Source organism: Juglans microcarpa x Juglans regia, chromosome 1S (assembly GCF_004785595.1).
Source record: "Juglans microcarpa x Juglans regia isolate MS1-56 chromosome 1S, Jm3101_v1.0, whole genome shotgun sequence".
NCBI classification, from domain to species: domain Eukaryota; kingdom Viridiplantae; phylum Streptophyta; class Magnoliopsida; order Fagales; family Juglandaceae; genus Juglans; species Juglans microcarpa x Juglans regia.
The window spans coordinates 22,820,773-22,962,743 of NC_054595.1; the positions used below are offsets into that span (position 1 = coordinate 22,820,773).

At 34.9% G+C, this 141,971-nt stretch overlaps 10 protein-coding genes across 14 annotated transcripts; 5 read left to right on the forward strand and 5 right to left on the reverse strand.

Annotated features, from left to right (window-relative positions):
• Positions 1 to 6,980: 6,980 nt before the first annotated feature.
• Positions 6,981 to 12,783, forward strand: LOC121245877 (sec-independent protein translocase protein TatB). 3 transcript variants are annotated; one of them, XM_041143784.1, is made up of 8 exons: positions 6,981 to 7,198; positions 8,045 to 8,134; positions 8,324 to 8,445; positions 9,640 to 9,781; positions 9,909 to 9,970; positions 10,070 to 10,268; positions 11,743 to 11,854; positions 12,672 to 12,783. In XM_041143784.1, the coding sequence occupies exons 2-8, from the start codon at positions 8,074 to 8,076 to the stop codon at positions 12,766 to 12,768; spliced, it is 795 nt and encodes a 264-aa protein (XP_040999718.1). In that variant the 5' UTR covers positions 6,981 to 7,198; positions 8,045 to 8,073; the 3' UTR covers positions 12,769 to 12,783. The 3 variants fall into 3 exon arrangements, with proteins under 3 accessions (XP_040999718.1, XP_040999717.1, XP_040999719.1); XM_041143783.1 differs by lacking the exon at positions 6,981 to 7,198 and having other exon boundaries at positions 7,878 to 8,134; XM_041143785.1 differs by lacking the exons at positions 6,981 to 7,198; positions 12,672 to 12,783 and adding an exon at positions 11,962 to 12,113 and having other exon boundaries at positions 7,878 to 8,134.
• Positions 12,784 to 14,300: 1,517 nt separating this feature from the next.
• On the reverse strand, positions 14,301 to 16,745 carry LOC121245878 (auxin-responsive protein IAA7-like). Its single transcript, XM_041143786.1, has 5 exons — positions 16,304 to 16,745; positions 15,766 to 16,028; positions 15,121 to 15,256; positions 14,787 to 14,848; positions 14,301 to 14,645 (listed from the first exon to the last, which is right to left on the reverse strand). Exons 1-5 carry the CDS (start codon positions 16,576 to 16,578, stop codon positions 14,605 to 14,607), a joined length of 777 nt encoding a protein of 258 aa, XP_040999720.1. The 5' UTR covers positions 16,579 to 16,745; the 3' UTR covers positions 14,301 to 14,604.
• Positions 16,746 to 26,447: 9,702 nt separating this feature from the next.
• On the forward strand, positions 26,448 to 28,105 carry LOC121245886 (auxin-responsive protein IAA4). The gene is made up of 4 exons (XM_041143795.1): positions 26,448 to 26,897; positions 27,037 to 27,239; positions 27,362 to 27,461; positions 27,551 to 28,105. The coding sequence occupies exons 1-4, from the start codon at positions 26,689 to 26,691 to the stop codon at positions 27,624 to 27,626; spliced, it is 588 nt and encodes a 195-aa protein (XP_040999729.1). The 5' UTR covers positions 26,448 to 26,688; the 3' UTR covers positions 27,627 to 28,105.
• Positions 28,106 to 38,605: 10,500 nt separating this feature from the next.
• Positions 38,606 to 63,118, reverse strand: LOC121245851 (alpha-mannosidase I MNS4). Its single transcript, XM_041143740.1, is given in 18 exon segments — positions 38,606 to 39,547; positions 41,128 to 41,371; positions 41,483 to 41,553; positions 45,502 to 45,637; positions 46,214 to 46,293; positions 47,104 to 47,217; positions 47,315 to 47,396; positions 47,542 to 47,630; positions 48,723 to 48,773; positions 49,726 to 49,835; positions 50,843 to 50,915; positions 51,402 to 51,457; positions 52,048 to 52,138; positions 61,280 to 61,366; positions 61,827 to 61,919; positions 62,047 to 62,063; positions 62,066 to 62,165; positions 62,811 to 63,118. Coding segments are annotated over 18 exon segments (1,869 nt in total). The 5' UTR covers positions 62,943 to 63,118; the 3' UTR covers positions 38,606 to 39,304.
• A 2,580-nt stretch (positions 63,119 to 65,698) lies between these two features.
• On the reverse strand, positions 65,699 to 70,236 carry LOC121245873 (rRNA-processing protein EFG1). 2 transcript variants are annotated; one of them, XM_041143780.1, is made up of 8 exons: positions 69,966 to 70,236; positions 69,151 to 69,280; positions 68,953 to 69,080; positions 68,481 to 68,619; positions 67,521 to 67,635; positions 66,811 to 66,874; positions 66,406 to 66,687; positions 65,699 to 66,021 (listed from the first exon to the last, which is right to left on the reverse strand). In XM_041143780.1, the coding sequence occupies exons 1-8, from the start codon at positions 70,098 to 70,100 to the stop codon at positions 66,016 to 66,018; spliced, it is 999 nt and encodes a 332-aa protein (XP_040999714.1). In that variant the 5' UTR covers positions 70,101 to 70,236; the 3' UTR covers positions 65,699 to 66,015. The 2 variants fall into 2 exon arrangements, with proteins under 2 accessions (XP_040999714.1, XP_040999713.1); XM_041143779.1 differs by having other exon boundaries at positions 66,406 to 66,693; positions 69,966 to 70,212.
• Positions 70,237 to 71,452: 1,216 nt separating this feature from the next.
• On the reverse strand, positions 71,453 to 86,326 carry LOC121245847 (putative ion channel POLLUX-like 2). The gene is given in 26 exon segments (XM_041143734.1): positions 71,453 to 71,933; positions 72,003 to 72,113; positions 73,022 to 73,095; positions 73,185 to 73,254; positions 73,359 to 73,406; positions 73,559 to 73,635; positions 73,702 to 73,828; positions 73,940 to 74,032; positions 74,826 to 74,939; positions 75,045 to 75,239; positions 76,557 to 76,637; positions 76,733 to 76,809; positions 77,250 to 77,397; positions 77,480 to 77,564; positions 79,554 to 79,640; positions 80,395 to 80,499; positions 80,591 to 80,745; positions 80,828 to 80,926; positions 81,047 to 81,122; positions 81,249 to 81,320; positions 81,702 to 81,863; positions 81,865 to 81,986; positions 83,359 to 83,477; positions 84,552 to 84,595; positions 84,729 to 84,805; positions 85,918 to 86,326. Coding segments are annotated over 26 exon segments (2,574 nt in total). The 5' UTR covers positions 85,972 to 86,326; the 3' UTR covers positions 71,453 to 71,831.
• An 11,075-nt stretch (positions 86,327 to 97,401) lies between these two features.
• On the reverse strand, positions 97,402 to 99,007 carry LOC121245859 (CBL-interacting serine/threonine-protein kinase 7-like). Its single transcript, XM_041143748.1, has one exon. It carries the CDS (start codon positions 98,937 to 98,939, stop codon positions 97,644 to 97,646), a length of 1,296 nt encoding a protein of 431 aa, XP_040999682.1. The 5' UTR covers positions 98,940 to 99,007; the 3' UTR covers positions 97,402 to 97,643.
• A 7,894-nt stretch (positions 99,008 to 106,901) lies between these two features.
• LOC121245898 lies at positions 106,902 to 108,378 on the forward strand. Its single transcript, XM_041143807.1, has 2 exons — positions 106,902 to 107,232; positions 108,094 to 108,378. The coding sequence occupies exons 1-2, from the start codon at positions 107,104 to 107,106 to the stop codon at positions 108,193 to 108,195; spliced, it is 231 nt and encodes a 76-aa protein (XP_040999741.1). The 5' UTR covers positions 106,902 to 107,103; the 3' UTR covers positions 108,196 to 108,378.
• A 5,994-nt stretch (positions 108,379 to 114,372) lies between these two features.
• LOC121245843 (U-box domain-containing protein 43-like) lies at positions 114,373 to 120,077 on the forward strand. Of its 2 annotated transcripts, XM_041143728.1 has the most exons (5): positions 114,373 to 114,795; positions 115,436 to 116,830; positions 117,227 to 117,545; positions 118,041 to 119,617; positions 119,822 to 120,077. In XM_041143728.1, exons 2-4 carry the CDS (start codon positions 115,598 to 115,600, stop codon positions 119,531 to 119,533), a joined length of 3,045 nt encoding a protein of 1,014 aa, XP_040999662.1. In that variant the 5' UTR covers positions 114,373 to 114,795; positions 115,436 to 115,597; the 3' UTR covers positions 119,534 to 119,617; positions 119,822 to 120,077. The 2 variants fall into 2 exon arrangements, with proteins under 2 accessions (XP_040999662.1, XP_040999663.1); XM_041143729.1 differs by lacking the exon at positions 114,373 to 114,795 and having other exon boundaries at positions 114,846 to 116,830.
• Positions 120,078 to 134,872: 14,795 nt separating this feature from the next.
• On the forward strand, positions 134,873 to 138,469 carry LOC121245857 (3-ketoacyl-CoA synthase 11-like). The gene is made up of 2 exons (XM_041143746.1): positions 134,873 to 135,968; positions 137,423 to 138,469. The coding sequence occupies exons 1-2, from the start codon at positions 135,189 to 135,191 to the stop codon at positions 138,215 to 138,217; spliced, it is 1,575 nt and encodes a 524-aa protein (XP_040999680.1). The 5' UTR covers positions 134,873 to 135,188; the 3' UTR covers positions 138,218 to 138,469.
• Positions 138,470 to 141,971: the final 3,502 nt, after the last annotated feature.

The following is a 141,971-nucleotide window of genomic DNA, read 5'->3' on the forward strand; positions in this document are numbered from 1 at the left end:
TGGTACTCTTCATTTTGGGTTTCCTCGAGACGATATTGGTCATGTTGGTTTGGGTACAAACTTTACTAAGATCAACAAACTTTGATTGAGGTAGCCATTTGGGATTTCTTGATAGGTTGGAGGTTGCTTTGTTTCGGTCCATGATAACTATATGTTGATATGGATGGTCAGCTGCATTCACGGCCATTTGCCAGGTGGTACTGCTGGAAACTGTGACTCAATTTCTTTTACAAAAAATAATGAAAACATAGCATTCAGCCATAGGATCCCCCTCAAAAAGTTCTAGCCATATCAAAAACGGGTGATATGTTTTTTACATAGTCTTGCCAATTGCCAGTTAGATCACAAGATAAACAAACCTCATTGTCACCCTGACCCTTTGCATTAAAACAACCCCATGACATTGACAAAAAGTAGAGCAGATACATTGACCATCATTATCAGCAGTACATCAGTTTCATATTGGCGTTCATTGATTAATAATTTAATAATACTTTCTTTATCTCAAATTGCAGTTATGGAACCTAGTGCTGCTATGCCTTCGTTAGGGTCTGAAACAATCCCTGATGTAATTCATTTGGATAGCTCTCTCCCTACAACTACTCATTCTCTTGTTCGCCCTCCTTTCAAAAGATCTCAAGGCAGAACGGATGTATGCTTCATTTTTCTAAGATTGAGAATGAAGATCCAATGTAGGTTCAAGTGTTGGTAAGAGTCAAAGCAACACAATTTCTTATGATGCGGCGGATATTTATAGTAGGTATCGGTAGTATCAAGCATCAAAGGGTGTTGTAGAGTCTAAATCAGAGTTGGATCGATATTTTATGGGGAGCCTTGAAGGATTGACGCCTAACTTTGATATTTTAATGTGGTGGAATATGAATTCAATCAATTTTGTGATCCTTGCCAATATAGCTCGAGATGTGTTAGCTATTCTCATATCTATTGTTGCTTTTGAGTTAACATTTAGCATTGGAGATCGTGTCTTAGATTCATTCTGTAGTTCATTGGCCCCTGCAACAATTGAAGCTCTTATCTACACACAAAATTGGTTGATGGCTCCCTCCATTAATTATGACTCCCAAGATGTAATGGAAGATGCAGAAAGCTACAAGTTAGATTCTAGTAAGATTCATATTTGAAGACATATAGTTATTTCAATTAATTATATTTGTAATATAATTTTTATTTTCATGTATAGATGACTTTGATGAATATTTTGAATGAAGCCGATTGAAGATTACTTGAGTTTTCCTTACTTGAACTCACGATGATTATTGAAATTCCTTATTTGATTGTTTCTCGTATATTCTGGCTGCTTCAAATATGCTTGATATGAGGAGAATATTATACCATTTGTATGCTTGAATTGCCTTTGCAGGTGGGTAGTCCAAGTTCTTCAATGAGTTGCAATGAATGAGATTTGTCACTAGACTAGGAAACAAGTTGTTGTGAAGTCTCCTTTCAAACCCATACCCAACTGATGGTCATTGACTCATTTATGCAATTCTGACTTGTCCACATAGGTAACATGAGAATTTTTGTTGTTTTTGGTCTTGTAAACTGGGATTATGCCCATGTAGGACTAGGTACATAAGTTTGAAAACGATACTCAGGACGAATACAATTATGATCATAAGTTTGGAAATGATACTCAGGACGAATACAATTATGATCATTTTATATCATATTGGTTTTATACGATTCACATATTATTGATGAGTATTTGTTGGGCAGCTACTTTTTGTTTATCTTGGATTTCTCTTCCCAAAAAGAACCCAGTATTATCTGTACGTTCAACATGACGTACAGATAATTTATGCGAGGTTATTGGGATTTAACCAACATGACATTCTAGCAAATAAAATTTAAAGTTGGCGGAACTTCATTCATTCATTTCAGACAAAACCCATCTTGGGTTCTCAATGATATTGTTTGAATATGCATGTATACCATCTTAAAAACCCTCATTGCACTTCGGGCTCTCAATGATTGAGTAAAAAGGCTTAGAGGATTAATTCACATGAAATTACCTTAATATATTGTCGTTTTCCTGAACACTATGTGGACAATCCTCAACAATATCAATATCAACATTAAAAATAAATAAATTAAAAAAATGAAAAAAAAATATTTAGTTAATTGGTTAATCAGGTAATTTTCAAAATTTTTCGGTTCGGTTAAACGGATAATATAGCCGATTCAGTTAATCAGGTCATATGGTTAGATTGTAATAGTGGTTTTCGGGTCGGGTTGAACAACCCTACCTTTCACCATGAAATAACGTTTAGACGCTTCACTTGATTTGTTATTAGGTTAGCATCATTTGTCATTGAAAAGTTGACGGAGAGAGACGCAAATCCACCAAGATAGGCGCTCTATGTAGCTGAAATTTGGAGTCTCACATGGCAATGGTGCGACCTATAGATTCACTTCCAAGGTGGCAGCGAGTCAATATCGAAATTTGAAGGTGCCACCACCCTGCAAGGTGTAGAATGAGGGGAGGATTCTCCTCCCTTAATTATTTCTTTTAAACTTTTTTAGAAATTAATTTTTATGTAAACATAACTTCTTCTTCTTCTTCTTCTTCTTCTTCTTTTATAAGTTTTTAATAAGAAAAATAATAGTTACAGTCATGAGTGTGTAAACGTCGCACAATCACTTTGAAAAAAATGAATAAATACGAAACTCACATGAATTTTTTTTTTTATTAATAGTGGATCTCACTCTTTTCAAAGTGATTGCACGATATTTGCACACTTCATGATTATATATAGCATTCCTCACTGAGCCGTTTGAGAATTAACTGATGTTGGATGAAGGTGTTTAATTGTAAATTGTTAAAATTTTAAATATATAAAGGGTAGTGATAGTTACTACCCTTTTACTACCCATCTACTAATGTATTTTTTTTCTAACATTTTCTTTTAAGTATTTTTTTAACATTATTAATCATTAAGAAAAAATTAAAAAAAATATATAATTTTACTAATAGTCATTTCCTTAATTATTAAGTAAAATAAAAAAAAATACAAAAAAAAATACAAAAAGAGTAATAATCATATCATTTTTCATATATAAATGTTGCGAGTTTGTAAAGTAAATAAAAACCAAATTTATTTATAAATTTTATTTTTTATACATCAAGCATATTGTTGATATGAAAGTTTTTCACATTAATTATACTAATTGATATTTTTATTTTTTTTAAATTATTCATACATTATAATTATGATATTTTAAAAACTATCATAAAAATATACATTATAATTATTATTGTTATAATTATAGTTTTAAATTATTCACGTTACAGTTTTAAAATTTGCAAGTATCGTACACTCTTTTAGAAATTATTTTTTCTAATAATGAACACTTTTATTTAAAAGAAATTACAAAATTTATCCATTCTAAAAGTACAACTAACTTTAATATAAGAAATTATAGTTGTAGTCGTGAGTGTGTAAGCGATGCGTAATCACTTTAAAAAAATTGAATAAATATGAGATATACATGAAAAAAATTAATATTTTAATAAAAAATCTTTTTTTTTAAAGTGATTGCACAACACTTGCACAATCCACGATTGTATGTTGCATTAATCATTTAATATTTAGCAAGTGACGTGTGTTAAACAGTTAAGGCCCCATTTAGATTGAGAAACCATCTCAACTCATCATTAGAAAATTTTTAAATTATCACATAAAATACAATAAATAATTCAATATTTTCAAATCGTAGTTTAACTTTTTCAAATCTTAAAACAATAATAATATTAAAAATTATATTTTATTCAATTTTTAACATTTATCTAAAAATATCTTATCTCATTTCACTATTCAAACGTAGGTTAAAGCCTCGATCCACACACCCTCCACGTTGTCACAAAATACATTGTCATTTTTGCCTTATAATAACAAACAATTCATTTTCTCCTCCCTCCTTCACGCCGAGCAAATAGCTCTCATTCTCCTTCAGCAGGGTTATAAATTTGAACTAGAAAATTGGACTGGACCGGTTCAGACCGGATCCGCTGAACCGGTCCAGTCTAGGACCGGTTTTTGTAATTGTAAAACCGGCCGAACCCAGTCTGGTCCTGATTTCGATTTCATTGTTTCTGAGATCGGACCGAACCAGCCCATTGGGGGGAAAAAAAATAAAAAATAATATTATATCTATAAGTTTTATACAAAATTAATATTATACAAAATATTTTTTTATATATAATATATAATTATATATTAAATTATATATATAAGTTATATATATATATATAATATAATTGTATATGAAATAATTTCATATTATGATTTATAAATTATAACATAAAATATTAATCTTAAATAAGAACATTTGTAATTTGTTGATTATATGTTATTAATATAATTATGTATAAGATAATGTTGTTATAATTTATAAAATAAACTTTTAATTTTAAAGATGAAAATTTAATTTATCATTGGCTTTAGACATAAGATATATATTTAAATTATTAATAACATTTTATTTATAGATATACTAATATATAACTAATACTGATATATTATATATAGCTCAATAATCACTATACTAAATAATCACATATAAAATAATGATATAGTAATACTAATTAATAATACTATCAATAATATATTTATAATAAATTAAACTCACTATAACAATTAACAAACTCAAACTCACTATAGCTATAGTTATTCTTATAATCTAATATAGACTATAGTTATACTTATACTATATAGCTATACTAATAGTCTAATATTAATACTATTATATAGTCTAATTTATTCTAATAGTCTAATATAGACTATAGTTATACTCATACTAATATAATTATACTAAATCACTATAACTAATATATAGATAGCTATACTAATAGTCTAATATTGATACTATTATATAGTCCAATATATGATATAGTTATACTAATATATAACTAATACTAATAGTCTAATATAGACTATAGTTATAGTTATACTAAATCACTATATTAATACTAATATATAACTAATACTAATGTAAAGCTATACTAATAATCTAATATTAATACTATTATATAGTCTAATATATTATATACCTATAACTAATACTAATATATATACTAATACTAATAGTTATAGTAAATTACTATAACTAACACTAATATATAGCTATACTAATAGTCTAATATTAATACTAGTATATTAATATTAATATACTAATATATATTAATAATAGTATAATATATAGTTAGTATAATATTAGTATAATATATACTAGTATATATTAATAATAGTATAATATATAGTTAGTATTATAATATATACTATAGTATATATATACTATATATTAATATCACTATATATATAATTAATATATATATATATATATAATATACACTGTACTATACATTATATATATTAATATAGAGCACGGATATACATCAGCTGCACCCTTCTCACAAATTTTTTTTTCTTTTCTCAACACGGTGTGCTGTGGCTACAGTGGCTGATGTAAATAATTTTTTATTAATATATTATGCATGCATTAATGTTTACATCAACCTAGAGGTGTGTTGCGGTAAAAAAGAAAAAAAAAAAAAAAGAACATCATGTGAGGTGTGCTGTGGCTATACGGTTAATGGGGTATATTACGGTTACATTTCTCCCTCCCCGCTCGACCATCTCTGCTCTGCCTCTTGAGTCCCCGAGTCCCCGCAGCCGTCTCTCACGCTCAGCCCCTCTCTCACGCAGTCAACAGCCTCTCGCCGTCGACCCTGTTGGTCCGTTCTGTTCTCCTCCACTTCCAGTTGTTCCCGAGGTACAGAATCACAGATATTGTTTTCCCCTATCTTGGTGAGCTAATCGGAATGTGAACATATATATGCTTTTTAATTTTCAAAATATTACAGTTACTTCATGAATCATTACAATGTTTCAATTTATTGCTAATGGATTCATTTCATTCAGGATTTTTATCGAATTTACAGATTTGAGATTTAGGGTCTTTTTTTACAGATTTTGAAATCTGATTAGGGTTTATATTTTATAGTTTTTTTTGTATAGCTCCCCATCAAGCTGAATCTGTATTTTATAATTGTGGAAGGTATACTTTTATATTTTATATTTTAGGATTTAGGGTTTATATATGTTGTATAGCTCCCCATCGAGGATGAACATGTATAGTTTCCCATCTAGCTGAAAATAGCTTGATTTCTTTCTTTTTTGTTTTTGTGGGTAAGTTTGTTCATATATATATTTGTTAGTAGATTTGAACCTGAAAAATTTTTTTGGGCTGCATGGATGTCAATCAGTGATTCTACTGGTTTGGTTTTCTTGTGTATTCTTGAATCATTATAGTGTTTTCTTGTATTGTGTGTATTCTCTACTTGAATTTTTTGTTATTGCATTGATGATTTTTCTTTCTCTATTAATCTTTATTCTGTGTGTATTGATATAAGGAACCAGAAGCTTTTTCTCTTGTGCTATGTAACGAGAGGCAGGGTATTTTGCCCTTTTGGCTTGTCGTTGCAATTCATGTACTTAAGATTCCTTTATATCAATTTATTTGGTGTCCATTGAACACTTATAAAAAAAGTCAGTTTTGGTTGATTATTCTTTTTTTGTGAACCGGTATCAATGTGTTCATAACTGCATATTGTAAAAACTTCAATGTGCTTCTGATTTAGGATTCATTTTGTTGTTACAGTTTTTTTTTTTAATCAAATTTTATATTTTTATAGCAGATTTTTCTATAGCAGTTTTTTTGTTATAGCAGATTTTTTTATAGCTAATTTTTTATGGCAACAGATTTTTTACATGGGAGCAATTTTTTTATAGCAGATTTTTTTTTATAGTAGATGATTAAAATCGGAAAATTAGACTGAACCGGTAAAATCGAAAATATCGATTTAAGAGAGTGACCGGTGCACAATCGATTTTTAAAAATATAAAATTGATACATACTGATTCGATCTTAAATTTTGTCTAAAACCGGACAGAACGGACCGGTTACACCCTTCAGCACTTGTTCTCCCTCTCCTTCACGCCGACCCCCGTTTCGGCGAGCAAACAACGGAGACTGAAGCTCGATTTCACCAGCCACCGAATACCAAGGGTTCCTTCTCCCTCTCCTTCAACATTCCGGCGAGCGAGAGAGGGCTTGATTTCTGAGCCTCAGCCTTCAGTCGGCAAGGCAAGCTACCGTTCCTACCCAAAGAAAGTCGGTATTTCCCTGTTTTTCATATTTTCTACTTCAAAAGAAATTTATCTGTGTTTACATCTTGGAAGGAGGGTCAAGAACAAAGAGACTGTGATTCCTGGCCCAGATTCTCGCATTCCTGTTGTTTTACTTGGTGGGTTCTGACTATTATCCTTATATATTTGGCTTTTGTCAGTTATTTTGAACTGTTAGGAGGAAATGCCCTAATAAATTTGAACTACGAAGTGTATAGATTTTCTTAGAAATGAAGAGTGGCAAAACGAGACGAAATTATTCCATAAACCTAGCCAGCACATTACACATTTCTCTCACACGGCAATGGTGGTTTGTTGTGGAGGACCCACCTAGTAAAACAACAGCTTTTCATATTGCCAGTGTTCATTTCCTTCACATTCTTCCTTTCACGTTCTCAAAGACTTGCGAAGGGTTAGGAACAGAATTGCTACGCAGGAAAAGAAAAGAGATGCTATTTGTGAAAACAAAAATTCTGTGCTATAATTTTTGCTTATCACTCTAATAATAATGTGATTGGTATCATTTTTTTTAATATAAAATAATTATTTTAATCAATCAGGGGATAGAGAGTAGTCAAAAATAAAACTCTTGTGAAAATTCTGTCTGCGATGGTTTTCGTTTCTGTCGTTTATTATCGTTTCTGTATTTTTTTCCACGTCAGAGGACCCGGTTTTAACCCGAACGAGTCGGGTCGGATTAGTTTCGTTCTGGGTAACAACTGGGTCGGGCCCAAATGTAGCTTGAACTGATCAGGTTGCAGGCCTTGAGAGGGGTGCGGGGTGTGTGTTAAAAACTAAGGCTACCGTATACCATGACTCCTGAACATTGTATGTAGCTTGCAGCCAGCACGCATAGTGGCCAAGTATGTTTGGTATTTCATACGGAGAGCTCTTCCTCTTGATCGGTGCCACCGCTGCCCTCGTCGGTACTCTCTCTCAGTTTAGATAAAAGTTTGGTTCCAAATATTCCGTATGTTCCATTTCGATTTGGTCATAGCTTTTCTGGGGTTATTTGAATTGTGGAATTTGGTTATGCGGGTCCGCTTTATGACAATGTAACGCAAACAAAAATTGATTCTTTCTCTCTCTCTCTCTTCTTTTTGTGAGAGTTATAGGCCCAAAGGATCTCCCAATTTTAGCTAGAACTGCGGGGAGATTAGCTGGTCGAGCAATCGGGTACGTTCAATTAGCTCGTGGGCAATTCGACAATGTTATGCAGCAGTCTCAAGCTCGTCAGGTAATTTATTTTACTTCCTCTTTTTATTCCTCAGTGTACAGATAAATATACGGATGAGGATGCTTTGTTCTTTGAGTAAGAGATTATGGTAAACATGATAAACGGAATCGTCAGTTTGGCCCTTCGAGAATGCATTTCAAGCTTATCTACACTTTGTGATGAATGGGTTTGAGCTAATTTTGCCATTCTTTCTGTTTGGAAGTCGCATGGAAATGATCATGCTGAATCACATTGACGAGAACTATGGCTCTTTCTTTCTATTTTTGTGTACTTTTTCTGATTTAAGGATTGGATATAGGTCTATAATCCAATCCAAGGGAACCATGGAAGATTACAGTTTCCTTATTCCAACTGTGCTGTGTATTTTGTTTGAACTATTCTGTTCGATATGTAGGTCTATTTGTATCCTAAACAGCATCCAAGGATGTGGAGAGAGAACGAAAGAAGCACTCCATTGTTAATGTGAGGCGGAGTGCTTTGGAGAAGATCCTTTGCTCATGTCATGATGGGATATGCGAGGCAATCGGACAAATGGTCATGAGCTAGCAAATATGATGTGGATATTTATGCCATTATTCTCTTGTTGATGGATGATGATCCCCAATAATTCTTTTTCCTCCAAAAAGTTTCTGCAATTCAGAAATAGATAAATACAACATGTACACTTCACATATTAAACGCAGCCCTGGGCTCTGGGCAACATGGACTCAACATTAAATCCTGTGGAGTTTAGATATTGTATCTATTTCTCTCTGAATTGTTGGAAGTGTTTGTGACATAAAACTGTAGGGAATCTAAATCACTTGTTGATAGAAATGCTCCGAATCATTCTTCATCTCTCTTCCTAGGGCTCATCATGGTCTATTTAGCTAGGCATAGCACATAGGCCTTGCTATTAGTAGCCATATTAGGCATGTGTTTTCATGGATTTACCCCCCAAGCTAAATTCCTTTCTGGCCACAATGTTCTTAGAACCTTGGTGAAGACATGTAATGTGAATGATGTTCTCAAGTGGTATCAATGCATTGTAAATTGAAGTTCCAAGGCAAGAAAGAGCGGCTATAAAGAGAATTTAGAACTATCCAAAAGATAGATAGTGCTGCCTGGTTAAGATAAGCAATAGTTTTGGTAATTTTATAACAGCAAAATACACAAAAGGTTTTTCAAACTTATGTGCTTTGCATTAATCTTTAGGTTCACAAAGAACTTCAAGATACAATGGCTCAACTAGAGGTTATTCGTCATGAAATCCGGGGTATCTCTTTTATGAATCCTGGTCCTTTGACTCGAAGGCTGATGGACGAACCTAAAGATTCTGCTTCCAACATAGAATCTGGTACGCCAAGTCTCTGGAATTTTTATGTTATTCAGTTATTTCAGTACCTTTGCAAGTTTATTCCCTCTGTTTAAATGTTATTATTGTTCATCATCCTAAAATGTATTTTTGGTCCCTCTCTGCTAAGCATGCAATAGGCCACCTGATAAGTGTGAAGAAGCACAGAAGCCTATAAGTGCTATGATGAAGGTTTTTATTTTTTTTAATTTTAATTTTTATCTTGGTTACGTCATTAATGTTGCTTCTTACGTCGGATCATCTTAATCCCATTTTATGCATCTCTCTCAGGACCATAGCTTCAAAACCTCAGGTTTTGTTGATCTACATAGTCAAGCTACTGCTTATGCTAGATTGGCTGAGTCTGAAACCTTAAAGACTGGTTCTTTGAGTAGCATTACAGAAAAAGAGAACATCATTGATGAATCTACTCTCTTCACTGTCCTCCCAATTTCAGCTGAAAGCACTGGGATGCTACCAGATCGAAAGGGTAATAGTCTTCCCTCTATCAGTTATTATTTTTCTCCATCTCTAACTTCTGGTGTACTTATTTAGTAATGGAACTTCATGTTGTTTCTGTGTTTAGTATATGTGCCTAACCCAAGAACAGCACACATCAGTTAAGACTGGAGATTTTCCTCCCTATATTAAACAAGAAACTTAAAAGCACTTGTGCTTTTTGTTGCTAATTTTTTAGCTGCTGCTCTGCAGTAATTAGTTAATATCTTCAGCCTCTTTCTTTGTACCACCTGAGACCCTCAATCTGTTGTCCTGTGCCACTTCTTGTTCCTATTGGTAGAGCTTTAAACTTTGAGTTTCATTGAAACAAATAAGCCAAGAATCTTTATGATGATTTCTCTTGGAAGTGGTGCAGTGCTTTAGGTACCAAGGATAGTAAATATATTAATTTCTGAAGCAGTTGAAATTGAAATTATCATCATTTGCATTCTACTCGTCCACCTCGTGTTCTTTTCTTGAAAGAAATCTTAATTAGATATTAAAACTAATGCGAAGAATTGTAATCTTTTGGAATGGATGAAAAATTGGTTATTGAAGACTTGAGCTTGATGGCTGTCACAAAGAGGAATAAGGGGCTTAGATTGTAAAGCCTTAACTCTGGCATGTATTTTTCATAGGGATATCTGGTTTGACTTTGTATGCAAGAAATCTGTAAGAAAGGATTTGCAAAGGTAAACTATTTTGCTTAGGAAATAGTGGACATCTCGTATTTCAGTAAGTGGACATCTGGCAAATCGCTTAGGAAAATGCATTTCATTATACATGGATCTTGTATCCTTTTTGTTATCAGTTTAGCCAATAATTGTAGTTAACTAGTCAGTAGTAGGAACATTGGATTAGGTGCCTAGAAAAAGGTTTGTTCATATTAAGCTTATGAATTGCAGTTTTATTTTCATTCAAAGAGTTTAAACAGAACCGTTTGTCTATGTGCATTTTATTTAACTTGTAATAGTCATTCAAAAAAAGGAAAACTCCTCTGTGTACACTGCTTGAGTCCCGACTATCATTGTTGGTGGTGTTGTCTTCTTTGTTCATTAATTTACTTCACTGAATGCACTTCTTTAAAAAGACCATTCAACATACTTAAGTTTTTTGAAGGGACAATGCTACGATGCACACTAAATGTGCAACCCCAAATATGCACACTGGTGCAAATGAGCTTTTTTTTTTTTTTTCCTTTTCTTTAAGCATTTTTAAAAAATCCTTAACCATTAAGAAAAAATAAAAATAAATATAAATTCTTTAACAGTCACTTCCTTAATCGTTAAGAAAAAATAAAATAAAAATATATGAATGGGCATATTTGGGAGTTACACTATCATTTTCTTTTTTGAAGATAGCTTGGAAGGAGTTTTATGTTTATGCAGTGTCAAATATCTATTTCCTAGTACTTGTAAAAAAATATATTTATGTCCAAATGATTAATTCCATGGATGTGGTGGCAGGAAGTGCAAAAGGATCAGACATTGTGTTGGAAGCAGTACTTGAAGCAGAAGTAGCACGTAATGCCAAAGATTTCTTTTCACAACCCCAAAATCAGATAGACCGAATAGATAGGTAATGCTACTTTTGGATCTACCCATAGGGGTTGGGGGAGTACATTTCCACTCTTAAACTAACATATGTTTTATTCATACCACCCTAAACTACAAAAATTGATACAGTGCACCCTCCAATTATTAAAAGGGACACATGCACCTCTAACCACCACCGACTGTCAAATAACACTGCATTAAAGATGACGGTGAAAACTAAAAAGAATTGTCTCCACCGGCTGCCAACAGTTTCTTCGAAATTATACTGAACGGGTTCTGTCGATGATAGTGAAACCAGCCTGCCTGCTGTGGCGGGCAGCTTTTTTGTTTCACAATAAGACCTGGACGATTATCCCTACCCTTGGGTACCTTTCAAGTTTCCGTCCATCTCTGGTCAGGTACAATTTCCTTTCTTTTATTTTTTTCTATTTAATCTTTCAGATTTGGACAAAAGGTTCTATTTGACATAAAGTGGTGCTTGGATGGTGCAATGTTTCGATTTTGGTTGTTTGGAGTGCAAAGAAATAAAACACTTGTTAATTTACTTATAAAAAAAAAAAGAAATAAAACACTTGTTAATTCGAGGGTGGAAACTGTATCTATCCCAAATGAAAATTTACGTTCATATTTCAAAATTTCTAGTGAATTCTATATGACACTGTATATTGTTAATGCTGATGAAGATGTCAATGGTTGAGATCGTTACCATGTAAGTTTTGCTAGCTGTCACAGGCTCTAATGAGAAAGTTGTTCTTACATTGTATAAAACCAGTTCATAACAACTTGCGCAAGTCAGTTTGTATAAATAAATCATCTATACAGTGCCTGCTGTTTGCCAGAATTGCCTTTGGCCTATGGGTTGAAGTCAATGAAGTCCTCCAACTTGAAAGAGTAGAGGATACCTTTAGGAGAGGTTTGGATTGCGAGCTGAGCTGAGCTAAGAGTTGAAAGTTAAATAAAATAGTATTAGAATATAATTTTTTAATATAATTTTTGTTTTTGAGATGAGTTGAGATGATTTTTGAAACTAAACCGCAACTTACATGTATAAAAAACTGAAACAAACTATAGTACAGGAACAATACACAGCCCAGGTGTTTAAAGTGCTTAGATTATAATGTTATACAATTTATTTTTATATCTATTTTATACTTGAAGGTGACAAAAACCTTAATTTCTATTTTGGGTTTTTGGTTGCCTTCGGTTTTTTCTAGAGAAGAAAAATATCAAATTTTTATATCTCATCTGAACTGACTTTGGTGCCTCTTTCCTGATCAACTCGGCAATAGTGAAATTTTGATAGGATTTCCAAATTTCAAAGCCGTATAAGAAAAGGAGATTTTCTTCTTTTGGATCACTTATGGCTTGTTGGGAAGACAAATCATTTCATCTCAAAATTTTCATAATTTCCTTTTCAAATATTATTAATATACAGATATTTTTTAATTTCAAATTTTTAATTTTTTTATCTAATCATTATAATTTTTTCAAGTTAAAAAAAAAACGCAAATTAAAAAGTATATTATAATAATATTTTTATGTAATTTTTTTTTTCATTTTCTGAAATCAAATAAAATATTTTAAGTCACTATAATTTACAAATCATTTTAACAGAATTCTTGTGTCATCCCACTTCACAACTTCAATTATTGGATATAAGGAATGTTGTTAAAGGGACATTTCGTTACCTTGGGCAATCAATCACCGTAAAAAACAACTGTTTCCATTAAAAGCAAGCACATGATCACACTCTCTCATAAATGCCAGATCCAATAAATCTTTAATGCTTATTAAGGCCGGGGAAGAGGAGGAGAAAAAAAAGACTCCATACTCCATGGATTGAAGAAGAAACCATCTCTAGTTTTGCCTATATTTCTTTTTTTTTTTTAAATTGAATTCATAAGCAATGGTGTAGATAAGAAAATGTAGAAGCAGTGCATTTCGCAAAAGGAAAATGCATGCCACTAATATATATTCGACCAAGAAAATCCAATCTCTCTCTCTCTCTCTCTCTCTCTCTCTCTCTCTCTCTCTCTCTATATATATATATATATATATATATGAACTGCATGCAAGTGCGCCCAACCCTAAAGAATTCCACAAGAGTCTACATTCCATAATAAATATGAATCGATGTCCGAAAGCAGTAAACAAATTCCATAAACGATCGAAAGCCCCATCGACATGCACATGGTCTTGTTCCCTACCTCACTTGGCTCATGAATTTTAATGACTACTTGCTCCCATAAAAAAATTAATAAAAATAATAACTTGCAATAAATTAATGATTGGAAATTAGGAAAATGATGGTATATACTTATATATGAAGAATCTTCATTGGAAAACAGTAGCATATATATATATATATTTATAAATTTGAAGGAATAAAACACACAACAACAAAGCATATTGCAGCATTAATAGAGCAATAAACATGGCAGACAATAGGCCAGGCCAGGGGGGGGGGGGGGGGCTAATTAGCTTATTGCTTCTTAAATATTGTCTATTACAAAGCTCCATATTCTTAATTTTGATGATATCTATATACGACCAAATATCAAATAAAAATTACAGACACTAATCAAAATCAAATTAAGAACACCGGCAGGCCAGCAGCTGCTTAATTAATAATTAATTGATCCATCAAGTGCCTTAATTATCCTTTTAATTAATCCTCATCATGCATTAATGGCCGATACATGATGATGATGATCACTTTGGGGAAAGCTAGCTAGCTAGCCCAGCAGACCAAGCTACACGTACGTACGTAGTTTAGCTACGGTTCTTGCCGTACTTCTCCATGGCTCTGGGTGCTGGATCAACTCGATCAGACAAAATTTACATTAGTTATAGCAGCACGTATATATAGTATATATATATATATATATATATATATATATGGAATATTGCCGTTTAATTAATTAATTAATTAGTGAATATTAGAAGATGCATACCAAGCCCAATAGCTTCTGATCCTTTCATTATGCGCAGGCGCTTGCATGAATCAACAAACATCCTATATAATTTAATTTACACCAGAGTTAGATCATATAATTTATTGCCATTTTTTTTTTAAAAGAGTAATATTACTCATCATCTTAACTTTCGTCATCATTTAATTATCTTATGATGTGACATTAGGTGATTAGAAATAATTTATTACATTTCACTTGTAAATCTATCATCTAATATCATATCATGAAATGATGAGAAGATGATGAATAAATTAAAAAAAAAAAGAAAAAAAATAAAATAGGCCTGCAGAGGTGAATTAGTACTAGTACTTACTCCCATGGAACATCGCCCACGAGCATCCAGTCGCCATCCTTATCTTCATAGGTTGGCACATACTCGGAGCTGTTCAGTAGATCCATTAACTTGCTCTCGTTCATGAAGTCAACCATTCCTTGGGCCCCATAATTGCCTTCGATCGATTAAAAACCATAAGAAGATTATATAACTATCTTCTATATATATATATATATGAAATAACACCAGCGTTAATATTTAAAGTGGTAAATTTCTAGCTAGCTAGCTAGGTTGTAATTATAAATATGATATTAAATTATTAATCAGTTTTTACTTATCTATTTATTGATATTTAATACAATAAAATTGAACTTTTTAACTTGGAAGGAACCATATATATATATTATATATATATATATTTATATAATTGCTTGCAAGAATTATCATGTGTTGATCTTGTCACCATGTATATATAAAATCTAAATGCAAGACTGAACCTGAATCTGATCTTGTTTCTTTCTTCTAGCTAGTTTATAAATTGCATCATCATCATGAGACTGGAAAATAATTTCTTAAACAGTACCAGCAATGATCTTCTTCTTCCCCTTAATTACTTGTATAAATATATATAGATCCATCATATTATATTATATATATATATATATATTAATGTAGAGTACTTACCCATGGTGAAGGAACTGAACATCTTGGCCAAGGCATCAGAAAGTTCTTGGTAACTCTTGTAAATTTTCAAGTCCACTTTACGAAGATATGGTGCGCCGTCCATGCAAACCTTCACCAAGGCGGCTACAGCAGCACTTCTGCTGCTGCCTCCAGCCTTCTGATCTCCCTCCATCTCACTTTTATTATTATTATTGTTATTATTTTGAGCCATCATCATGTTCTTCCTGTACGATCGCACTGGTGGCCATCCCACAACTTGTGCCCTGAAATATTCCATCTTTCCCCTTATTATTTAACTCCATTTTTAACAAAACTATATAATTATCAAACCCTAATGTATATGGATTTACTAGATCTTTTTCTACCGGCAAAGAAAGAAAATGATCAGTTGAAAGTTCATGAAACTGTAGCCCATAAAAAGTCAGCGTATATATGACCTATATATGCAGCTTTAATTAAGATTTTAAAAATGGCTTTTCCTAGATTTAGAAAATAGAAAAAAAAAAATTGAAGAATCTAAGAACATGAATTAGCTTACTTGGCCGGTGGCTTAGCCGGATCTTTGGTGCAAGCTGTAAGGAGGTTCTTTTCCTTTGAAACATTCTTCAACACGCTGATCTCTTCCTTAGACTGAAGGTTAAGTTTCAGATCAACAGTCTCCGAGAAACCTCTTTTTCCGGTAGCTTTTATAATAACCTCATGAGGCTCGCTCCCACCACCGCCACCAGGCAATCCCAGACACAGCTCAGTCTCCTTGAAGTTCAAATCACGCTCAGAGCCCAGCATGTTCACCATTTTCCTGCTAACTTCCATGTGGACAAGAATGCTTCAGAAACTTTAAAGGGTTTTGCTTCCTCTATCTATATCTGGCTTTGTTGGTGATTGTTCGACGTTTCCCTTAATTTGCTTGTGTCTGCTTCCTTCTTCTATTATTGTGTTACTTAGCTAAAGAGAGACCCCCCTCCTCCCCTCAAATAATATAAACTGCCTGGAAGTTTGTGCGTGTGGCTGCATGTGTACGTCATGTCGAGCTTGTTCATGTTCCTGTGGCACGTTGACACGAGGGGATACCTGGGACGTTGATCTTGTAAGGGTTAACCGAGTTTGATGATCTTAATGATTTTGCCCAAATTATGTCAAAATACGTACTACACCTAGCAGTGATCAACTGTAACGTGCATGGCTGTGGGACATGTGAAAATATTATGGGGTAAGAATTGTCTAGCCATACCCAGCTTGATATCATGAATTTAGCAGTACTTGTCTCTTGGTAAAAAAAAAAAGTGTGTTGGACATACTTCATGTCTAGCTAGCTAGAGAAAATCTTCATTAATTTTCAGACCATTGCTTCAAACATGCTGCATGTGATTAATTAATTTACTGATCATCATACTTCGTATCATGATAGTTTTAACTTAATTGCCACGAAAACAAGACAATTTCATGAAAGATTGAGATCATGTACGTCATGGAGAGGAGTTGATCTATTGACCTCGGATTATAAAGAAAAAACAAAAGAAGTTCTATAAATTTAAATTAACTCGCATCATTTACAATATGATCATAAGTTGAGACGGTTCAAATGCCTAGTTCATTGATGGTAAAACCTACAAAATTTGAGATGGAAAAATCTACTTATCATCATTTTAATCTCCATTCTCTCAACATCTTTTGAAGTGACATTAAAAAAATCGGCTCATAAGTGAAATATAATAAATAACTTTTAATAATTTAATACAACGTTATCAAGAAATGTCAAGAGGATTATGGTAAAATGAATGATAAATAACATTAATAATCAATTGAGATAAGAAGACAGGTGAAACAACTTCACGTTTATTTTACGTTTGAGTTAAAACATCTCATATTTAACAATATTAAATGGATACTATCAAATTTAAATGCATAAAATCTGAAATCATCCTCAGCTGCCCATTCCAACAAGGGTGGAATCAATTAATTATCAAGCCAGGACGATATTTAATAGAGTTTCAAGTACTGGGAATCAAGTAGTTTTTGCCTAGCTAAAAAGATAATTAAAAGAAATATTGTCCCAAATATTCAGGTTATAAATCATCTTCAAACATGAAGGCTGCAAGCCGGGTGTATGTGAGCAAAGTCGTAGATCAAGAATCCCCAATAATATTATTGTTCGAGGGTCATTCTCCCATCAGTTTCATGTCCTTTTAAAAATTAAACTCCTTCGATGGATCTACTTCTTCAGAGATATATAGTACCACACAAAATTAGCAAATCACAAAAATAGATTTTCTGCAGCATGCCACCAGTACGTTCCTTTCTGCTGCTCGTTTCCTTTTCCATCATTTATTGGGTACGTTGGGTGTTGGCATCAGAAGCTAGCTAGCAATATTGGCATATAAATTTCCAGGCACGTACGACCAAACCCATGCATCTGTTATTATAAACGTAAAAATGTACATAGTTTATGTTAATATATTCTTTTTAGGAACCTTCCAAATATATATGCAAATGGATGAATGATTTGTAGTTTGTACCACGTTAGGGCTACTCCATTATTATATATCCCTAAATAATTAGCAACGAATATAAGCACATAACATCATGATTAATTAGAATCATTATTAATTAAACAAGTACCAATTAATTACTTTCTGGTTGAGGTGATCTGATCGATTGATCCCACGATGACAATTCAACAAATATTCTGTATGTGTAGCTCATTTTTAGTACTGAAAAATCTTGGCACTGTTTTCTATGTCCTAAGTGTCAGACAGAAAGTTCGCTTGACATGATTCAGCTCGAGCAAAGTTAAGATAGAAAGTTCGCTCAACTCTTACTCAATCGACAATGAACTTGAGCGAAGTCTTCACAGAAAGTTCGCTTGACAGTAGTTTATTTTTCATACTGATTAAGCCTTTGATCTGGTTTGAAGTTTAAGGCAAGTTTTACAGGATATATGTACGTTGATCCCTTTCCATTAATTACGCTTTCCCCTGCACAAATGGATGGATATTTTGTCCATGGTTAATCATTTTTTTACAGCAAGAATGAAGTGACTGAATCATGACTTTGGCTCACTGCAGGCTGGTAATTGGCATACATGTGTTTTGGATAAGCACATCTATAGTGTCACAAACCACCCTGCAAGACACATGACATCAATCAACAGTAGTTCTCAATTAATATCATTCATTTTAAAGCTTTTAGGGCATGGTGGTGACTTAGAGACAGGTCCCATCCTAAAGAGAAGGAAACAATATCCCTAAACCTTGCTGTGGCCTTGCCCTGTCAACGTCCTCCCTAACCCCATTCTGGTTTGTTTTCTTTCAATCGTACGGCATGAATCTACGATAATGATCCCATGGTCTGAGACACTCCCAAGTCCCAAGCACATTGTACAAGCATTGAGAGAGAGAGAGAGAGAGAGAGAGAGAGAGATAGAGTGTCCAAATTAGGATTTTCCCTGGTGTGCCCTTCTCATCTTTTCGACTTGGTCGAGTCAAAATCATGTAAGAATACAAGAAACCATTTGTACTTCTCGATCTTCGTTTTGGCTTTGAAATCCCAAAAACCTAGCTCCTAATTATATATGTAGTATATATAGAAAGTGAGTCCCAGTAGTACTCCAGATAGATAACTTATACAATGCGCGCAGTATTCATGGCTTATGTTGGAAGGATTCGGATTTTTGAGGTGGTCCTAAAGTACTAAAGAGTAATGCATGACCACTAATTATAATGACAGGGCCAAAATAAATACCAGGTCGATCCAGCTGGTCCCCTTGGTAATCTTTTCATGACCACCAAATTTCATGCTATATATAATGTATCAACACATGAACTCGATGATCTAGACTAGAGTACGGTACTTACTGCGCCCACCAACCAATATTATTGGCACAACACATATATATATATATAGTTTCATGGTCTATAACAATGATTTTTGAGCTTTTATTAATATAAACAAGCTGCAGTTGATCTCATGATCGCTGCTAAAAACCTCATGTATTGTCGTAGTGGCCGGCCACTCCAGCTTGGATTCTATGAATCAAAATCTCAGTCCCTTTCTTTCTTTCTTTCTTTCTTTCCTGCAAGTTTCAGATAGATAGATGGCCGCGCGCAGAGAGTTTAATTACCATAAATGCGAGTAGTTGCTGTACCTACACTCACTTTCACGGTGTTTATTTAGTTAGATTAGTACGTACTCTCTCTCATCTGTTTTTGTCTCTTCTTCTGATCTCTACCATGCATATATATAGCAATATTGGTGCAGATCCAGATCAAAGTATTGAAACTTCTGCAAATTAAGGAGATATATCGAAATTAACAATAACCCATTAATTAATAATTAATCAACAATTATATATCAGAACTAATTGTCTAGTTTATAATTATCTTGGTCCTACAAAAAGAACTGTGGGAGAATCCTCCCCACAATGATTATATTCCAAATGCTGTTAGAACTTGGGACATTGAATACCATGGTGGGGGCTGACCAGCCACTCTCAGCTTGGAATGTCAGTTAAAAATATAGCTGACCATAGTTAATTGCCTCTTTGTCCAATATCATTTATCAATATTCTTCTAACTTATCCGTATCTATTTTAAAGACTCGTTTAGATAGTGAGATAAGATGAAATAATTTTAGATAAATTAAATAAAATATTATTATAATATTATTTTTTAATATTATTATTATTTTGAGATTTGAAAAAATTAAATTGTTTATTATATTTTGTATGAGAATTTGAAAAAATTATAATAATAAAATGAAATAAAATGAGATAGATTGAAAGTGTTTTGTATCCAAATAGTACCTAAGTCAACTAACTTTGATTTTGTAAGTCATCCGTGATGAAGTTATTTCATATACACACACACACCACAGATGAATTAGTACTACATGATCTCTTTACTGAAATCGAAGAGGATACCAGATCTTTCAGCGGCCGAGTGGGTGGCAAAAGCATCAACATGCTTTTTAGAAAGAGATTAGATCAATCAACTTATGATCCCAAGAGAAATAATAAAATTACCTTTTTTTTTTTTTTTTTCTTTTCCTCCGATCCTATATGATATCAAAGTTAGGTGGACAATAATCTTGGGGAAGGCTAGGGAGGGGGGGACCATTTCATGATAAAGAAAATTATTAAGAAGAGGTACTGCAACAGAAAGTGAAACTTTGAAACATGGTTGAATGAAAGAAACTGAAAAGGATGGGAGAAATTAGAAGATCAGCAGTGCAAGCTATCTATGCGATTATCTATCTCAACCCAAAAGAAAAAGAAAAGAAAAAGAAAAGAAAAGTTGAAAACAGACTTTAGGGGAAATTGTTTCCCATATCGTATAACATTTTGTCCTTGATTTTGTTTTCAACAAGAGAAAATAAAAAAGGCATCTAAATAGTGACAACTGATCACAATTTTATAAGGTCCCCTGCCCTACTGCTAAACCACCTGACCCTAATCGGGATTATTTGCCACCCAACTCGAGTTTTTTTTTTTTTTAATCTTATTGGATTCTTTTTGTGGACTGTTGAGGAAAAAAAAAAAAAAAAAGCGCGTCTTTTTGTTTTAAAAAAAAATAATAATTTGGGAGCAAAAATTGTTGTAGGCTTCGATAGCCCAGTTCTGTGTATTTGGTCCAATTCTGCAAGGAACTTTCCAAGCCCATCTGTTTCTTCTCTACGGTTCATCATTTGAAAACAAGATCGGTCTCTTTTGTCTGGATAGTGTGACCCTGTTCGGTCTCATGCTTTGATTCGTTTTCTTGGATCAGAAAAAAGTTGTTTTCCCTGATTTTTTCACTTTTTCACCTCACTTGAGCCGTTTATGCAAACATCAGACCTAACATGGAAATGATTATTATAGCATTCACATGCACGCATTTGGAATTAGAAATAACAGGTGCTTTTGGCTATTTTTGTGGGAGAAATGGACTATATAGGTTAAAATTCTTTCATCAGGGAAAGACATATGGGTCCCACGATCATTGATGGTGTTCCACGTTTTTCAGGTTCCTAAGGGTCATGCCCACGAATGGTTCTCGCAGCAGAGACGTGGCTCTAGGGTTTTTACCCCAACAGATGACCGACTCCCTTGATGATACTGAGCAGGAAGTCTCAAGGATACGCAGGTAAACATTATACATCATAGCAATGGGGTCCAAAAGTACCTTTCGTCTGTGCATATGTGGGTGTCGGCCACACGCCACACGCCACACGCCACACGGATCATGTATTTGATATTATTCCTGTCTGGAACGTCCCTTTCACGCGTTTTCATTACACGCTTCCTCTGCGCCAACTTCAAGAGACCTGATCATTAGAGACTGATTTTTTATTTTATTTTTCATATTCTTTCATTGTTTGGTTTAATTGAGGAGAGTCTAATAGTCTATTACATAGTAAAAAATGGGTTTTAAATTTTTTGAATATCGAGTCATCTAAAGTTTCTGTTTCTTGAAAGCCCTTGCAGATTTTTGAAACAAACGTATCTGATAAACATCCATATTATACGGATTACAAAACACCAATTTGATGTTGGTTTGATGTATTTTTTCTCAATCTCACTGTCAAATGAAAGCTAGATACAACTCCAAATTTTCTTGTATTTATAGCAGGAGTGTGACATTCTGGTATATGTATTTGTCCTAGCTTTGAATAGGCTGACAAATATGGTTTTCGAAATAACCCCACAAAGCTCACCCCAAATATCCGTTTGCTTCAGCAACATTTCTATATCCGCTCTATTATCATTTGCTAGTTTTATTGGGATATTTCTATACCACAAGAGATGTAGGGGCCAGTGGATGGGTGTATAAGGTGGGGTTTCCCCTTGAAACATGTGATTGGTCCAATATCATTGCATTTCATTGATGGTGGTGCAGAAAGTGGTCCTGGCCAGGTATGACACAGAAAATGGGGAGCTAAGCAGAGGGATACCCACGGATTTAATGCTGTCATCTAGAACAGGTACTGTTACAGCTCCAAAAAAAATAATTTTTTAATTTCTATACACAAAAGTCAAAGCAATAATCAACAAAAATTAAAATAATAATAATAATGTTTTATTATGTTGTTGTGTACTAATTGTGTCCCTACAAATTTTTTGACCGCTTAACCCTCCCCCGCCTAAAGCTAACTTGGTGGTATCTGTTAAAGTGTCTTAGATCATAGTGCACCTGCAGCAAAGAAAATTCTTCATGTTCTTAAAAGCTCCACTTACTTGTACTATTCCTAGGGCTAGCTTGAAGCTCTAAAACCGGCATCTTAGTTTTACAACTTTGTTTTTCCTATTTCTTTTAAGGATTAAGTGGAAAGAGTTCTCCTAAAAGCAGCAGTTAGCTAAACCAAAAGGTATCAGCACCGACTTGCTAATAGAGCCAAATCAAACACTCCAAACTTTAACATCCTGTAAAGGGGGCGCCATGTCTGTGGTAGTAGGCACAAGAGCACACAACTAAAGTCGTCAAACAACATATATTAAAACCTTTGCCTCAGGTTTCTGGCACTGCCGCTGAGATTACTAGATAGCATTTGGTAGTATCCAAAGTTCAATCTGTGGGCAAGGCTTTTACAGATTATAGATCAACAGATGTACACTGTCGTTGAATATATCCACAACCATGTTCTGCCTTTGATTATTGCTTGAAAACTGAGACAATGCCAACAAACACAGATTTCTTAAGTTTATCAATCATGACCTTTGCTTTCCTTCATGATTCATATACTGCTGTAAAGACATTTTATATAGTTTGATGCATTAAGACACCAAACATTAGTAGAATCTCCGTGCACCGGCATGCAATGCCAAAGAATCCATGTCACAGGTAGGGTCAAAAGCTTGCCGACTAGGCTGCATCGACAACAGTGAAGTGTCAAATCACATCCATCCTGTAATTTCTTGTGGATCAAAATCTGCAAGATATGATTCTGCCCGTCTTTCGAGTAGTTTTGGACCGAGCAAGTGCCAAGCTGTTTAGCTCAGGCACCACAAGTACAAGCTCAAAACGTAAATGTTATGTTCATATGCCACAAATTCGAGCTAACTTTGTGGATATCGTCAATGTTACCATCACTACGTTGCAGAAGCAATAATGACAATTTTCAGCTCAGCCACCAATGGTTAGACCCAGCAATCGTACTGAACAATTGGATTCCACATCTACTACTCTTTTAAATTAAAGTCGGAAAGTGATTGAAAAGTGATCATACCTGAACCATATGATATTGGAGTAATGAATTATAATACTAGAAATAATACAATTAATTTTACTACTAAGTTTCACAAACTGAAGTATCGTGAACTAAAAGTTAAAATCAAAGGGAAAAAAAAAATGCAAAGCGACAAGTTTTCTTATAAATTGTAAGTTGAGTTGGCAATTAATGTGATTGGGTATAGTTATAGATTTGGGAAACATCATCAACATGTAAAACATATGTAGTAGGATTTGTGGCGTCCCTAGCATTACTCAAAAGTAACACATTTATACAAGATGCCAACTTAGTTAATTTGTAAGACTTTAGTAGTAAAATTCATATGATATCTGTTAATGTCCAAAATTGGCACAGTCTGGAAGGGAAGAAATATCCATTCTCGGGACTCGCTGAGGTAGGTTGGACTTCGATCGGTGTTGTTTGGAGCTCCTGGCAGCAGTCCGGTGCGGTTGTACGGAGTCTGATGTGTATAGCTATGGCGGTGAACAGTATTTAAATGTAGAGAAATAAGAAGAGATGAACACACAGATTTACTTTGTTTGGCACTAGGCCTATGTCCATAGGGGTTTGGGGAGGGGAGATTCCATTATAATATGTTTGTTTACAGTCTCTCGTAGCCTCTCATTTCTCACTGTATAATGAGAGCTGGAGATCTACTTGCTAGAGAAGATGTTCTCTCTGGAGCTCTTTGTCTAGAGGTTGAAGAAGTAAACCGTAGGCATATTATTCCTTTTATTTGACCCCTTCTTGTGTGTGTCTTGGTAGTGGTGAGGGATGTCTGATTTGCATGGTTGACCGTCTCTCTCTTTCCTACTTTCTCCTAACACCCTCACCCCTCTATCCCTTCTTGTCCTATTTTCTCTCTTTATTTGTCTTCTAGTGATGACCCTTTGATAGGCTGGGCATTGAGAATCATTTTGGACCTGGTGTATTTTACCCCCTCATATATCTTTATCATTTCCTTGGACATAAGATCTTAATCGCACACCACATGCAAACTTTAGGGTAGGGTTGTAACTTCAAAAATATGACACGTTAAGATGTGTTTGGTAGAATATTGATGGTCAAGGAATACAAACATACAATTTTGGGGCATGGTGTTCCGAAATCGTTAAGACAAGACTAGTGGATTGAACAACTAGGGATTCATTTTTTAGATGGTAAAACAAGTTTAAAAATGATTAAGGCTGTGTTTAGATGTTAAGTTGAGTTCAGCTTTTTATGATAGTAGTGAATTAAGTAATGGAGGGAGTTATGTGGGGCCATCTAAACTGAGTTTAAAATGTGTTTGGATGTTAAGATGAGTTTAATACTTTTTATAGGAAGTTGAAAAAAGTTTTAGGTCCCACGTATAAAGATGTGTTAAGTTGAAAAAGGTTGTGGATCTCACGTGTAAGGAAGTTTTGAGTTGAAAATAGTTTAATAATTTGAGAGTTGAGTGTTTAGATGTTAAACTCAACTTAAAATTAGACTGAATTTAGCTGAATTCAGCTGAGTCTTGCAACCAAATGCAGCCTAAAAGTCTGCAAATTGCATACCCCCATGGCAAGTACTAGGATGTTTACTAAGATGTTAATGATTGCAGTTTATATATGGTGATCAAGCCGATCTCATGTAATTCGCAATTGAACTCAAATTTTATGCTCATGTTTGGTTGAAAAATTTCCAAACCAATCTCGAAGTCATTCATTAGTTTGGTTGAAATTAATGGGCAAGTATGTTAATATAGAAATTATATATAGTTCCATTTAAAAAGGTCCTATAATTTTTTTTTTCGATGCCTAGACAAACTAGTTTCTCTTATTTGACTATCAATTGAGATTTTTTTTAACACCTATGTAATACTTTATGTTAATAATTTTTTTAAAATGATGATATTAACTTATCAAATTAAACTTTCATAATATATTTTTTATATTATATACTTATGAAAATAATTAATAACGTGGTCCAGTCTTATGAATTCGACACTCTCCCAAAGTAAAAACTAAATAATGATAACAATATACCATATAGTTATTTGTTGCACGATGTTGGGTCGAATGAATTATAATCGAGCCGGACCAATAACCAAATTATCATCTGCTAGAAAATAAAAAGAAATAATAATAATAAAGAAGAAAAAGAAGAATAAATATAAAAAGTTTCATGTCAGGGCTGACCATGCGGTACTACACATGCCATCAAACATGTCATGTACCTCACCCTCCATTAACCATGCAAATTCAAAACACTGCGAAAGTTTGTGTCCCACATGGCCATGCTATGTCCATACCAAATATACATGAGGACCCCTTTCACATGGGACTGCTCCTCTCCTTCAAACCAACGCTTCTGATTTCCCTCCCACAACCTCCCAAAACGCATCTTGTCCCCTTTTGCATCGACAAGTTGCCTAAAAGGTGCTGCTATTGCTACCGACAGCTTAGCTTGCCTTTGTCCATAATTCATCCATTTCTGAGAATCACAAAGCCATTTCACATCTCTTTAATGCCTTGTTTATGATATTCTATAAAATACAACCTTGTATTCCCACCTCCACCCTATTATATACCTTTCCTTCAACTTCTTTTTTGTTCCAAGAACTTGAGCAGCCTCCAAAGAAGATTACAAACACCAACAGATCAAGAAGGCAGAACTTGTGCACCAATCCATCAAGAGGCAAGATCAAGATCTTGTCAAAACTTTGTTGTTATCTTTGGATCTAAGATTAAAGGGGAAATGGAAAGCAAGGTGGCATATGACAATGATCTTAACCTCAAAGCAACCGAGCTTAGATTAGGGTTGCCGGGGACAGATTACAGTGAAGAACAAGCACTTTTTAGTGCTAGAAACAACAAGCGGCCATTGCCTGAATTGAACGAGAAGTGTGGATCAAAGGGTAGTTCTGATGCTCCACACGCAGGGAATGAAACTGCCCCTCCTACCAAGTAAGTACTTATAACTCGTTTTTGTCCTTGTATAAGTTTCATAAATTATTTGAGTTCGTGGAGTTTCGGCCGTGGCTAGGTTTGAATCTCGATCGACTTCCTCCCCAAAAAAATCCAACTCATATTTGTTACATGACAGGGCACAGATAGTGGGGTGGCCGCCGATCCGATCATACAGAAAAAACAACCTGCAGCCGAAGAAAACTGAGCCTGAGGCTGCTGGAATTTACGTGAAAGTAAGCATGGATGGAGCCCCTTACCTCAGAAAAATTGACCTAAGGATCTACAAGGGATACCCAGAACTTCTTCAGGCTTTGGAGAACATGTTTAAATTCACCATCGGTAAGAATTACATCGATTAGTGTTGCTTTTATTATTGATGTTTTGATATTAATTGTTTTGGCGTACTGTGTTTGATGATGTTTCTGACGGTGAAATTGACCTTGGTTTTACTTTTTTTTCAGGTGAGTACTCGGAGAGGGAAGGGTACAAGGGATCGGAATATGTTCCAACTTATGAAGACAAAGATGGTGACTGGATGCTGGTTGGAGATGTACCGTGGGAGTAAGCTCTCAATCTCTTTCTCTCTTCCACCCTCTCTGTGTTCTTTATTTCTCAGTAGTACTTACGGAAATTACCTGCTCTTGTTGCAGTATGTTCATGTCATCCTGCAAAAGGCTGAGAATCATGAAAGGATCAGAGGCTAGAGGCTTGGGATGTGGTATATGAAATACCCACAAGTAAAAGCAACCCCAAAGGAGCAAGAGAAGAATTGATGTCTCTGTCATCAAGAGCAAATCTCTTAGCTTGGGTTCTCGGATTAGAATTTTGGATTGGAAGTTTGGTCTCGTCGTTCACAGTCTCTAGCTAGTCTTCGACAGGGAATCGTACGTAGACAGAAACATGGTGCAGTTACCGTTTATTTCCTGACATTTGGCAGCAACGTCGACTCTGGAGGTCTGAGGATCTTCGATGCTAATCGAATGGCTTCGATCTATTGATTCTATCAAGCCTGCAAAAGTGCATGCATGGAATTGAAGTTATATATTGCTTCGAAGGCAGGCAGTTGTATAAACCAAATGACATGTTTATTTATTTAAGTTTGGCTTTGTATAATATTGATATAAATTATATCAAAGCTATATACCGTATATGTCTATACAGATCGAACCTGAAATTTATGTCTATCGATCGTTTCCATTTTGTCTTTCTTTCCATAGCAGATCAGTTTCAAGGTGTCGTTTGGATTTGAAAACGAGTTGAGATAGATTATGAATAGTAATGAGATGAGTTATGAATAGTAGTAAGATTTGTGAGTTAAAGTTGATAAATAATAATAAATAATAGTGAGATGAGTTGAGATGGATTATGAATTTCGAATACAAATCAGGCGTAAGCTAAACATATATATATACCAGTAGTTATCCTCGCAGAATCTATCTTAAATGATGATCATTGACGAATCTGGATAGAAGAATGGCTGAATTTAAAAAAAAAAAAAAAAAAAATACACTTTGTATTATCAAACTCTCTCAAGTCAAACATACAAAAAAGCATGCTCATTATTGTCCAAATTCTTCATTTTTCTCTTTCAAATGAATCTCACAAAAAATAAATTGAAATAATTTGATGTACCTGATCAACTCTATTTTATACTAAAAATTAAAAAGAATAAGAGTTTTAAAATCCAACGCACCACGAATATATGATGCAGCTACATTAATTTGTAAATTTAATTTTATAAAATTCTTTTATAGATACAACACCTTTTATAAAAAATAAATAATATGAGAGTCTTATGGAAAGTGCAAATTGCAATTTCTTCATTGTTTGATAATACGAATCGCTTCATCATTCTATAGCAGCTCAGCCTTGTACGAATTTAATTGTTTTGTGGTACAAAGCATAACACGACTAAAAGGAGCTAATTAAGATAAAGGAACTCTTTTTTCTTTGCGAGCTATCTCTCTCCAGGCGATATATCCTCTCACCATTGTTTTTGATATAACCACCTTTTCTCCGGCAAGAGGGGGTGGAGAGTTGGCTCCACCCTCCCTCTACTTGTCTGGCCTTCGCGGGATCTGTCAGAAGATTTTTTCTCTCGGTTTTCTTTTAGTTTCTCACTCTTAGCATTGAAATGCGTTGATCTGCAGCCTACCGGCCTCTTACAACTGCCACACACCCACCATTAGATTCTTTAACCGCCAATCTATTAGATAGCAGAAGAAAACATACCAAAAGTGCAGCGCGTACGTCTCACACTCGGCTCACACTGTGCGTGAGATTCATGCGCTGCCGTGCTAGGGGAGGTATTTCGCCACCACAAGCAACACCATCGGGGTCAACAGCTTCAGATCTTTTTAGATTTAACCTATATTTTATTACCGAGGGTGGCGCGTGAGCTACACGCGCTTCCACAGCCAGTGGTGGTCTTTTGCCTGCAATTCAGCTCATTTTTTAGTTGCTACTTTCTTATGTTCCTGCTTTCTCTAACCAATGATCAAGATAAAGTAGTCGTAAAAGTCTACTTCAACCAATCCAACCCAGTAAAATGTAGCACACAAAAATCTATTGTGGCTTTTAGCTGTAGTTTTACAATCTCTTTATCAGACTATGTAAAAACCGCTTCAAGCGACTTCCCCTTGTGAAAAATGGGTGTTGTATTTGTTGGGTTAGGGATGATTATTGAGAACTCTCACCCCATTTAATCTTGTATTCTGTAATCTCTTAGTTTATCTATGATATGCTTGCTTGCTTAAAAAAGGAGCTAAGATAAGCAAAACAAAAATAACAATGGTAGTTGAAACATATGCTACTATTTTTGCCCCCTCCAATGGTAGAGATCACAATCTGCGCAATAATCCTTGAGTCTATACATTGGACGCAAGCAGTGGCAGTAGGAATATATATAATCATATATATTATTGAAGGCTTGGAATAAAATCATATATATATATATATATATAAATTCTACTCATCATTCCTACACTACACACTACATATAATTTTTTATTCTTTTTTAATTTTTTTTTCTCTTAGCAAATATGTGGTATACAAATGATGAGTAGAATAACTCAATTAATTTAGCAGGAATAAAATAAAAAATAAAAATAGTGTGGTATGTGATCATGTGTGGGATGATGAGTAGCAAAACTCATCATGCATGTGTGTTATCGCCGGCTGTAATATTGAATTAACATTAATAAATATAGATGAAGGTCGACTCAGTTTCTTATTATAAACCAAAAAAAAAAAATGTGACCCTTGTGAAGTGATATCATGACCATGTGAAATTAAAACAACAATAGCTAGGTTCAGAGACATGCATGCATGCTGCATAATTTCTTTCTTCCAAAGGAAAGGAGAACCTAGACCAGCTCGATGTCATAGGAAATTGTAGAAGGGCAATGTACTCAGGTTAGCTAGGTTACTATGATCAGTACTTGATCGATCATTTTGGAACAACTTATAATCCTAAAGTCCATTAATGAAGTGAATTTGAAGTTTATTTTGAAACCAGGATTTATAATTTGACTTAATTTACTCGTTTGATCTTCAAATGAAACCTATTTAAAGTACTGCATATTCCACCAGTATTCTATATATATACTTGCAAATAACACCCAAAGGGAAGGGGGCGCTCATGTTATTCCAGTACTAACGATCAATATACACACATGCATATATATATATATATATATGGAAAATGCTTTATCTCCCACTGGGGGTCTATTAGTATAATTTTATGTGTTTTTTGAAGTTTTTTTTTTATATAAATTTTTTTAACAATTTTAAATATTTTAAGAAAATAAAAAAATCATAATATTATTAAAAAATATTTTCTTAATTATGAAGTAAAACAAAAAATTATAAAAAAATATTTTTATGATTTTTTATTTTACTTTGTGATTAAGGAAGTATTTTTTAATGATTTTTTTAATTTCTTATTAAGAAAGTGTATTTTTAATAATATTCTAAATTTATTTTATTTTTTTTAAAATATTAAAAAATATTAAAAAATCTATATAAAAATAACTTAAAAAAAAAATACATGTAAAACAATTACACCTCCAACGAGAGCTCCCAGCGGGAACTGTAGCATTGTCCTCTATATATATATATATAGATATGTTTGGTGAAAGACAAATATGGAAAGCAGTAATGGTTTGGGTTGTCCTATTCTTTTTAGGAGTTTTTAAAGATCATCTGTCTCACCTTAGATGTTATTCACTTAATAGTGGGTGGCATGAAACCCTAATTGAATACTTAATTTTCTTTGGAAAATCGTATCGAGCAGTGAGAAAATTTTTTGGACTTTGTAAACATTATCTTAACTGATATTCTATTAATGAAGGCTGATTATAAGTTGGGAGCCCCAAACCATAGAGCAAATATATATAACTACTACTTACACTTTGTTCAGTACTTTAAGGTATCGTTTGGATTCGAAGATGAGTTGAGATGAGTTGAGATAGATTATGAATAATAATGAGATGAGTTGTGAATAGTAGTGAGATTTGTAAGTTAAAGTTGATGAATAATAATGAATAGTAGTAAAATGAGTTGAGATGAATTGAAATGATTTGAAATGACTTGCGAATACAAACTAGATCTTAGTCTAAAATATAGACTTTTGTGTTTTCCCATTAGAAAATTAAAAAAGATTGCCGGTTACATTAATTTTCCATGTAATTGAAAATGACAAAGGTTCATTGGATTTCAATCATGAAATTAATATAAGTTAGGTGAGATGGGGATTACGAGACGACATCTTGGTGCTAAACTATTCGATCCTCCAGCCTTAAAAGCAGGTTTGCAAGTTCGATCTGTTTTATCTTTAAATTAACATAATCAAGACTATCTTCTCTTTTCCTCTTGTCTTCTAGCTGGTGATGGAGAAACAAAGTCCGACACGAATCCTAGGTTCAACTCCTTAATGATTCTTTAGGTATATATATATATATATTCAGATGTCGTATGAGAATCATGCCTGTAAATTAAACATAATGAAAAATACTCATGCTTCTGACCATATTAATTTGACCAAGATACATGCAGTACTGCCTGCCACTTGGCATCAACTGCGCCACCTGTATATGCAACTCGGGCCATGCGCTCTTGGATCTGTTCCTTAATTTGTGTTAGAATTGGATCCGTTGGATGAGGAATAGTATCTTGTTATTAGGTAAGATTGCATATATTGCCTTACCTAACATACCTTTGAGCTTCAAATGGGATAAGCATGCAGTTGCAGCCTCTAAAGCCTAACAAAGAAACCCAATTTATTTCTGAATTCCCAATGGGCTTTTTGTGGAACTGGTCCTATTCTTGAATGGAACAAAGTTTTGTTAAGAGATGAGATGAGATAATTCTATATAAAAATTAAAAATATTATTATTAAAATATTATTTTTTAATTAAAAAAATTGAATTACTTATTATATTTTATATAAGAATTTTAAAAAATTATAATAATAAGATAAAATGAAATATTTTTTAAATTCAAAGGGATGAATGTTATGGAACTGGCATAAAACTGTGATAGGTAGAGATTTTCATGCTTGGGTTTCCCGTTTCTGAAGCCACATCTTATCAGCTCAAGTAATCTTGAGATGATTCGAGAGAAAATTGTAAATATCTATCATTATTTTCTTGGTTAAGCATATACAGATCTATTTCTCTCTTATTTTCAGACTCACCCTAATATTGCTGTTTAGGGGACAATGAACTTACTGTTCATAAATAAGGCATTATGAAATGGAAATATCTTGGCACAAGCCAGGGCGCAGTTTTTGTTTCTTTGTTTGATTAAAAATACATATAACACTTTTCACAATATATTATGTAAAATGGGAATATTTTTATAAAGTGATATTTCTTTTATATAATATTTTATAATAATACTCATTTTAAAACATGATTATAAAATAATAAATATTGTGTGTTTATCATTTTTGTTGTTTGAAATGGTTTTGGCTGTTCCGGCCTATCATGCCATGCTCAGCTTCTGTTAGCTCTAGCTAGACGGAACCAGCACTTTAGAGAAATTGGCGCGCGTCAAATTATGATGGCATGTACTCTGACAAAAACTGATTGCAGACAGAGATGATGTCTGACAAAGTTAGGGGCCCGAGGCCCTCGTCACAGACACACAGACATGAACAATGGAGTTGCCACTGGATAAATTATGAGAGAGCTTACTTCGCCGCTCCAAGTTGACCTCTCCACCTCACCGCTAGTCAAAATTCATTTTTTTTTTTACTTAATAATTAATAAAATGATTTTAAATATATTGATATATATATTTTTTTATTTTTTAAATATATTTAAATATGTTAAAAAAATATGAAAAGAGAAAAATAAAAAATAAAAAATAAAAACTTTTTTACGCTGAGCTACGGCCAACGGTCAAGATATACACCCACCCATATTGGAGATCTTTTGGTTTGGACTCCAGGTAATGCTTTTTGTCTTGAGATCCCCGTTTTCTGTATATCTTTTATATATCTTTCTTTGTCAATCATCCATGTAATTTGCACCCGCTTTAGCTTTGTTGCAGTAAAACTACTCCTGAAAGTCATACTCATCGTCACACAGATCAGAATATCAGATACTGAAGCTCAGGCACGGGACTAGCACACCATCCGTTTGGATATACAGATAGAAAGAATCTGCATATAGACTACTGCATTCCAAATGCCCATGAATCGAGGCTGTCCATGGAAAAGATGCTTGTTTGCGCAATTTCAACGAACATGTCGCGAGCATCATTAACCGCTGTCAGGCTCGATTAAATATTAAAGACTTGGTAATCATACGAAGTGAAAGAGGACTCGCTTTGATCCGAGAGAATGGCACCTGTGGACAAGAGAAGAAGCTAAAGGCATGCAGAGGGGTGATTCCCTTCATCGCGCAAGGAAACGGTCGCAGAGTTAAAATGGGCTTCATGTTTTCAGGAGTTAGAAGAATCAGTTGGAGTCCAGATATCTTTGAGGCCTAGATCATGCCCATATGATTGCTGTTCATAAGCTAAGGGCCGAGGAAAGGACCCAAACTGACCATAACCTCCAATATAGTTAACATGACGAGCAAAATCTTTTTCGCCGATAATATATTGATTGGATGTTTGGGATCTTTGTTTACATTCAAAAATCAAAAACTCACTTCAACTCATCTCATTTCATTATTATAACTTTTTCAAATTCTCACATAAAATATAATAAATAATTCAATTTTTATTCTACTATTTACAAATTATCTCAACCTATCTCGACTCATTTCTTAGAGCAAGTTTGGGAGGTGGGATGAGACACAAAATTCTCATCTCATCTTATCATTACATCTTTTTTAAATCTCCATACAAAATATAATAAATAATTCACCTTTTTCAAATTTCAATTCACATTTTTTAAATTTCAAAATAATAATAATATTAAAATACAATATTTTAAATTTTCAAATAAAACACAAAATTTTTATCTCACATAAAAAGTGTTTAAATAGTCTAAAAAAATCTTCGATGATAAAATTAAGTTATTACATATTAAAGTCTCAAAAAGTATGTTTCAGGAAAACAAATGTGATTTTCCGAATTATATGGAATGCAGTTTCCAATTTTAAAGAAAAAGTGTAAATGAGCAAAATTAACTATACGATATTGAGATAATTACAATCTTATTACAAGCACCAAACAACCGTTTATGTTATTTCTATCTCAAAAAATATTTTTTTATATTATTTTCAAACAAATGCAACATATTTAAAAGTATTTTAGATATATTATATTAAAAACTCTATACGGTTATCAAATAGTAAATAATTTTTTAATAGTATAATATATTACTTAAGCTGATCTACAACTAAAAGGCCTAAAGTTTAAAACTTTATTACACACCACAATCTCAAATATGCACCGAATGATATTCATCTCAACCAAAATCCTTATTATGCTGGAGTCAATACCCTTTCTGATCTTATTGAGATCGACCATACGGTCTTTTTTTTTTTTTTTTTTTCACTTAAATACAAGGACTCATAAATAAAAATGTTGCTTTCCGGGAATGATTTAGACCTCATTTGAACAGTGAGATGTGATAAAATGATTTTAGTTGAAAGTTGAATAAAATATTATTAGAATATTATTTTTTAATATTATTATTGCTTTGAAATTTGAAAAAGTTAAATTGTTTATTATATTTTGTGTGAAAATTTAGAAAAATTATTATGCACTAACAATTAAAAAAGAAATTATATTTACAGTCCTAAGTGGGAGACTGCGTGTGCAGTCACATTAATAAATGAGAATAAAAAGAAAAAATATCATTTTAAAAAAGAGATTATTGTAAATTTAAATTTTTTTTTAAACATAACTGTATGAGATTACAAGAGCATACATTCCCCAAATGTATGTAGACTAACTCCAATCAAAATATCTATTACTACTGCACATTATTGTTATTAATTTTGTTTTTTGTTTTTTTTGTTTTTACCATAGAAATGTTAATCTTTCACAATCAATATTCTACATTTTCTCATAAAAATATTATTGAAATGGAACGGATCGAATAAACCCGAGGCTATGCCCGCAAGCACACAGAGGAAGAACATGCACAACATTATTTATATAAATAAAAAATTCAAAAATAAAAACATTTCAATGGAAAAGAAAGACATATTATAAATATATCATTTTTTTTTTTATAAATAATCTTTCTTTTTGCCAAATATTATCAACTCTTTGTTCCTCTGAGTGGCAATATTACATACCTTTTTTTTTTCTTTTTTTTTTTTTTCCTCATTTCTTGGATTGGCTAGGAGATCTTCTTTTTCTTCTTGCTCTCGTTCTTGTTCTTGTTCTTCTCTTTCTTCAAGTTCTTCTGGGTTTGGTCCTCCACCATCATTGGAAACCTCACATTTCGATCCCAACCATAATCTCCATAGTACTCATTCCTTCCATAATCACTCCCTGCATTCCTGAACTGTCCACCACTGATCCCTGAGGTGCCTGCACCGGAGTTCTTCTTGTTAATAAAGCCAAAACCGAGAAGTACACCAGATTTTCCCTTTGAACTCATTTCAAATGGCGTTGAATTGAAAACCAGAGTGAATAAATGGCAGCTGCTTTTATCATGTGAATGATAGCTAGCAGCTCTCGGTCTAGTCTCTCCCTCCTTTATATTTGGTGGAGCTACCCCAATTCAATGCCAACATTAATCGTAACGAGTTTATATTTTTCCTTGATAAATGATTCACGAAAAAAGAGCCATGCAGATTAGAAAAAAAAAAAACAAAAAAACAAAAAAACAAAAAACTAGAGCTCAGTGTTATACATTCGTGTGTCAAATACAAGAGCTAATGCATATTAATGGGAGGGAGATATATATAGCCGGAAGAGAGATCTAGTGGGATGAAGTTCTTTTGAAATTTATTGTTTTTTTTTTCACCATTAAAGTAACAAAATATATACTGCATGGTTTGGTGAAAGAAAGAAATAAGTTCAATAACCACAGGCTGTGATGATAGTGTTAAAGGAAAAAAAAAAAAAAAAGTTTAACAACCACAACTACCCATGAGATAAGGTTTTAAAATTTTTTCTACTAAATTTAAGGAAAGAGGGGCCAATACTACTCTCTCTTCTTTAATTTTAGTTGAGTCTTGGGAGAAAAAAAAACAGTCAACTTTTGCTTTTCAATTACATATATATAATTTTGGAAACATTTAAATCTAATTATTAGAGTATTTAATTCAATTATTTATAAAAGACATTTAAATGTAAATTATCATTGGTAAAGAAAAAATACCATTAAAATATTCATGCACTTCCAATGATTGCCATTTATCAAGGCCCTCACAAATTAAAAAAGATATTCTACATAATTTTGTACTTTTATTTTACATAATTTTAAGTATTCCCCGCGTAGGTTTGCGACTACTATATATTATTTCAAGTTCAAACCCTAGAAATTAAAAGAAATCCTTTATCAATCTTGAAAATTCCGTTTGGCTACTCCGATAGTGTAGGTGAAAGATATATAAAATTAGGGGTGTGCAAAATTTTGAAAATTCTGACTCCGTCTGACTTTCGCTCCGGCTCCGACTCCGACTTCGTCGGAGTCATCAGAATTCGGAGTCGGAATTCAGAGTAGCTCCGAATATCTATTCGGAGTCAGAGCTCCAAGAAGATCCGATTCCGACTCCGAAATTTTTTTTACTGTACACTTGCGCTCGAGCGAGGTGTCGAGCGCAAGTCGAGCACACGTTGTATTGAACATTGACTCGATCGACATGTCGAGCGAAAGTCGAGCGAACCTCTTCCAGAGAGGTTCGCTCGAGCGACATGTTGAGCGGAAGTCGAGCGAACCTCTCTGAAAGAGTTCCGCTCGAGCGTCACATCGAGCGCACGTCGAGCTCCGACCTCCAATCGGAGTCGGACTCCGACAGAGTCGGAGCTCCAATTTGGCTCCGACTCTTGTCGGAGGTCGGAAACGAGCACTCCGACTCCGTCGGAGTCGAAGCCCAGCCCTATATAAAACGAACATTATCAATAAAAACAAAAAAAGATAACAGGGAAACCCGAAAAATAATATTTTGGATAGGTAATTTAATTATATTAAGAGTGATCATTGCTATCCTCTAGATTTCTCTGTATTTAGTTGGATAATCTATATTTAAATTCCAAACTACTGCTTTTCAAAATCAATGGTGGGAATTTTGTTAAATTCAATATTTATTATCACTTCGAAATTCAAAATGGACATAATAATTACGATAAATGTTAAATCTCTAATATTGAATATGAAAGCAATAATTTTGCTATGAAAATTCGAAAGCAATAGTTAGATATTGGAAGGAGATCTCAGATCCAGTCGATGGATTGCTGGGGGATCTCTTACTTTCTCTTTCATCAACGACTGTGTAGACTAGACAACTGTTGATGTCGGCCCACCTACAAGATAGGGTCGGGACAACTTGGTAGATTTGCTAATTATTTCGGTACCATGACTCTTGAATATTCTTGTAACCCTTTGCATTTATTTAAAAGATAAAAACAATCTATTTTATAACTTTTTTACAGTATCCAATAGGCTTGGAAGCCCTATAAAACAATATACCGTGAACGTTTTTTTATTCTTCTTTTAAACTTCATGTGTGCGACATATTATGAGTCTATTAATCGTTTTACTGTCATGCAATCTAAATGATCTCAGGTAGGGCTATACAGAAACCAACGGCATCGGCCGCCACAAACGCGAACCGACCGACCGCGTTAGGAACCGACCGGAACCTTAAGTAGAACAACGTCGTTTCGATAAGAGTCTTCTTCTTTTTCCCCAATTCCCTTCATCCCGAATTCGATTATGCAACTCTCTCTCTCCTCTGTAATTCTCTCTCTCTCTCTCTCTCATTATTCTCTCAGTAGAATCGCCGAGAACCGATGCCGACCGAGAACCGCCAAAAAATTGCCTCGATCAGTGTCCTCCTCCCCATCGACCGGATACGGTCGACGCCTCCCCCATTTTTCCAAACGTCGATCGGCGTCAGTTTTGCCCAAAAACCGCGCCGACGATGTCGATTTTCACCGCTAATCTCAGGAAGAATAGATAGATACACAAAAGAATAAGGGAGTAGGAAGAAAGACTATTTGAAACAATGGGATCGAATTCTCAATCTTTTCGAGTACAGAATTATGAAAAATCCCATATAGATATCAAATAGAATCAGATGAAATTATCTCATTATCAGTTAAGTAATTTCGTGTTTGTGACAACTTTTTAAATGAAACAGCCCTTTTCCAGACAATATCCAAAGTAGGAGATGCATGAGTAGATGTCAAGCTTTCTGCCCATCAGTGATTCTGTAAATAAACACAATCTATAGTTTTCTAGCTATACTTTTGAAATGTGTTCTTACAAATACGCCATTCCAACTCGCACCGAGGCTGATGAGAGCCCCCTCCATAATCAATCTTTGAAACCCACCATAAAGAAAAAGAGTGTACAAAATTCGGCTCCATTGTGCTAAGTTACACGGGCCTAACAGATGACTAATTGCAACTTTTCAAGTCCTCTGCCAGGGCAGCGAAACCAGAAATAATGATCAGACAGAACTTACAGTTTCACATTTCTATCCTCAAGCTTTATGCTCACTCTATCAATAGATGCCGAATTGCTCGAACCTATGATCATAATCTACACACAGTCAAAGAGAACCACAATTTTTCTAGTCTTCCCTACAGCCCCCAAAAATGTATCACGTTGGATACATCTTAGCATTCAGCCCATCTTATGGCTGATGGCAGAATAGATAGAAGGCAGGGAATGTGGAAGGCCGAATCCTGATCATTTGGAGGCTGCTTCCAACCAATTAGCTTGATTTCCCCGAGTTCCATTACCATCCTAAAGGCCTTACTCATACCTGAGATTGCAGAGGTACCTTACTCTCTGATCCTTCCCCGCTGGATTCCTGCAAATTGTCACAATCATTTTCAGGAAGCAAGTCATCAGAACTTTGGTTTTGGACAACCGCCACTGAATGGCTCTGCAGAGTAGTTGGTTTTCCATCGGATGCAGGCTCATGCTGGTAAGCTGTATCGACTGAAGCAATGTATGATATCCCAAACTTCTGCCCATGAGATAGTCCTGGGCAAAATCCCTGCAGGAAGGACAATGTAATTTTTAACGGTTAACACTGATAAGGTGGACAATCCAGCTAGCATATGTGAAGTTAAGTGTTTGAATATGGCTTATGCACACTAGTTTTGACCCAGCACAATTCATCCACTTATTGCTTTACTTTGAGGTTTGGTTAAGCGCTAAACTGTTATCTAAATTACTCATGTTTTAAACATGGACAGAAGGCAGGAGTGGGGTGTTCCCTTGGGTCTTCTGGGAGGTAATGCCGAGAATGTAGCTAGTTTGGCAGCATATCCATGGCTGTAGGATTTATACCTTACACATGACTTACCTTGGTCTTCTCTTAGGAACACCCTTTTAACAGCCAATCCTATTTGGGATGGTACACTATTGGGAAGATGGAGCACCAATTAGCTGGTTGGCAGTCCCTGTACTTGTCAAGGGTGGTAGAAATACATTGATCAAGGGCATGCTATCCAATCTGCCCACCTATTATGTCTCTTCTTCTACTACCTGTTGGAGCGCCTCCAATCGAATTGAGAAGTAACAACGAAATTTCCTTTAATAGGGAGTTATGGGGGTATAACATAAATTCCATCTAGTGAAATGGTCCAAGGTGCGTTTGCTGGTTGTAGAAGGTGGTTTAGCCATTGCCAGGTCCAAATTTTGACTAGAATTTGAGATTTTGACTATAGCCAAAACTTTTGGAGAGGTTAATCCATATTGGACTAGCCATCCTAAAGTCAAAATAGTAATATAATATTATATATTTTAATAATATTTTTTAAAAATTAATATTTTGTAAATACACTTGTATTAATATTAAAATTTAATATTTAATCCACATTGTACGCAATCCCGGTTTTGCGAACACCAAATTACAACAAAGCTTGGAGGAAACAATGCTTGAGTTGATGTGAAACGTACCTGGAAAGAAAGATTGGATGGAAGCGGAGACAGAGATAGAGAGAAGAGCGGGGGAAAGAGAGAAGTAGTTGGATGGAAAAATCATAAAATATTGATTTGGTCCTTCTACAGTGACTCTCCAAATATGACTAGGGATCCTAAATTATTGTAACTCAAAAGTTCCACAAATATACCTTCGGCTAATCCAATTCAGGAGTTTTAACTCAAAAAAAGCTAAAATTTAGATTTCACTGACATTTGGCTAGGCCAATGCCAGTGCTCTTAGGATTGAGAAACTTAATTCTCTCTTTCTTTTTCTTTTTTATACGTAGATAATGCATGGAGACCTGAATCTTCTTTTATAGGCTACAAGGAAACCAGGTTTTTTTTTTTTTTTTTTTTTTTTTTTTTTTTTTTTAAATTTATTTATTTAACTTTTTAGGTTTTCTCTAACGTTGGTAATAACTAATGTATGTGGTGTTTCCAGGACAAATGACATTGAAAGCAACCATGGATCAGGATAGCATCTTTTTTTCATACAGCAACTAATATTCTTTTTTGACAAGTATAATACAGCACCTAATACTCTTAAACTACAATTTCAAACAAAAAAAATAAAAAGTAGAGCAGGCCATTTAGCATTGAAGTAAAGCCGAACAAGGTATTCTAAAAGGTTTAAAACAAACCACTGACCTTGATCAACCCTGCTGTAGGGGTTGACTCAAAAGTGGAATATAAAGGAAGTCCAGTTTGAGCCTGACATTCATGAAATCTACTGCCATTAGCTTCTAGAAGATCAGTTGCGATTTCTGATGTATGAGAATCTTCTTTACAACCCACACTTCTACAAAAAACCCCAACATATGAACAATGTTCCCGCACTAGGGATATCTGAGGGGTTGCAGGCAATAGGTGGCCTTCAGTGCTAAATATGTACCTGTAAATGGTATATTTTCAGTTCAAGGTAGAAAAAAAATTTGCAGAAGTAACTTAGCATCATAAATTCCATTGCCTAAAGATAATCCGTTGAAAGCACAAAAGCACTTACTTGTATGGCCCGTTTTCAACAAGGTTATCTGGACCAACAGCCAAATCGAAAAGAAGCCACAAGTATTTAACCTAATTATGTTCAAGTCATAAACAACATGCAATGTAAATAAAAATGAAATGAGATAAGAATATAAACTGATGCCACATGTCATACATTAGTAAAACATAGAATATCAAATAAATGGTTCCCAGCTTATATAAGATTGTAACACCCGGGCCCAACACCAAGCCCGCGTTCTATAAATATTTTTTGGTTAATAAGGTCTGGGAAGCCCACTTGAGTTTTAACAAGAAAATTTATTTTTTTAAAATAGAAAATAGGCTACGGGCCCAAAATTTCTTATGGTGGGATATTGGGTTTTACTGGATTTGATAATTAGGTTAAAATCATGCAATATTTTAGGGATCAAGTGGAATCTTATTATTTGGTAATTGGCCCGAAAATATTTTTGAACTAGTTGGGTTATTTTAGAATTTGTGATGGGGCCCGTAAGAATTTATTTGATACTAGGCCCATGAAGAATATTGTAGGTCAAACCCATAAACTGGACCCAAATTCGTTAGGCCCAAGACCAATTGTGTATAAACTCCAAGCCATGCACGAAGGCTCATCTTCCTCAGAAAAAAACTAGGGCTCTGCTGCACCCTTCCTCCACATTTAGAGCATCCCAAAACCAAAGCCCCACTTTCAAGCATCAACCACCACGAAACATGGCTCCCTCTCCCCGTTTCATCCCCATCCACGCCAACCCAAACCACAAGCCACTGCACACAATCACAATTACACATTTATAGAGAGGGAGCCATGCACTGGGCGTTCATCCCCCTAGCCTCTGTTAATAAACACCAACAACAACCACCATCATCAAAGCCCAACCAAATCGAGAGCCACCAATCCGCTGCCACTCTCCTCTTCCTCCAGCGCAAAATGAAACAAACCGAGCCCTAGCATGGTTGTTGCACTCGTGAACCACCATCTAATGTTACTGAGCTCGCTCCTGCAGGACGGAAGTTGCCAGGCCCACTGCCTCATGCCTTCATCCTTCACCACCGTTACACCGTACCACGTTATGGCCACCCTGAACTGTTACACACCCCAAGCCGCAGTACCTCCACCAAGGGCCACCATCACTGTTTCCAACCCATGGATGAGTAAGCCATCCTCAGTCCCTCATGGCAAACCACCAGCCTGCACCAACCTCTATAAACCAAACCGAAACTCTGTTTTTAAGACTCAAAACAGAGCAGAAACCGAAACTCTCTCTCTCTCTCCCTTCCTCCCTCCCTCCCTCCCTCCCACAGTGCATTGCCGCCGCCTCAGCCACCTCGCCGCCGCTTCGTAGCTCCTCTCACGGTGAGTCTCAGTCGCACAGCCCTGGGTCTCTCTAGTGAACATTTATCCTTACAAACTTAAAGGTGGCTTTTGCATTTTACATAAAGCTCCTTACGCAGATAGTAGAGAAGACTTGTTTTATGATATTACAATTTTTCCCTTTGAGTTATATTTCAGTTGGGTTTGATTTTACAATGGGCTTAAGCTTGACTATAGAAAACTATGCGTTATTTTAAGTGGGCTTTGGCTCACTTTAAATTAGCCTACAAAGTTGTTTAACGGAAAATATTTAAGGTTTTAAATTATATTATTTGGTACTAAATTTTGATAGTTAGATTTCAGTAGTAAATAATTTAGAGTTTATTGTCTTAGTCGGAGAAATTAAGTGTATATCAATGAATTTCAGAAATGATGATATTTTAGGGTTACAAGAATTTTAGATGTTTAGGAAAAAATAGGTTATTTTAGTATGTCAGGTTTAAGTATCAAAATACGTGTTCAATTGAAAATTTACGAAAGTTACATAACTGTTTTATAGGTGACGATTAATATTTGTTCGGCACTGTTATGAAAAAATTCAGAAAAGATAAAAAGTCCAGGTAAGCAGGATTCCTATGCTAGACTTTACATAAAAAAAATGGACTGAGGTTGATACCTTTGTGGTATTATGGGCTGGTATCCTCAATAGAGTTGGGTTGAGCTAGGTAATGCCTAAGAGTGTGGTGGAACTACTAGCGTGCTGGAACAGAAGGCATAATAGCACTCAACTGGCAGCAGTGTGGCGAATGATACCTTTATGCTTAATGTGTTGTTTATGGTTGAAAGGAATGATAGGTGTTTCAACAAGAAGGAGTATGCAGTGGGGGAAATCTGGAATTTATTTGTATTTTCTCTTTTACGGTGGTTTTTTGCTATTGTACTGAAGGGTGGGAATGTCCATGAGTTTCTATCTTCTTTTCAGCTTACTAGAATATAATTAGGTGTCTCACTTTGTCTACTTCCTGTGTACTTAGGCATTGCCTAGTTTCATTCTATTCAATAAAATTTCTTACTTATTAAAAAAAAAAAAAATGAACTGAGATTGATTTTGGAAACATATGCATGTTTTGTTATGAAAAGAAATTTGTAACAACTTCAGTAATTTAATCTGCATCATGAAATCAATATAAAAGAGAAAAGTATTTTTGTTTTTGAACTGTGCAAAACCGAGCAACTATGAAATCTGAAAATTTATGCATGATTAAGTGAAGATGCAATGAATCTGTTTTTGATTATGTGAGGATATGAATCTGCTCAATACTCAGTTTTGATATGATGTGACATTTGAAAACCTTTGGCATAACATTCTGATTCTGTATCTAGCTCTGTTTCTGCTCTGACCTTACCACGGGTGTAAAACTGTGGCATTTGTTTGAGTTGGTATCAACTTCTCTGTCTTTGAGTGCACCCACTTTGGAAACAAAGTGGTTTGTGTGGTTTTTCTTGTGTGCACATTCGAGACTCCGAGAATGATAGGGAAAATATTCACTTTTGTCTCTGCCCAGTTTGGCCACCGTGGATAGCACAACCCTACTACGGGGTTAAACATGGCCTATGTTCCAATGTAATGATTTGATATGATATGATATGATGATTATGCTCAGTTTATGCTATGCCAAAGAACTTTCGAATATAAATAATTTTTTTTACAAGTAAACTTCGGAATATAAATATTTTGAACCATTGCTCCAATAATTTTGATAACATGTTTTGTTCTGCATACTGAAACTAAAAATGTTTTGTTCGGCATTCTGTACTTTGTAAATGCTCATGTTTACATACTATTATATGTTCTCTATTTACTGAGCTGTTGATAACTCACCCTCTTATCTCCACGATATTTTTAGATGTTTTGGATATTTCAGCTGAAGTTCAAGAATAGGAAGCATGGGTAAGGCTATGTAAGCATAGTGTACTAAGTACAAAAAGGGTACTTGGGTTATTGGAGAATTTTATTTAGTAGTTTCGTTTTGCTCTGTTGACTTAGTATTTTAGGAAAGTTGACATTTATTTTGAGACTTTGTGGTGTTTTTAGTTAATTATTTTGGAGTAGTTGGTTTAAAACAATGAGATCTATGAGTAATTGAGAAATTGGAGTTTATATATGTACGGTGAGATACGATTTCAAATGACAAAAAGTAACTCACCGACCCATCCGGGACCGAGGCGTTACAAAGATAGTCTAAAAGAAACTGAAGGACCACCACCATTCAAGTTCAAAAGCAACACTCAAAATGAAGGTTGAGAAATAAGCACTTAGGTTTGGCAAAGGGAAGCCAATTACAAATCAATTTTGGGTTAAATGAGGTGTTTAGCTCTTAATGATTAAGTTAGGTCAGGACTCAGGATGCACCAACACAATCCAACGTGCCCGAGTTGAAGCCATTGTCTAAGTGGCCCTCAATTGGGGCCCAAAACCACCCATGATAGAGTTCCATCAATAGACTTTTCACCTTTTTCATATATATAATCTAGCTCTGATAAATATTCTTTCAGGGTTCCCCTAATCTCATCTAGAGGGCAAGAACATCCCTTGGAGGTAATTAAGCCTAGAGGAGAAAGTGCTACCAGATCCACTTGGCAATTAAGATCTTTTGAAGACAGATGATTGCCAAAAACAAAACTCTTGTAAAACCGGTACTTACAGTCTCAGCTAAAAAAAAGCTCTCCATGTGATCTTCCTGTGTGTGAAACTCTACATCTGATATATGACAGTATCCACAAGGGCATCGAGCCCCATACTGCAAGCTGGAAACCATGTCCCGACCAGCATCAAGATATCTACAAAGAAAAACCTTGAAAACAGTCTCAGTTGCAAATAAGTCAAGGTAGTGCACATATGGATATTAACAATAGCAGACTTGACCAGAAACAGTAGTTTCCCAGTACTCTACATGGCTTTTATTTCTATAGGGGAAAATACATAAATAGAACAAAGAGTAGAGCATTATGCAGCGTGCTTTTGGAAGAAGTACATGGCAGGGCCACGGAGGCTCATCACAAATTTAAGAGTTTGAAGCAGGCCCGCCACAGATCAAGAGTTCAACCATAATGTAACAATATGTAACACTGAAGAATTGCTTCTGAAGATGTGGGTCTAAAAAATTGCAGGTTCCAGAAGTCTTTCCTAACAAATAAATCATTCAAAGTTGTACTGATCTTATTATGATGTCACAATAGGTTGATGGTCAGTATACAACCTAGTAACTTCAACGGATTCATTTCAAAATTGCAATACACATGGCCAACCCCAATTAATTGGAGAGCAACTATAAGCCAATCCCAATTTAAGCGGGATTAAATTGAGTTCAATTGACCAGATTAAAGATCACAACATATAAGTAGATCAGAGCAGACCTGGGATCTCTGGTAGCTTTGTAGAGCCAATACGTGCTCTCTATTAACTCCGGACGCAGTGGGTAACTTTTTTGCCCATGCTGAAAAGGAAATGTACAGAAAATTCTACACAATCACTAGACTAAACAACATTACCAAGCTAGTTCTATAAAGCAAAAAAAAAAAAAAACACACACACACACACACACACAAGAAATCCATGTAAATTAAGCCCATTGAAGTCTATAGAAGCTATCTAAAGAAGGAGAGTATAGACGAAGAACGTCTTAAGCTTTTCCGTAGAATAAGCAAATATATCATCTATTGATATATATCCTATACTGACAAAGAAGTCAACATTTTTTTTGTTTGTAAAGAGAAAAAATATGGACACAAGCGAACTATAACTGTGGACTTAAAGTCATCAGCCAAACGGTATCTAAGAAATGCTTAAAATTTGTAACATGTCACTGATTTATTACAATGTTTTTTTTTTATAGGTATTAGCTGTGGTAATTTACTGACTACAGTCCTCCGCTCTACCACCGATTTATTACAATGAGAGATGGCTCAAACACATTCAAGTTCATTCTACCTGAATAACATTTGGTTGGTGGAGGTATACTAAAGCATTCTAAAGTTCTACCTTTCATAAACATAACCTAGACTACCAAAGAACATAACCATATTCAGTGGTGTACGTGCTGTAAGTCTAAAACTAATAAAGCATACTGGAAATGCAGAGATTCCAAGATGGCAATATAGTTCGCCAAATGGCATATGGGAGTCATGTACGCACATATATCAGATCCTTAACAAAGACACCACCACACTTCTAGTAAAATGCCCTACAAGCAACATCAGTTCAAATAGCAATTGCTTAGGGGTTCAGATGGTGATGATTAATATACCTGAACACTGAGTGTAGCAAGATTAAAACCCTCAGGAGTGAAACCATATCTTTTCCAGACACTAAAGAAGGCAGTATGCGTTTGAACTGCAGGATCGATGTCCCCAGCTAACACCTTCGAGCATGAGTAATATACATATAATCAGAAAACTTCCAATAATCCAGTTCACCAACAAATGGCATCGAAGATAGAATAAAAATAGACCGAAAACCTGAAGGCCAGGCCAGAATGCCTGCAAACTGTTAAACAATGGCCAGACGATAGCAGCAGAATCCATATTTACTTCCACATACCTTCACAGGCACACACAAAAAAAAAAAAAACCAAGGCCAATAAAGCTGAATCCAATACGAAGATTTAAAGAAAAAGGATAATGATAAAAAGAGGGCAAGGGAATGTCTATTTACAGAGTGGCAGACAATAGCCACAAGCTTTTACCAAGGATCATTGTAAAGATAGTGCATAGCAGCTCTGTAAGCTTCTTGGAAAATGAACAGAGACTCTTCATCTCCAAACAATACATAAGCCTGAAACATTGTCAAGAAAGGTTAACAAGAAATAACTTTTCAAAAAGAAAAAAGAAAGGTTAACAAAAAACTGAAAAGAAATGTAACAACCCAAATTCATCCAAAACAAGCTTTTAGCAAGATTATTGACATATCATATGTGTCAGCATACAGAGCTCAAATTAGTTCATGAGAAGGCTGTGACCAGTTAAAATACTGACTTTATTTAACTAACCGCACGGTATACACCTCAGAAGCCTTCTAATGTTCACTGTAGAAATAAACAAATCCTATGTACAGGTGATAAGTATATAAGACTAGCAATGAAATTTAAAGCCTCATCATCTTCTTCCACTTCTATTCTCCACTCAATTCCATTTTGTCGGTAGAAGAGCATAAATTGAACTTGAAAGGAAAGCGGTAAAATTGCAAGTGGAGTAAACGGATTCCTCAAAGAAGGCAAAACAAAGGCCTAACAACAATAATAAAACAAGGGTTACTTTATCTTTCTGCTAACTATCATATTAGATATCAATAAGGGCTTCAGACTATGGTTCTTCTACCTAAAAGCCATCCTGTTAACTCACTATACACACTTTTCAAGAGTGCTGAAACAAAAGAGTTACAAGATAAAACATCTCAATGCTTGATTTCCTCACTGTTCGGAAGGATAACAATTTACAAATTCTTTAACAAACCGCCCACCATCAATTTATCACAACTCCAAAATACTTTTTAGTAAAATAAACATATATATTTTCAACAACACAAGCAATAACTATATCTGCAATCTCCCCTTTAGTAGCACAAGAACATCCCCAAAAGAAGTTTTGCACTGGGTATAATTAGAGATTGCTGTGTATACCTTGTATACACCCTGTGTACTCAGATATTGCCCATTGTTTTAAATGAAATTTAATCTTATAAAAAAAGTTATAATAGAAGTATATAATATCCAGCACCCTTACCTCACTGATTTATATCAATACAATTTTGTCTGATGACATAAAGAAGGCATCGTGCATCAATGGAGAGAACTAAGCTCGTTCCAAATAACAAAAAGGATGTTATAGAGCTGAAGCAGGTTTCAGTATTTCAATTCATGCTACTAACCTTTAGGAGATACTCGTAGAAAGAGTCAATACTAGTTCCTATTCCAGCATCCTGAAAAAGCAGCATACATAATTTTCCTTAGTGACAATAAGTGGGAGGAAAATTTGCGTCTCCCCAAAGTAAATGGAATTTTAATTTATGTGGAATTTGTAAGCTGGTTGACGATAATTTAGAAACTTTTCAAATGCACCTCAGATAGTAAAAAGCATCAACTATTATGGATCCTACTGATGCATCTCACCTCACTGCGTATGTATGCACATAAATAATGGCATAAGTTTTATGTTTATAAACCATAGCTGAGTGCACCATTCAAGAAACTCAAAATTGAAAACTTTATTTACTTCAATAAAAGATTGTTGCTCAACCTGTATAATGAGTGGTGCAAGAGCTCAAAGATGTATATCCACATTCACATTCTGTCAATGGGATTATACAAATTGCATTAACTATTTTTTTTTTTTTTATGACAAGGAAACCCAAAGACCGTGCAAACGCAACATGTCTTTTACCCGGTTAAACCTTGGACCCATGTAATCTATCCCCATCACACAAAACGGGTAAATCATGGGCCTTTCACCAATGGGACACTGTCCCTAGGTATTGTTTTCCCCCAAGGGTTTATACAAATTGCATACCTAGAAAATTAAATATGCTTCTTCATGCATGGAGGATAGAGAGAGAGTAAAAACTCAAATGCAATTATTTTTTTGTAAGTAATAAAAATTTTTATTTGGAAATGCAAAAGGCATAACTCAAGGACACAAAGTTACATTTAATTATTATCATTATATACCTCAACTACACTACAACAACTAACTCAGGAAGATCTATTTAATGGACAAACAAATAAGGCAAAAAAGATCTAAAGCATTCTCACAAGATGGCCCTACTTCATCCAAGCCTAGGACCAGATATGTAAAAGTGAAAGATTGAGACAACGTAAAGTTAGAAACTCATAGTAGGATGGCCCTCATAGAGAAATCACGTTAAATAGTGTTACCTTCTGTGTCCATTCACCTGTAAAAACATTGATATGGGCACCAACTAAATTTAGTTTTGAACGCCGCGCCCAAAGTCCACGAACTGCATTTTTGGTAACTTGTTCAAAAACTGCATGTTCATGAAGTTGAGCAATATTTCAACAGGCGTCCCCCACAGAAAAGAAAGGAAAAAGAAATGGAAAATAATGATATTAATGACAAAAAAATATAAGGGAGGCAAGGAGGGAAATACAGTGGTATCCAAGACCCTACGTTGAGAACCTAGTCTATCAAGCCAGAAATGAAGAGGATAAAACCAGTACTTCTACAACCTCCTATGCAATACAAAGTGTATAAGAAAGGCTAATGTCTCGACAAACGCATAGAGCCATCATCTATAAAGTCACTCAACAACTAATAAAAAATCTAGTAGAAGTTGCACAAAGACCAGGACAAGCAAGGAGATTGAAGAATTATTAAGTTTAAACAACTGGACCAAGGCCCAAGCATATTTCTAGAAAGTCACGGTGACGATGAGTGATGGACAACATTGTTATAAGTCTGTTAGTATTTCTTTTTATCTGATTGAACAGATCACCTCTAGGTACCTTCTGCTCAAGATCAAGGGGTCAGCAAACTCGTCTCAGTCGAAAATAGCTCAACTGTTTCCTCATTCAGTAAAGAATATTTTTTTTATTCTAATAAACGTCTAACTTGGGAGAGAGGATTTAAAAACCATAAAGAGCAAAGAAGAGGAAAACGGAAGCTTGAACAATGATCCTAAACATTATTCTTCAGGTCAAAATTGAGGTAGTATCTAGCCTTACCTATTATTATTTTTTTCTTTTTTTGATCAGTAACCTATTAATTAACAGTGCAATGACATATATAATAAGAAGGCTATATTCTAGGTGCCCTTTTTATAACTAGGTTATTAAAAAAGAAGTAAATGCCAAAATGAATGCTACCATAGTACAAGAAGTATATGTAATATTCTGCATAACATGACAATGTCATAAATATATTCTCCCACATATATTTCGTTAATTAAGGGGTTCACAACCGTAGTTTTCCAACATTAGTGAATATTTGGTATCTTGGCATCTTGTCTTCCCTTGCAACAAAGGTAAAACTTACCGGGATCATTCGTCAAACGACTAAGCACTCCAAATTCCAACGTCAAAGTCCCGCCACCAGCAGTTGATGTTATCTAACAGACCAAAAATTAATTTTTTAATGCTTTACGTAAATAGCACAAAACAGAGAATTAAAGACATAGTACAGTTACCAAATGAATGTCCTAGAAGGAGGTTAATGTTCTTAAATTTGAGAGAACAATCTTGCATATTCGCTCATTGTCCTTGGCAATTAGATGTGTAATCATATACCCTATTAGTTGAGGTACAACAGCAATTAGCAAACTGGAAATTAATCGGCTGAGTTTTCACGATTTTCTTCTCTCTCTCTCTCTCTCTCTCTCTCTCTCTCTCTCCTGTTAGATGTTCCACTTGTATAATTCTTGTGTACTATGGCCCTGACATTTGTGTTTCCTGCTAAATTCTTTGATTACTTGTCAAAAAAATAAAAAGGTGTAGTCCCACAATGTTATTAGCTGCTTTCACGCTAGAAAGTCACGGCAAAACTCAAGAGAAAACAAGCTTGCACAAAAGAAGGAGAAAATGCAGAAAGGCCTTGCCTTGCTTTCATGTTCATCAACTCCATACAAAAGGTTGACAGACCCAAATGGAATTCCTGCAACACATAATATCTGAAAATGGTCATAAAATGATGGATCCATTACATTTGCAATGCCCCTACATCTAACATGTACTTCATCCACAATTGAAACCAAAGTGTTTAATGTACAATCATTGTTCAGCAGACAGTGTCATAGCTACCCAACTGCTTTAAGAGAGAATGTAGCAAAATTGCTTTCCACAGAGCCAAACTGCTAAAGTTTCACAAAGCTAGTCATTCATGAGCCAAGGTCCTAAATAATTTTACTTGAGATTTAAATCCCTATATTAACATTCCTTTACAGCCTAACAATTTCAACCCAAGCAGCCTATCAGAACTAGACAGGTATACGGTATACTAAACATGGCAATCCTTCATTCCCTATAGTTGTATTCTTATATGTTAGGTGAAAACATTCTTAATTTAGCATTCCACAAAATGATAAAAATACACCATCAAATAACCAAAAGTAACAAGATTGATAAATAAATACCCTATGTGAATAAACAGCCCAAGAATTTAGGTCATAAAAAATTCAAAACAAGTAGCTAAACTCAAACTACAATAAATTGGGAAAATCAGTTAAAATCATCTAGTAGTTATACCTGTAGGAGTGTCAAACGCAGGTAATAACCTCCGGGCCAAATCCTCTGCTAAGTTAAGTAACTGGTTGTCATAAGATGGTATTTTCATGCCCTAGAAAGAAACAATACAGAAGAAATCAACAAAGACCTTCAGATAGTAGTATACAATATACAATTCATATTAAACGTATTTTTTTTAAGATCGGGAGTGCTCCTTGGATGAGTTCAAGAGGTTCTTTTTCTGCATGCTATTGTCTTATGCTTCTATCATTTTAATGTAATGGGACTAGTTTTCATAATTTAACTTTATCCATTTCTAGTTCTTCGCTGTAGTCAATATAAGAGATATACAAAATTAGCGTAGAAATTCATGAAAGACAAAAATAGAAAACTCTACATGAAAAATAGAAATAGAAAACTCTACGCTATTGTGGACTAGGGATGCTAGGTGGGTCCCCTATACCTGGCACGACTGGCCTACACTATCCACCCCTGCAGGTACCAAGTAAACAATCTGTGGGTCTCTCTTTTGTTGTTGGGGCCAAGAGACCCACAACCATGGATCTCTCTCTAGTTGAGGCCAAGAGACCCAAAACCATCTTTGTTTAAGGCCTAGTGGTTGTTGAGGCCAAGAGTTTTTTGGATTGGTTGAGGCAGATCTGGGATGAGCGTGGCTGATGGGAAAGTTTTTGCACCTTGAGGCGGCTAGGATGACCGTGGTTGAGGCAGATTTAGTTGAGGCAGTAGGGATCCAGGTGGTGGGTGAGCAAAACCTTCCACCTGTTGAATGATTGGGTCACCCCCCAAACTTCAAAACTTTTTTCGATAATTAATAAGAATTTTATAACCAATAATAGACTCAGCCCAAGCACACAGGAAATATACAAAGGAAATACCTATTGCACACTACAAAGCGGGAAACTGCGACAGAAACAGATTCAGTACATTATCATCATTCCTTACAAAGATCCTAGCCCACAAACTCAAAGTAGAAAAGAAAAAATAACGAAGATCTTCAAAAGAACGCTCTTTGTCTTCAAAACATCTCTCATTCTTTTCCAGCCATAAACACCACATTAAAAATAGAGGAATCATTCTCCATTTGGCAGCAACACATTTCCTTGCCCCAAAACCACGCCAACATGCAAGGAGATCCACAACTAACTTAGGCATCACCCAATATAAACCTGTCCGACCAATAACCTCATTCCACAAAAACTTTGCCACCTCGCAATGTAAAAATAAAAAATAAAAAAAAATAATTTACAAATTCACCGTCCTTCTTGCACATGACACACCAATCAGCTATACACAAACCACGTTTTTAAGGTTATTTGTGGTCGATATTTTCCCTAGAGCAACCACCCAACGAAAGAACACCACCTTAGTAGGTACCTTCACCCTCCAAATGCTTTTCCAATGGAAAACACAGCCAGAATGACAATTAAACACCTTATAAAAAGAACTGATTGAAAACCTGAAACTTCCAACATGGTCTATTTCTTCATTAGACTCCCTCAGCTCTCCTGACTCACTTGCCTCTACCTCCTCCTCCCCTCCAAGAACCATTTGCATCTCAGAGTTTAAGCTCTGGGTGCAAGGAACCCCAAAAACAAACTCCTCAATGAACCCAGAGACATTACCGCTCAATTCCACATCTCCCTCCACCACTTCCACCCCCTCTGAAACCCTTTCATTGCCTTCAAAACGTAGCTCAACAGGAACCAATAACGATTGAGAAGAGAACCTCCCAACCCCGAGATGAGAATCTCCCTTCTAAATCTCGGGCTCGAAGGAAGACAACATGCTCCCCTTCGCCGGAGCTGAACACACCACCTGAGTACCCTCAGAGGGATTGACTACCACCGTCGTCCCCTTCTGTGAAGAAAGCTCAACCTCCTGTGCCGTCGAGGGTATAATATGGACCACCTCAGAGTTCCGATTCTTAGATCCGAGTAACTGAACAGTCGCCAGTGGAGGGACCCTTGTCGGAGAGCCTCTTGGAGACTCGCCTGCTGCCGTCCACCCTGTTTATGACGTCGTAGTGTCTGTCAAAGCCATCAAGCCCTTAGGCTACGCCACCCCTCCTCTCAGATTGTCTGAGCCCCGTATCTAGAGTGAAGGCTTTGCCCTCTAGAAACCAGGCCCATTCTGGCCCACAAGCCCATTCCGCTGCTCCCCCATCCTTTTTCCTTCTTCCTTATCCTCCAAATTTAGGCCCAAACCCATAAACAGACCCAACCCTTCATCTACCTTCTTCAACATTGTCTCCAACCTCTCCTTCCAACCAAATAACTCTGCCCTTACGTGCCACATAGACCCTTCAACTTCTCCAACTTTCTGCAACACCTTAGCAAGCCAACCATTCTTCCTTCCATCCATCTGCTTCCACCACAAAATGTCATTCCTTTTGTTACCACATCCAACACCAATTCATCCTTCCTAAATTTACCAACGCCAAAACTCTGATGAGGAAGAGAACCCTCCTGCCTTGGATTTGTTATGCCGGGTAAGACACTTCCCAATGATGATAAACACATTTCAAAGATGTCAGAAATCACCTTCTTATTTCTAGAAACCTGTTCGCCACCACCCTCGGTAGAAGCAACTCTGCTTTCAGAACCTGAAACAGAGTTCCTAAAATCAACCATCTCTCTCATTAACCTCACAAAACCTGCCCAACCACCCACTTTTCACCCTTCTGGAATCACCATGATTCCATTCCCTTTACCAGTGCCAAACTCAATCAACTTCACAAATCTACCAAATGCGTTTTGACATTTTTGGACCATAAAAACTCTATTACCTTCCCTTCTTGTCTAAAAAGATCTTTATTGCCCACCATCCTCAGACAATCCTCCACCATCTTTGCCATCCAAATAACCATACCTCCACTGAGATGAAGAGACTTAGACATCTTCTTGCTCCTCTCAGTAATACAAAAAAAAGTTACCACCTTTCCTACTAAACACGAACCTCTTAGCTTCTATCCAAAAACTACGATCCATCTTCAACAAACAAAAGATAAAACTAAAAGAAGAAAAAGACAGAAGGAACATGAATTAGGGAAGCAAAGAAGTATTAAGGACTATCCTCGGCAAGAAGCGCCAGGGATGGAAACCCCAAGTCCTTTGGCTGAAGGAAGGTAACAAGTGCACGAAAATTTTTCATCGTATGGCAAACCTTCATCAAAGAAATAATGCAATTGAGGTTCTTCATGATGGTGAAAACGTCATTTCAAATCAAGAGGTCATTAAGGACCACATTGTCAATTTTTATGAGAAGTTGGTCAGAGAAGAATACTCATGGAGACCAAAACTTGATGGGCTGTTTTTTTACTTCATTGATCAGGCAAGTGCAAAATGGTTGGAGAGAGCTTTTGAAGAGCATGAAGTTCTCGATGTGGTTAGAGGAATGGCAAGGGATAAGACTCCGGGTCAAGATGGTTTTTCAACGGCTTTTTTTCAATCTTGTTGGGATATAGTGCGGGAGGATATTATGAAGGTTTTTCGTGAATTTTATTCATTTATGAAATTTGAGAAAAGTTTCAATGCTTCATTTATAGCACTTATTCCCAAAAAGGTAGGAGTTGTGGAGGCGTGATTTTCGGCCTATTAGTTTGGTGAATGGGGTTTACAAGATAATCTCTAAGGTGTTAGCTAATCGTATGAGTGGGGTGTTGGGAAATATTATATTGAAATCTCAAAATGCCTTTGTAAGAGGGAGACAAATCCTTGACTCGGTATTAGTTGCTAATGAGTTTGTGGACAGCAGAATTAAATCATATGAATCTGGAATTTTGATTAAATTGGACATGGAAAAAGCATATGACCATGTTAGTTGGAATTTTCTCTTGTATTTGCTTGGGAGATATGGTTTTGGAGAGAAATGGTGTATGTGGATCAAACATTGCATTTCGACGTCGAGATTTTCCATTTTGGTGAATGGCACTCCGGCTGGGTTTTTTAATAGTTCATGTGGTTTGAGACAAGAAGATCCGCTATCTCCTTTTCTTTTCGTCCTTGTCATGGATGCATTGAGTAGAATGTTGGAAGCGGCAGTAGAAGGTCGGTACTTGTCGGGTTTTGATGTGGGCAATGAGGAACGGAATAGTCTGAAATTACTCATCTTCTTTTTGCCGATGACACATTGATTTTCAGCGAGCCCAATCAACACATTCGATCTTTGAGAGCATTGTTGTTATGTTTTGAAGCTGTCTCAGGTCTTAGCATTAACCTAAACAAGTCTGAAATTGTTCCGGTGGGTGCCGCATGTAATATTTCAGTTTAGGCTAATATTTTGAAGTGTAAGATTGCTTCACTGCCACTGAAGTATCTTGGTCTTCCCTTGGGGACTCCTCACAAATCTGTTTTGATATGAGATGGGGTTATTGAGAAGAATGAGAGAAGGTTGGCTGGATGGAAAAAGTTATATTTGTCTAAAGGGGGAAGAATTACTTTGATAAAGAGTACGTTGTCTAATCTTTCTACGTGTTTTCTTTCACTTCTCCCTTTGCCAGCTAGGGTTGCTAGTAGAATTGAGAAAATTTATCGTAATTTCTTGTGGGGAGGAATAGGAGAGGAAAAGAAGTTTTATTTAGTTAGTTGGAATAAGGTGTGTCAACCGGTTTCTTGTGGAGGATTGGGGGTGAGAAATTTGAGATTGTTTAATAAAGCACTCCTTGGAAAATGGCTTTGGAGATATCATGAAGAGAGGGATGCTTTATGGAAGAATGTTGTTGCTGTTAAATATGGGAGTGGGTGGGGGGATTGGTGTTCTAATGAAGTTAGAGAAGCGTATGGGGTGAGTTTATGGAAGGGTATTAGGAAAGGTTGGGGGGAGTTTGTTTTCTAAACATATTAAGTTTAAGGTGGGGAAAGGGAAGAGGATTCTCTTTTGGCATGACATTTGATGTGGGGAATCAGCTCTTAAATCAGATTTTTCATCTCTTTACAGGATTGCAAGGGATCAAAATGTTGTTGTGGCAGATTATCTTCAATGTACGGATAATAATATTCTTTTCTTTTTATAAGAGGTAAATGGATAATAATATTCCACAGAATGTTGACTTTATTAGAGATGTAAATGACTGGGAAATGAATGTTGTTTCAAATTTTCTGGGAAGAATTTATAACTCTAAAGTGATGCAGGGAAGAGAGGACAGTCATTTCTTTTACTCCAAATATACCACAACAAACGAGCAGATCTTCACCTTCCACAATCATGCACACTGATGGATTTTTTTTTTTTCTTTTTTTGATTGGACACTATCCAACATGCTAGTTGATCTACTACCAAAGAAGGCATAACTCATTCTGGACCTAATAGGCCGAAAACCTTGGCTATAAGAAAACCTAGACATCTGCCCTATATGTCTCTTGGCATTAAAAGCAAGGTAAAGGGCATTTGCTGCATAACTTTGACACAAACTAATAAATATACAATTTTTTTCCCGATGGATGTAAAATTACAAAATCAAGTCACAACATCAAGTCCTAACAGCAATCAAGTACATCAAGCAAACACCCAGAAAGATCAAAAGCACCAGACAACCTTTTTTTCCTATTGGCACCGGGTGTCCGGAAACAGCATCCCGACTAATCCCGGGGGTGCACAGGCCCTCGGAAAGTAGTTTCCGGCAAGTGCACATCGGGTAATTCAAGGAGAAATCCCCTAGTCCTATGGCCCCTAGAGATTGTTTGCACACAAGGGGATTTGAACCTTAGACCTGGGGGAGCATAACTCCAAGCCCAAGGCCTTCACCAGACAACCTTAGATCAAGGTCATATTATATGATAAGGCAGTGGAGTATCAATTACTTTTTTTTATAATTAATAAGAGAAACTTTAATCCAAGTAATTAGGCATAGCTCAAATACACAGGATGTATACAAATGAGAACACCTAGTTACAAGCTAAAACAAAATACAACTAAAAAATTACAATCATTCCCATTCCTTACAAGATTCTTCACCCAAAAACTTAAAGTGCTAAGGAAAAACTCCCTAAATTCCCCTAAAGAACGCTCACAATTTTCAAAGCACCTCCCATTCCTTTCCAACCATAAACACCAAAGCAAGCACAAGGGGATCCTCTTCAACACTGCAGTGCTGTTACTTCTCCCCCACAATACCTTGCTAGCATGCAAAGAAATCTACCACACGCATAGGCATCACCCAAAAATGCCAACCCTTGCAAAAATCTCATTCCACAAAGAAGTCGCCACCTCACAATGAAGAAAAAGATGATCAATAGATTCACCATCCTTCTTACACATAAAACACCAATCAACCACCGGTAAGCCTCTCTTCCTCAAGTTGTCCGTGGTTAAAATTCTCCCAAGAGACACCAGCCAACGGAAGAAAGCAACCTTACTAGGCACCTTGGTTCTCCAAATACTTTTCCAGGGATAATCTTTGACCCCATGACAGGTTAACACCTTGTAAAAAGAACTCGCTGAAAATCTGGAATTAACTGTATGCACCCACTGCAGACTATCCTCTTTGTTTTGATCAAGCTTCATCTCGTATAATCCTCCAAATAAATTAGAAACTTCGCATACTTCCCAATCATGTACATCTCTAGTGAATTCCACAGTCCAGTGAATCAAATTGTTAGAAAAGTGCTAGGACTCAGCCACTGCAGCCCTTTTATCTCTAGCAATCCTAAAAATGGGTAAACATCCTTAAGAGGATAATCCCCACACCAAATGTCATACCAAAAATAGATCTTTGCCACATCCCCCCCACCCTGAATTTAGTATTCTTGACAAAGCCCCCCCATCCCAGCCGAATAGACTTTTTTTTTTTTTTATAAGTAATCGGTAGTATAAATAAGAATAGGCCAAGCCCAGGTATACAAGGTGGAATACAAGAGATAGGACCTATCTAGTTGCTAAAAAAGAAAGAAGAAAATCATGTACAGTTAGGCCATTAAAATCTACAGCACTAGCCCACAGAAGTAAGGTGCGGTAAAAGAAAATTCTAAGATCCTCTAATGTCAACTCCTTATCCTCAAATGTCTGCTCATTACGCTCCCGCCATATGCACCACATAATACAAATAGGAACCATCTTCCACACAGCTTTGATTTGTGGAGCACCACCCGGCATTACCCAACAAGCCAATAACTCTACCACTGTAGTAGGCATGACCCAAATCAACCCTATACGTATGAACACATTGCTCCACAATGCTCTAGCTATCTCACAATGTGCATAAGATGATCCACTGTCTCGCCAGCTTTCTTGCACATACAACACCATTCTAGAATAATAACCTAGCACTTCCGCAGATTATCAGTGGTCAAAATCTTACCCAGAGCCACTGTCCAAGTGAAAAATAGTGCTTTTGGAGGTGCCTTATTCCTCCACACACCTTTCCAAGGAAAATGCGTGTTTGGAAGCTTAGTAAGGGACTTATAGAAGGAGCGAACCGAAAAAATACCCTTACCTGCCGGATTCCACCACGGCTTATCTTCTCTCAAACCAAACATCCTCGTAGAATACACTCGACTGAAAAAGGCCTCAACACTGTTAAGTTCCCAGTCATGTATTGCTCTACTAAAGATGACATTCCAATGGAGTTGATCCCCTGAACGAACCATGAGATCCGCCACAGAAGCCTCTTGATCACATGCCACACGAAAAACAGAAGGGAATGCAACTGCTAGAGCCTCCTCCCCACACCAAATGTCTCTCCAAAATTTTATATGAGTGCCCTCCCCCACCAAAAATTTAGTATGACGAGAAAACACCCCCCAACCACGTCGTATATGCTTCCGAATAGACTTCCACAAACCCACCCCAAACATCCCTCTTACATCATTCATACACCAACTCCCCCAGATCCTCCCATATTTAACATCCACAATATTTCTCCCAAAATGCATTACTCTCATTATGATACCTCCAAAGCCATTTCCCAAGAAGAGCTTTGTTGAAAATTCTTAAATTTCGCACTCTCAAACCTCCACAAAAATTTCACGGAATGAAACTTTCTTTCCTCCCTATTACCATCCCACAGAAAATTCCGATAAATCCTCTCTCTTCTTTTAGCAACCCCAGCTGGTAAAGGAAAGAAAGAGGAAATAAGTAGGGAGATTAGTCAATGTGCTCTTAATCAAGGTAACTATTCCACCTTTTGACAAGTATAATTTTTTCCAGCCAGCTAACCTCCTCCTAATCATCTCAATCACCCCATCCCAAATAGAAACTGATTTGTGAGGAGCACCCAAGGGTAGTCCAAGGTATCTCGTTGGTAACAAAACTACCTTACATCCCAAAATATTGGCCAGATCCAAGATATTCCTGACCGTACCCACTGGAACAATTTCAGACTTGGAAAGATTAATTCTTAAACCAGAGACAGCTTCAAAACATAACAGTAAGGCTCTCAAAAACGAAGGTGATCCTTATTGTTATCACATAAATTCATAGTGTCGTCTGCAAAAAGCAAATGTGATACTGTAATACTATCCCGAGTCTCATCACCCACCACAAATCCCAACATAAATCTTCCTTCAACAGCCGCTTCAAGCATACGACTCAAAGCATCCATCACTATTACAAAAAGGAAAGGAGATAAGGGGTCTCCTTGCCTCAGACCCCGAGAGCTGTTAAAAAAACCAACCGGATTGCCATTCACTAATATCGAAAATCTGGCTGTCGAAATACAATGTTTAATCCGTCAACATCACTACCCACCAAAACCAAATCTCCCAAGTATGTAAAGAAGAAAATCCCAATTGACATGATCAAAAGCCTTTTCCATGTCCAATTTAACTAAAACTCCAGATTTACCCATTCTTATTCTACTTTCCAAGCATTCATTTGCAATTAGAACTGAGTCAACTACTTATAAGTAGATAACAAGCACCAATGGGGTTTGGCCTATTGGAAAGGTGTAGCTTCATAATTACAACCTAAAACAAGAGTGCAGATAACTCTCTTGTTGTTAAATTGCCCTTTTCCCATAAAAAATGGTTGCTAACAACTACACTGCATAATCTTTTCTCGACCAAGCAACCCAGCAAACCAGTTTTACTATTCCCTTGAGGCCCCCCTCCCATCAAAGAAGCAAAAATATCGATATAGCTTATATATCATGCTAATTAAACTACCCATGAGTTGCATCATTCCTTTTAGGTCGATCTAAAGCACATCAATACTTTTTCTGGAAAACCAATGCTTTAACTAAAAAAAATCATAAAATTGTAATGAAAATAATTCGTAAAGGTAAATGCATAACCAATACCGTAGCATAATCACTTGCAATAAGATGAGCAGAGAGTAAACCTCCAAGAACGCGAATAGTAGTCTCAAACACAGACACTGTCTTATTCTGCAAAAACCCATAAAGAAAATCCAAAGTTATGCAGCAGGTGACCAAAGCAATTCTAGCCGAAATTTAAACGTAAGTAAAAAAAAAAAATCGGCTAAGCCTTTTGTGTTCTTCAACAAACTTTTGATTACTTGAAAAATATGCTAAAAGAAAATCTGAATGATATCAGTTATTAAGATACAGAGTATTACAATGTAAAATACATGCATATACAAAATGCAAGAAACCCGAACAATTCCACACAGCAAAATGAAAACCAGGATTATAAAAGAGAAAATCAGCAAGTTGGGAGCTTTATAAAAGTTGAAATTCAGAATTTTGATACTATTCAATGGGGAGAAGAAAAGCAGTCCTCAGTTATTTAGAATCCATCATCCCTATATTGCATTAAACGAAAATCTAGTCCCAGCAGATAAGTTTAAACATTAATTCACCAACAAAAAAAATGAGCACTACTCACTATGTCAAACCGAAGGCTTTTACCAATCCATTCAATAGATGCAGCAAAGTGTTCCTTATCACCAAGTAAAGCCAGCATGTCTAAGGAGTCAATCTGTGACAGTTACATGATGGCAATGTGCTATGATCCTGAGGGTAACCCTCGGGATCATAACACAACGACAGGTGAGACATACAACAACTTGGATATAGATAAATTTGGAAAGGAGAAATTCTCATACCAAAGTCAAGGCATAACGCCAAGTGTATCCTCTCCTCCACATGATAAAGGTCTTAGTTCATCAAGTGGAAAAGCATGGTCCATGTATCCATTAAAAGCATGATAGAACATTCCACGCACCTGGATTGCAATTTGAAATGTATCTCTCCCACTTTAAAAAGATCAAACAGCACATACTAACACTGCCACCAAATGCAAATAGAAAAGCATGGTGCGGACAATTTAAATATTCAGATCTTTCACATGAACTCAAAACTCCTGTTACGTAATGGAGGATAATTTACAAGGAAAACAATCCAGGACATGAAATTTTGAGCTATTTTTGCCCTCAGAACTAGTATTTATAAAAATAAAATAATAATAATAATAACAATAATAAAATATCATTTTCTGCTCCTACACCAAATCATCAACAACAGCATTCTACGTTAATGTCACGCAATCAGATATGAGTTTTGCCAGCAAAATTCAAGCCCATATGGAAAAGTGTACATGTAACTATAAGAATAGACAATTTAAGAGTCCAAAGGCCCTTCATTTAGAAGTCCAATATGGGTCATTGGAATCGGATTCTATTTTGTAAATTCCCGCTGCCAAACATACTTTAAGATAAATTTGCGTCGCGCGTACAAATCAACCGACTGTTCCATCAAATGAGCATAGTAACATAAACGGCAAAGTGTACATGGCATTCTGACAATGAAAATCTTAAAGAAAAACCCTAATTCCGCTTCCGAGCTGGATCTGAGATAGACAGAGGGTTACCTCGTCTCGGAGCTGTTTGGCTTCCTCAGGAGTGACGCCCTCTGCGAGAGCTCTGCGCATGAAACCGTTGTGATAGGCTGAGACAAAAAAGAAGAGCCATAGGAATTGAAAGACTGGTTTCTTAGCTTCCATTCTTCTGCCTCCCTGTTTGTGTGTGTCAACTCCGTCTTAGACAACACAAAACAATGGCATCTGGCTTTAGTGCTGCACGCTTTCGCTTTGTGATGTTATGCCTTTCTCTGGTCGGCAGCTTACACCACGTACTTGCCTATCGGATTATATAACTCGATAAACAAAAATTTCCCCTAATTCCAAACTTTAGTGATCTTTTATATAATATTGGTAGTGGGATTAATGCAAAGAGTATTTGATAAAAGTTCACCAATTTAGAGATAAGGTGCCATTTTTATTTATTTATCTTTATTCTATTTTGTTTTGTTTTATTTTTTATCCTTTGCCTAGGCAATCATCTTATAAATTTATGAGTGGTCACTTCCTGATCGTGATTTCTGATCAAAAGGGGTAAATTTTAAATTTTAAATTTTAAAAAGAGCTCCCAAATAAAAACGGCTTTATATTTTTTTTTTTCTAAAGAAAATGATGACTTTAAATTAATAAATGTCAAGTCAACTTCGTTTATTTTTACAAATCATCTCGTTTAATTATTATAATTTTTTTAAAATAAAAATAATATTATAATAATATTTTATACGACTTTCAAATATATGAGATTGTAGTCTAACCATAAAAAATAGAATTTGAAATAGAATCTAGAATCAAATATATAATTTCAATTCCATTCCACTAAATATATAAAAGATACCATATTTTTGGAGTTTTTGTCTTCAATAATGGGTTGAAAGCAGTGTTTTGGATTTCGTACGGTACTGGCTGGTACGGTCGATATTTTTTGTACCGACCGTACCGATCTCAATTTCGGCCTGTACCGGCCCATATCTCGACTTGTGTTTTTTTTTTTTCGTTTTTTCAAACTACAAGCTTATTTTTTAACCACCAATTCAGACTAGACTATTTATAATTTATATATATATATAATTTATTTATATATCGACTATCCCGAAACGCTATCCCGAAACGGTATTGATACCGAAATATTTTGTTTCAGTGCCTTGACCGGTACAACGTCCGGTACGGTATTTAAAACATTGGTTGAAAGATCATTTCTCAGTGAAATCCCACTCCACAAATTATATATATATATATATATATATATATATATATATACACACACAGAGTCTTTTAAGTGATTTTAGAAAATATGTACGTAGGTGAGGTCCCAAAATAAAATGAAAATAGTATTTAGTATAAACTGAGAGCTAAAAAGGGATAATTCTAAGAATTTTTCAGAAGAAAATAGAGATGCCTCCTATGTTCCATTCCATCTCGCAAGCTCTGAGTTTAAATGCTAATGGAGATTGATAGATGGGAAACATATAATCAGGAGGCTCCTATTATAATGGTAAAAGTATCCAAAAGAGTAGGAAATAGCGGACAGTATAGAAAAAAATAAAAATGATATTTGCAATTGTATGGTAAACAAGCAACGCGCGTTCATTTTAGAAAAAAGTAAATAAATGTAGAATCCACGTAAGAAAATTAAAATTTTAATAGTGAAACCTATTTTTTTTTTTTTAAGAAATAATCTATACATCAACCAGTTTACCAAATTCACACCTCACACCCTACGTGGCAAACCGGGTTCACTAACAAGTGAATCGGTTTTGCAGCTCAGTCCCACCCAAAGCATGAAACGGCAATTTCCCCCTCCCATTTTTCGCTCTTCTGCAGCTCCCCATCCATTCTTTCACTCTTCTATGTGATTTATCACAAAATATTGTCTTGAATCATCTTCTCCAAAATCCTTCATCTCCCCCTCCCTTCATCCTCTTAACTGATGATCGATTATGCCCTAATTGGCCTCCTATTTACTCTCTTTCCCTCTCTCTCGTTGTTCTAGAGATTTGTGGAAGGAACCCACGTCCAAAGATCTGTGTCACGATAATATATTTTTCAAAGTATTTTCTTGTTCGGGTATCTTCTACCGCAAACCTAGAGAATTTGTTTGCTTGGCTTTCTTGGCAGAACTTCTACAGAAGATCTCTTTGACGGAGATAAACAGAAGAGCTTAGAGGCTAAAACAGGGGGCTGGTGTTGGTGTTTGATGATTCACAACGAGAGAAAATTGAATCCAAGGTGTTGGTGCCCCCTCTTTATATGAGTTGAGATAACGATGATCGGATATCAACACAATCGGTGAATGCGACGAGAAGGTTGTGGTCTCGACTAGCATCCACAATGGATGAAAATTTTTCTTGATGTTCGTTTTTCGTGAAAATTGGAACAAACAAATCGGTGGGAAATCAATGTGCAATAAATGAGGCCATTAAAAACTATCCTTTTTTTCCGGAGAGATGGTGGAAATTAGAGCATAAGAGTTAGGAAAACGAAAAATTGCAAATGGGTGAAGACAATTTTGATAGTCTTTTGTTACCCAAAAAAAGGGCAATATCAAATGTAGAGTAAATAATGACTGATGTATAGAACACCTCTTTTTTTAAAAAATAATGTGCAACATTTACACAATCTATGATTATACCTAACATTACTAAAAAAAAATATATAGATTCCGATCTTCTAGTAAACACGATTAGAAAATGTGGAACCACCGAATAAACTCAAAAAGGGACATGAAAAACTTTAAAGGGACACCCGCGCAGGGCCTTGGATCATAATCCCAGCCTTCCATGCATTGCAATACTTGCAGCTTGCAAGCTCTCTCTCCCACTTGCTTTCATGGTGCAAGTCATTTAAAAGATAATGAAAAGCATCCGAAAAAGAAAATGCCATTGGTTTTTTTTTTTAAAAAAAAAACGACTTCCCGAGTAATTTGCACCAAGAACTTCACACTAGCAAAACATACCACTTCCCCATTTTCCAGGGGTGTTCCCTAGGGAACTTTGCTTTGTGACCATCTACAATTACGATAAAAATGACATATCAATCAACCTGGCGTCGACTAAGAAAAGTCGAACTAGTCATTATAGAGAACAGTAAAGCAAAGATTCTTAACCTAATTATGGAAAAAAAAAAAGAAATAATTAATGGTTAAAACACTGAGCTGCAGGAGTCTCGCATTAAAATATCTTACAAACTGGTTCAATTGGTCAGCAGCAAGTCCTCAAATTCATGCCTGCAACCGAAAAAGAGAAGTCATTGTACATTCAACGGAAAAATCCATGTCAATTAAAGTTTTTACCATGAATCCTGAAGTATTGCTGATCCATGGTCCCAATATAAGACAACAGGTATATGAGATTAACAGCAAGCATTCTGAAGCCAATGACCAAGCATAAAAAATTTTGAAGAATGGCAAGTTTCATACTACCCAATGACATTAAGAGAAAACGTTTCAAAGAGTTCAAGAATTAAGTGAAACACATATGGATGGTAAGCTAGGTTTGTGTTCTAACAATTATTAGCATGCCAAATGATAGTGGTGCAATACCAACAGCATATACATATTTTTCTTTTATAGGTAGCAGTAGATTCATATGAAGGAAACAAAGTAAAATACCTGCTGCTTTTTCTTCTTTGGCCTTCTTTTTCTTCTGGGTTTATGAGCATCAGAGTTGGAACTTAGATTGCTACTGTGACCTGTCCTCGAATTTGAGGAACCCCTTAATTTGAAGTCAGAACCACTTCTACTAGTCGATGTATTGCTGGATGTCGACATTTCAGTTCTCTGTATTGATTTATTTTTGCTTGATGATGGCCCAAACCTTGATTGAGAATGACCAGAACTTGGGGCTGTAGTGATAGCTGGGCGGGGTGGAGGCATTAAGGCTCTAGCAGAAATCTGCTTCTATACAAAAATATGTTTTCTTGATAAGTACCTATCTTTGAAATGAGGAAAATGGAAGTAACGCTGAAACAGCCAACTGGTTTCCTATAACAGAGAACTATTCGATAGACACCATACCTGATTTCTTTCATCACTGGACATGCCAGACGCTGCTTTGCCAGAAGCACTAGAAGCCTGTTCCCTGCAAAATCAATGATAAAAGTTTTAGACAAACCCTTGATGAACACAACCAATTTAGTTTTGGGTAACTACAAAATAAAATAATAATCGGACTTCTGAAGATAAGGAGTGAACACTGGAAGAGATTAGATTGTTCTTTGTGAAAACTTTGTTCCTATGGGCGAATGTTGTAGATTGCAATGGTCTAGATTTTCGTGATTTTCTTGTTTCTATCTATTCCTCTTAACTAGGTGTAAACTCTTGTATACCCCGTGTACTTGGGTTATGCCTATTCTCATTAATAAAATTTGTTTCTAATCAAAAATAATAATAATAGGTGCGGGATCAAAAGTGTCATAATTTTCCCAGCTAACATAACAAATAAGAGCTTCTGTAAAAGGTCCAATTAAATCAGAGAATCAGAACAGGCTCTTCGAGCAATTACAATGTTGTCAAATCACCAGTATAATAAACCCCTCCATATTTTTTTTATAGGTAAATATTTTATGCGTGTGTTTGCCAGGAAACCCCATGCATATTTTTATCTGAGCATCTTGATAACAATGTGACACATGCAATCCTTACTCCTTAAAACTATAGAAGAAATAGTACTCCCTCTCAAACTAAAAAATAAAAGTAGCATTTCCTCTCACTCATTCAATAAATACCTTGTACTCTTATCCGTCCATTCATCATCTGCATCTGCTTCATCACTTGAACTACCAGTAAGGAAGAAATCATCTTCACTTAGATCCATAAGCCCATCATCCTCACTCCCTGTCTCTGTTGAGAAAAGTTCAAGTATAGAAATCTTATGAACATATGGAAACTCAAGGAGTTATTACAAAATAAAAGCTGAGATGGAGCATTTTTGTAGGTGATCAGGAGCAGATAATAAAAGGTTTAAAGCAGAAAAGATCAAACTTATGCACAGAGCTGGATATCTGCCCTGGACCCACCAAGCCCCTCAAACACACTTGTAATAATTACAATTTTGATTGCTATGCTTCTCTATCCAAATCCAACATGATTATTCACATTTAATACGATCCTAATCATTCAAAGTATTCAAGGTACTTTTACCAAATTCAAAAAGAATTCTCCACTTATTTTAGCATCTCTAGTGGTTGATATGAATAGCTTGGCATGCTGGATCATGTGGCTTCAATGATTTGTCAGGAGTTTAAAAGCCTTCTACAAAATTTTATCGATCATAAGAGTAGGCAAGAGCGGAAGTATACAAGACATATGCAAGAGCATTGCCTATGCGTACATGTTAGAAAAAATGATCAAGCTTCACCATCCAGTGAGAAAAATCATATTTGATCATTTTCTCTGACGCTCCCCAAAAAATGAATATTATATTATTGATGGTGTCTTTAAGCTTAATTCATGAAGCCAGCTCGTTCCACATGCACATGACCCAAACAAAAATGTCTAAAAGATATACATTTTCAATGACGCATATTCCAAATGGACATTCAAAATTTTCCTTGCAACTATACTTTAAAAATGAACTTTATTCAATATCCAGAAATTTAAGTTGGGCTCACAAATCGAGGAAAAATTCAGTCAATTCCCGAAACATATGTGGAAAAATGCCAATGGGACTAGAATGGAGTAAATACCTTCCAAATCCTTCCCACTAGCTGCAGCAGCAACTAAGTTAGCTTTGATCTGCTTGCGCAATTTATTTCTCCTATCAACTATGTCTGAGTCATCACCTCCAGTAAATAAAGAGACATATTTCTCTGTCTTGGGAAAGAACTGCAATGCAATTAAACATGATCTTTTAAGGCCCCATAGATTATCACTGCTGAAAAGTCCTAATTCACAAAAACAGACCACAAGTTCGTGATCAAAGCAAAGTCGAGTTTATAGCTCTTTCCAATAGACCATAAGTTCAAACAAACAAAAAATTTGGCATTTTCCCAAAGAAGGCAGGGAGCCACAGCATAATGAACAAACTATTGATTAGGTTAGGTTAAAATGCATAATCAAAACTCACAAATTTTCACAACATCTGTCTCAAAAATAATATACAAATGCCAAATTGGATGATAAGTAACAGATATAAAATGCATTTAGTACACAGCTCACCCTAACATATTCAAGATCTTCTTTCAATTTAGAAAGCTGGCCCGCAACTTTTGTATCATGTTCCTGGCCAGATGAAGCACGTTGCAGTTTCTCTAGACGTCTTATTCTTCTTTCTACCTTTCTTCTCTCTGAACAAAGCACATTTTTAATTGGATGAGTCTAGTAGTCAGTCATGAACTAACTTCAAAGATAACTCACCGAAAAATTTTATCTTCCTGTCCCGCAAGAATATTTTGCGTTCAACAGCAAGACGAGAATGGATATCCTGCTGTTTCTTGAGTTCTTCTAACTTCTTTTCCTGGGCTGCCCGGACATCAGGTGTTAAATCCTTTTAAAAAACAGCTAGTTAGGATGCATCCACAAACCAATACCCCCACGACCACCCAAACAAGAAAAATGAAAATGGCACACATCGATCCACCAAACAGAAGACAACGTTTTGGGAGTAATCTAAAGCTGAAGAATGCACTGGCATACATTACATAGAAGCAACTCTACGGAGAAAAATCTCAAACTATATCAATAGCACGGGTATTAATGACATAATGAAAATTTGTGTTTTAAATTGCAATCGAATAATTTCCGTTCAAGAAGAATCAGCATCCTCTGCGCACGCTACAGGACTCTAAAAAAAAAAAAAAAAAGAGCAAAAATGCGAGCATTAGGTTATCAACTATGTAGATATGCAATTAGAAATTCAAAGACTTAACCCAAGTAGTATCCGACCTAGTACACCCAACTGTTTATGTATCACCCATACAAAAAAAAACAAAGATGAAAATCCTGAAAGATGAAAGATGTATTGTCAGCAACCAAACAGAGAATTAAAGTTACAATAGAATAGAACTCAGCTAGAGCCGATTGAAAATAGTTTGTGTCACAAACGACCATCGCCACACCAACCCTATCCCTAATAACCTAACAGGAACTTCTACAAAGGGCATTCAGACTTAGTTTTACAAATGATCAAATAGCGAAAATTCGAGATATTTGGAATAGAATCAAAGAAGTACCTTCCGGAGCATGCGCTCGATAGATCGAATCCGATTCTTGAGAGAAACAGACTTGGGCTTCTTAGCTATGCCCAAGCCCTTAGATCGGCGACCCGCGGGCTTGACCCTGCGTTTGCCATAGCCACCATGCGCCATGGTGTCCGCCCAAAAAAATCCGATCAGTCACCGATCGATTCTTCTGGCTTACGGCCTACGCAACGTTCTGGGATAGGAGTTGCCGTTGCGTCGCTCAAACAAGAAATAAAGAACGAATAAAAATTTGCCCTAATAAAGTGCATGCATTACTCCGACAGCGATGACGAGAATACGGGTCTTATTTTGCCACGTCATCGAAACAAATTTTATTTGCCACGTCTAAATTTTAAGAAAAATTCTAATATTTCCCCAAACTGATTTTGATGTATATCAGCTCATGGTTTTCGTAATCTTCTTTTTTAAAAATAAAAAATAAAAATAATAATATCAGTCATTAATTTTTTTAATCGTCATCTCTTAGGACTCGTTTGTTTTCAGAAATGATATGAGATGAGATTAAAGTTAAAAAGTTAAATAAAATATTGTTAGAATATATTTTTTAATATTATTTTTGTTTTGAGATTTGAAAAAGTTGAATTGTTTATTTTATTTTGTGTGGAGATTTGAGAAAGTTGTAATAATAAAGTGAGATGAGATGAAATGTTTCTTGAAAACACACGAGGCCTTATTGTTGAAATATTTAACAAATATGTGAAAATTAAAAATAATAATTTTTAATTATTTGATGCTGCATGAAGATAAAAGGATAAGATCCAATTAATTAATTAATATGATTACTACTTTCTTTAAAAGAAAAAAAAAAACCATTTTAACATATTCACCTAATGTTTGAGTTTAAAAGCTTGAAAGTGTTTTTAACATCCTAAAAATTATTTTAAAGAAAAAATAGTATGTTTGATAAATTTGTAAAAAGTACTTTAGATTAAAAAACGCTAATAGTTCACTTCTTTTAAAATAACACAACTTTTACTTAAAAAACTCCTACAGATAACTCTATATTTAAAAAAAATTACCATAATTAATTTTAAAATATTTTAGATTCAAGTTTATTAAATAAAAACGATTTTTTAATAGTAGAGCTTTTTAATGAAGCTCTATAATTAATTATTTATTTATTTTATGTCGAAAAACCTCTCCAAGATAAAATCCTTCGAACCTATCCTGAGTAAACCACAATCAACTGCACCCTCTACAATTAAAACACTACTCTCTACAATTAAAGCACTATTCTAAAAAACTCAATTTCTTAAAGAAATCCCAAACAATATCCATGCAAATTAGATGCAATGAATCCTTATAGGATGCTAAATTGATTTCATTGCTTCATTGGTATTGATAATTATTAATCAGAGAGTACGTTTGAGCATAAATTTTCGCATCAAATAATAATGCTTTTGAGAAAAAACAACAAAACAATACAAACGAACAAAAGTGAGAGATCGTTATGTTGGTTAGTTCAGAATCTTTATTAGATTGATATGAACCTCTATATTCAAGGCCAAATACTTGGCTTACAAATTACAATAATCTCGAGAGTGAAAGCTTTTAGAAGACTACAGAGATGCAGGGTAGTTTGGACACAAGTCATATAAAAAAATGATGATAACTGGAAAGTTTACAGGAAGACTAGTTCACCATCAAAACTTCACTTGTTTTTATATCTTTTGGTGTTTGATCTTCTAAGAAGAAAATTCATGGCCTCGTTTCGGCTCAAGTTCCTTCAAGATAGCTGCAATGATGCCCCGGCGACGATAGAAAATGAAACGGGAAACATATGTATTATGCACTGAACTGTACATCTTACACAATGATGGGTTGTTCTCCCACATCTTACACAATGATGGGTTGTTCTCCCTCAAGCTCGGATATAACTATTAGAGAATCCGTCAGTTCAAGGGAGAGAGGCTCTGACTTGGGAATTGGGTTAATAACCTGCAACAGTATAAGGTTGAGTAAGTTTCCATAACAATTTTTGTTCAAAACCAAATGGAGATATCCTACCTTCTTGTTGTTTTTCACATAACCTATAGCAACTTCTCGCCGTAAATACGCTCTTTCGGTGAGCTCAGAGAATGAAGGGTTCTCTCCTTCTTTCATGTATAAGCTGATATCCTACCAGGAAAAATAAAAAGATGGGCATGTAAAATATGCAGCTACAATGGATAATTGTGTTGGTTATCACATAGATTGTTACTGTTGAAAGGTTTCCGTTCACAGCAGGACATTCAAATGACCAACTTAATTTGAACTATGCACAAGCCACGGGGTTTGAGGAAAAGCAAGAAAGGCCATGAATGGTGGTTGACAGGATCACCCGTTATACATTAGAGATTTCCCACAACATTTACCACTAGAAAAAGGAAAAAAAACTAGGGGCCAAACCATTTAGTCTTATTTTGTGAGATAATTTAGAATGGAAGCAGTCCATTTAAGTCCCGTTTGGATTCAGAGTTGATCCCAACTCATCTCATCCAATCATTACAACTTGTTCAAACTTTCGCATAAAATATAATAAAAAATTCAACTTGTTTAAATTCCAAAACAATAATAATATTAAAAAATAATATTCTAACAATATTTTATTCAACTTTCAACTTTTATCTCAAGTCATCTCATCTAAACTAACTATCCAAACCTCACCTACTTTTGTAGCAAGTGATATGCCTTTTCCTATGATGATTTTGAGTTCACCTCCTATATGCTTTTTTCCACTGACATCATGTAATGCAATGGCAGATCCAAGCATGAGTAAGAAAGTGAACAACTTGATATAATCACTTGAAGGCCTCTTATAACCAGTAATATAATATCAGCAGTCTGTGGCAAGTCACATGATGTGACAATCCTTTATTTTTCCCTTTTTTCTGGACAACTAAATTAGTTAACACACAAAATAAGAGAATAACCGGCCTTCATTTTATAACACAACCAGGCAGCACCCTCCGAAGTCTTCTCATTCCTAATTACCTCAAAAGTATCTATTCGAAATAGAGCAAGATTGGAGGAAGATGTAATTTTACCTTCACATATATTTCATCGCCTTCTGCATTCAGGATGTCTTTCCACACTTCATTCAGTTCATTATTCTCTGCGACTGCTTTGTACAAACTGATTATTACTTCTAATATGAAAGTACAGACTTAAAGTTAATCTGACAGCAGGAAGAGTACAAGGATTCAGGACCTTGAGCTGTAACAAGGCTCATTACTTCCTCTGCTGCTATGTAAGTCAAGGATGGCTTGTTCCTTGTAATCTGTAGAAATTGTAAACATTTAAAAGATATTAGTGATGTGGACAAATACAATAAAAGATAACAAATTTGTATATGAAAAAACTGTTTACTGAAGTAATAATTACTTGTTTGCCCAATTTCGTGTCAACAATCTCTGCAACAAGATTTTGAACCTGCAATACAATCATCCATCCTCTTAATTCTCTTTCCTCTCAAAACTTCATGAGTACCACAACTCTCTTAGTAACAAATCTCCAAGATTAGTCTTTAGCATATAGAATACGAGGACGAATATTAAAAGATAATTTAAGCGATCTATTTACACCTTTACTCCAAACTTGTTGCAGATATTTTCGGAAAGGAGAAGAGAATATGCAGAATGTTTGTCTGCCCTGGATGGATCTGAAGAGAGAACGGTTAGTGCTAGGCAACCTTCAGCTTACTATAGCATCATGTATAATTAATTACCTCCAAGCAGCCACTCTCTATCATTAATGACAACTATCGACAAAGGAATATCCTCACAATTGTGGAAAGACTTTTGAATGTTTACTATAGTTTCCTTCAAGGTATCATAGTTCATGGGGTTTCCTATCTGCAGCATATAAAAAGAAAATGATTAGAAGGAAAGCAGGAAGAAGGGAAGAAAGAGTCAAAGAAATTGGGAGAAAGATTCAACCCTCTGGGTTGGCTGAGCGATATGTACCTTGTGAGAAACTTGGATATTGTTGAGTTTGCCTCGCCCAGCAATCTTTCTTGCCCTGTTCCTATCATCTACCGGTACATCTGATAAAATCTCCTGCATACATACAAGCACAAAGTTATCGAGCATATATGAATGAACGTATGATCTAGAACCTCAACGTAAATGACTTTTGAACCATGATCCATCACGCCTCAATAGCTACAACAATGTTTACTCTTGTTTGTGGTTGCTGAACTCATATCCCTACCAATCGTCAAATACATCTTTCTCAAGCTGACAAAGTACATGTTAGACTGCATGCTTTGGAACTTTTTAATTTGTTGACACCAAATGAGCAGGTTACCCATCTGGCCATCCTTAGTAAGGGATGCATATTGGCTGTCAAACTTCTGTTGGACAATTTTCAGGAGTGAACTTAAAGGGTTAAGCACAATAGCACCTTTCATATGGACAAGAAAGAAGCATATGAATGGCAAGTCCTCTCTGTTTCAATTTATGTCTTGGCTTTAAATAACACGATTATTACTAAAAATATAATATATATACTGATCATTATGTCGATCAGATCAGAAAGTATATCTAAGATCTATAAGCCAAAAAGTCAATAAAACTATTGTTGTAGGTTGTCTCAGGCTCAACCAATAAATTGACAAATGCGTCTCCAACATGCATGTTACTGCCTTAATTTTTACTTAAAAACTCCAAGACCAAAATTGAGGCATGCATGTGTAGATAAATGTACAATTTGATAGGATATACAGACGCAATGAGACTCGCTGCAGAAGTCGAGTTAGACAACCACGTCCTGTTGCATTAACGGGTGGGATACAAGTTGATAGTATATAGTAGAGACACTGACCATTCGTAATGGATAATAGAAGCATACCACTACACTGCCAGGTCCAAGATAATTATCGTATTCTTCTATCATCTCTACAACATCTGGGCGCCACCCCAGCAAAAGTATGCATTCTTTTGGTCCAAGATTCCCGTCTGATGCCTGTATTCACATACAAAACATTACCACACTAACATCAAAGTGACATCCAAACCCTTTCCATAGCATACTGCTATTTTAGTGAGTATCAGTCCATGGGATTCTTACCTTGGAACCTGATCTGTTGGGACGCTTTACAATATTTTCGAGTCTTCTTTTCCTCAATTCAGTGGCATGATTTGAATAGTTGCCATTGTTTTCTACAACTTCTTGATCTTGACTAGAACTGCTTCCTTCTTTTATAACATTTAGACATGCAACCCGCGAGTTCCTCATCCCATGAACTGGTGAAATGAATAAAATCTAAAACAAGAAAGTAAAAGGATATTAGAACGTAGACACTTGAAAACAATTTTGTTGGAAGCTTACCTTTCTTTGTAAAAAAAAAGGCAATCAAAAAGATTAAATTTGAATTAGACAATCAATCATGACCAGCTCAGACAACAAAACACCATAATGAATTAAGCTTCCATATGGCATTAGTCTCATCAGTGTCAGGGAATTTCTAAATAAATAACAGATCCCAAGGTCATCAACCTTGCTATGGTCTAAGGATATAATACTTCAGCTTAATCATATAACCATGATAGACACTATTTCACCATGTAACATTACTAAATGAATGTCATCTTTCCACTAACTGATCCTTACCAGGAAGATCATGTGCTGTCTTCTGAAGGGAGACATTTTTCTTTGTAATTGACAGCCAAGTTGGATATTCTTTTTTATAGGTGCCTAGGTACATCAAGTTGGATATTCTTCAACTTAAGATCCATGATTCCTCTTTTAGATAGACATTCACAAGGATTGAAGTCTCAGCAGCAGGTAAAGTTAAATTCATCAAACAAATTCTGAATAAAAGTATTCACCCTCCAGCCATCAACTATGAATCAGTAGAAAAATTCCGCATCAAAGCAAAGATCAATCAGTCAAGTCTAGCACCACTCACAAAATGTCTTTGTATTGTAACCAAATTAATGGGCCTTCAAAGATCTCAAAGATCCATATAGACTACAGTAAGTTATCATACAAGGACATATTATGAGTCTGTTATTATCTATACGGTAATCTCCTAAATGAATATTTGGGGAAATCACTAGAAAGAGACCAAGCCAGAACATATCAATCAAACCATTCAAGCATCTGGAAGAGAAATACTTGTGTTCAGTTTCACAAATCATAAAATTTTCTAAATCATGGTGCTAACTTTATGGTAAATTACATTTTCCAGTATGGACTACCAACTCATTTTCACTTACACCCATAAAATTTATCTCCGTACAACTTGGACCTCATATTATAATTTCAGTATCAGTTTGTCCCCTCCGTAAAATACCAATGTTAATTCAAAAGGAAATATGTACGAAAAAACCCTTAATATTAAAACTAAGCATTTCAATTGTGTTGGAGGGTAATTTTTATCTTTTTACATATTAAGTTAATGGTGGTTTTGACGAAATGGGGTAACTGATATTAAACTTCAAATTAAAATCTGAGTTACACCGAATAAAAGTTTATGGGTGTAAGAATGAGATGGTATGTCTGGGAGGAAAAATATAATTTACCCTAATTTCATTTTACAATAAGGAGGAATGCAAACTAAGCTTAGAGGGAACATACTTTGTCAGTTTGCTGCAGAATGTCATCGTCATTCGGGTGGAAGTATATCTTCCCACTCCGATAAAGACCACAAACAACTGCCTGAGATAATATATATCCAGCAAAAGTTTCAAAATTAGTATATCTATATAAGATGTTATTTGCAAGCAAAAATCGCATTTTGACGGTAGTACTACCTCTTGAAACCCACGCCGTATCTGCCTGTAGTTCATTCCGGCTAAATTAGGAAAGCTGTGAAGATTAAATACATTTTCTGCAAGGAGTGAGTAGACAAAACATAACACCATTTAGTGGTTGAGTAGAAACTACATCACTTAGATAGAAAAGTAATCACTTCGGAAAAATTTTAAATTGCTCCTGACAGCTGGATCATAAAAGACTACCGATATATGCTCAACTTTATTTGGGTTCAACCAAGATGGAAGTCCTAAAACCACCCCAGAACTGAATCAGGAGATAATTCCATCAACCATAGACCCAAACCAAACCGATGCAGAAACAACCACTAAAATTTAGAAGAACCAAAATGAGATTGAAATGATGGGTTGAAGTGGTAGTTTTGCTCCTACTTTTTATCATTTGATGGGGCCATCTTAAAAAAACTGGCAGTGATAATTCAACTGAATACTAAATAGAAGTCTAACTGAGAACCTTGTAAGTAAATTATTAGATGATAGAGAATTTGTACCATACTTCGATAATTAAGCAAATGCCTATAGATCTTTATGAGCCCCTTCTGCCGAGAGCATTGAACAAATAATTTGGATGCCACATTTTCTACTGGCTCTACTTTCAATCCTGATATTGATCTTAAGAGCTCACATGTACTGGGACTTGACACCTGCATTCATTAAAAAGGAATAATCATCACAATAAATCGTAGAACATGACCTCAACTAGATACTAGCAAGAAAATAATATACCTCGACAATGGTAGGGACAGATTCCATCTTCGGAATTGGTTGAAGCGCCAGTACAGAGAGAAATGCATCGGTATCAACATCAAACCTTATCAATTGAGGATATAAAGTCGATAAAATTCAACAGTGGATTTTTAAGATCTCTTCAAAAGCAAAAATGTTGTTACCCTACACAAAATAATCTAAAGTGCCACCGGATATAGACGAGTACAAGTGGGCTAATAAGGGTGCTTGCAATTGTGTCATTGTGATTCCCCATACTAAATTATAAGAGTATGTGGTGTATGAAACCCCCCATTGTTTGAAAATGAGAAGTTATTGCTCTTAATAATGGTTCCAATGGGATTCCAATTGTATCATTGACTAGTCATTTTGGAGCATAGGCCCAGATGTGGCTTGGACCTCCCTTAAGACGTTACAAATAGTATCAAAGCCTATCCCAACCAGAAATGTGGAACTTGAGCTATGCCACCTACGATGGGCAGGCCCAACAAAGACGTCGGGAATTTAGGGGGGGTAGATTGTGATACCCTATACTGAATGAAAATGGTAGATGGTGTATGGGTCTCCCTTAGGGCGGTACAATCATAAATTTGAAGTGAACATGCCAATTATCAACATAATCAACATTCTTAAAAGCCTCCTGCTTTATTTTGCAAACCCTTCAATCTGGGTTGAATAACTTGTTGCCAGTCATTGACAAAACTAATTAACCAATTTATTTAGACCTACTCGGTTGCTTAAACCAACTCCTCCCCATTGAGTTTAGTTTTGGTTCTATCATTACAATCTTGCCAAATATCAAAGTCAACCTATTCTTTTGTAAGGGGATGAGACAATGAGATGGTCTAGACTGATTATCCACCAAAAACACATGACAATGACAGCATAAGCTAGCCATTGATGGGCAATAATCTTATCAGATCATTATGTTCTGTTTTGATAAGTGTTCATTTTGTTTATATAATCCTATCAAGACCATGCTTAAACCAACTCCTCCCAATTGAGTTTAGTTTTGGTTCTATCATTACAATCTTGCCAAATATCAAAGTCAACCTATTCTTTTGTAAGGGGATGAGACAATGAGATGGTCTAGACTGATTATCCACCAAAAACACATGACAATGACAGCATAAGCTAGCCATTGATGGGCAATAATCTTATCAGATCATTATGTTCTGTTTTGATAAGTGTTCATTTTGTTTATATAATCCTATCAAGACCATTATATTCTTTTTTACATTCTTAGTACGTGTTTTTAATAGCATAATGGATCAAACGATGTAATACAATGAGATGTCTAAAATACTTTAAAAGAAAAAGAATGAGATGTCAAAAACACCAAATAAAAAAGATGCATTATAAAATTCAGCAATATCCATTCATAATTATACCTGCTTCCTACAACAACAAAAAAATGCAATGTCGAAAAGCAACATTAATCCATATTGAGACAGCCAATTACCATGAAATGTCTTCAACCTGAGCAATCTATAATAAATTCTCTCTTATGATTTTTTTTATAAGTAATAAATTTCCTCTCATGATGATCTTTGTTATCAACTTAACTTGCTTCATCTTACTCCTAGGTCCACAATACTCTTTCATTGATACATGGAAAACAGTGTAACAGGCTGATGCAAAGAATCTTAAAGAAGGCTCGCTTGGCGGGCTTAGCAAGTAGGTGGGGGCCTACCCCCACCTGTATCCCACCTCTGGCTCTCAGTCAACAACCCATTCTTATCGGGTTTGGAATAAAAAAGGTTCATGTAGGTGAAACACAACAAAAAGTGAATAGGGCACAAAAATAGGGGGGAAAGGAAACTGGAAATAAATGAAAGGAAAAATTTTGACATTTACAGAAGGGTTCCGCCTACTACTACATATTTTTTTCAATATAACTTTTTTGATAATGAAAAATTGGATCATGATCAATGTTAAATGTACTCCATCAATGGCAAAGCAACATTGATATATCCTTGGACAATCAATTGATACAAAGGAAAACAGCTTTCAACCAAACAGTGGATTAAACATTGAAAGCTCCACAGTTCCTTTAAGTTGATCAGGCTCTTACCGATCTCCTTTTGTTGGCAGTATAATTATTGCCCGTGCTTTATTGGCCGCAGCTCTCTCAAAGGATTTCGTTAAGCTAAGACTACAACTGTGGAAGGGGAACCTCAAAAGGTAAGAGATGGAAGCAAGTCAACTATGGCAATTAAATCTAATCCAACTGCAATTCATATCTTCAAGTATTTAACATCATAGAACATGAATGCAGACTGATAAGTGATGATAACCATTATGGACAAGGGGCCCACTCCCCAAGTAACTAATGTTCTAAGAGAAAAGAAAGGCAGTGATGAAATTCATTGAAGAGATCAAGCTTTTACTTACAAAGCACCATTCAGTTTATAATGTCTGCAGGACTTTCTTTCAATTAAAGTCATCCAGACCAGCGAAAGCAACATTAACAAGCAATATCTCCATTCTGGTTAATTATAAGGTTACACTGAATTTACTAGAGAAACTGGCCACACAAGCAGTAAGATCACTCCTATTTTTATCGAGCCATCTAAAGTCAAGTTCTGTTGAGTGATTTCAGCAAATAATATCAACATTGTAGTTCTAATATTTTAGGATTTTTTTTATTTTTAATTATAGCTTACGCATTACTTTAGGATGTAGCTCAATTTAAAGTGGAAAGTACTAAAAATAATAATAATTACACACACAAAAAAAAGAACAATGAGGAGGTAAACTGTCTTTTAATAGGAAAAATCACAAAACTTAAGGGATCCCCAACCAAGAAAAGTAACAAGTGAATAAACTCTTGGCACAGTCCCAGGGAAGAGAAAAGAGGGCATCTTCTACAAGGTAATGCGGTGATTAGAAGAAAGGAAAAACTCGATAATTACCTCTTTGTAAGGACATCAATATGATTAAGATCCTTAGCAATACTGTCAACTAGTTTGTCCATCTGCTTCCTTGGAAGATCAGACATAAGGAGAATTCTCTGCCTCCTGTAAACATAGGGAAGAGGATCATGGAATCTGTAGATATAAACATAAGATATTGATATAGAACCTGAACTGGTAGTAAAAGATCAATTACCTAGCTGTAGCAGTACCTAAGCGGACAGCAAATTCATGAGACTTATCTAGTTGCTTCAGTATGAAATTCAGATGACTGTTCACTCCACATATAACGATATGATCAGTCTCCATAACGTGCAGTTGAGCCCCTTCCCTGAGCTTCTGCATATTGTTCTGCACAAAAAATGAGAGAAAAAAAAAATTAAAAAGAATGACATGCAAGCTTCAGTAAATGTTTCTTATTTCAGGAGCTTACTCTCAACTGTTCCGTCATTGTGCTCAACAGGCGAGAGTAAAATAATATGCCCCAAATAGCAAGAACCAAGCCAATTACACGTTCAACACGTGTTTTTTGCTGCAGTTCAACACATAAAGATGCTTATCTTAGACACAATACAATTTCATGACGACATGTGCAATGCACAAACAATGGAAGTGCTTTAACAACTATCAAATTCACAAGAGGCTGTCACACTTTTAAATGAGTAGATGATGAACACAGACATGCCCAAGCCTCCCAGCAGCAGTCCTCCAGAGACTGTGTGCTCTTCCTGTGTTGTTCAACATTGGACATACCAAATTTAGCAAACAAGCATGGATGACCGTCTACCAAACGAAAAATACCGGCACTAACTATACATCAAAACTTTACTGAAAATTGGTAGATTGTTGGTTACCTTAACTTGAAGAAAAGGAAACCACCAATGACAACGAAGGTGAAGCACGCTACAAGGACCACTATAAAGAACCTGCAAAATATCAACAATATGATCCAGCACATCAACGAGGACACAGAGACAGTTTTTGATACATTAAGATATTTACCAAGTATGTAGCCATACATACAGCATGTCGGAAACATCTATGAACTATGACCAGTGGCAAGTATGAATTAGAAAATCAATCAGATGACCAAAATTTAGATTTTAGACTGCAAGAGAGCCAATACAAATATCAAATCACAGTTAAATCCTCTCCTGGCTGTGGAAACTCATTACTATCAACATGAGAAAGGTGCAGTCTTTGCCCATAAATTACCATGAACTCTTCCCAGAAAATTGAAGTTTTCCTCATGAAACAGTCAACAAATAAATGCGCTAACTCATGAACAATGAATATACTTCACTTACGTGGCAACATTTTTCTCAAGTTGGATGTTGAGCAAGTACAATAACCGCGCAAAGCTCCATCTAATATCTTGAAATGAAGGCAAGGACACATCCAATTGAAGAGGTCTGGGCTTATTTAAGGAATTAGATACACAAGCAAAAGGCAAGCTTGCTACCCCAAATCTGAACTATACAGGGAAGTATTTGTTGGACCACCACTACCAATGGATTAGGCAATTTTAACTGTGTTAGTCTGAGTAGCAAAAACAATGACATTGAGCCCATCATGATCTTAGTTTGATAACCCTGCATGTAGAGTGCATTGCATCAGGACATTTACAACACATTCTTACAGAAATATTTTGAGCAATTTTTCATAGTACAACTCATTGTTTTTACTGCAACTCATTGTTAACACAAAAAAGTAAGAAATTCAACTATCTAGACAATGTTTTGGCCAAAAACTGAAATAAATGAAGAATCTGAGGGAGCAAGTCCAAGGGTCATGAAACTAGGTGCAATCTTCCACTCATCCAGAAGTGCAGTCTCACAAACAGAGGACCAAACCAGTTTAACGCATCAGTTGACTTTGATATGCATATTCTTTCAAAGTTATGGAATTCCAATAATCATTAGCTTAAAAAAAAAAGATAACTAATTAATCATAGAAATTGATATGCATATTCTTGCAACGCTCATGTGCATGGCACAAACATCAGTTATTCCAAGATTTTTCTTGTCCTTTCACTCTTCAACTTTACAAACTTTCAAAAAGTTCCATCTTCAGAGCAACTAGTTGATTATGAATCAGTAAATAAATAAGAGTTGACATATAATCCTGATTAGTCAATTTCAGCAAGACATGGCATCTTACTGAAAACAGATTCATCAACTTCTATCCTTGACGCTCCCCACCCATGCCAGTCCAGCGGCGAAAGGGAAAAGGAATCACCACCATACTAACCCTTACTATCTCTTCTGAACAAGTGCCACCGCAATCTAATGATTGCAAGTGATAAAGATCTGGCAACTTACAGACCCAAGCTCATTGTTCCTTGTCTTTTAATCATGGATATGATTTTATGATGGCACTTTTCTGCCAATAACATTATTCCTTTCTTGCACAGACATTGCTTCCCAAAACCTAAATTTTATTTTTTTTCTGGTTGAGACGGGGATAATGCCTAGACTCTCCCATACACCATTACTTCAGCTCTTACAACTGTAATTCTAAAATGCAATTATGAGCACAAAATGATTAGCAATTTGATATCATCATTTTTTTTAGCCAAAATCAATAATGTGAATGCCATTAGATTTCTTATAATCTAGTTAACTAGAAGCATACAAAATATTAATCAATCAAGTTCCAAGAAATACTGTAATTTTTTTTATTATTGGCACCGAGTGTCCGGGAACAACGTCCCGACTAATCCCAGGGGTGCACAGGATGCTGTAGATGTAAATATTATCTGCAACAGTAAGTTAACATCAATATGTGACTTTGATTAAAGAAAAAAATAAAACTGGAAAAGGATAGAAACCAATATTTAAGTCCTTGTATTGAAGCAAAAGAATGGTATGAAACTCAATGTTCTTACATGGCATCATTACCTAAAATTTGATATATCTTAGGAAAATACAATAAAGGAAAAATATATTCCAATTAAATGCTCACCTGATAAAAATTATCCCAGTCTATACTAACGAATTTGCCATTCAAATCATCTGAAACATTTATGTACATATTGGAATCTGACCTATCCCCTGTACTCTGAGAACTAGCCCCCCAGTTCCCTGTAAAGATATTAGATAATTATGCAGTGGTTAGACACCGAATAATGTTAGAAAAAAAAGCTGATCTGTAGACCATCGCAAGAAAGAAAAAGAGAAGCATATTTTTGTTGATTTCCATAATTGAAATAAAATCTTGTTGATTGCCATAATTGAAATAAAATCAATTACCTCTCTCTTCTAGAGAAACTGACACATATTCATCCCCCTCAACCCCCAACCCCCCCCCCCCCCCCCCCCAATTGACATAGTGAGTCATACAACAAATTCATTGCCCAGCTAAAAAAGGAGTAATCAAATTTCATTAGATGGATCATACACGAACTGACCAACTAACAAAGACATCCCACCAGGATGATGATGGCAAAAAATAACGAAAAGTGAAGATACTTTATTCCTGGGAAAAAGCAACCATGCTTCCAACTGGTATCTACCTGTGGCATTCATGATTGTTAAGGGCCAAAATGTTCCCTACTAAATACTATATTCAAAGGAAGAGGGGAAATAATCAATTTTAAAGGTAGTGAATGGCATGGCACTATTACAGCATTAGATGTATAGTCAAACTGCATACTGCATCACGTGGTACGTCACCAGCCAACCAACATTTGATTGATCTAAGTTGCTTCAGAAAAGCACAGCTATATGATATACAGAGCAAGGATGAATAATGGACAGCAGGCACAAAGAGGCAATGCCAACACATGAAGTTACCCCCAGAGAAAGGACCAAAAACAGTCACATCAAGAATTCACAATGCAATCTATACTCGGAAGGAAGCTCAATGGGAGACAGTTGAGTGCCAGAGATTAATGTAAGAGAATATCTTCTGTAAAGTATACTCCCAGTGTACTTTGGTTGTGCCACTTTGAGCTTTAATAAAACTGACCTAGAAAAAAAAAAATCTAAAAAAATAAAATTTATTTAAAAAATTTATTGAAGATAATCAAGTAACCTAAACATATAGGCACTCCCTAGAAAATAACAATAAGTGAATCATTTGCCGTGCAAACCATATTGTTACCATAAAAGCGAAGCTAATATGTCATAATCAAACAGTTTGCAAGTAGCTGAAACCGGAAGGAATTATCGTAAGGAACATCAAAACAGAGCATGATGGCCTGTTTGAAACCATATAAAAAGCTTTAGATTGGGTGTGGAAGCTAAGATGTGGATGAATATAAGTCAAAAACTTGGAAAGATTATTCATATAATGGATGTATGGATAAACATTTTTTTACTGCTTATACTCACCTCCATTGTGTATTATGGAACTGCATGCATGTGCATCCGAATATTTGATCCGCCTGAAATTGCCCGACATTGATATCCTGAAAAGCATCATGTCAACTTCAGCCTCTTATAGCTCCGGCTCTACAATAAAATTCAAGAGAAAAGGTACTTCACATATAACAAAATGCGGGCGGAGGATATCAGCACCAAGCAATCTTACAGATGACATTTTGTGTAAGATTTTTTCTACATTGTTCCCGGGAGGCCCCTTGGACCTATGGGATACAAGACGGGATTCGACCCTCTTCTTTCCCTCGAATCCCATTCCCATGGTGTAGGCAGGATTTTCTCCCAGGTACCTTGTACAATACAAAAGACTTTGCCCACTGAACAAGCTAACACTTACCGTTATGCATATGATACTGCAAATAAACTAACCGTCACAAAACAAATTTTTCCAAGAACAACTGCTTTTCCGAAAAAAAACAATAAATAAAGTGTGAAAAATTCCACAAACAACAAGGTGACAATAAGCCTAAAGAAAAAGGCCAAAAAAACAAGATAGGTTGAGTGGACACATTAGTACCAAGCACAATGGTGAGGACATCATCCAGCCAAATGGTGAATTTTTAACTCTTTGGGAAAGAAGATCGACAGAATGGCATTACGAGGCCCTTCTGAATTGGGATCGCCCACATGGATCCTTTGTCAGCATTCAGCCCTATCTAAGAACACGTTACCTGATTCCTTCCTAATGATCATAATCCTTCTCTCTAGTTTGATAATAATATTAGCTCATAACCATAAACGTTGCCGGCTGCCCAAAGACAACCACTTACTCTCCTCTTTCACACGCGCGCGCGCGAGCCCCGCACGCAGACTTGAAGGATTCTGCATACAAGTAATCACTCCATCTACATCTCATCTTCTGCCCTGACTAGAAATAATGATTTAAATACTTCCCTAAACTTCAGTTAAAAGTCCCACAGAGAGAGTCGATGATCAAGTCAATTTACAATATGGGATTGCTTGGCATCGGTGGACATTTGAAACAGAAAAATAAGCACAGTGATTCAGAATGCAGAACGCAGGATCAATACACCTCTATAATTCAAACTGGGAGAAAATGTCACATACTTCAACTCAAACAAATCGATTACAACATGGAAAAAATGAAAAAAGAAAGAGACTTTGGCCATGAAAAAATCACCTCCGGGAAAAAGGAACCCGATTGAGCCTCGGAACTTGGGGAGGCAATATCCATGGCTGTGAGCTATGCAGTAGACTCAGAAGCATCTCCCTTGTCCCCCTCTGTGATGAACCAGTACGAAGAAGTAGATAGAAAGTCAAAGAGTGTTGGATATGATTAATACATACAAATAACAACGATGCGTGATCGGTTCTGTTGCTTTGGTCGATGAGGAAACTGGGGTGGTGGGGGCTTAAAAATTCTTGCGGTTTGTTTTTCGCAGGACGGACAGAGATGAGTTTAAACTTCAAAAAACGGGAACTGAGGACTGGGGAAGGAGATATTATCGATGTTGTGAAAAACACTTCTGGTTTGGAAGAAAGACTTTTCCAACCCGCGACAAAAATTACCGGACCACGTCACCACAGCACTACTACTTACTCTTGCTAAAATCCTTACTTCATCGATAAATAAATGCAGACATCTCGAACGTCTCGTTTGTTTTTAAGATAAGATATTTTGAGATATATGTGAATAGTAATGAGATGTATTAAGTATAGATAAAATAAAATGAGATAAAAGATAAAATTATGTTTATTTATGGAAATGAAAGGAGATTAGTTTAATTTTTTTTTGAAGTATTTATGATAGTGGGACCCACTTAGATTTTGGTTTTTTTCTTTTTTTAGTTTTTCTTGGGCTTTGTTGCGTTGCTTTTTTTTTTTTTTTTTTTTTTTTTTCCTTTTTCCGTTTACCACTTGCGTTTTGCTTCTTCTTTTTTTTTTTCCAACATTTTTTTCGTTTTCCATTTGCCACTTGCCTTTTGCTTCTTTTTTTTTTTTTTTTTTTTTTCCTAACATTACGGTGTTTTCTGTTTACCACTTGCTTTTTTTTATTTTTTCACACATTTCGGTGTTACTGCCACTGGAACCCACTATTTGCTGCCGAAAGAAAGAAAGGATAGCCCACTGACAGCTTTTTCTGTGTATGGTATAGTTGATGAATAGTGATAAAATAAAAGAAATAATTTGTAAAAGTTTTTTAAGAGATAAATCTTAAATAAATTTTTATAAAAAAATAGATGTTGCTTTAAAAAAGTATAAAAAAAATTATTATTTATTAATGTCTCGTTATTTTATAAAAAATTTATATAAGATTTATCTATTTAAAACTTGTATCTAATATTATTTATAAAATAATAAGAGATAAAATAAAATAAGATGAAATAAAAAATAAATATTTGTTTTCAAAGAGTATCTGACCGTACAAAACTTAAAGAAGTTTTTAAAAATTTGTATTTCATCTCTCAAAGCAAACGAGGCTTAAAACTATATTTTATGAAATTTACACGAATAAAAATTGTATGTTGACCCCGGCTCATGTGCAAGACGACTAGCGGTTGTTAGATGGCTCGTGCTTAGAAGGAGAGAGGAAGTTGCTTGTTCATCTATAGAAAGGATAAATACGACCTTTAATTGTAATTTATGTATAAAAAATCTCTAATAATAAAGAAATTTTATAAAAATAAATTTATAAAATTAATGTGATAGTTAGATTGTAAGTAAATTTAATGTATCACATAAAATTACATTAATTCATAAATTTTTTTTTATAAATTTTCTTATAATAAAAACAATAAGAATTCACGCATTCAAAGGTTGTGAGTATAGGCAAATTCATAACCAAGTTGCATTTCTTAGTAAAAAAAGTCATTTTGGTTGCCTTTGTTGTCATTTAGGTCCCGTTTAGATTTTAAAAGTGTTTTATTTTATCTCATCTCATCATTACAAATTTTTAAATTTTAAAATAATAATAATATTTAAAACTAATATTCTAATAATATTTTTTTAACTTTCATCTAAAACTATTTTATTTTATATATAAATGTAAATTGATTTTTATTTTTTCCTGTAGGGATTGGGGATGCCACATTTAGGTACAAAAATAGTACAAGGAAGTTCACGAGGTGTCATAATGTCATTGTTGTGGTAGAGAGAGGTTCTTGGAGCGGGATATTACACATGGTCCACATTTATTGTTTGATTGTAAATATATATATATATATATATATATATATAAAGTCTGGCAAAGAAGGGTTTCTGAGCGGGATCTACAATTTGTGTCTTTTTCACAAATTGTCGGAATATAACAAGTATTAGAAACAAAAATTTGTTAAAAAAATATATATAGAGTGATATGTTCCTGCCACAATATATATAAAATGAATGTATCGTGTTCATGTAGAATATGAAAAAGAATAACCACTAAGGTGGTAGCCTAGTTGATATGAACTAATATTTCATAATTTTAATATTAGGAATTAAAAAGGACATAAGTTAAAATCACTTGTAGTAGTAAAGTTTGATCTTTAGGTCATAAGATGATCTTTAGATCAATTAGATATTTTGAAAGTACTGTAGGGATGAATTCGTCTTTAAAATAATAGTTATGATTCAAACCGGACATTCTGTAGTGGAGAAAAGCTCACATGATCATAACCAAGAAGAATTGCTATAAGTTTTCTACACTCAATGACAAGGCATTCTTTCGTCGTGGTTTCCAACTCAATCTACATCAGAAAATCTTTTAACATTGAGGCTAAAAGAAGACTTGTGAATAAGACCATTTATTGTGGCATTCTAGCGTTACAAAAAGATCTAATCTTAAAGCCCTATTATTGTTATTTAACCTTTCTTCGGGTTCGCTGAGTCGCATCACTTCGTTTTAAAAGTCAATCCCAGGGACAATGAAGTCTCGTAAGGTCTGTTTTGTCCATGTGTATGTATGTAGTCTCCATTTTTATAAAAATGTCTATTTCACCAAGTCTGAAAAAAAAAAAAAAAAAACAAAGTTCGAAATTTACGGTATAGTGAATACCATATCAAACCGATCCGAGAATCAACGTGTTACATATACCAATAAATTCGTAAAATTAAAAATTAAAATAAAGCATGTGTCAAATGCACAATAGATCTACAAATTTAAATTTTATAAAAAAAAAAAAAAAGAAAAAGAGTATTAATATGTACACAACACATTTTCACAATATATTTTACAACAATATTGTAAGATAATGGTATTTTTGTAAAATAATGTTATTTTTATAAAGTATTTTACAAAATTATCATTTATTTAACATATTGTTGCGAAATATATTATAAAAAATATTGTATATAAATAATTTTCCAAATACTATTGGCTAATACGATCCATAAATGACAAATTATATTTGAGTCGAACAGTTTAGAGTAAAGAAATGAAACCAAATCTATACAATTTCTCACAAATTATCTCACGTTAAATCATGAATAATAATATATTAATGAATTTGGACGTCAATGGAACACTTTTTATACGAGTAGGTAATACTAAGTACGAGTTTTAATAATTTTTTTTTTTTTTTTTAATTTTTGAGGTGGAACTTGTCTTTTTGTCAAAAATATTGTAAGAAAATTGTTTATTTAAAATTCTAAGATTGTTTGGATTGATGCAACCTTTTAATTTATCTCATTTAATTGTTACAAAATTTTCAAACTACCATACGAAACTCAATAAATAATTTAATTTTTTAAAATTTTAAAATAAAAATAATATTTTATTTAACTCTTAACTTTTATCTCATATATTCACATTTCAATTCATTATCAAAATTTCTCGTTTAAGCTTGTCTAAAGTGATATTTCATTTCTTTTTTTATTAGAGTTACGTTATATATAATATTTCTTCATATTTTTGTATATTTTATTAATTTAATTAGTCAAAATAATTATTTTATATTAAAAAAATGATAGAACTAATTATATTAATAGAATGTATAAAGAAAACAAAACAAAAATAAATGTAAATAAAATTTTTGTTTTGATTGAGTTTTGAGAATGGGAAATAGTAGCAGACAATGCAAATTTTACAAGGGAAATGCTTCTCCGAGGTGGTCACCGATTGGACTTTTTTATTTTTATTTTTTTTACTCAATTGTTAAGTAATTATTTTAAAATTATTATTTTTTTAAATATTTAAAACATTTTAAAAAAATGTTAAAAAAAAAAAGATAAAAGATAAAATTGTTTTGTGGTTGTGGAGGGAGTCCACCGTCCATTTTACCCCACGTGAGATCACTGGTTTTTTTCTCTGTTTGGTACAAAAGAATCGCAGCTTTAGTGCTTTACATCACGTGCCACGAGGAGTTTATTTAACCCCTATCTAGTGGGCATTTGGCACTCTGCCTCATGTCCTTTTGTTGCTTTCTTTTTGCTGCACCAAAAGATATTCTGGCACCCAAGAGATTTTCTGGCACTCGTCTAAAGTCGCACGGAGGTAACAAGAATTAAAATAAAAAATAGTATTTTTAAGAAATGAATAAAAAAAATAACGCACAATTACTTGATATTTTTATTGGGTAATCCTTTTGTTGATCTTAATTTTTGTTGTTTCAATCAAATATTATTTTTTTAATTTTACTTACTATTGTTTTTACTCATTTTAATTCAATAGATTGATAGTCTACAAATATTTATGTCCGTATTGATTCTCAAGCTACATTTTTAACAATATATATATATATTTTTTGGCTCTACGACTACTGCTCAAACCTTCTGTTAGTTAAATTTTATTTATTATTATAATTTTTTTAAATTTATACATAAAATATAATAAATAATTTAATTTTTTTTTTAAATATCAATTCAATTTTTTCAAATATCAAATTAATAATAATATTTTAAATTTTTATCTAAAATTAAAAATTCTCGACCTTTGCGTGAATCTACTTTTCTAGCACAAAAAATGCCTTAACTATCAAATATTTTATAGAAATAAAATTATAATATAATGTAATTTAATGAAAACGGGCCCCGGGGGCATTCGCCCGCACGCTATAAAAGATCTCTCTCTGTTTTTTTTTTAAAAGCCCACAGCCTCGTACCCTCCAGCCTCAGGTCTCTCGCTCTCTCTCTCTCTCCATGGTGGTGGTGGGCAGATGCCTTAACGTGACATTTAAGATTGTAAAATAAATATAATATATTATATAAAATTGTGTTAATTTTTAAGTTTAATTTTATAATACTGTTTTAGCATTACACGTGTATTTGGGCTAAGCTAAGCCCAACCACAGAATAAACAAAAATAAAAATTTGGTGGACAAATTACAAATATTTTTATCCCTAGAACGATGTGAAGACGTGGAATTTAAAAAAAAATGATGTCGGGGGGTAAGGAGTCTAACGACAGCATGGAACTTAACCCGTGAAAAAAAAAAAAAAAAATTGATCAAAGGGTCCACATTGTCCTTCTCTTCCTGTTGCCATTTGTTTTATCCTCTCTTTATTTTTTGATTATTTATTTTTCTGTGCAGTTTGGAAACTTCATCGATGGAGAGGAACGGATTGCTGAAACAAATTTAGTAATAACGAGTCTCAAAGAGCATTAGTATTAGATTCTATCAAATTTATCTTTAAATTTTACTAAAAAGTACATATTTTTTATATATCTAAAACTTCATTATCCATAACTCCACATTAGATTAGCTATTGAATTCATCAAAATAATAATATAATATTATTTTTTTAATAATAATATTTTATTTTATTTCATATTTTATAATTGCACTAATCATATGTTAATTAATAATTTAATTTGATTATTATATTATTATTATTATAAGACGGTTGGAGATTAAACTTGAATAAAAAAGACCATTAGAAATTAAAAGTGAATAAAAAATAGATTTGATAAGTGAACAGTAACTCTTTAAATTTGAAGAAGCACATACATTTACTGTAACTCAAAGTTTCACATTTATATCTTTGGCTAACCCAATGTAGCTCTCTTTTGATGAAATTCATCATATTTTATATTTACTTAGACTTTTTATAAAGTCAATGTCAATGCTCTGAAAAAAAAAAAAAAAAAAAAAAAAACTCAAATCATGGTATTATAAAAATTAGAGTAGTGTTACAGCTATAAATATATTTTACAAAAAATAAATTTATAAATTGATGTAATATCATGTGATATATTGATTTATTTTATAATAAAAATATATATCAAACGAATTATATTAAATCATGTCAATTTGTAATTTTAATTTTATAAAATTACTTCGTAGTTGTGAAGACTAGAATATTATCATAATTAATAGGAACAACAACTTTAAATGTAGTAAATCTATAATATTGTTTTATTATTATTATTATTATCTTTGTTGTGAGAGTTGTAAGAGAGTTTCTTATCACTTCACTATTATCTGATGCAAAAATTTGTGGGACTCTTATTGTTTATGTAACATCAAATCGTGTAGCTGTTGTATTTGGGACTCTTGATGTTTACGTAACATCACATCGCTATCCATTGTCCCACCTCTAACACCATGTTTACATGCGTGCCAAATCTCGTCAACACCATTTAATTTCTGAGCATTCAATTATTCAAATGTGACAAAATGTTGCCTTCTGTCTTGTGATTTTTCATTTGAAATATAAATAAATAAAAAATAAAATGATTTGATTGAGGCCGGACTTGTTTTCATATTTTATCTAATTATTATAATTTTTTTTAAAATTTTTAAATAAAATATAAAAAATAATTCAATTTTTTAAATTTTAAAATAAAAATAATATTAAAGAATAATATTTTATTTAACTTTTATCTTATTTGTGTAATCAAACGAGGCCTGATAATAAAACATCATGGGTCCATGCAGAAATCACTGCAGAAGCCCTCCATTTCACCAAATTATTGTCATGGTTTACCTCCATAAGGAAAAAAAAAATCAAGGCTTTGTTATTTATAATTTAGGGAACTAATCTTCACGCAATATTAAAAACTCATTGGAAAAATAGGGAATATAAATTAATAGAAGTAATTAACTTTGCATATAGTTTTAGGAGGATATTTTAAGAGAGTAAATATTCGGTACTCCCTCGTCTTATCCCATAACAATAAATAATAAATATTATGTGGAAATTCTCTAGTTTAAGGAATGATTTTTGGGAGTGTGTCAAAAATTTCATTTTCATTTTATATAAAGCTATGCGTTACTTTTGTCGTTTACTTTATATTGGAGTTTTTAGTACAAAAATTCACTAACACTTCTAATGATACTCCCTTTAAAAAAAAAAAAAGAACAAATTCAAAATTCACGTAAAAAAACAATTAACTCTCTCACGACAGACCTTTTTTTTTTTTTTTTTTTTAATGAGAGGACAAGATTTGGTGGGCCTTAGTTTTTCAAAAAAAAAAAAAAAACTATCCTTACTTAATGGACCAAGCCTTGGTTGGGCCTTAGCAACATTGGGCTACATGACAAGAAAGGGGCTGGCCCATGTTTTTCTGTTGGTGTGTACTGTGTATCTCTACACAAATGCAATACCTACAATTTTTTTAAAAGTATTATTTTGGTTCAATTTGTAGAACTCCCTTCACGTCACTGTGATATATTCATTCAGCAACATCAATTGGATGTCTTCCGCCGGAAGAATTATGGTACATAATAGAATAATGTCATTTCTATGGGCACCTAAAGAATAAGGGAAATGAGCTATCGATAATTATGGTACATAATAGAATATTAGTTTATTTTACTTATTTTTTCTTTAATGGTTAAAAAAATATTTTTAATAATTTTGTGAAATTTTTTTAAATGTTCAAGGAGTTTAAAAAATATTCAAGAAAAAAGCAAACGAAAAAAAAAAAAAAAATTGACTGTTCGATGAGAATTCTCTATGGGTGTAACATGGTAGCATCACCCATGTTACAACCCACAAAATTGTACTGCTCTGGTGTTTCTGAGGTGTGAAGTTTAGATCCCGTTTAGATAATGAAAATATTTCACCTCATTTCATCATTATAATTTTTTTAAATTCTTATATAAAATATGATAAACAATTAAAAATTTTCAAATCTTAAAATAATAATAATATTAAAAAATAATATTCTAACGATATTTTATTTAACTTTGATTTTTTATCTAAAACCATCTCATCTCATCTCATCTAACTATCCAAACCGTACTTTACCTCGCCATAAGAGATAGTTAACCGGTATTTTTGAGTCTCTCTTACTGAAAAATTTGCAAAAACCAATGATTTTAAAAGATGAACGGTTAAAAATACCATTTTGGTATTGCATTACGAGGAGGGAAGCTTTTGTTCCGACTCTTAATGTATGCAGTATTGCCTACAGAGCATAATAATTTAGCTTACATAAACGCTTCCCAGCAGTCCGGCTGAAAAACCCACAAAAACAGCCATCTATTCAGTTAATTCCATTTAAGCAAATACGCTGTAAGAGAAATACAATCCGCCATAGAGAATCATGGTCGCATGCTAGCCATTTTGCCTTCTCATTTGCACTGCCCGCCCGTCTCTGCCCCTCTCTTCCTCGCTGCATCCCTTTGCATCGCCCTCAATCCGACTCCGACGTGAGCATCTCAGTCTGAAGCCGACACCAACGCCGACTCTATCTTCCTCGCACCGCCCGTCTTTGCCCCTTCTTTCCAGATTTTCATACTCCCTTTACGCAACAGCCACTCTCATCCGCACTGCAACAAGTGAGTTGAAATCCTTGGGACCCTAACCACATACATTTTTCAAACCATAAATTATTACATGCAACAACCATACCTCCTCTAGCTTTCTAAGCTATCCCCAACATCTGCTTCTTGGAGCTGCAATGGCAAACTGCATGTGAGAGTGAGTGAGTGAGTGAGAAAGTTGTCATCTTTGGAACAATGTTAGCAAAACCATGAAAGTGAAGTCAATCAACCAACGAAAAACACAAGGTAACATTTTGAAACAAATGCACTAATCAATATGTAGCAGAGCGCCATCTCATATTTAGGGAATATATACACCCAACTTTTACAAATCAGGCACAATAGGTGATATGCTTTTCTTTAATTCCCTCGTAAAGAATAGACAACAGAGCTTCCATCCCACCTCTTTGACGGGAGACATAAGCATCATTATTCATGCTCTTCTAATACATGTAAACGAAATGAACCCCCACCCACTGTACAGTTACTCATAATGAATATACAACAATTTTGTCAAAATTTCTCTGCCCAAACCAGAGCCTGCCCAAATCTGAAGTCATTATGAGCTCTTTTTCAAATGTCTCAGTAAGAAATATAGCATGTGAGTCCAAATTCCACTAGAAAAAAAATGAAGGGGGGCTGAGCTTGGATGAAGGGGGTTTTTGAAGGTGGCCGACGCCGATGTCGATGGGTTGAGCTTTGACTAAGGGGGGTTCCTTCGGGTGCAATTCGTGGGGCTGAAATCAACTTTGAGGGGGTGTGAGGGGTAAGGGGCTGGAAATCGCGCAAAAGGATTTGGATTCCCCTTTTTTGGTGTAGTGCTGCTTCAGGAGAATTGTGGTGGAAGGCTTACGTGTTATTATGTGATTGGTAGGCTGTTTTTTGGATAAAAGCAGCCCGACCGATTGTAAGGATTGCAAGATCTTGAGCTCCTCATAGGCATTCCACTTCACCTTCTTGAAGGCAGAGAGACCTCTGCCTCAATGTCCCCTTTGTGCATAGGGTCGGCAGACTCCTGAATCAAGCAACTCACTAAACCCATCAGTAGTATAGGTTTTACCTCAATTCGAATTTTAAAATTTATTTTCTAAATCAAATAATGTCATGTAAGCGTTCTGATAGGTGTGTTCTGCACCGGCTTATATATAGAATTTTCCTATATTTAACTTTGTAGTTAGAGCTTACAGGGCCTTCTTGCTAATGGTGCTTATAATGTTACTGCAGTTTTCTTTCAATCTTAAATACCCCGTACTTCTCCAAGCCATCCCAAAATCTTCCATCAAACTCTCCGTTCCCCTCAACCCCTTCCCTTCCTTACTCAACAGCTGTTATTCCCAACCCAATTGCCAAGCCAAGCGCATGTAATAACCCCTTACTGCTGATCACTCTCTTCAGGTCCAACAGGTGGAGGAGAGGCAGGAGGCGAAGAAGGAGCCATAGCAGGTTGAGACAGTTGTGGATGCTGAGTAACCCGAATGAATGTGTTCTTGAAAGGATGTGGTTGTACTCCAAAATTAATCACAACCGTACATCTATACAAACAAAACTCTGCAGACCGAACTGACGGGATTATAAGCAAACTAATTAACTAACTTTTTAAGCTATTAAATTGTATAACCGATTATAACTGAATTTACAACTTGCAGCCAGTGTTAAATAGCTTAAAGCCTTAATCTAATGATAATATGTAGAAGGGCATAACTCTGCCTCAGGATGGAGTGTGCAAGTGGACAACACCCAGCTTGCTAATGAGAATTCAAAAGTCTGTCAAAGACTCAAAACCAAGAGGCTATGTGAAAAGGTTAGCAAGCTGATGTGAGGAAGAGGCGCGTTGCTTTGATGAGGCTAGCTTGAATCATATCTCGAATTGGCAGTCTATTTCGAGATGTTTTGTCATCTCATGGAATACAGGATTGGCAACAATATGTAAGGCTGTCTGATTATAACAACACGGCAAAGCATTTGCGGAATCTGAGACTGCAAAATCATTGAGGATCTTGAAACAGTCATTCTCTTTTGGATTTCCATGAAACAGAAGGAATTTCCTGAATAAACACAGAAACCAGTCATAGATCTCCGGATATCTGGGTGATTTTCCCAATCTGAATCACATAATCCCTTTAACTGAAACTTAAAGAAAATCTGAGAAAGAAGCAGCCAGCAGCAGAAAGATTGGACTGTATCGGCTGATCTAGAAACTGGCTAAGAATGTGAACCGAGTACGAGAGGTCTGTCTGGTCTTGTGATTGTCAAATGAAGGAGTCTCCCTACAATTCTTCTATAAGAACTCGTCTGGAAGTTTGGATAGGACTATTATCAGGCGGGTGGTACCAGTCCGATGGGTTCCAAGTATATCACTTCCATCACAAAAGGGGTTGGCTGGAAAAATCAGGCAAGCCAACTTCTATATGCAAATTGTAGTAGCTTTTGTGGATGCACTTCTCCATTTTAGCATACAGAGAATTGAAACTGGATTCTGCATATTCCATCCTATGCAAACGTTGTATTCCCCTAGATACCAGAGACTTGCTTTTGTAGATTTAATTAAAAAATGTTTGCTCGTGTTTACTTTTAGGCAAGCAAGCCGGCCGTCACGTGATCACTGAAAATAGTCTTGCTTATTTTCAACCAAACATAAATCTGTATCGTTGTATGGAGGGGAGGGCTACAGTGGTCAGCTCTGAGCTTTGCAAATCCAATACAAAAGCATATTAAGCTAACGGCCTAACTGTTTTACCACGTCTCCTGAAAGGCTCACTGAAAAAAGCAAGTAATTTCAGAGCTTTGAAGCTTTCTGAAATACTGTTTCCACAAAGTGAAAGAATTACAGGGCATGAATCCTTGGGGAAATCCCCTCTTCTTTTCTTGTCACCTCCACTGTGCACAGGATCTTTGCAAATACATGGATTTGTGTTTAATTGAAAAGAAAAGAGGACCTTCAACATTAACAAAAAAAGAAAAAAAAACAGGCTAAATAAAACCAAGAGAAAACGTACATATTAATATTATTCTAACGGGAGTGATGATTTTCATCATGTACAAATTCTTTCGAGAGACAAACCTTGAGCTCTTGATCATTCCAATTCCAACACCTAGAACTCTAACTGAATAGTCATATGCACATAGATGATAGATCGCACCCATGTTCGCCTTCTCCTCCTCCTCATCATCATATAGCTCAAACACATGAAATTAAAATCCACTCGCTGCAAATCCATTAACCATCTCCACCGTTACGGTTATCGTTGTGCCAAGAAACAACAATGTCTTGAATCCCAGCCTCCAAATCTCCCCACTGATTCAGCTCCTCAAACTCCACCCCACCTTCGATCACCTTAACCTCCGCCAACACCAGCTCCGGCGCGATTGCCGACACCCCAACGAACAAAACCACCTTCCCTTTCCCCAACCCTACGCTACACCCACCTTTCCCTTCCTGGACTTTGTACCCTAATCTCCCACCCACCTCCCTCACTCTCTCTATCACCACTTCCCCGGATTCTTTCGACGTAAACCTCTTCTCTTTCCCACCACGTGTCGTCGTTTCGAACAGCCCCCATAAGTCCAATCCCGAGGACAAAGATATTATATCGAAAGCGTTCATGCTTGTGAGCATGTCACATTTGCAGTTACTGGCTGAATCGAATAGACTGATCTGGTTTTGGTTTCTCTCTCGTAAGGACTTCTTGAACCATGCGTTTTGCATGAGGCCTTCCATACTCATTCTCGTGTCTGGGTTCGGATCGAGGAGCTGAAAGATCACGTGTCGCGCCGGCTTGGAAAACCAGGCTGGGAAATGATAGTCTCGCCGGTGAATCTTCTTGTACATATACACGAGGTTGCTATCGTCGAATGGGAGGTAACCGGCAAGGAACACGTACAGGATGACCCCGCAAGACCAAGCGTCGGCTTTGGAACCATCGTATCCACGCCGGCAGACGACCTCGGGGGCTGTGTAAGCAGGGGTCCCACACGCCGTGTGGAGCAACCCGTTCTTGAGCTGCTCCGGGAGAGCCGAGAGTCCGAAGTCCGAGACCTTCAGGTTACCGTCTTTGTCGAGGAGGAGGTTCTGGGGCTTCAAGTCGCGGTGGGCTACGCCGTTTTGGTGGCAAAAATGCAGCGCCGAGACCAGCTGCTGGAAGTACCGTCGCGCCGACGGCTCGGCAAGCTTGCCGCGGCGAGAGATCTTGGAGAAGAGCTCTCCGCCCGTGGCAAGTTCGACGACGAGGTAGATCTTGGTCTTGGTGGCCATGAGCTCGAGAATCTTGAGGATGTTAGGGTGGTCCTGAAGGCGGCGCATGGCCATGATCTCTCGGATTATCCGCGGTTCCATGGCAGCATCGACGGTCTTGGACTTGTCGATGATCTTCACGGCCACGGCTGTGTCGTCCGCCATGGACCGTGCCTGGTACACCTTGGCGAAGCTTCCACGTCCCAGTAGACGCCCCAATTGGTACTTCCCGAGGATGGTGGTGGGTGGCGATGGCGGTGGAACCGGGACCCCTGGCTCCATGGCTACTGGCTAGAGGGGTTGGAGGAAGAGAGAGAAGGGGACCCAACTTCCAACACCAACAGAGGTTAGTGTGTTTCCTTATTTATAGTCTACAGATCGATGAATGTTGGCTACCCACTGACGTATCTGTATTTTTTATTCAAACCTGTTTTTTATTAATTCGGAAATTTGATAATATTATATTAAATAGTGATAATTGATAGCGTGTTCCAATACTAAATATAGTGGAATATAGTAGTTTTTTATTTTTATTTTTAATTTTGAAATATATATAGATAATCATTATCCCTGATCTCGAACCTTTGTTTCTATCCACATGAGGTAAAATAGTTGCATTTCTATTTTCTATCTATCTGTACATAATTAAGATTGTGAATTCGTTTTTTGTTTGGTTGATAAACTTATTTTAACTTATTATTATAATTTTTTTAAATTTTAATATAAAATATAATAAATAATTTAATTTTTTAAAATTTTAAAATAATAATATTAAAAAATAATATTTTAACAATATTTTACCATCTTAATTCAATTAAACTCAATTTAACATTTAAATATGCTTTAATATCCATATTTTGGGATGACAGTTATTTTTTATGGGCAATTATTTTCGCCCTCCACAAACTCAGTTTGGATGGCTGTATCTCGATAAGACTTGACTCGACCTTAATCTCTATTTTTTTGGTATTTTTCATCATCTTTGTGTGGTATGATTGTTTCTTAAAGTTACATTTACCAAAAAAAATATATATCAATTGTCTATAGAAAAAAAGGAAAGAAAAGTGTGATAGACATAAAAAAATAAAAAATAAAATTACATAAAAATAGACTTATAAAATTCTTAGGAGTTGTCTCAAGTGGTAAATGCTTTGAAATTGGGGGTATGTTTCTCCAAAATCTAAGGTTCAAATCTCATTTGATGTAAATAATTTATAAAGGCTATCAGAATTTTTTTTATTGAATTACTCAAGGTGCATTTTCGATAAATTTTTTGTTGAGGACCTGTGCACCCAAGATTAGTTGGGACGTTGTTTCTAAACACTCGATGTCAATAAAAAAAGACTTATAAATTAATGTGACTTAATTTAGTCCATTATATCTATTTTATAATAAAAATAATTTTATAATTTAATATACTACATCAAAACACGTTATTTTGTATATTTATTTTTATATAATCTATTTAAGGTTAAAGTATTTTTTAAAAAAATTGTGACTTGAAAATATGATATTTAATAGTAAAGTTTATACAATCAAGTTGAGGATATACATATCATATTTGTTAGCAAAACAAGGAGTTAGTATAAAATGTAAGACGGTTATGCAAAATTTTAGAATTTAAATGCATTAAAAATTCAGATTTAAAAAAAAATATATATATATATATAATACTTATGAAATGACACAATGATGTTAACCAATTGTGAAATAAATAAACATAATAATTATATTCCTATTTATCTATTTATCATTAAAAAGGGAAAGTTGTGGGGACACATCAACAAAGTGAACAAAAATCATAGTATTCCCAGGGCAATAAATAAATTACAAAATCATTATTAATATGCGAAGCCAAGAGAAAAGGAGAGATTTTCTCTCAAAATGCACGACATGATTCGTTGAATATGCGAAGATCTATCATCTACTCTCGAGGATCAATTGGGTATCACTGGCCGTAGTCAATACGTGTTTTACTGACCATTTTTGGTCAAACTTGGCACCAGAAAGTCAGTCAAATCAGCAGCCACCGGTGAACCGTCGTTCTCCTCCTACTTTCTCCCAACTTTCACGGGGTCCATCGCGGAAATTGCACATTTTTTTTTTCAATTTTTTGGTCTCGGCATCAATAATAAAATTATTATATTATTTATATACAGTTCATTATAATGATTTTATAAAGAATAATGTTAGATGTACAATCTTTTATACAATCATATTTTAACATGAGTATATTTATGAGTTTTACTACTCATCATCCCCGTACATCACACACTACATACCACACACCACACTTTTTCTTTAATTTTTAAATTTTTTTTGTTTTATTATTCTTAAATTAATTGAATTCTTATACTCATCATCCATATATCACACATTTAGTTAGAAAAAAAAAATATGATATGTGATATATAGAAATGATAAATAGAATTTCTCATTAAATAAAAACAGATAGTTTTAAGTATTTTTGATAAATGACATGGTATCTTCATTTTATTATACTAAATAATATAGTTAAAATTACTTGCATGAGTATCGATTTTAATTGACTTACATTTTATGATAAGATGGAGTACCATGTGTTTGTATTTCAAGACTATCTAATAATTTTTTAAAAAAAGTTTAGTGATTGCCACACACCAATACAGCTTTTTTTTTTTTTTTAATTTGTATTTCTTTAGGCAACCACTTAATAATGTTTTAAACTTTTAACTGCTTTTTAATTTTTCAGGATTTTACTAGAAAAAATAATTTTATCAATTTGTTCATGAGCTATTTGATTGTGACAAAATAAATTATTTATATTATATACTCTAATTTTATCCGCAAATTTTGAAAAGGTAAATTTGAGTTTTTCATATTCTTATTTAAAAATTATACTTTTATTAAAAAGATAATAAAACATGAAAATTTTCAATCTTATAGAAGTTTAAACTAATGGTATTGTTTTTAGAAAAAACTAATGCAATTAAGATTTATATAAACTGTATTTTAAAATAATGTGGTGTGGATAAATAACTTACACTCTTCAATGTTTTAGGTTGAAGCATCAAAATTGACGGCTAAAAAAGCTGCCACGTGGAAAACTAGTTACCTATGCTTACAGAACGGGGTCCACCAGAGAAGTCAAAGGTTCCGAGCATTGACTGATTGAGCACGCGCGATGCTCTACTCACATTAAAATTAAAAAATAAAAATAATTGATGACTTTTTCATCAATCAATTGTATATAACACAGCCCTACCAAAAAAAAAAAAAAAAAATTATATATAGTATATACACAGCATGGCAGCAATTCAAATCATTAAAAAAAAAAAAAAAAAGACCTTTAAAATTAAGATATTCAATACGAAATAGCCCACCTGCCTTAACTGTCAATGTTGTAATCTTCGATTTCGTGCTTTAAACGATAAGTGCAGTTACCTTTCTGTACGTTCCAAATTAGATCAGATGTTGTCCATAATAAATGCGATACCTCTTCTTTAAGCCCAATTTTCAGTTCTTCATAATCGATGGACTGGACCTTTATTTCATTTTCCCTCCCTTATGAATGGGTTGCTACCTTGTAGCATTGGTATTGGAACATTGGTATTGGATTGATTATTTTATTTTTTAAATTTTGATTAATATGTAATTTTTTTATTTTTAATTAATTATTTAAAATTTAAAATTTAAAATTTACATTAGATTAGTCATCACACTCTCTATAATAATAAAATATTATTATTTTTTATTTTTATATTTTTATAATTAATTAATTCTATTTTCATAATCTTCTATAATCTTCAATAATCATATTTATTTTTATTTTTATTTTTATTTTCACAATCCAATAAACAAAATTTCATCACACGATATCAAAGAAAAGAGTCACGGGAGAGAGAATGAGCCGAAATATAATAAACAATGGGTTTAGATTTGTTACAGGACTTTTCATCTTTGAAAAGAAAAATGAAATTACGTAGCTCGTATTTGAGATGAAAAGTCTTTGGCTAATTCAATGTGGGCCAGTTATTGTTAAAATTAGTCAAATATAAAGATGAAAATGTATTTGGCCAATCCAATGTCAATGCTCTTAGATAGCGCTTATAGAACATTCTTAATAGATTCTTCATCTTATTTTTTAAAATACATTTAAAATTTACTTTTTCTATTTTACATGTTGACTTTTACAATATAACATACATCAGCTTATCTATTTTTTCTTCATATCATTTAAATATTATACTTTTTAATCTTTTTTATTCATTTCAAATATTTTCTCTAACTATTAATAATATTCTCATATATTTTAATATTTGCAATATCTCTCTATATACAATGTCATATAACTATGTCCTGTTTTAAATTAATACAAATTTATAAGGTAAATCAAAATATAAATTAATTCAAAAAATAAAAAGAATAGATTATATAATGAAAATATTCTCAAAATATATTATGAGAATATTCATTCTCAATGATTGTATAATGTGAATAAAGAGAGTTGAAGAAATGAGAAACTTAGCAAGAGGAGGGAAGAAAAATTAATTCAAAATGTTTACAATGATGAATAGTGTGTTCTCTACATCCAAAGGTTTACTGTAACAAATGTAAAAATATATTTAAAATAGAAGATCAAATGGAATGCACTTTTGAGAGTATTTTTTTATATTTTAAAGAAAAATATATTATAAATAATCCATTGGAGTGCTCTTTAAGTACAAGAATAATGTTTTCTTTCATTTTTAAATGTTGTCATTTTTTGGGTAATTGTGGTACATTTTAAATGATTTTATGCGTTGAGTCATTTACACTGTAATCAATTACAAAAATATTATCTTACAGATATAATTGAGAATGATAAAATTAAAGTGTAATTAAAAAAAATCTCTTAATGCAAATTACAAAACACAAAGTTGATAAGAGTTTTTATGCAAATTATAGAGCATGCTTCTAGAATATCCCAATTAGTAGCTCATGGATGATGCACGATTCCTCTCCCACAAGTGGCCAATTAGGCGGATCAAGCGAGCAAACTTAATGATGGATGGGAGAAGCAGTGATTTGTGATGAAGGTGGCGCTTACATCATGAAAACTAAGTTTTATCAGTAAAAATATCTAAATAAACTATATATATATAGATAGTAAAATGCAAGTGGGAGTTTTATACTCTAATTTGAGCCATAGACAACATTCTCCTTTTTATTTTTTATTTTTTTTTCTTTTTTATGGATTTCTTGGCCGGTTTTGTAATTTGTTTTTTTAGAAGAAGACATACTAAACTAAACAAGGAGCTTAAAGTAAAGCCATTTTAGGCGAAGTAGAATATAGGGACTCCAATTCCAATTACATTGATGATAAATTAAATATATCTTAATAATAAAAAATGTTTTTTTATTTATCTTAAATGTTATAAATATCAATCATATCAATCTACGTTTATATTTTAAATAACTCTAATTAATCTATATACTTCATTTAAAATATGATATATTAGTTGATATAATTAAACATCGTAAATAATATTACCATTTTGTCAACTTCTCTAACAGAAATATTGGGCATTGTGAGTGAATCATAGAATATCATTTTTACACGATTATTATATAATCGATCTACCTAATATTGGTAATTTGTAATAATTAATTAATATTCTTCTTTCAAACATATCGGACATCACATGATGAGATGAAAAAACAGTTTGATAAATTTATTAAAACCCGATATTTTCTGAACGGCGGCCTTTCAACACTTCCATCCGACCTTCCATATACTAATATTTTATTATCTTTCCCGGAAACAACCCTTTAGAAACCCACGTTTCATCCATCGTAATATAATCCTTAATTTGTCTTATTCCTTTTTTGGTTTTTTTTTTCCCAGTGTTGAAAATATTAAAAAAATAATAACAACAAATAATGGTTTTGGAAGTTATTGTTGACCTCATGTAAACTATAATATATGGGGAATAATTATCTAAATTAATATGGGTCTAATTAATTAAAAAAATGGGAATTTTATATTCATTTATGAGCAACTAACATTGCCTTTTTTTAATGGATTGAATGGACGGCATAATTCATTTAATTTTTGGACCACTCACAATTCTTTATTAGATTAGATGCCAATGTGACTCGTTGGATCACTAGAAAGAGAGTATACGTTTGCATATCAAATTTCAGGCCGTTAGATCGACCACGTGTACACTTAATTAATCGGCAAGAAGACAAGACAAGTCAAGTGCAAAAGAATACATGCATGGAGCTTGAAGGAAAACCATTTGCTGTAAAAAATATCTGGAGGAGGCAGATACTTAAATCTGGTAAAAAAAAAAAAAAAAAGGTTGGGATTGATTTTGGTGGGATATTTTGGGAGATGTTTGAACTTCTACGGAACGGAACTAAAGCTAACTTCGTCGCTTTCCATTACCTAAAAAATGTGTTTTAACTTTGAGCAAATCTTGTGCAGCTGCTTCCATATTTTGGGCAACTTTAGGACTAGTTTTCAAAATAATGACCCTTTAAATTGACTAATGGATTAAATTTTGAGTAATATTACATACAGTTGTGGAATGTGTAAGTATTGTGTAATTGTTTTGAAAAAGAATGAAGTTTATTATTAAAAAATTAATTTATTTTATGTGAATCTCGTATTTATTTACTTTTTTTAAAGTGATTATACAGCGTTTACGCTTGCATACTCATGACTGTAACTATCATTTATCATTTTAGGCCAACTATTTTTGACCTTGTATGGATTTCTCAATTTATCATTTTTCTTTTATTTCTTTAAATAAATCACCATTTTGTTCGAGAAAGATGTTAAATATATTCATAAAAGATTTACATATCCAATATGTAACTTTTCAATTTTTTCTTAATGAAAATGGTGTACAGATGAAAAAATCACGTAAATATGTAAAACTTATGAGTACATGAGTTAGCATTGTTATTTTGTTCATTGTCAAATGAATAAATAAAATAGACAAATTGCATTTATGAAGTGATGAGCGTGGGTGATAGAAGAGAAAAACCTTCACCCCTCTAGCACTCCGAATGGATTGGAAGGTGGTTAGAGCATCAACGATCTTATAAAGATTTTATAAGAGAATTTTATAAACTAATTTAATTTTTTATAATATGTTAAATTTACTTTACAATTAAATTATTTTTATAATTTGATTTATCACATCAAGCTAGTCGCATCAATTTTTAAAATTATTTTTATAAAATATTTTTATGGCTTAAGATTTTTGTTAAGAACTTAAGGGTGGATCAAGCACTCCAAATGGGATGAATCTATGATTTGACAGTTGAGATTTAGATTTTAAAATTAAATTATATCACATATATGATATATAGCGTAAATATCTTCGAATATAATTATACAATGATATGGGCACCTTATGCCAGGTGGCTGATGCCTTAGCCACCACGACAGTTTCATAATTGGGATCGTTGGGAAGGAAGGATGTCTTCCATTCCGTTCATCGAGTTTTGCACGACAAATGGTTATATTTTTCTTTAGAGTCCTGCTACGCCCACCGAGGGTGTAGCCCGCCCGAGGATGGCCCCATAAGATGATTTCGCCTTTTTATTTATTTTTATATCTTTATATTTTTAAAAAAAAATTTACAATATCATTTAAAATATTTTTTAAAAAAATAAAAAATAAAAAATTGTCCCGACCATGTTGGTTCCTTTTCTTTAATCAATTGTCTATAATTATTTTGTTTTATAATTATAACGAGATTATTTTGGAGATGTATTGCGTTTTCATCGATTATTACGCAGCGTAAACATAACATGAATAATTAACCAATTGATAATTTCTTCAAAATTAAGAATAAAATTGAGAACTCAACCCAAAAAATATTTTTTAAAGAAATGGATGGCCAGTGAATGATTTGTTGCAAAATAATGGAAAGGAGTTTTGGCTTGATTTGCTTTCAAGATTAAAATTTAAAATTTCTCGTCTCATTGTTATGATTTTTTTAAATTTTTATATAAAATAAAATTAATAATCTAACTTTTTTTAAATTTTAAAATAAAAATAATATTATTAAATATATTTTAATAATATTTTATTTAATTTTTTAATTTTAATCTCAATTTATTTCATCTTAAAAAATAAACGAGACCGGTTATATTTTTTAAACACGCACGTCAAAATACCAGCCCATGAAAGGCGGACTAGTCCTAAATTCTGAAGCCCAATGCAGCTGTTAGGGCTAATCAGCCGACCCAAATTTCATAGGTTACGCTCCTAACGACTACAATAGCTCCCAAGTTACCAAGGTCTCGTCTTCATCCCCGTCCCAGCGTCATTCGACTTGCAGTTCATCTCTCTGTCGCTCCCTCGGCGTAGCATTTCTAGGGTTTTGGTTTTGGGAGAAGATTTGCAGTTAAACTGAGGAGTACGTTTCCGTTTATTTCAGGATCAATACTTTGTTAGGGGAAGAAAATGTCTTCTTTGGGAACTTCCAAGGGAATACTTGAGATCGCCAAGTTCGGGATCTATGTGACCGTTCCCATCGTTCTTATGTATGCCTTCGCTAACAATACTAAGAATATTCAGAAATTCATGGGAAATGTAAGCCCCTACGCTCGCTCCATCTGTATTTTTTTAATTTTCTATCTATTTTCTGGGTCAGATTTTGATTAGTTTGTGTCAATTCACTTGTGTCTAGTTTATGAATCTGTCATGTGTTTTGGGAGTTGTTATAATATTTGATTATAGAGTATTATTAGGGATTTGTGATAGATGGCGCTGTTTGTGTTTTGAAACCGGCAATTTCTGTTTATATATTATTTTACATGCAGTTTGGTGGGTGGGTGCGTGTGTGGGTATATGTGTAATACAGACATGGCGTGGAAACGAGCAACTAGCACGGCAGCTTGTATCATAGAAATGTTTTTGCATAATTTGCTAATAAGCTTTGGTTTAATATCAATGGAAAGATACATAATCGTTTTCCGCAACACTTCTGGGAGAGATTGTAGGGTTATCCTATTGAGCTAACGAGCTTATTATGTTCTTTTATTTTCCAATTAAGGGCTGTTTTCAATTTCAAATTTAAGAACATCAATATTCTACATCTTGACTATTGAGATGCTGGAGCAGATTGCATTACCTCAACTGTGCCTTAAGATGGGGGCCCATGAGTTGGAATTTGATTTAGTGAGTCCTCATGCAGCTGGAATTTCATATTCAGGTTGTTGGGAACCATTTCATTTCATTATACCTACTAGTACATGAGCGGATCCTATGGGTGCTAGTCTTTTGTCCTTTTTTTTTTTTGTTTTTTTTTTATAAGTAATCTTTTTGTCCTAATTTATTATGTGGTGTTTTATATCTACCCTTCCTTTTGGAGGGGTTGGGCTGTTGGGGTGGGATGCTTGTCTTGATCTAGTGCCAGTGGTCTAAATTATTGTTACTTGTTTTGGTGTGAAGCATTCTTATATAGTGTATCCCCCTGAGGGACCAAGGCCTCCGTCACCAGAGGAGCTAAGGGAGATGGCCCGTGAACTAGCCCGCAAGAACAAAAACCATTGAATGTTCTTTGCGTTTGTAAGTGACTATTGACTATTGTAGCTTTTCAGTTGTATTTACGGGTGCCTCTGAAAAATCAAGATAGTGTGATATCCAGGAAGGAAAGTCATAAGGCTCATTTTGAAAGCTTGAATGACTTGTTTTGTATGACTAATGCTCATAAATCACTTTTATATATTTCTTTTTGGCTTGGGAGATGCATATTTTCTTCATTGGCTCTGGTAAGGGACTTAGTGGAAGGCTTATTGAATAATGAAATCATGCTTGTGGATACTAGTGTTCAATTCAAGTTGAAAAAGTGCTATCAAAGTTACATCATTGCCATCTTTGTTCGCAGAATATAGTGCTCCATTACGCAATGTGCACCAACACAACACATAATAAACAATAATCTGTCTGGAATCCACCATTGAAATCCACATGTGCGAAATATCTATGTAATTTTATCACAATTTCATATTGAAAATGAAATATGGACCTTTTGATACTAGCTGTTGCTGACCCAGGATTGACTTGGCCAGGAAGAGAGCTGTGGAGCTTTAGAAACACAGGCATTAGGCGACACAAAGTTCATATTTGCAATCCTTTTAACTAGTAAAATTCTTGAGAGTGAGAAGGTATCCTAGAGTCAGAGTTTACTTAGTTCTGCTGGGAATCTGAAATACATTTTGATGCGGTGTTCGGTTTTCTCATATGCAGTTATTGTTATATTATTGTTATGCAATGAAGTTTTGTCTGTAATTGTTGTGTTGTACAATATCTGTGTTGACTGAAATTTCATTGCAGGCTTTCCCAAAGCTCAAATAAGAGCTGGTTCACTGGTGTCAAGTGAAATCACTCTAATGGAGGTTCGATTTGAGTTGGGTAATGGCATTAAGAAGTTATGCAGGGCACTCCCACCAAGAAGAAGGTTTCGCGGGAAGAATGTATTAAATTTCATAGGTAGATGAGTGTCCTAGATTTTATTAGTTTCCCTAGCTGTGTTGGGATGTCAATCTATTAGAAAAAACAGAAAAATAATAATGCCAAACTCGGCCAGCGACTTGTGCCACTCTCCCGCCCATCATTTTCACTAGAAAAGATTTAACTGTTTTAGTTACACGAAATCAAGTCATTTCATCTCATATAATTATTACAATTTTTTCAAACTCTCATATAAAATATATTAAATAATTTAATTTTTTTAATTTTTTTTTTAAAAATAATATTATAATAATATTTTATTCAATTTTTAATAAAATATTTTATTTTAATTGTGTTACTAAACGTGACAGTAATTATACTCGTCAGTTACTGTTTATTTTAACACCAAACAGTTGAGTTGGTTTGTTTATTTGGGTTTTTTTTTTAAATATATTTTTTATATATAATAATAATATTATTTTGTCCTTCCTGACATGCTGAAACGCCCGTTTTACGTTTAGCCCCATTTCGATTATCTCTACCTAGCAGATACCCCGGTTGATTATCGTATACTTGTCTTGAGTGCTATCTTGATTATCGTGCACCAGTAACTAATGCTTCAAAATCTGAGGGTCCACCGCACCATCATTGAGAAGAGAGCGATTATTTTGCTGGTGCTAAAAACGTCAACAAATCTGTTAATGGGTTGCTCATTCTTTGAATAAATAACTAAAGGGCGTGCAACAAACAAGAACAAAAAAGGGTGTATCTGTGTCCAAATAGCACCATAAGTAATACATAAAGTTTTGAAGATAGGAGAAACGTGACAAAAGGTTATAACAATTTTAAAATATATTTACACGCTACAGGACAGTCAAAAGCTTGATGGTCTAAAAAAGAGATGGCTAGTACAAGCTCTTTATTGAAAGCCCAAATCATGAGGTTTGAATTACATATACAGATATATACAGATGTGATACTTAGTATTTTAATGTATTTTAACTGAAATATTATTTTAATTAATTTAAATATTAGTTATTTTGTTTTAAATTTATTAGATTTTTTGTTGGATTTATTTTATAATTTTTAAGTTGTGAAAGTTATTATGATGTGTTTTCTTGGTATTAACTATTGTTTTACATTTAAATTGCTATTTACTTTAAATTAGTTTAATAGTGGACTTTAAAATTATTGTATTGTTAGATTTTTATTATTATTTTATTTTAACTAGTATCTGCATTTAAATTATTTTATTCAACTTACTGTTTTGAAAATTCTTTTAGTTAAATCAATTTTGTGACCCAAGTTGAGGATTTGACCTCATTTCTTTCCTTCACTTTTTCGTTTTCTCCTCTTCTCTTTTTCCTTATTTTCTTTTTTCTCCTTTCAATTTTTTCCTTCTCCTCCCACACGCGCGACAACCCCTCCCTTATCTCCGTCTATTTTTTCATCCTCCCAGTGCGTCATCGTGCGCCGTTTGTGGCCTCCACTACCCATGGCATTTTCTTCCCCTCCGGCCGGCGATCTTCCCCCTCCATTCTTAGCTCTTCCATTGCCATCGTTAGCCTCCACGCGCGGCTTCAAGCTATGGCCATCTTTCGTTTCAGCGCTGTCGCTGCACTACCATTAGCCACCATCTTTTCACCACACCACCATCGGCCTTTCAGCTGCCTAAACCACCCAACCTCAGTCCTGATCCGCCACTGTTGAAGCCTCTCTAGCTCATTTTTCGATTTGGGTGTTTTGGCTTTTAACCGCCATCCACGCCGCCATCCACGACCAATCACCACCGCTAGTAGTTTCACCAACACCTCTAAGTCATTTCCTAGCCATTTCAAGTCTTCGTTTGTCTCCGTTCAAAAGTTGAGTTTTTGAGACCCACGACCCTTGTCCATTTTGCACTGTTACATTGTTGTGCTGCCACTTCTAGCACCTCTGTGATCTTTTGAAAATTATATTATAGCGCTGTAAGTATATTTCCAAAGAACTTTTGAGAATTAAATATATTTTTGTTCTAACTCATATTTACTGTGAACTGGTTGGTGTGTCGGACTAAATTCGAGGAGTAAGGGGTCTGGTAGATGAAGTTGTTGTGTGAGTGGCTTATACTGGGATTTGTTGGCTGTTGGATATTTGGGTCGTGTCGTGTATATTGCATAATTGCACGCATGTTCATGTTTGTAAATGAAAACTTAGTTTTCACATAATTGCATTCATGTTTATGTGTATATTTGAAAACTGAGTTTTCATATGAGAAATGGTTATTGGGTGTGTGTATCACGACCCCAAGCCGAGATGGGGCATTATCACGGTGGAGCTCCTATGGTTATTCGGAAGCTGAATATATTGAATGACGTTCCTTGGGTTGTCACTGGATGACAACGAGATCAGACGGTATGGTAACGCTCTCATGCCGACTCTGTGGCCCCTCTTGCTGGCAGGAGTTAGATGATATTTGGCCACCAACGCGCTGGACGCATAACTGGGCATCGCTCGTTACGAAATCACTCGCACGATCGTTATCCGTGGTGTGACAAAGGGAGCTAAGGTGTGCGGATGATTCTTAAGAGAGATCATGGTGCATACGGTTAAAATAGATTATTGGGTTATTTTCTAGGAAAATGGCGTGTGTTGGATAAAAAGATTTTATGTGAATCGTTTTCTGAGAAAATTGTGATTATTGTTTTTGGTCATTTTCAGGAAAAATGGCGGTAAATGTTTTAATGGACATATTTTTGACCCAAAATGAGATTTTGGCGTGTGTTAGAAAATATTCATTTTCAGGAAAAATGATATTTTGGGCCTAATGCATATTTCATCATATGCAAGTATAATTACTGGTTGCATGAATGCATTTGTATTTCTCAGATTGTTTGGTTGATTAATTGCTGAGACTCATAATCTCACGATATTCGATATCTCACAGTACTATTTTATGATATCGCAGATTTTGATGCAAATGATACTGATATTGAGCCAGAGGATGTGGCTCCACCGGAGGAGTGATCTCAAATTTGGAATCACTTGCTCGTGTTTGGGATTTGTTTCCCGCTTGTGGAATTATGTATTTTGGAATTATTAAGTTTTTATGGGACAACTGTGTTACTCTTTAAAATGTTTTGTTTCAAGTGAATTTGTATTAAATAATTATAGTACTTAGTCGAGACTTATTTAAATTATTCGCTATTTTGTTTTTGTTGTACACTGTTGTATGTACACACTTGACACTTACTGTTAGGATGCATGACAGTGTCATCATCAAGCGTTTCGTTTCCCAAATTTCCATATGCGATGGTCGGGAGCGCCTCAGAGTCTACACAGGGAGGTTATAGCTTATAAAACTTATTGCCATTCATTCTTTAATACCAAGCTCTCATAATCACAAAACCTCAAGCCCCACATGGTTTTACCCAACCAGAAATGTTGAAAAGAATATCTGGAAATTTACCTGCGAACGAAATTGAAGGGTGCCCAGACAAAAAGAAGAGGAAGGCAAAGCTGCGAAGAGATTCTGGGCAGAGAGGAGAATGCAGACAAGGTGGAAAATCAGACGAGGTGGTGGGAATTTTTCGAAAATGGGGCTACATGCATGTTTCAGAGCCCGATTCGATTTTGGGGTAGAGATGATTTTAGAATTGTTTAAGAGAGAAGAGGGGTAAGAGATGATTATGGGGCATAATCGATTCATTTTTTATTTGTTAGTGAACCCAATTTATCAAGTAGAGTGTGTGGTGTAAAATATTTAAACTGACTGATGAGAAGAATTATTCGTTCTTTCAAATGATAAAGGTTTATCATAATTGATTTATGGATCAATACCTCTCCTTTTTCTTTTTCTCTCGGTTGGATAATTATATTTGGGGCGCTTAAATGAATAAATATCTCTATTCAATTAAAATAAATAATTGTTTTAGGTGTTATGTACTGCAAGATAGTGAGTGTTTTAATCAATTTACCTCTCAATTTAAATTTATGTATTTATTTTTATAAAAGTAATGGTCAAGATACCGCATCATACCATTTATACCATGTAAAATTATTCAGGATCTTATTCTCACTTTTAAAAATATATTGTGTATATATACATATATATTAATTTCTCAATGCTAAGAATTGACTCGATTATTGTAATCTCTAATCCTTAAATAAATCTGTTTTACAATAATTAAAACGAAGTGGGTGGCTTGTGCGAATTTACGTAAGTACTAAAATATATATTTTATTAATTTTCTTTTGAATAATAGAACCGAATATTAGGTATAGTTTGAATAGTGAGATGAGATTAGATGTTTTATATAAAAGTTAAAAGTTAAATAAAATATTATTTTTTAATATTATTATTATTTTAAAATTTAAAAAAATTAAATTATTTATTATATTTTGTATAGAAATTAAAAAAATTATAATAATAAGAGAATATGAGATGAGATTAAAAATTTTAAGGAAATACTTTAATTGCAAAGGAATTATATAAAAGTAATTTCACAAACTAATGTGGTTTGATATGGTTTGTCAGGTTATAAAATTATTTTTATTGTAAAATAAATCTAACAAATCAGATAAAAATATGTCAATTTATGAGATTAATTTTGTGTAATTCACGTACTCAAAACTTTAACTAGCCGTAATCTTATTTCTTATCCATTGACCGGAGCTCTACTAAGGGACCATCTTCATTGATTTGGTCAAATTCATATTTAAAATTTAGTCAATATTATATTTTTTTTACATTTTCTTATTCCATTTAAATTCAATCTCTACATTGCTCTCTCTATATAATAATAAAATATTATTAATTTAATATTTTTTTATTTAATTTATTTGTATTGCATTTTATAATTCTACCAATTTAATATTAATAATAATTATATTATAATTAAATTAAATTAATATTAATATTTATCACATTTATTAAATATTAAATAATAATAATAATAATAATAATTATATTATAATTAACTTATCATTATAATTAACTTAATAATTAATATTAATTAATTAATATATTTTTATCACATTTTATATTTAATAATAATAAATAGAAGCAAATTTCTTAATTACAAAAAATACTTACATATTTTGTAAAAGGAGTGAGAATTGAATATTGTAATGTTTGATTAACCTACTATTTACCTACAAATTTAGAGAATTACTATAACATAAATCTAAAATTTTATTGAGATGCCTAATCTAATATGGTAGTTTTTGGGCACATATTGATTGAAGTTTAGCCATCATTGGGTTTGGCCAACGAGAATGCTGTAAATACCATTCAAATCAACTGTCACTGCCAGAACCAGTCCAAAAGGAAGAGAAGCAAAACAATTTTCCCGGAAAAGCCCACGACACTAGCTGGGAGAAAGGTTGAATTCGATTAGTTGCCCCTCCGCGTTGGAGTTTCCTGGAAATATTCACACGCTCTTTCTTCTTTTTTCCACACCTCGTGCTATAAATACCATACGATGAGATCATATTTTGTCTCGAAATTTCCCTGGAAGAACCTTGACTTAATATCCAAGTCTTCACTTTCCGTACGTAACAATGTCTGTTTGTCTGTTTTATACTGAGGTCGGCAGCCATCGAAAGTGCCAATGTTTGAATTCCAGGAATCCAGAGTGCTGAGATTTTCTCACCCGTGTTTTGACTTTTTTTCCTTTTGCTTTCGTATGGTTCTTGTTTCGAAGGAATTGATGATAAACTGTAAGTATAGCCTTTTATTTTGTTTTCCTTGCATGTACTATGAATGAGGATTACCTTCTGTTTGGCTGCCATATGGTTGTTTTGCTCAGTTGAATTACTTATATTTCTTCTGTACTTTATAGACCCTTTCTCAGGAGCCAAACAGAGGAATTATGGTTTTCCTTGTAGCTATTTTATATTTGAAATTTCAAAGGCCTATTTATCTCAACTAGTTGAAGTCGCTAAGTTATGCATTCCTCGGGCTCGAATTTCGAAAGCTTATATAGTGTGCCTTATTTAGACATTGGATTTTTATTTGTCTTAATGTAGTTTTGGTTTTTATTTTTCAAGTTTGTTACTATAACGCTATTGGAAGATTATAATTGGGTTGATGTGAATTCTTTTACCCCTAAAGTTTCCATGAAATAAGTTTGTGGAGGTCAATATCCAAGTTGCTGGTACATGAATTTGTTTGTTTAGATTTCCCCATTGACAAAGCTCTGAATTTATAAGTTGCAGTTTATTTATGTGTATATGTTTCTTTAGATTGGCGTCTGTTGTTAAATTGATATTCGTTTGCTTTCTTTCCTCTCCCACCCCTCTCTTCCCCCCTTTTCTGGTTTAAAGGCTTATTCGAGGAGTTTTTTTTACTAATGAATAGGCAACGATGGGAATAGTTTAGATACTCAAAGAGGAGTGGCACGGTGGAAATAGCTGGAGGGTGAGGATATAGACTGTGGTTGTCTGATCTTCAATTTCTAGGTCCCGGAAGCAACTTACTTTCTATGGTTGTGATGGAAGATCTGGCATAGAGGTCAATATAATGTCTTTGGAGCTCATACCTATAGGGACCATCTTGACTGTGCTAACGAATCAGGTCTTTAAAACAGCTCAAGCGGCAAAGGATGTTCTTTTCGAAAAGGAGAGTTTCAAGGTCCTATCAAAGCACTTGTTTGAAATTGAACCAGTCTTAAAGGAATTGCAGAGTCAAGAATTAAATGATTCTCAAGCTGCGAGGCTCGCCCTGGAGTCTCTTGAAGCAGATGTTAAAAAGGCTAATAATTTGGTTGAGAAGTATAAAAATTGTGCCCGATTCTACTTACTGATCAGGTGTCGGTACATTGTCAAGGAGGTACAAGAAGTCACAAGGGATATTGGAAAGTCTTTGGCTGCACTGTCGCTTGCAAATACTGAAGTTCTTTCACGGATATCAGATCAGGTGCTTAGGTTACAGAATGAGATGCAGAGAGTGGAACTTGAGGCTTCGCATTCTCAGCTCCAAATTGTTGACAAATTAAACCAAGGTATTAGAGACCAGAAACTTGACCAGGGTTTTGCAAATGACATGCTTGAAGAAATTGCGAGGGCAGTTGGGGTGCCCGTGGAGCCCTCTGAGATAAGCAAAGAGCTAGCAAGCTTCAGAAGGGAAAAAGAAGAAGCTGCCAACAGGAAAGAAAGAGCCGAAGTTTTTTTTTTGGAGCAGGTTATTGAGCTCCTCTCTCGAGCTGATGCTGCAAGGGACTATGAAGAGGTCAAGAAGCAGTATCTCCAAAGAGTTCAGGTCATAGAACAATATGATGATAGGGAAGAATATATCCCACCACTTAATTCTTTTCTTTGTTGTATCTGTAAATCTGTGATGACTGATCCTGTCAGCCTTTGCACTGGTACAACATGTGAGCGAGATGCCATCATATCTTGGTTAGACAGTGGCAAGAGAACGGATCCTGAAACAGGTGAGGTTCTCGAAGATATTTCTCTAAGGTCTAACCTTCCACTGAGACAATCAATAGAAGAGTGGCGAGAACTTAATTACTGCCTCAATATACGATCTTCCATGGCAAAGCTGTTGTCAGGTGTCGACTCATCTGTGGAAGAGGCACTGAGTCAGATGCAATATCTTGTGAGAGAAAGTTCTATTAACAAGGACTGGGTTTCCATTGGAGGGCTTACTGATTTTGTAATCTCTATCCTCGGAAGCTCCCACAACAGAGATGTGAAGAGAAAGATTTTGATTACCTTGAAAGATATTGTAGAAGGGCATGCAAGAAACAAGGTAAGAAGCTTCCATATGCCTTCTAAATTGAAAAGGATTTTTTTTTTTAGTGAAAAAAGAAGAGGGAAAAGATGTATTGCATGGTGTACGAAATAGCAGGGCCCTTAAGAGCTAAGAAGAGTTGCACTGAAAAATATGGTTAAATTTTACATATTCAATGTTTAACCAATCACTCTCGTGAATGAATTTCCTTTTGCTGGTTTTGATGGGGTGTGCACTCCTATTATCTCAAATATAGATGAATTCTATTTCATATCATAAAATAACAGATACCTTAACAACATATATTTGAATTTCTCTATTGTTTTGTGATTTAAAATAATGAAAAAAATCGAGAAAATGAAAAACTAAAATACTTCACAGTTTCTAAATTGAAAAGTTGAATCAAATTCATAGGAGAAAGTGTTCAATTCCCGGGGATGGGATCACATTATTCCTTGCTTAGGGCGTGATTCAAGCATCTCGAAGGCCGCAGTTGAATTGCTTTATGAGTTGTTGCAAGAGAGATCTAGCTGGAACGTGTCTGTCTGCAGGAAACTCTCTCAGCAATGCAGTGCAATTATTTTTCTTGTCACCCTGTTAAAGGGTTTTCAGAGGGAGTCAGCACAGACTGCCGAAAAAATCTTGATGAAGTTATTTGAGATAGATGAGGAGAATATTTCTCGTGCTGCCAAAGCTGGCTGGTATAAACCACTTATTGAACGCATAGTTCAAGGTACGCGGATATAATTCCTTTAGGGTTAGGTATAACATGTTTTTACTTGGTTACATGAGAAATAAAACATGAAAATTTTGCAATGTTATTTTTGTGATTCATACATGTGAAGATTCTATCAATACTGTCGTTTAAATGAATTATAGAGAATGTGTCATCAGATTAAATCAGCATATCTCCACATAATGCTCACATATTGTTTCTTGATACTCATGGCATTTGGTGGTAACCAACCAGTGTTCTAGTCTGAAGTCATGACCATAAATTCTGGTAACAATAAGCAGCACCATTTCATTATTCTGATGAATGATTAAGAAGGCAGAACACAAGTTGATATGTATTGTAGATTGAGTTTAATCCTTTGGGTATCCAGATATGCCCCTTTTCATCTTATTCTCTCTGTATGTTCAACACTAAAGCTGCAATGCCCGATTGTCTAGAATCCTTAGAATGCAACATCAGTCATATTATTTTATCATTCTGAAAATTTTTCAGGGCCCCCGTCTTCGAGGAAGTCAATGGTAAGAACAATTGTTAATACAGAATTGACTGATTTGAATCTGAAGCTCCTTGGCGCGGAAGGGGTTATACCTCCTTTGCTTGAGATGACATCTGGGAATATTGAGTCAAAAGAATTATCCTTATCAGCCCTGGTTAAACTATCATGTTGCGATGCCAATAAAGAGCTCATTGCTGGTGGTGGTGGAGTTTCACTCGTTTTGAAACTAATGTTTGCTCCGAATGTGCACACAGTTATTGTTGTGAAATGCTCTGAAATCCTTGAGAAACTTGCTTCTGAAGATGATGGCATTAAATTCTTTGTCAATGAAGGAGGGGCACAACTTGAGTTAGAGCCTATCATCACTAATTTGTTAGCTTTGCAGCAGAAAGCTAACTCGGCCCATAATTTCCGAAGGCCAGCCTTGCGTACCCTGCTAGGAATTTGCAAGTTTGAAGCAGGGTTGGTTAAGAAAGCGGTTCTCACTGCCAATGGTGTGTCCCTAGTGCTTCCGCTTCTTGATGACTCCGACTCTGAAATTAGGGAGATTGCTATCAATTTACTCTTCCTTTTCTCTCAGCATGAGCCACAAGGAGTTGTGGAGTACCTTCTCAAGCCAAGGAGGCTAGAGGCCTTGGTGGGGTTTCTGGAGAATGAGGATAAGGGTGATGTACAGATGGCTGCTGCCGGTTTATTAGCAAACCTACCAAAATCAGAAGGACCACTCACCATGAAGTTAATTGAATTGGATGGAATTGATGCTATTCTAAAAATTCTACGAACTGGGACTATTGAAGCAAAAGAAAATGCTCTGAGTGCCCTCTTCAGATTCTCAGATCCCACAAATATTAAGTCGCAGCGTATTTTGGTTGAAAGAGGAGCATACCCTTTGCTTGTAAACTTTCTCAGGGCTGGTTCTGTAACAGCAAAGGCAAGAGCAGCAGCACTCATCGGTACTCTTTCCAAGAGCAGTCCAAAGCTCACTGTTGTCAAATCAAGTACTTGCTGGTGCTTCCAGCCATCAGGTAATCCTTTATGCTCAGCACATGGTGGTATCTGTAGTGTGACCGATACATTCTGTCTGTTGGAGGCAAAGGCTTTGCCTGACTTGGTAAAGCTCTTAAGTGAAGAGGTTCATGCAACTGCTTTTGAAGCAATCCAGACACTTTCTACTTTGATTCTGGACGGCTCTCCTCAGAGAGGGGCCAATGTCTTACATAAGGCTGCTGCCATAAAACCTATATTAGAGACTTTGACGTGGGGAACGAATTCTCTAAAGGAGGAGGCTTTGGGACTCTTGGAGAAAGTTTTTGTGCAAAAGGAAATGGTGGAATGCTATGGATCAACAGCTAGAGTACTTCTTGTTGGTCTAACTGGAAGGAATGTTTATGAGGATGGCCATCTGGGTAGGAAGGCTGCTAAAGTCTTGGCCCTCCTGGAACGCTATTCAAGATCATCAACATCTTTGATTCCGGGACTATATGGGTGAAATTTTAGCTACTGGGTTAATTTAGAGTTTGCTTCTTTTTTGTGTTTCACCATTCGCTTTTCTGAGTAATTGGGAAGTCAGTAATTAAGAGTGTGTTTGGATGTTGAAGTGAGTTGAGTTGAGTTGAGTTAAGATGATAAAATATTGTTAGAATATTATTTTTTAATATTATTATTATTTTGGAATTTGAAAAAGTTGAATTGTTTATTATATTTTGTATTGGAATTTGAAAAAATTGTAATGATGAGTTGAGATGAGTTGAGAGTAGTTAAAGAATCAAACGAAGCCTTAAGTCTCACTCCCAGGGCTTCATTGTTTTATTCGGTTCATTTATGGGGCCCCGAACTTTTATCTAGTCATGTTATATATAACTCCCCACCATTTGTAAAGAGGAATATTGGTTTCTAATCTGTACTCTTAACATACGTGATTATGTATTCAGATACTTGAATAATCTCCAGCCAAAGCCCTTCAGAAGATTGTTATGAACATGTAGATTATACCATGTGTTCGATAATCTACATATGATTCTTTTGTGGTTTTATTCTGACCATATACTTCAGCTTGGAAGTGTGATTTCAGATTATAGTCTTATACACACACTGCCTTGAGAAAAAGCATCACAGGATCCTTTGAGGAGAGACCAGCCCTATGCTTTCATATCATTTTATAATCAGAGCTTAAAACCCAGCTTTCATCAAGAGCCTGATTAATTTACTTGTCCGCTTGTCCCCAGCTAATACATGACGTCCGATGAAAATTAACAACTAAAATTTCACTTTAAACCCAAAATATAGATTTTTAAGAACACAAAATTACCTATTTTCAAAATTTTTAAAATTAAAAATTTGAATCAGAAGCCAATTAGTTCTGATATCCACATAAAATTGTGCAACGGCGCCCCTTCATTCCTGCATTCTCTTGTCGATTTGAGTGTTCATTGTCGTTAGATATGTAGACAATGCATGCGTATATGTGATATTGAACAACTTTTATGATCCAATAGTCAAGATGGCCAGGCCATTCCTCGTAAAAGTTTGGGCCTAGGTTTAATTTATGATAGAAATGAATAAATAAAAAGCTCTCCTCGACGTTTAATATTATTAGATACAGTCATAAATTGTGTAATCGATTCGTATTTTTTTTTTAAAAAAATATAGATTACTATTAAAAATTTAATTTTTCATGTGAGTGTTATATTTATTTATTTTTTTCAACTTCTCATATTAAAAAAAAAAAAAAAAACACAGATGAAATGAAGTTCTGTGAAAATTAAACCATGAATTAGCATTTGTACAAATTGAGTTTAAACTGAGCAAGTGTAGCCCCAGAAGGGGCAGCGGGCCATAACCCTCGCTCCATAGATATATTCTCGGTGATCCTGAAAACCCACCAATACAAATATGGGAAACCTAGGTGGGTGTATATATATATATATATATATATATATATATATATATATATATATGCATGTGAGAGAGAGAGATCACCTATATTGTCAGATTTATATATTTTGTCACGCCAGCAATTCTTTTAATTAACTTCTCCGGAATTATCATTTTTGAACTTGACAACGTCATTGATGACCAGCAGCACTGCCTTTGAGAGTGTACGTGAAGTTCCTTTTTCATCCACAATATTGATATCATCTTAAATATTGCATTTTGAGAATACTTATGAAGTTGGCAGCGCGTACTATTCACATAACTTAAATAGTATTATCTAATTTATAAAATTTAAAATTTCTATTTTAAATTAAATTATATCATATAAACATTTTTTCTTTTAATCTAAACATTTTATTACATGCACTATCAACGTCGACTTATAAATAGAATTTTGAGAATATTAAGACTGTTTGATAGCCTTGATCAGTAGTTTTCCGTCGATAGGTGGGTTGGTAGGTACCAAATCCAGTACTGTTTAATTTTATGCTGATCAAAATGATCATCATTTTCCTCGTGGTTGGGTGCAACGTTTAGCTAACTAATTAATTGTCGTTCTAAGCAATCAGATGAAAATGGGTGCTGTTGGGTATATTTCGCCATAAATAAATAAATAAATAAATAAAGATGAGAAATTGCGATGCAGGTGTGAGTAAGATCTGATTTTGCTAACCCTTTTTACTTGCAGTGTTCTGGATTTAATTATGAGAGAGAGAGAGGATTTCGTAGGTTTTATAATTTCAGAAAATTAAAATATATGTTTGATTATATATGTTTTAAAAATGCAATTCTTATTTTCAAAAAATTAAAAAAAAAAAAAAAGAGAGGGAAGAAAATCTGAAGAAGTAACAAGCTGTTTAATTAGGTGGTAGGTAGGAAATTTAAGATTCTAATTAGGTTGATAGGTTTGTTCGGAAAATTTGCAAAAACAAAAAATCGATTACAAACAGAAAAACTGAAGAAAATAAAATTTGTTCCTCATACATATATACATACATACATACATACATACATACATATATATATATATATTAATATATATGGGCACTGCTATTCCGACAGTGAGTATAGTAAAAAAAAAGTCATCGAGAAGGTCATTTGCCCTTTTTTTTTCATGCATTTTTAAATTCCTTTAAATATTTAAAAAAATTCACAATATTATTAAAAAAATACTTACTTAATCATTAAATAAAAAAAAAAAGAACACAATTAAAACCCATTGTCAAGACACAAAGCAATATATATATATATATCCCTCCACATGCATCAATCAGTAGAGAAATATTTTGTTAACAAAATAATCTTATAAACGTAAATTTATAAGGTGAAGTTGATATATATAATGTGTTAAATTGTAAAATAAATCACACGTACTATTTTAAGTTTGACCTATCAGATACATTTGTAGATCATCTAGTATTTCTCAAACCAACATGGACGATATGGTTGCCAAGATGTGATTAAATTTTAATATCCTCGTAGTTATTTAGAGTAGAGCGGTCGACTTCAAGGGAAAAATCAAAATGTATGCTTGCTCAATACAGCAAGTTGGGGTTAGGTAACTATATATATATATTAAACGTAAAAGATGAAGCTAGCAATCTCTTGTTTTGGTTCTTTTCCCATGGTGGTTGAGATCTTGTGCTACGTACTCTAGCTTGGCTTATATTTATCATTTATCAAAGGACAATAGGAGAGAAAAGAAAGCAAGGAAGTTCATGCTAAAACCCTTTAAACTTTCCATAATGGTGGGGTACTTTTACACTAAGACACCGTTTAGATAGTAAAATGACAAGTGAAATGAGATGATTTTGAATGAAAGTTGAATAAAATATTATTAAAATATTATTTTTTAATATTATTATTGTTTTAAGATTTGAAAAGTTGAATTGTTTATTATATTTTGTGTGAAAATTTGAAAAAATTATAATGATGAGATGAGATGAAACTGTTTATGTATCCAAACAGGGTCTAAAACGAAAAAAAAAAAAATACTTCAAATTTCTAAGTGTAACACCCCGTATTTTAGTGTATTTTTACTGAAGGAATTATTTTTATGTAATTAAAATAATTTCTCTTATTTTAAAATTGGTTGGATTTTAGTGAGTTTATTTCTATGATTTTTATTTGGTGGAAATTATTTTTATATGCTTTCTTAATATTTATTTATTGTTGTGCATTTAAATTATTTTTCATATTTAATTAATTACCGTGGGATTTAATTATTTCAATTTGACTTTACCATTACGTTTAAATTATTTTATTTAACTTGTGGTTTTAAAATCGTTTCCGTTGGATCATTTTCGTGACCCAAGTTATGAGGATTGGACCTCATTTCTTTTCCCCCTATTTTTCTTTTCCTTTTCTTTTTTTCTTTTCTTTTTCTTTTTCCTTATTTTTTTTCTTTCTCCCCCGTGCGCGTGAATTCCCTCTCTTTTTCTCTCTCCCCGCGTCCGTTTCTCCCCCCACCAGCTGCGCCGCCGTCCGCCGGCGGTGGTCGACACCGCCCGGCTCCACCGCTTCCCCAGCCGCCGGCCGTCCTACCCACCAGTATCACCGCCGCTCGTGCCGCCGTTAGCCTCCACGAAGCCCACGAAACCCACGACGCCGCGGCACATTTTCCTCCATTGCGCCGCCGTCGCGCCACCTCCGGCCACCATCTTCCTACCACTTCATCCCCGGCCTCTTGGCAACCCATTGGACCCAACCCCAGCTCCGATCCGTCACCGGTGAAGCCCCACCAAGTCCATCTCCGATTTGCACTTTTTTGGCCTAAAACCACCCCTTGCGCCGCCACCCACGGCAAACCACCACCACCACTAGCTTCACCGACCTCCCTAGGCCCTACCCTATCAATCTTGGGTCTTCGTTTGTCCTCGTTGAAAAGTTGGTATTTGTGACCCACGGCCACAGTGTATTTTACACTGTGGTGTTGCTCAAACGTCGCCTTTTTCAACTTCGCGATCCTCGGAAAATTATTATATTGCACTGTAAGTATTTCTCCAAAGAACTTTCGTAATTTAAATGTATTTTTGCACTAACCCATTTCACTGTGTTTTTGGCATGCCGGACTGAGTCCGAGGAGTTCGGGGGTCGGATGGATTTGTGATTGGAGTTGTCTGGTTGGATTTAATTGGATTGGTATCTGTTGGTTTGGACATTGTGTTGGTACATGTGCATTTCATTATTTCATGCATGATCATGTTTGTAAAAGAAAACTGGGTTTTCGTGTATTGCATTCATATTCATGTGCTTTGAAAAGCTATGATTTTATGTGTTAATATTTTTGGTGCGTGTGTATCACGACCCCAAGCCGAGATGGGGCATTAACTCGGTGGAGCTCCTCTGGTTACTCGGGAGCGGAATATACTGAGTAACGTCCCCTGGATTGTCGCCGGGCGACAATGGGTTCGGACGAGATGGTCTCGTGCCGACTCCGTGGTCCTTCTGCTGGCGGGGACTAGAGGATGTCTGGCCACGTACGCGCTGGGCGCGGAACTGGGCATCGCTCGTTGCGTAGTGTGAGTGCTTGGCCACGTACGCGCTGGGCGCGGAACTGAGCACCGCTGCGAAGCTAGGACGTGCGGATGGTCCATAGGGGAGACCATGGTGCATATGGAAATAATGCATGGTGCATTTGGGATTAATGCACTATTTTCTGGGAAAATAGTGCGAGTTGATTTTTGGGTAAATCATTTTCTGGGAAAATGTTTTACGGATAATTTGGATCAAAATGAGATTTTGGTGTGTGTTGGAAAATTTATCATTTTCGGGAAAAATGATGTTTTGTGGAAAAATGCATGTTTTCATGTGCATGCATGTTAGTTGCGTTTAATGCATTTTATATTACGTTGTTGTTTGGGTTATACTTACCTGCGAGACCATTTTGTGGTGTCGCAGATTTTGATGCTGATGAGGAGGAGGAGGGCGAGCCTGAGGAGACGGCTCCGCCTGAGGAGTGATCTGGGATCACTCGTTTGTACATTTAAAACTATTGTAAATTATTTTATGGATGACTGTATAACTGCTATTTAAATCTTTACTGATGTTTGATTGTAATTAAATTCTGGTACTTAGTTGACTATCCACTGCGTTATTTTATTTGAACACTGTTGCATGTACACACACTGGCACTTCGTTGGGATGTGTGACCGTGTTGTCACCATCCTGGCGTCTCGATCCCTGTGTATTTATATAAGGGGGATTGGGGGCGCCACAGGTGGTATCAGAGCAGTTCGGCTCTGGGTAAAACCACATGTCCCTTAGGATAGTACCAGAAAATTATTTTTATTATTATTTTAAAATAATAAAATTTTTGTTTAAGTGGTGTAAGTTAAGTTATTTATTTTATATTATGAGTTTATTGCTATTTTATTTTATGTTAATTGATGTTATTTGATTTTATTGCTTTAATTAGTGTTTACCTTTGGTTGAGTATGGTTTTATTGGCTTTATTTATTTTATTGTATAATAATTCTGTTATTTATTTATTTTATTGTATAATAATTTCGTTGTTTATTTATTTATTTGTATGTCATTTTAATTTAATTGTTTTATTTTATGGCGGATTATTTTATTGTTATATTTATTTTATGGTGAACTACTTCATTGGTTTTATGCATTTTGTCGTATGTTATTTTATTTATGGAATTTTATTTTATTTTGTTTTGTTCGAAATTGAAAGGCGGGTTAAGGGTTATGTTATAACAGGAAGATGGTACGACTGAGAAGGCCGTTGTTAGGCTTAAACATTGGTATAGTAGGCCTGAACTCTTGGTGATTGGTTGTTTTAATATCAAGGCTCGAACATCAGGGTCTGGGAGAACTCTTTGGATTAGGTACTCAAGTTGCTGCTAAGGAGGGGAATAGTTTTTAATTGCTTAGGATAATTGAGGATTTAGGTTCCGTAGAATTTAGGTAATGAGTCTTTGGGGTAGGAGGTTGTAAGTTCAACGAATGTCAATGTTAGATTTATGAGAAGTTCATCTAAGGTTTGTGGCCCCATAGTTTTTTTTTTAGAAATAAGTTAATGGGATTTAAGCTGGTAGGTTCAACAAGCAATTAAGAGATTACTTAGACTAGAAGTTTTTGATCTTGCCGACCTCGATAAGCAATTTGATAACATTTGGGGTTTTAGAATTTACAAGTTTTATAAGGCGAATGTTTTAGATTTGAGTTCATCGATCTTGAGGATTTCAGGAAATGATTTATATCTGGGTTAAGGTTTTAGAATTGCAGAGTTGAATGACTGAATTAAAATAGGATTGATCTGAGTTGAGTTATTGATATGAGAATTTTTTTTTAGGGAGAATTTCTTTGGAGATGGAGGATGTTGATCTAGTTCAGTTAATAATTGATTTTAGCTTGAGGTTACAGTGTCAGGTTGAGGATTTAATCCATATCAATTTTAAGGATAATAGATGGTGACGATTAAAGAAATGATTCTTATTGATTTCGAGGATATATGTTTAGTGATGGAAATGGTAATGATGACCACCTGCACGTTTGGAGGATTATTGGTTTTGGCTAAGGGTGCGTAAGATTGATGTATGGTAGTGGTGAGTGGTTATGGATTTCGGAGAGTATAGGTCCTAGTCTCATTTGGTTTGAAAGAAGTGGTTTTGGTTGGTGTGGAAGAGGAGTCAACACAATAGTAGTAATTCAAGAGACTTTGGCTTGGAGTTTTTGGGGGGTTGATCGAAGTGTGCAATTGAAGTGGGTTACTCAATGAATCATGGTTGGGAATAGTTATTGTGATTATCTTCAGGAATTAATTGTGACTTGAGGTTACCTAGGAATTTAAATTTTAAGGTTATACTTTCTTTTGGAGTTTGAGCATCTAGTTGGTTGAATGAAGGACATTGTTATTTAACTTGAAGAGAGATTGATAGGATGTCACGTATGGTATATGATAAGATCTTGGAAGTTGAAGTTTAGACGTTAGCGATGAATGATATGATCAAGTATGTGGGGGTAATAAAGCATTAGGATCCTTGGGTGCTTTGTAATGGCTTTTGGTAGATTGAAGATTTGATCAGTATGGTTTGCCCTGAGGTTTAATAGTGATGTGCTATTGAAGGAACTAGTTGTGTTAATACTAGCTTATTGGAGTAGAAATAGGTGGGCGAGTTACCAAGGAAGTTTTGTTAATGTTTTGGTGAAGTCAATGGTGGTTCGTTGTGAGTTTAGTCACCGTTAGATTAGATGATGTTTAGAATGTAGATGGTGAGCTTTCGGGTTTAGGTTGTTAGGTAGAAGTCTCTAGGCACTCTTTTTGATTCGCTAGGTTGGAATTGAGTCTTTTAAAGGATGTTTCTTATCTTAGAGGAGATGAGTGTATTTTGGGTTGAGGTTGTTTATTTTCAATTTAGGATGCTGAGGTTGTTTGATATTGGGTTTCTGTCTTTGATCATGGTTGTATTTTATAGAATTTGATTTTGATCAAGGCAGCAGAAGTTAATTGAGGAATTTGAGTTATAACTCGTGGTTTTGGGAGAGAGAGTGTTTTTCTACCAAATTGTGACAAGGGTTTTGGTTAGTAGGAATGGAGCCACCTTGTACTCTTGGTGTTAGTTTCATGAGGACGTAATGTTTTATGCATGTGGCGAATATCAGAGTGCGCAGCAGAAGCGTGGTATTTTTGTTGTAGTCAGGAGTTCAAGTTGTGCTGATTTGAAGAATTAACGGTGACTTGAATTTTGAGAAGATATTTGTAATTGGAGATTAATCATTTGGTTGTGCAATTTGTTATTGATGGTTAACAGTGGAAGTGGGATGATATTTCTATGGATTTTGTGGTAGGGTTGCCGAGGACTCCTAGTGGGAAGAACTCAATTTGGGCGATTGTTGATGTCCAAGATATGTTGGCCATTTTCAGATCGTAGAGAAGGTTGCGCTTGTTGCTTATAGAGTGGCCTTGCCGGACTATTTTGGCGGTATGTTCTTAGTCTGCTCTTAGTTGAATCTTATTCCTGTCTTAGTCTTAATGTTGACCTTACCAATTTCGTGGACGAAATTTTTTTAAGGGGGGGAGGATGTAACACCCCGTATTTTAGTGTATTTTTACTGAAGGAATTATTTTTATGTAATTAAAATAATTTCTCTTATTTTAAAATTGGTTGGATTTTAGTGAGTTTATTTCTATGATTTTTATTTGGTGGAAATTATTTTTATATGCTTTCTTAATATTTATTTATTGTTGTGCATTTAAATTGTTTTTCATATTTAATTAATTACCGTGGGATTTAATTATTTCAATTTGACTTTACCATTACGTTTAAATTATTTTATTTAACTTGTGGTTTTAAAATCGTTTCCGTTGGATCACTTTCGTGACCCAAGTTATGAGGATTGGACCTCATTTCTTTTCCCCCTATTTTTCTTTTCCTTTTCTTTTTTTCTTTTCTTTTTCTTTTTCCTTATTTTTTTTCTTTCTCCCCCGTGCGCGTGAATTCCCTCTCTTTTTCTCTCTCCCCGCGTCCGTTTCTCCCCCCACCAGCTGCGCCGCCGTCCGCCGGCGGTGGTCGACACCGCCCGGCTCCACCGCTTCCCCAGCCGCCGGCCGTCCTACCCCACCAGTATCACCGCCGCTCGTGCCGCCGTTAGCCTCCACGAAGCCCACGAAACCCACGACGCCGCGGCACATTTTCCTCCATTGCGCCGCCGTCGCGCCACCTCCGGCCACCATCTTCCTACCACTTCATCCCTGGCCTCTTGGCAACCCATTGGACCCAACCCCAGCTCCGATCCGTCACCGGTGAAGCCCCACCAAGTCCATCTCCGATTTGCACTTTTTTGGCCTAAAACCACCCATTGCGCCGCCACCCACGGCAAACCACCACCACCACTAGCTTCACCGACCTCCCTAGGCCCTACCCTATCAATCTTGGGTCTTCGTTTGTCCTCGTTGAAAAGTTGGTATTTGTGACCCACGGCCACAGTGTATTTTACACTGTGGTGTTGCTCAAACGTCGCCTTTTTCAACTTCGCGATCCTCGGAAAATTATTATATTGCACTGTAAGTATTTCTCCAAAGAACTTTCGTAATTTAAATGTATTTTTGCACTAACCCATTTCACTGTGTTTTTGGCATGCCGGACTGAGTCCGAGGAGTTCGGGGGTCGGATGGATTTGTGATTGGAGTTGTCTGGTTGGATTTGATTGGATTGGTATCTGTTGGTTTGGACATTGTGTTGGTACATGTGCATTTCATTATTTCATGCATGATCATGTTTGTAAAAGAAAACTGGGTTTTCGTGTATTGCATTCATGTTCATGTGCTTTGAAAAGCTATGATTTTATGTGTTAATATTTTTGGTGCGTGTGTATCACGACCCCAAGCCGAGATGGGGCATTAACTCGGTGGAGCTCCTCTGGTTACTCGGGAGCGGAATATACTGAGTAACGTCCCTGGATTGTCGCCGGGCGACAATGGGTTCGGACGAGATGGTCTCGTGCCGACTCCGTGGTCCTTCTGCTGGCGGGGACTAGAGGATGTCTGGCCACGTACGCGCTGGGCGCGGAACTGGGCATCGCTCGTTGCGTAGTGTGAGTGCTTGGCCACGTACGCGCTGGGCGCGGAACTGAGCACCGCTGCGAAGCCAGGACGTGCGGATGGTCCATAGGGGAGACCATGGTGCATATGGAAATAATGCATGGTGCATTTGGTATTAATGCACTATTTTCTGGGAAAATAGTGCGAGTTGATTTTTGGGTAAATCATTTTCTGGGAAAATGTTTTACGGATAATTTGGATCAAAATGAGATTTTGGTGTGTGTTGGAAAATTTATCATTTTCGGGGAAAATGATGTTTTGTGGAAAAATGCATGTTTTCATGTGCATGCATGTTAGTTGCGTTTAATGCATTTTATATTACGTTGTTGTTTGGGTTATACTTACCTGCGAGACCATTTTGTGGTGTCGCAGATTTTGATGCTGATGAGGAGGAGGAGGGCGAGCCTGAGGAGACGGCTCCGCCTGAGGAGTGATCTGGGATCACTCGTTTGTACATTTAAAACTATTGTAAATTATTTTATGGATGACTGTATAACTGCTATTTAAATCTTTACTGATGTTTGATTGTAATTAAATTCTGGTACTTAGTTGACTATCCGCTGCGTTATTTTATTTGAACACTGTTGCATGTACACACACTGGCACTTCGTTGGGATGTGTGACCGTGTTGTCACCATCCTGGCGTCTCGATCCCTGTGTATTTATATAAGGGGGATTGGGGGCGCCACACTAAGAATCCCCTAGTTTAAGATGTACATGATCATTATGATTGAGAGGAAAAAATTAAAAAAAAAAGCTAAATACATGAAGTCATGTCAATTTGTAAATTTATTTTTATAAAAAAGTTTTGTGATGTAGGTCTAAAATCTATAAATCTATAACCCTTTAATTATAACTTTATTTTAAATAAATGACATTGTAAAATGGGGAATTCAAATCAAATAAATTTTAATGCTTCTAATAAATGACACTATCACGCGCATTAGTTGGTTGTAAATTAATTAATGAGTTATAAAATAATATGAACATCATTATTCTTATAACTTTCTAATGCTCTATTTATAATTAACTTTACGTTGACTTACAAAAACCAGTAAAATTACCTTTGGAATCATAAGAGGAGGGACGTACCAACGTGTACGTACGTGTGGATTCAGGAACGTTATTACCTTAAATTCGAGGGCACGTAATATAATATTGTCTTGTTTTTGGTTTAATTCTTACTTTTGGCCTCCAAGCTGGTTAATTCTGTTCTATTTCGTAGAAATAATAGGCCATTTAGGATCGATCGAGACATGATTAAGGGAGTAGCCAGCTAGACAGGATTAATTAGAATATATGGGTTAAGTACTACTTGGCATGCATGCAAGATCAATTGAAGTTCCCAATTACTTGCTATTTATAAGCCAGGAGTCAGGAATCCAAATCCAACCATATTGTTGCAGGCTAGCGCTGGACAGACATTGATCAGCAACACTGTACTCATGACAACAATCAAGAGAATTATTATTAGCACGCGTACAATTCTTTCACGAATATTATATATTAATACAAGTCAACGTGTCAGTTTAAATTTGATTCACTCGTATACGTGAGATGTGAGTACTCGTGTGATGGAAACGGAACTTGAAAGCTGTCTACTACGAAGGGGAGAAGCTGCAAAGTGATCAGTTCACGAAGTTGTGTTTTATTCTGGGAAGAGTTATTATTTAATTAGAGTAAAAAGAGTTATTATCATGACTGTCTGCAGTTGTTTTATTGCTTTAAACTAGTTCATGTCAGTTAAGATTGTTATTCTAATTAGAATAGGAATACGATTGTTATTTTTAGTAGAATAGCAGTAGATTTTCGTATATGTTCAGGAGTGCATGACTATAAATATAAGGGTTTGTAGTTTATTTGGAATAATCAGAAAGAATATAAAACTTATGATTTGTTCCAACCCTAAGTGGATCATAATTTATCAATTTTTATCGTAGTAATTAAGATCCTGGTTCCATCATCATGATATATATATCAATATTATATATATATAGTAATAAGTGAGAAATGCATGTGGTTATATTTTTGCATGCGGTGAGCAAACGCCATCATGACCTATGCATATATACCGCGTACATGGTATGTATATTCTATAGAGAATACGTAGAGCACGTACGTATGTACATGAGCTAGCTGCCAAAGGAGATATATATAAAGAAATTATGACTAGTGAATACCTGTGCATGCGTACGTAAGTGGTGCTCTATCGAATTAACTATATATATCCAAACGCGAACGTCGTCCCAACTTGCTAAGAAATTGGTGAGAAATTGGTTGGAAGTTTTAAGCATTTAAGAGACTGGCCGGAATGGTTCGTACGTACACTTTAATTTGTTGAATCGACTATTCAAACTTAAGGCATTAATATATATATATATATAGAGAGAGAGAGAGAGAGAGAGTTTGTATGTATGGAGGTCAAAGTTGGGAGGGCAACAAATTAACTCAGTTCACACCTGTCAACAGTCCCATATATTACATAAGTTATAACCAGGCCAGCCACTTGGTCTACGTTCACTGCACGTTAGCTATATTTCTTTCAGAAATGCCATGCATAAGTCTCTGCTTCATACGCAGCAATACCTCCAATCAATGGCATTTTTTTTTAATATATATATATATATATATATATATATTTAGGTTATCTAAAATTACCCAAATGGCAAATGGCAAATGGCAAATGACTATAAATGAGTGGGACCATGAGCTCCTTCCTCCCAACTGTCCTCGGCCATGGATGGCCTACTTTTTCTACTTTTCTTCCTTTCTTTCCCTTTTGATGAAATCATCAAACTGAATCGGCTACGACAAATCGCGCGACAATTAAAATTTATTTGTTAATACTTAATAGCTGGGTTATCTGTCAAAGGGGTGATGCCACAAAGTGACAAAACTATATATATTTGAATACGCTATGATCGATGGATGTAGCTAGCTAATTCTTTTGCGTGATATTGTTTGAAAAGTTTGAACTTTGAGGATCAGACCAGCTAAAGCCCAAGACGGAGTACCTGATCTGGATCACACGGGGCATGCACCCTTAAAGCCATCCCTTAACCAATTACAATTTACCTTTCATAAAATTCAAGTTCAGAAAGGAGTCTCTTTCTATTAGTACTTGAGCTAGGCCGGTGTTTTCTCATGTCTTGATTTATGTTCTGAATCTTGTATTTCTAATGAATTAACCATCAAATGGAGCTTCTGGTTTAAGGGTAGCTTTAATTTAAATGAGATATTGAGAAGCAGACTCAAAAAGATGATCAGAGCAGGAGGGGCATGAGGCATGGGGGAGGGAGGGAGGGAGGCAGGCAGACTAGCTAGGATGAGTAAAATAGTAAGTTACTAGCGCAAAGGCTAGTTGGTAGGGAAACCAATTATGAATTAAATGAGAGATTGACCAACGATTCATACACATTTCCAGGCATGCATCCACTGCTCTGCTATCATCAATGCCACTTCCGAACCGCCATCCTTCGCTATCTACCTGCATATAAATTAATATGCGTTAATTGTGACATGAATGCATCATCATCATCGATCATCAGGCTGCAGCATGCATCTACCGCTCGCAGATATATATGTATGTATGTATGTATGTATGTGTATATATATATAGATATCTATATATATATATATATATGATATATATACAGTTACAAGCATCCCAATCAATAACCCAAAGACAGCTTGCATGTTTTAGCTCGAAAATGAGGACTCCATTTTTATCTTTAATTTGCAAGCTGGCCTACTCCTGCTTATAGGAGAAAGAGGAGTTAAGACACACCTGATCGATCATCCACTGATCAGTACAAGCACAGATCACAAAGGCAGCTTTATACAGATCGACAAGCTGCTGTGGATATATATACATGATAGACGCACATATATATAAGTTCATTAACTTGACCGTCTAAGGTCACATGCATGTATATATGTCTGTAACACCTACGCGGTAAGGTATATATGCCATGATTGGTTTTCCGATTATGAGTTGAGACAGAGTTTAAACTTTTCCCAAACATTAATATATTAAACAGATCGAAAGTATTATGGTTAATTTGCCTGATCATATATTACTACATACGTCGTACGACATTAACATAGCTGAAAACTAGCTTGGGCTAGTAAATAATATTAGAATATAGGGTGAGGTGGTTTCATTAGGTTATAAATTTTATGAGTTATGCAGCAATTCATAAGTTGATCTATATATAAGTGCAAGTCCGGGGCAACCCTCTAAAAAAGGTAAACCCCATTTAAAAAAAAAATGATTTGTTTTAATTTTATGAAGTTGGCTTTTCTTTTTTCTTTTTCAAAAGGTTGCATACTTTCGAGATCATCGAGGATTTCATGTACAAATAATTATTGTGGATGCATGCGCTTGGATAATACATGAACCACATAATAGTAATGCCGCATTACTTATGTACTACAGTACTGATCTTGTTGGATTAGTGCAGTGCTAAGATTATGCATGCCAAGTAGTTGGTAATTTGGAGATGATTTCGTCCAAAAAATAGTTTGGGGATGATCACCATATTGGATTATTAAAAATAATAATTGTAACTAGAAAAGGTATTGGATTAGTACTGTTGGCCCGACGTGCATGGTATTGTTTTTCAAATAACATACATACTTTGTCCTCAATTATATATATATATAGAGTAGTGTTACATGTATTTACAGTTTTACTTACAAGATTCATTTTGTTAATTTTTTTTTTGAAATTCAAATTTTATGATTTTTAACGTATCAATAACTTACACGTGGAGAAGTAAGTTTTTTTTTGTAAGTTTTTCTTTAATTTAGCATTTTCCACACACATATATATAATTATAGAGAAATATGAGTGCTATATTGGAAAAATATAAAATGATGTAAATAGTTTGGTAACAATGAATTTGATGCAGGTATTTGGATCCATTCTGATGGCCTGTATAATGATTTTTATATATATGCATGATCGATCATCAAGAAAAAAGGAATTAATGATAGTTTAGGAACATATATATACTTTGACAGTATAAAAAAGTGGTTTATTTATTTATTTATTTATCTTTGAAACTTGAATAAAATAGGTTGAGCTACATATATGGTCCATTATCAAGGGCCCTCATTCAATATGATCTGACACGTACTACCGCAACACGTACAAGACATGGCGATATACATGGTGAAATGTGGGGGTATACCCTAAGAATTGCAAGAGATCAGTAATTACATGGTAGCTCAGATGTTCACTGTTTCCACGAAACCCAGTGCATCCTTCTTGACCTGGTTGGCATATTCAATGCCCCTTCGGCTTAAACATCAAAAGTTCGTTGGGGTGGTTGCACTTAGCATCCTCTCTCTCTCTCTCTCTCTCTCCAACTCCTTTAAATGTTGCTCCACCTCCATCTTCGCAGGGCATTGGTTTTTGCAATATCTTGGCCCCCCCTCTGATCACATGCATATTATATAGTTCAGCATTATTCTTTAAATTTCACTGTATTTCTGGGTTTGGGTTACGCTTTTCATATCATCTAAATTCTTCAGCCTGACTCCTTAATTTGTTCTCGTCTCTTTCCCCTGTTTTCCCTTCTATTGCATGCCCATTTTTCTCTTGTCCGGAAGCTTTATCCCAAGAGCTTTATTTTGATCAAGATCAACTACTATGGCGGATGAGAGGAAACCAAACCCGGGAACTGAATCGATTTCGGTTCAAGCTCCTGTGGAAAAGAAAAACAAGCTCCCTAACTTTCTCTTATCCGTTAGACTCAAGTATGTGAAGCTCGGGTACCACTACCTAATCTCCAACGCCATGTATCTCTTGCTTTTGCCGCTGCTGGGCATAGCTTCGGCTCATCTCTCAACATTCACTGTCGAAGAATTCGTCCATTTATGGCAGAACTTAAAGTTCCATTTTGTCTCGGTGACTGTCTGCTCATGTCTGATGGTTTTCTTCGCCACCCTCTACTTTACGAGCCGTCCCAGAAAAGTTTACCTCGTAAACTTCGCGTGTTACAAGCCGGAACAGGAGCGAAAGTGCACTAGGGAGATTTTCATGGAAAGATCTACTCTAACCGGGAGTTTTTCAGAGGAAAACTTGGCCTTTCAAAAAAAGATTTTGGAGAGGTCAGGGCTGGGCCAGAAGACCTACTTGCCGGAGGCAGTATTGAGAGTCCCGCCCAATCCCTGCATGGCGGAGGCAAGGAAGGAGGCCGAGACCGTGATGTTCGGAGCCATTGATGAGCTTTTGGGAAAGACGGGAGTGAGGGCTAAGGATATAGGGATTCTTGTGGTGAATTGTAGCTTGTTTAATCCAACTCCGTCGCTGTCCGCCATGATTGTGAATCACTACAAGCTCAGAGGGAACATTTTGAGCTATAATCTGGGTGGTATGGGTTGCAGTGCTGGGCTTATTTCTATAGACCTTGCTAAACAGCTGCTACAGGTCAGTAATTACTCTCTATTTTTTTTCATTTTCATTTTGTTAATTATCATTAATTCTTTACATTAATTCTAGGCTATGACATATACCTAATTAATGTTTAATATTGGATTTAACCAAAAAAAAGAAGTTATTCAGAGCTAATTATAAATTCATGATCATGGATGTGCAAAATCTCATGGCATGCTCTAAAACTTCAATAATATCATCTAGCTATATTATTGAGATACATAATATTAGATTCCTGCTATGTCCACCGAGAATCCTCGTCGAGCATGTAATTTTCTTTTCTTTTATTTATACTTTTTTTCCATACATATTTTTAAACCACTTAAACATTTAAAAAAAAATTCACAAAGCCATTAAAAAATATTTTCTTAATAATTAAGTAAAAAAAAAAAAAGTTGTGCAACATAATGTATTTACACTTTTACTTACAAGACTTATTTTATTAGTTTTTTTTTAAAATTTTAAATTTCATGATTTTTAATATATCAATAACTGAGATGTGAAGAAGTAAATTTTTCGTAATTACATTTAACACTTAAAAAAAATAGTACAATGAGTATCTAGTCGTCTCGGTGGGTATTCTTGATAGGAATATATAGGTTTTTCCTATAATATATACAAATAAATAAATAATATATAAACCACTTTTAACTAAAGATAATATGGTATTGTCTTGCTGGTTTGGGGTCTACACACATGTACAGATATATAAATATATATCTGGCCAGCTGGTTTTGGGTGTGCATGGCATGACATGTTAAAAGATGTTAGGTCGCAACATATAATTAATCAGCCTGATCCTCCAACGGCCTCCTCCAATAAATGTGCATGTCGACGTACCGTCACAATAATTCCCATTCAATAAACCCGATACTACTTGGTCCCAAGAAGCGCATTATTAATACACTACTACGTCTACTGATCCTATTTCCTATTTATATAGCCAAGACATTTCATATTTCACCGGCCATGCACCTTACCCTTGTGTACACGTTTCTTCTTAATAAATGCTTAATTAATAACTATATATCTCCAATAGTATTGCATGTGCTACTTTAGTAAATATATATATATATATATATATATATATCTGAATATATATCTACGTGAGGGAAGAGCTTTTTGTAATGAAAAATAATGAATGTACTTAAGAAAACTTACTTCTCCACATGTCAGTTATTGATACGTTGAAAATCATAAAATTTAAATTTTAAAATAAAGTTAACAAAATGAGTCTTGTAAGTAAAAGTATAAGTAAAACTATAAGTATATGTAATACTATTCACTTGCAATTGCTCATGATCAATAAGCTGCTAAACAATATATATATATATATATATGAAGGGAGGAGTTGCATGCTCTAATTAATTAGTTAGCTTCATAAGTTTATTATATATTCTTAATTAACCTAAACCCTCATGATCAACCTAATTTTCAACTTACTATAGGTGCACCCCAACTCTTATGCCCTAGTAGTGAGCATGGAGAACATCACTCTCAACTGGTACTTTGGCAACGACCGGTCAATGCTGGTCTCGAATTGCCTCTTCCGCATGGGCGGCGCAGCCATCCTCCTATCCAACCGATCGTCTGATCGCCGCCGTTCAAAATACCAACTCGTCCACACGGTACGCACCCACAAGGGTTCCGATGACAAGTGTTACAATTGTGTCTTACAAAGAGAGGACGAAACCAAAAGAATTGGTGTCTCGCTCTCTAAAGACCTAATGGCTGTGGCCGGAGAAGCCCTCAAAACCAACATCACCACACTCGGGCCTTTGGTCCTTCCCATGTCCGAACAACTGCTATTTTTTGCGACTTTGGTGGGAAGGAAAATTCTTAAAATGAAACTTAAGCCCTATATTCCAGATTTTAAGCTCGCTTTCGAGCACTTCTGCATTCATGCAGGAGGGAGAGCAGTGCTAGATGAGTTAGAAAAGAACCTTGAGCTCACTGACTGGCATATGGAGCCATCGAGAATGACTCTTAATAGGTTTGGGAACACTTCTAGCAGTTCTTTGTGGTATGAGTTGGCTTACTCTGAGGCTAAGGGTAGGATCAGGAAGGGTGATCGGACATGGCAGATTGCTTTCGGTTCGGGATTTAAATGTAACAGTGCTGTATGGCGTGCATTGAAGACCATTGATCCGGCTAAAGAGAAGAGTCCTTGGATGGATGAGATTCATGAGTTCCCAGTTCATGTTCCGAAAGTGGAATCCATTAATATTGTTTCGAGAAATTAAATATTGAAAGTGGCATGCATCCATTGTTCTGAAACTTGAAGGTCTCATTATTGGGAACGAGGAATTTGGGTCTATAAATATTTCCCCAAGGCAACACCTCACTTCATTTTTTTTTTTTTTCTATTTTTATGTTGGACTGTTTCCCCCCGGGCCTTTTGGTCAGATTGTATCTTGGATGATCATATGTGATTTATGGTACTTGAAATCAATCCCTATAGCTTGCACCAGCAGTTTCTTGTTTTTCATGCATAACCTCGATGAAGTCTCTACGTCTTTAATCGTTTTTTATTTTCTTTTCCTTTTTTGTTTTGACAAACAAGGGAACTACGAACTCTTTCAGAAAGACAGAAACCATATGAATTTTTTTGACAAGTATTAAGAAATCATATGACTTGAACATCGATTCTTTTTAATGACTTAAGCCTCGTTTAACTTGTAATAATGTTATAAATAACTTGATAACTTTTAATTGAAGAATTAAATGTCTTCGATACGATTATCACACGTCAATCTGATTATATCACTTGAAACTTAGATGAGATAATTGTTCAGCTTCGATTATCTTCATATTCTGTCTGCACAAAAACATATATAAACAACATTAACCACGATAACAAGCAATTCGGTGCGATCTCTCTCTCTCTCTCTCTCTCTCTCTTAACCTAATTGCCAATTGGTACAAAAGATCTCAAAAAGGAAGCTCAAACGAGTAAGAGCACTGACACATACTCATGATCCAATTATTTGAAGTGAAATTAATGTACTCAACACACACTTGATCCCACAAAGTTGGGGGTGGGGGAGGAAAATGAAAAACTCCATGTCAAGCTCACCGGGAATGCAGGGGAGTGCCATTTGAACCCAATGCCCCCAACTCAATCCCAACTCCGGTTACAATGGAATTTGCGCCTAGTTTTCTGACCCTCAGCATCCTTATGAGTTATGTTGGAAGCGCTATATCATGCCAGTCGTCAATCTGTGTCATTTTAAATTTAAATGTAGTGAGGGCTTGTGCCATTAGGACAATATATAAGCAGGGCATGCATAGACAAACAAAAACACATAAAACTTGGAGAAGAGCATCCAGCAATCCAGGTATTTTTGCACGAGGGGTTTGCATCTCTGCGCATGTCATCCTTTTCCTTGAATGAAAGTAGAGTGAGAGTATTCGATGCCCAGGTTAACTCACTCTTTAATCCACTTTGAAGAGCCAGGACTATCCTCTTATCGTTTTGATCTAGAAAGAGCATAACATTCAGAAGGGATCAATAACATTTAAATTAGATGTAGCTGAACATATCAGATCAATTTTTGACATTTTTTTTTGTAATCCCCATCTGTTGCACCAAAGTGTTATAGGTAGATTCCAATGCAATTTACTACTTCACATCACCCACAAGATTCTCTTCTGCATTTTCTTGCTCCTATCTCATAATTCGTACACACTTCGCCATTTCTGCTCCCAGGCCACTTCCTGTGCTATTACTTTGGTTATACCATATCCCCATGCCCCACCTTGCCCCATAGATCCACTGATCTTCCCAGCATTAGCGTAAACATGCAGTGCAACAGTGATTTATAGATATGCTAGCTAGTCTCAACATAGCCTCCCATAATGGACATGCAGAGTAATACCAGCAATGCATTTGAGTATAACTAAACAGTTAAAACAGAATATTGACACCACATGATATCAAACTATCCTTCGAGCTGTCCTCTACAATTCAATTTAAAACAATACAAAAGTCCAACTTGACTCCATAAAAGAGAATTGGTTGACAGTATTGTATAGAAGTTACTCCTTATAATGATGCAGTCTTGAAATTTCACAGTATATTTTACAGAATATAAGGGATTGAAACTTTATCTTTGTAAATATTCCAGGATATTAGTAGCACCTTTAGGTCTAGCTCTAAGATTGATATTATATTAAAGCATAAGTCATTTATTAGGGTTTATAAAAAAAAAAAGTCTGATATTAACACCTATAAAAAAAAAAAAGGATTTTATTTGTCAAATGTCAATATAATAATTAGCATTTTGGCTCCTTGCTCAGAAGAAGATGTAGACTTGGGTGATAAGGAAGGGCAATTTAATTGAAGAAATGAAATTTTTAATTATGAGTTGGGCAGACGTAACGTTTTTGTTTTTTTTTTTTAAAAAAAAAATATAGAATATATATATATATATAATTAATTACTATTTTTAAAAAATAATACGCGATATTTCCTTACTCGTTTTAATTGGCAGGGATGCAGAAAACAAACAGCCATAGTTGCTTTTTCCGTGTGGTCCACAGCACACTCCACAGATCGTCACTTTTATTGGGCTAATTATATTGACAAGACTAATGTCAGACATGAATGAATGTTGTGGGCCATGTGCAAGACATTTAAGGCTATATCAAAACCTCTTCATACACGTGCAAGACAGTAATTTCCTTGTTTTGTCTATCTCTAATTTTTGTTTAAAGTTTTCAATACCGTGGAGATGTTTTTTTTTTTTTCATTTATGTGGTCGATAACTGATAGGAAAGTTAAGAAAATTAATGAGTATTACTCTTTAAATTAACCAAAACCTATTTAAATAAAAGGATAGTATTCATGCATTAATTGAAATAAACAGTTGGATCATTACATGCATGGTGATAAAAAAAATAAAAATAAAGTAAAATGAACATGGGTTTGACTTTTGAGCAAGCCTAGGTTTTTCGTTTATGCAACTTTTGAAGCCGAAATCTCTGGTCATGGGTAGTGGATTCGCATTATATAACCAGTGGCGTAAATTTGTTGTAAGGTTAAAACTATAATTAATAAAATACTTTTTATTCTATTTTTGAATTAAAATAATTTATAAAATCAAAATAATTTTATAAAGGAAGCTAAGATAATTTTTTAGAGAGAGGCCAATACAATATGAGATTAATATAATCTTATTAAATTATAAAAAATTAATATATATTAATTTTTTTTCAAACTTTGGATGGCCACTGCCCCTTCATAGGTCTGCTGCTGTATATAACCATACCCGCCGCATAAGGGTAGGGGGCTAACTAGATTAGGGAAAAAATCTAGATACCGGTTTAGATGAATCCAATTTTTTAAGTCCCTAACTAGATTAGGGAAAAAATTGATCCAAATATACAACCTTAATTGATAATTGATCATAACAATTGGACCGTGTCATTTTCTAAATATTCTGGTTTTTTTTTGTGGGGGGGGGGGTGGTTGGTGGTTAGGAAGATCTCTTCTATACATATTAATATGTCCCATCATTTAATAATTTTGAAGATTGAGCAAATAATCTACATTAATTCTAACGAGTTAATGCTCAACTGTTGCATGTTAGAACTTAGTTCTTTAATGGTGATGTTAAGGACAACCTACTAGCTCTTGTGTCAACCACTACATTTGAATGTGATTGGTCTCTTGAAATGTTTAGTTGGTTTCATATTACCTCAACTTAGCTGGTTACAATTCCTTGTGGTGATGCATAGCTATATTTATGGCATATCCAATGTTTTGGAAATATTACAAACATTGGGACTAATATGATGTTCCACGTCAGTGTTTTCCTTCACTAAATTAACTGAGTTTGGATAGATAGATCATTTTTTGGTATGTAAAATGATACATATATAACTTTGTTTCACAATTTTTTACACAACCATGTTTTAAATAAGAGATATTTTTATAAATAAAAAACAACTTATAAAAGTAACATCGTTTTGTAGAAATACTCTCAATTTAAAACA

Excerpts from the sequence above, each read along its gene's own strand:
- LOC121245877 (XM_041143784.1), top strand. The coding sequence starts at position 8,074 with ATGTTTGGTATTTCATACGGAGAGCTCTTCCTCTTGATCGGTGCCACC. Across the intron at positions 8,135-8,323 it reads TGCCACCGCTGCCCTCGTCG|GCCCAAAGGATCTCCCAATT; the intron begins GTACTCTCTCTC and ends TGAGAGTTATAG. Across the intron at positions 8,446-9,639 it reads AGCAGTCTCAAGCTCGTCAG|GTTCACAAAGAACTTCAAGA; the intron begins GTAATTTATTTT and ends ATTAATCTTTAG.
- LOC121245878 (XM_041143786.1), bottom strand. The coding sequence starts at position 16,578 with ATGGAAGTTAGCAGGAAAATGGTGAACATGCTGGGCTCTGAGCGTGAT. Across the intron at positions 14,849-15,120 it reads GTGGGCGATGTTCCATGGGA|GATGTTTGTTGATTCATGCA; the intron begins GTAAGTACTAGT and ends TAAATTATATAG. Across the intron at positions 14,646-14,786 it reads ATCAGAAGCTATTGGGCTTG|CACCCAGAGCCATGGAGAAG; the intron begins GTATGCATCTTC and ends GAGTTGATCCAG.
- LOC121245886 (XM_041143795.1), top strand. The coding sequence starts at position 26,689 with ATGGAAAGCAAGGTGGCATATGACAATGATCTTAACCTCAAAGCAACC. Across the intron at positions 26,898-27,036 it reads GAAACTGCCCCTCCTACCAA|GGCACAGATAGTGGGGTGGC; the intron begins GTAAGTACTTAT and ends GTTACATGACAG. Across the intron at positions 27,462-27,550 it reads GTTGGAGATGTACCGTGGGA|TATGTTCATGTCATCCTGCA; the intron begins GTAAGCTCTCAA and ends CTCTTGTTGCAG.
- LOC121245873 (XM_041143779.1), bottom strand. The coding sequence starts at position 70,100 with ATGGCGCATGGTGGCTATGGCAAACGCAGGGTCAAGCCCGCGGGTCGC. Across the intron at positions 69,281-69,965 it reads TCGAGCGCATGCTCCGGAAG|GATTTAACACCTGATGTCCG; the intron begins GTACTTCTTTGA and ends GTTTTTTAAAAG. Across the intron at positions 68,620-68,952 it reads AAGATCTTGAATATGTTAGG|TTCTTTCCCAAGACAGAGAA; the intron begins GTGAGCTGTGTA and ends ATTGCATTGCAG.
- LOC121245859 (XM_041143748.1), bottom strand. The coding sequence starts at position 98,939 with ATGGAGCCAGGGGTCCCGGTTCCACCGCCATCGCCACCCACCACCATC.
- LOC121245898 (XM_041143807.1), top strand. The coding sequence starts at position 107,104 with ATGTCTTCTTTGGGAACTTCCAAGGGAATACTTGAGATCGCCAAGTTC. Across the intron at positions 107,233-108,093 it reads TTCAGAAATTCATGGGAAAT|CATTCTTATATAGTGTATCC; the intron begins GTAAGCCCCTAC and ends TTTGGTGTGAAG.
- LOC121245843 (XM_041143728.1), top strand. The coding sequence starts at position 115,598 with ATGTCTTTGGAGCTCATACCTATAGGGACCATCTTGACTGTGCTAACG. Across the intron at positions 116,831-117,226 it reads AAGGGCATGCAAGAAACAAG|GAGAAAGTGTTCAATTCCCG; the intron begins GTAAGAAGCTTC and ends TCAAATTCATAG. Across the intron at positions 117,546-118,040 it reads TATTGAACGCATAGTTCAAG|GGCCCCCGTCTTCGAGGAAG; the intron begins GTACGCGGATAT and ends AAAATTTTTCAG.
- LOC121245857 (XM_041143746.1), top strand. The coding sequence starts at position 135,189 with ATGGCGGATGAGAGGAAACCAAACCCGGGAACTGAATCGATTTCGGTT. Across the intron at positions 135,969-137,422 it reads TTGCTAAACAGCTGCTACAG|GTGCACCCCAACTCTTATGC; the intron begins GTCAGTAATTAC and ends AACTTACTATAG.